General features: G+C 36.9%; 1 protein-coding gene across 1 annotated transcript; it reads left to right on the top strand.

The window, feature by feature from the left end:
- The first annotated feature begins 44,857 nt into the window (after positions 1-44,857).
- LOC113353553 (zinc finger protein 11-like) lies at positions 44,858-45,921 on the top strand. Its single transcript, XM_026597115.1, has 2 exons — positions 44,858-44,946; positions 45,106-45,921. The coding sequence occupies exons 1-2, from the start codon at positions 44,944-44,946 to the stop codon at positions 45,856-45,858; spliced, it is 756 nt and encodes a 251-aa protein (XP_026452900.1). The 5' UTR covers positions 44,858-44,943; the 3' UTR covers positions 45,859-45,921.
- The last annotated feature ends 98,258 nt before the right edge of the window (positions 45,922-144,179 follow it).

The following is a 144,179-nucleotide window of genomic DNA, read 5'->3' as shown; positions in this document are numbered from 1 at the left end:
AACCAGAACTGGGGTGCGAATAGCAGCTTCCTTTGGGGTGACCTGGGGTGCCCCTTAGTAATTGAGGTGCCCCTTATCCAACGGTGAGAGTCCGAATAACACGTGTCCTCCGGGGCTTTTACTAACTTTTCGAGCCGAATTTTCCAAAAAATGTTTATTTTCCAAAGGTGCCTACAAACACAAAAAACAACAAAATTAGTACAAAGTCGAGTGCCAACAATATATAGTATTGAGATCAAATTAAACACAAAAATGTGTCTATCAGTAGCCTCTGCGAGACCATTGGGTATAAGATACTCTATATTGATCTTATTAAACATGCATAATTCATCAAGTCCTTTTGATGTAAATTCTCTAGCATTAACAAGGGTGGTGACCTTTTCCCTTTTCTTTCTGTAATATGTGCTAGGAATTCTACAAAAATTAAACGCATCGATTGTTATGAACAATAACTGATTCAATGCATCGAATCATCCACCAGAGCCATAAATCACTTGAATGGTCCGCATTCTGCATGGATATACGTTCACTAACAACACTTTATTTCTAAGTAAAACAGGATGGTCTCAATCATGTTTCACTAAAGAGAGACTTTGTAAGATGAGTGACGTGCTTTTTTACTCTAAAGCATAATGGGGAGAGGCAGTGCAAATCTAGTAACTTTAGAAATCACTGATTTCGATAGATGTCGTAACTTCGCATTTTATTAGTTCATTTTCTTATACACTCAAATGAAGTGATGCTCGTGTTAGTACTTTCAAAACTGAAAATCGTGTCGCAACCAATGTGCCTTATGGTTATGTGAAAGTCTTTATGAATCAATACCAATCATTTCATTGTTGGGATTTATAAGGATTCAGTAATTCAAGTTCCAGTGATCTACAATTCACTAGATTGACACATTAATTTTCTAAGAATATGCTTCCTTTCACATTCATTAGAAATAATTTATAGATGCAATCAAATTCATTCTCACTGTAAGGGCAGAAATATGATCTAGTTCAATTAAATAGTCAATTGGCCAGGCAAAGTTCTTGTTGCCATTAAAGTTGATGTGAAAATTGTTGCTACTAGATACACACATTACATTGTATATATCAACACCTATGGCCAGGTGCATTTCCAACTCTTTCATTTTTGATGGGAGCTAGAATTACATCTTAGCTTCATCCTATATTCAGCTGATACCTATACTTTGATGTCATTACTGCTTGGGGAAAAAGATGTCTCATGATATATATGTCCCTTTTCACATGTTTTATATGAGTCGGTACGTCTAACTCTCATTACTTTGGGGTTCTTTCCATTTTCATTTTTTCTACATTTAGCTTAATTTGAGAAATTGCTTTATCTCAATAGGCCAAGAGAATCTCTACATATGTCAACCACTTACTTTAGGTTGAATAAATTACTAAAGATAGTTCTCTTGTTGTCATACTTCAACATATACTGGATCGTTAGTATAATGGATGAAATAGAGAAATGAAAATGTTATGACTCATATCACCTTCCACAAAAATTGGAATACATGTGATTTTAATTCCAACGTATCTTTTGAAAATACCGACTCTTTAATAGTCGAGCAAATGAATTACATCCCACGAAACATTCAAATTTAGGGAGAAAATAATGGTGCTCAAGTATTTCTAAATTTCAACCGAGTACATTGGAATCGAGTTGGTATAACCAATTTAACAAAAGACACCATTCAACTAAAGCCAATATCATATTCAAGAGAATAAAATAATATTAACACCAAAACTCTTAACAGTCGAGATAAACAGTCATAATTTAAATTGACTGTTTATATGTTGTTGACTTATCTTAAGACAAAGAAAAAACAGAACTAAACATGTTCTAGAAACAAATAAATAGATAAGCCAACAAATATTCAATGTAAAAACCCACATTTGTTGGTTACATACCTCTATTTTGGGCTCCCGCAGGATGGACTGGGTTGGATCGGTCCGCCTGAACCGTGCTGGATCGGTTTGTATGGACCGGGTTGGGTTGACCGGGTCAGACCGAATTGAGTGGACCGAAATTTTCATCTGATCTTCATAGATTCACTCGGACAGACAGACCGATTTCTTTTTCAACAGATTTTCTCTCGCGCTTTAACGCAGACAGGTTTTTCCTCACAGGATACAATGAAATCCATTAATTGTTATCATAAATTTAATTGAGAAAAATTGATAATGAGCATATACATTAAAGAAGATGGACATACGTTGCAATCAACAATAAAGCATCTGTTATAACCAACAAAACATATGACATGACTAACTAAGGATTATTGTTATTATATTATTTTATAGATGAATCAAATTTAATACATTAAAATAAGTAACAAACAGGGCAAACAGTAATCAGTGGAATCTTGAAATCTTAAAACAAATAAATCGTGCACTCTTTGTCTCACCATCTCATACATTATATAAGCGGAAATGCTATTCACCTCCTTATTCTCCATCTATCTACTCTGTTCTCTCCAATCTACACCACACATTTAGGATTTAAATCACATTCAGGTATAAGTGGGGTTCACCATTTTCCAGATGTGGAGTTTAGATTGGAGGAAGCAGAGTAGGGAGGTGGAGAATATGGAGTTGAATAGCACCACCTATGTAAGCCTAGAGCGACAAAACTATGAGGGACAAAATAAAATGGATTTGATTTACAAAAAAAAGAAAAAAGAATTGACGCATGCAAGGCACTAAAGGAGGCTATACAAACAAACATGGCACACATTTCATGACCCACCCAATCAGATTTCATGTGATTTCAAAGTATCAAATATGGAAGACAAAAATCTGTAGAAGAGTTTAGGCATACCTCCGTATTTGACTAAAAACAAAAAATACATTTTAAAGCTTTAGGGGATCTGATTGCAAGAAGAATGAGACGAGGACAGAACCTTTTTTTTTCTTTGCGGAAGCCGCCGCTGAGCTTGTGCTTTTTTTAAGGATCTGATTGAGAAACCATTCTTTATGCGGGAAAAAAAAATCAACAAATCCATCCGGGTATAGCTTCGTGCTTTTGATGGCAAAGTAAGAAAAGAAAATCATCCATTCCAACTTTTAGATTCAAGGTAGAACTCGTACATGCTAACGTGTTTGAGGAGAAATTAGAGATGAAACACGGAGAGATGAGAGAAAGAAGAAGAAGAATCTTATTAGGAAGATCAGTAGTTCTATCACATAGGTTACATTATATACATATAAATGATAACCGATGGACCGCACATCCCTGGGCCGTAGGCCCTGTAACAAATTAAGGATTTTTAAACCCAGCCAAACATGTACCGAACAAGTTGGATAGAAAATGATATCTGACTGAGCTAAATGCCTCTGAGTCAGATATATGAATCGAATCAGACCTCGAACCCAACATCAAAAAATGAAAAAGACCAACAGATGCGACCCCTAACTCAGGACAGAATCAAATTCAGATCAAAATAAACAAGGTTCCAAAAGTCTCTATTTTTTGTAACTTTTATATCACATAATTCATCGGCATAACAAAGCAGTGTTGATGTAGGAATTATCTTGGCACCGAGCAATTTGATGTAAAAGTCCATACAAGAAAAGAGCCAGATCAATGTATTTTCTTTTCAAGTCAAGCCAGCGACACTAGTATTAGTTTTAGCAGTCAATGAATAAAATGTAATAACGCAGTGCAACTGTGCAAGTCATTATTTTGGGACTTATAAATTTGGAGCAATCCAAAAGAGTTTTAGGTACTTACCACTAACCTGGATGCCACCACCACCACTATCTGGTGACACAAACCTCCCCTAACATTTACATCTACTCATCTTATTTTGTTTGATTGGTTCGCGCCAACGCTAGTGTTTCCCAACTTATTAGAAACTCCTCGCGAATCATATTCTTGTCTTCCAGCAACATTCAATTTATTAATCTCATTGTATAGTGAATTATAATCTGCTGATATAAGTCGACCTTAGAGTTGGATTTTCAAAGTGGTAGATTACCGTGTTATATGTTTCGGATTGTGCGTATTCTTTTTTAAAAACATATTATCAAAATATTGGGTTCAAATTTATTTTCATTGGACTCTAAAAAAAATTTGGTCCAATCTTGTATGGATAATTGGTTTGCTTACAGCTCTTGAATTCAACCTAATTGCTTTGCCTAGTGAGTTATCTGCTCCTCTTTGTTATTTGCTAGCTTTCCCCATTGCCTTTCTGTATACTTGTCGAGTCACTGCAGATCCTCTCTTTCTCACTACTTCGCAGTCCACATACTCCCTTTGTACCACATATATAGGCGGAGGGACCAATTTCTCTTAGATTAAGAAACTTTTTTGGTTTCATAATTTTTTATGTTTTTTCCTATTTTACCCTTAATTATATTCTCAATATTAGAGACATATACTCAATTATGATGATTCCCAAGCAAATAAATAGGGGTAATATAAGTGAAAAAACGTTTTGAAATTTGGAGTCCGTCTATATAGTGGTACAAGGAAAAATGAAAATTCGGTCTATATAATAGGTACGGAGGGAGTATAAGATTGTCCATGGATCTTCCCTCATTTATAAGTTCATCAACAAATACAATCAATCTTTTGTGCATATTATTTTCACAAGTCAACCTAAAATGGCTAAAAGTAAGCATATCATGTGCATGTGCCGGAAGTGGATGTATCTGGCTGATCAGTCTTAGTCTAATGACTCATGGAGTAGCGTACCTCAACAGTGGCTAGTTAGCTTGAGTCTAAATTTGTCTCATAATCGACAACTATAATGAAAATTCGGCAGGTATTCTTCATTTTTATCATGGATCGTATGCAATTAGAAAATGCTAGGAAAAATACATGGCGATTCTAATATGGTCACCTTTAAAACCACTAATTGGCAGGTTGAAGCATTTTATATGCCGTTTTTTACAATCAATGGGTAAACTAAATTTTGTCTGCTGATTATGGAGTGAGGAAGAAATCATACTCATACCATCGAATTGTTATTTAATCTGCTAGCTCGATATACCCATCCTGTCGATTGAAACCATTTTTAATACAGAAAGTATGAATTTTTATATTTCTTAATAAATCGACAGTTATGATGATTTTTAAATGAGATAAAAGATTTAAAAAAAATATATTCAAGCCAGATATTAAATAAAAGGGATTTTATACTAGAGAATACATCGCCTTTGTCCCTTGAATTATCAGCACGTATTACATATTAGATCTACATCATCAAGAATTAAAACAAAACACAAAGAAAACAGCAAGAAAAAGGGACACTGGCATCAGGGAAACCATCTGAATTAATTAAGTTTTGATCGATGAGTTGCCATCAAACTTTCTATAAATTCGGTTCACTGTATATAGTTCAGAAAATGTAATTTATCTCTCAAAACGATCAATTAAAAAAGTTGAATACAAATCAAAGAATAATAATTTATTGAACAGTTCAAATCGCCATAAACAACAAAAAAAAAGTAAGAAAAAAATTTCGATAAATAACTATTTAAACAAAGATTAACAAAATATTCTACTTCTACAACGTTCAGCCAGTAAGATATCAAGAAATACATTAAAAAAATCTCGTCGAAAAGTTCAAATTGTCATTAATGATGAAAATATTAAAATAAAAGTTCGATTAACACCTATAAAAATAAAGATTATGTAACAATCAATTATACAAAAAAGAGAGAAAAAAATTAGAATAAAAATCTCATTGAGAATAAGAACAAAGTTTCGATCAACATCCACTAAAACAAATATCAACATAGCAATTTACTTTTACAGCCATTGATTATACCAAATAAAAAGCAAGAACTACATTAACATAAATATCTTATCAAACATTTCGAATTATCATCAACAACGAAAAGATGAGAATAAAAGTTTGATAAACAACTACTCAAAAAATTTTAACATGACAAAGCGCTCATGGAACCATCCATTATATATATATATATACAACAACAACAACAAAGAAATGTGTTAAAAATATCATGAAATTAAACTTAGAAGGTTTAAATCATCATTAACAACACAAAGGTAAGAACAAAAGTTTTGTCAATAACTACCAGAACAGAGTTTAAAAAAGTATTATAGTTCTACAAACCAAACAACTCTCGTAAGAATAACAGTCAATGAAAATACGTCTGCTAGCTTCTTCAACAAACCTACACAACTCGATTTTAATTTATTTGGTAACCACCAATTGGTTTTTATTCCTTTACTTTTCAAGAAGATATATATTTTGCTAACAATACTCCTCAACGTTAGCATATTGTTACCTCGGACATGGAAATTGATTATCCATTGAGAAGCGTTATTTTTTGGGGGAGAACTCACTACAAAAGTATAAAAACTTTTATCTCAATTCCAGTCATACGAATAAAGCACGTACGAACATTTGAGTTCGGGTTGATAACTTTGATATCTATCTTGTTGTTGTCTTTGTAACCTGATTTTCTTTCTTTGGTGACTTCAGCTTTGATCTCTATGTTATGTTCTTCTTCAGACTTATATTGTTCTGCTGCAATCTTGAAGCTCGTTAACTGAAGGAATTTGATGACAAGTAAACATCCCTTCTCCCCAGTCACGACTTGAATAATAGTTAGATTGATCGTAGTGTAAGAGTCAAAAACCCATGCCCATAAACAAATGCAGATAGTAGCCCATCAGCTACAAAACCAGTTGAATCATTACCCACCACGACTATCTGCAATACAATAGTTTTAGTTGAGCAACTGTAATCGTTTCTTAATTATAACTAATCAAAAGATTTAGATAAGATTGTATACCACATGAAATAAAAACGACATTCTCTCTTGAGTGATCTATGTAGATCAAAACTTTCACCTACATCAATAAAAGGAAAAAAAATCATCAACTACCCTCAAAACTTAGTCAAAGAGATCAATATAAAACGATGTTCGTGGAGGGGAAGTTCTAAATTTAATTGATCTGAGAAGAACTCTATATTGAAACAAAACCTTATTCATCAAAGAATATATTAATCTAAAAGAAATATATAAAAATCCGCAAGAATCGAACGCCTCCGGGAGTCCATCTAGGTATGTCAAGTTTGGATGATTTCCAACCTGATCTTCAATAGAATCAACCACAAAATCTGCAAAAATCAAGTTCAAAATCTAGCACCTAATGAAACGTCTACCATTTACAATATTAAAATTAAATAAATTGATTGAAGAGCGAATCTCATCAAAGATTAATATTGTCATTAAAACAACAAAGAGACTCACCATTAACTTAAGTTAAGAATGGATCATACCACATGACATCAGTAGATGGATAATTACAACTAAGAAACAGATGGAATAACAAATCCTATTTAAGTTCACAATTTCCATTAACATAATCAAAAAATCTCCTTCAAAAAACAAAAAAGAAGAAGAAGGAATTTCTCACATTTTACTTCACAATCGATCATATCTCATAACATCAGTTGATTGATTGGAATCTTACCCTCAAATATCATATTTTTATGATAGTCGCCTTGTTTGGAAGCTTCAATTGGCTCAGAGAGATAAAAAAATCCAATGAAAAAATGTGTTTATGTGTTTATAAATAATCAATGTTTCTATAACAGTACATGTTTATGGGGGGAAGAAGTGAATGACCGGTTTTACCTACATGGTCGGTCACTTACATGTCTCTTAACAATGTAATCGGTAACAAAAAATCGTGCTTCGACTACACTTGCTCGCTAGTCACTTCTAAAAAAATATGTTAGGTCCTGGACCCTGATGTGTGCCATCTGGTATGACACGTGAAAAACATCGAAACACATAAGTTTTTAAATATAATGCCATTCGTTCAGCTATCAGTAAAATAGTTCAGTTGTATACTGATCAAATGGTGGCAACATCTCAAGAGTATTACCAGTTGATTCCATGACCATTTTTACTCACATAGCAGGTCACTAACACATCTCTGGATAATATCGGTAACAGAAAGTGCGTATAAATTTTCTCACATATGTCCTAAAAGTCAGTTAAAATTTCTATTACCGTCAGATGATTATAGATGAAAAAAAAATTGTAGTCAAGGTGAGTGGATTTCGTGCTATTGTATTTTGTGAGAAGGGATTGCTGACTTGGAAACCAATTCACTCAATGATGCTTTGGCCTAAATGACCTACGATCCTAGTTGGATACTTATATCAGACAGGTGGTAGTGGGTCACATACATATGCGGTAAATGTTTAGGGGTCGTGATGGTGTCGCGTGCAATTTTTTAAATGGGGGAGGTCTAGTACTTGACCCTCTTATGCCTATTCCTATGCACATGGATAAAAAAGGTGTTTGACATACCAGGTGGTATGGAAAACGAGTTGCGCCACTACAGGCCGGAAAACCACTGAGCAATAGAGTTTCTATCGAATGAAATAGTTAATATCGACAGCGATGGAGTCTTTATCGCTGGCGCCACCATTAATATCGCTTCGGTATAAAGTCTAGCGCCAACATCTAGTTCTTTATCGCGTATAAAAAGGTAATTTTCAAACTAAAAAACTACGCCAAAATTTTTCTCTATTTCTCAATATAATTTCACCATTTCTCTCTTTCTCAATCTAACTTATTTTTTAAAATTTTCCCAAATGGCACAATTTCAAACCCAACTAGAAACCAACTTGATTTTTCTGGAATAGTGCTTGGAGGTGCCGTTAGGAACATATGTGATAGTTATAAAGAAATAGGTAAAAAGCAAAGAAATCTTCAAGTTTTGGATATTAACCAAGTCAAAACTGCAACTAAGAAAAGACAAAGAAAAGTTCAAGGCAAGTAAAATCAAGGCAAAACAAATTTGAAGACAAAGAAGAAGATAAATAAAGAAAACTCCGTTCATGAGCGCATTGATCGGAAGTTTTGGGAAATGAAGAAGATAAACAAGATGTAGCACATTGTTCCAAATTTTTATTTTTAAAGTCTATATTTCAATTTATTATTGTCTAGTTTTGTGTCTTGTATAATGACTATTAATGATGAATTCGAAGTTTAATGAATTTGAAAATTTGACTCGTATTGTTAAAAATTAAGCTTAATTCTATTCTTAATTCAATCTTCCATTTTAGTTTAAACCAAAGTAATAAAAATATTAAAAATTACTACTTAGACTTAAGTGGATAATGAAGAAATTAAGACATTAATCTTGGATTATATTTGGGAAACTCTCTTAAAATCTCGAAAAAAGTGCAAATTGGAAGTCTTTTTCGTAGATGCGATGATATTCTTCATGACACCTTTGTTGAAATCCATTATGGTTTCACCATCCCTCATGTTTGGACATTCTTTATGAAGCAAAACAAAATAGCTAATAACTTCCTTATTGATTACAGTGAAGCGATGACTCAACCCTGAAACATTGCGATTGCTGGGATTCATTGTTTTTTCTTGAAATTTCCTAAAAATCATTTCCCAAAATGCTTGGGGACTGATTCATCTGTGAATAATGTCTCAGTAAAATAACCTAAATTTCTTCAAATACATTCATCTTCCTCAGTAGTAAATTTTGTTATCACCTCCTAATTCGACTTCGCACATTGGCACGATTAGCAACTCTTTGATTTTCGGCAGTATGTTGGTTTGCTACGAACTCAGCGATGTTCATATTATCAGCCATGCTCTTTGAAGAATTGGAAGAGTGATGAATAGAATTGAGAGTTTGAGAAATTTAGTAGAGATTTACAAATTCTGGTGTGAGTTGAAATGGTTTTGAAATTGGGTATTTACGGGGGGGGGGGTTGTAACCGTTGGATAAATAATGAGCAATGATCAACCCAGAGAGCAGCATGATTATCGTTGCCTAACTTCTATTCCTGGCACATAGACAGATATGTTTGGCTGTTTGGCATACCCTGTAATGACCCATCCCTCCACCGATACTGTCCCCAGTTAGCCACTGTGGATATCCGGCAGTGTGGAGTTTTCAACGGGCATCGCTGTGGTTATCCCGCAATAACTTCCCAAGAGGTCACCCATCTCTGGATTACTCCCGCCCGAGCACGCTTAACTGCAAAGTTTTCTTCCAACTCTGGAGCCAATTGTGCTGACAAGGCCTCGTTATAATGTGGACGTTTCTTGTCTCTTGTGAGACCAGTATCTAGCTCAAAGTCCTATCATAATCTCTCATCCGAGCCGCTACATACTCTAGACTACTACCAATTAACTTCGGAATGGACTGTAGTTTAACCCTAATCAATCTCACACTGATTCAAGGTACAGTTGCGTTCCTTACGTCTCTGATCCCAGCAGGATACTAGCACTTGATTCCCTTATTTGATCTCACCCACAACCAAGTTCTACGACCCAAAGTCGAAGACTTGATAAATAAATCTGTCTCACACAAAAAAGTCTATAGATTGAATAAATATGTCTCCCACAGAAATACCCAAGAGTTTTTGTTCCGTCTTTTGATAAATCAAGCTGAACAAGAACCAATTGATAAACCGGACTTATATTCCCGAAGAACATCCTAGTATATCAATCACCTCACAATAAACTTAATCGACTAGCGAAACAAGTTATTGTGGAATCAAAAACGATGAGACGAAGGTGTTTGTGACTACTTTTATATCTTGCCTATCGGAGATATAAATCTCAAGCCAATTTTACAATTGCACTCAATCACGATAGAATCATCAAGATCAGATCACGCAACTACAAAGAGAATAGTTGATATGGATTCACAATCCCAATGAAGTCTTTAAGTCGTTAACCTAATGGGTCTCGAGAAGAAACCTAAGTTTAAAGGAGAATCGACTCTAGTTATGCAACTAGTAACACACAGGAGGTGTGGGGATTAGGTTTCCCAGTTGCTCGAGTTCTCTTTTATATAGTTTTTCAAATCAGGGTTTGCAATCCAAGTTACCTTGGTAACAAAGCATTCAATATTCACCGTTAGATGAAAAACCTGATTCAACCAAGCTAATATCTTTCAACCGTTAGATCGAACTTAGCTTGTTACACACAAATGCAATGTACCCTCATTTAGGTTTATGTAACCGTACCCAAACATGTACACCATGTTGGTTCAAAAGTAGTTAACCGAGGTTAGCAATATGATAAATCTCATATCAACCTTATTCATCTTAACCATAACTAGTTCAAATGACCCAAATGAAACTAGTTAAAGAGTTGTTCAATTGCTATATTCTCATAGAATTATACAAGAACACAGTTGAAGCAAAATAGGTTTGATTCACTCGATTCAATTGCTATATTCTCTAGAGTCGGTTCTCCTTTAACCTTAGGTTTCTTCTCGAGACCCATTAGGTTAACGACTTGAAGACTTCATTGGGATTGTGAATCCAGATGAAATAGATAAGGTCCAACCAATGATGTTTTCCCTTTGCTTCTCTAGACTAAGATGCAGTGGTTATCCCCTATCATTGGCTTAACCCGGCTGCGCTCTAAATACCAGCCACATATGAAATGATGCTTTTGCCTTTTTCGCTCCAAATGAGTTATTTATCCTCTTTTTCTCTTAATGACTCCAAAATACCTAATAAACTCAAAAGGAAACATAAGATACATAATTTACAAGAAAAGTAGCAAAGAAAGCATAAATAATACATAAATATCAAGGTGTTTACAACACCTATCAAACAACTCTTTAACTAGTTTCATTTGAGTCATTTGAACTAGTTATGGTTAAGATGAATAAGGTTGATATGAGAGTAATCATATGGCTAACCTCGGTTAACTATTTGTGAACCAACATGGTGTACATGTTTAGGTACGGTTACATAAACCTAAATGAGGGTACATTGCATTTGTGTGTAACAAGCTAAGTTCGATCTAACGGTTGAAAGATATTAGCTTGGTTGAATCAGGTTTTTCATCTAATGGTGAATATTGAATGCTTTGTTACCAAGGTAACTTGGATTGCAAACCCTGATTTGAAAACTATATAAAAGAGAACTCTAGCAATTGGGAAACCTAATCCCCACACCTCATGTGTGTTACTAGTTGCATAACTAGAGTCGATTCTCTTTTAACCTTAGGTTTCTTCGAGACCCTGTAGGTTAACGACTTCAAAGACTTCATTGGGATTGTGAAGCCAGACCCAACTATTTTCTTTGTAGTTGCGTGTTCTGATCTTGCCTGATTTTATCGTATTGAGTACAATTGAAATAATTGACTCGAGATTAATTTCTCCGATAGGAAAGATAAAAGTAATCACAAACATCTTCGTCTCAGCGTTTGTGATTCCACAATATCTTGTTTCTCTAGTCGATTAAGATTATTGTGAGGTGATTGATAATACTAGGTTGTTCTTCGAGAATATAAGTCCAGTTTATCAATTGGTTCATGTTCAGCCTGATTTATCAAAAGACGGAACAAAAACTCTTGGGTATTTCTGTTTGGGAGACAGATTTATTCAATCTATAGACTTTTTTGTGTGAGACAGATTTATTTATCAAGTCTTCGACTTTGGGTCGTAGAACTTGGTTGTGGGTGAGATCAAATAAGGGAATCAAGTGCTAGTATCCTGCTGGGATCAGAGACGTAAGGAACGCAACTGTACCTTGAATCAGTGTGAGATTGATTAGGGTTAAACTACAGTCCAGTCCGAAGTTAATTGGTAGTAGTCTAGAGTATGTAGCGGCTTAATACAGTATGGTGTTCAATCTGGACTAGGTCCCGGGATTTTTCTTCATTTTCGGTTTCCTCGTTAACAAAATTCTGGTGTCTCTGTTATTTCTTTTATGCATTACAATTTTTTATATAATTGAAATATCACAGGTTGTGCATTAAGATCAATCAATTAGAATATCCAACCTTTGGTTGTTGATTCACATTGATTGACACTTGAACATTGGTATTTGGTACCGTTCAATTAACTCCTCTTATTCAATCGTGCTCGCAGATTTCTATTTACTGATTGCGGATTGAATTAAGAGTTAGAGATATTAAACTCTTTGATATACTTTACTCTAGATTGAGTCTGACTGTCTAGTTGATTCTCTAGAAAGTGTATTGGTGTAAGTCTTCTTATATTTCCAAACGAATTGTTGGGTGTGGTTGTTAGACCCCCGCATTTTCAATTGGTATCAGAGCAGGCAAACACATTAAACACCTCATAAGTCTGTGTTTGTAGCGATCTGATATGGACAGAGGTGATATCTCTATAAACGTACCACTAGTCTTCGATGGCTCAAATTACTTTTGGTGGAAAATTACTATGCGTGCATTTCTTCAAGCGCGTGATTTTCAATCATGGGTTTATGTTGTTAATGGATATGATGCTCCCGTTGTGGCAAATAGGATATGCAACCATTCCAAAGGATATTGGTGCATATGACGCTGCTGAGATACTTATTGCAAAGCAAAACTCTGACGGTTTGAATGCCATTACCCCAGATCTTCAGCACCATGTGACTACGTGCACTCGGTCTAAATATGCTTGGGATATCTTAGAAACCGTATTTGAAGGAAATACCAGTGAAAAGGAAGCCAGGCTTCAAAACCTAAATTTCGATTGGGAAAACCTTCGTATGGAAGATGCAGATTCATTTGATGAGTTTAATCACAAAGTGTCTGAAATTGTTAATGCATCCTTTTCATTGGGTAAGACTATTCTTGAAAAGGACATTGTGATGAAAATTCTCAGATCGATGCCAACTAGATACGATTCTAAGAAGCATGCCATCGCTGAAGGAAATAACCTTGATGCTCTCTCCAAAAACATGTTGTTTGGAAAGATAAAGATCTTTGATCATGAGCGTACATCCAAAATCGAAAAGGATGTTTCCTTCAAAGCACAAAAGAACACTAAACTACTTGACAAAAGTAAAAGTGTTCATGTATCTGAGGATGATCTTTCTGAGACTGATTCATCATATGAATATCTTGACAAGTTATTCTCCTTGATCACAAGACATTTTAGAGATCTCTTATTGAAGAGAAGTAAAAGGTTTACCAGAGACAAACCTAGGTCACCAGTTAAACCTCACAATCACATTCTTCCTAAAAACAGGGATGCTAACGAGGCTGATGACGAGGATATGCCACAGTGCTTTAAGGGTAAAGGTTTTGGTCATTTTGAAAATGAGTGTCCAAACTATAGGAAATACACTGGGAACAAAGGTCTTGCTGCAACTCTTGATGAAATGTCTGATCACTATGATTCCAATGAAGACAAAAGATCAAGTGTTGCACTTCTTTGTGAAGGTATTGATTTTGATAATTGTAGCAATACATATATCAATCTGGATATTCTTCTAGAAGAAGACTCAACCAATCTGGAAAAAAAAATTAACCTTTTTGTTGGAAACTCTCTGTCTGATTTTTCAGGTTCAACTCTGTGTCTAGCAGCTTGCACATCTCGGGCGTCTGAATCATCTTATCCATTGACATGCTCTTATTGTTCATTCAAAGGTCATGAACTCTCAAAGTGTTTTAAGTACAAACACAAGATGAAATATGTCAATAAACTTCAACGAAGAGCAAATCGCCTAGCAAACATGCTTAAACTTGTTCAAAAAACCGCTGATACATGTAAGATTTTATCCTCTTCAAAGAACTTGGTTTCCAAAGATAGGTCAAGACCACTAGAAAAAATAGTATGGTCTAAACAAATTTGATAGACAGGGGTCTATGAATTCCTTTCAAAAAGGTTATGGTGGACAGATTGTTGTTCACCACACAACTTGATTGTGTTATTTTTGGTGCATCTTGTCTCATGTGCCTGATTAAAAGAGACAAGATTGTGCACACCTCAGGCTTTAAAAAAAATATATATTTTTGTTTTCTTAGATTTGACGTGTGAAATTGGAAGGGACTTCCCTGGTTTATCAATAAAAGAGGGTTATTCTCGAAAATTGTACTCTTTTTAGGGTTGTGATTATGTGTGTGTGAACCTGTGTGGTTAAAGGTTCCGTAACCCTACATTCCTTTTTCCTTCTCTAAAACTCTTTTCATCTTAAGACTGCCTGTTGAGTTTAAATTGTGCTTTCCTCTCACAAACCTATAGATGTATGGATACTCCAAGCATCATGTGTTCTGATGGAAAAGATGTTAATGTGATTGTTAAGCCATCAATCATGAAGAAAAAGAGAAATCTCCGTTACCTCCAACTTTGAAAAGAAAAAGAAGGAATGTGAGGAAGCCAAGAGATGTTCCTTCAAATTCTCAGAAGTTTTCTGGTGTTCGTGAAGAGTTGAAGGAAACAAGGAAGGAGATTCATAAAATAAAGGCTTTTGTTTTGAGAACTCTCGAAAATCAGAAGGCCCTGGTTCGATATCATCAGCCTAGAAGGTTTGTTGAAATTGACTCCTTTCTCCACGAACCTTATGTTCCTATGGTTGTTGACGACAAGGAGTTCGGGGACGATAAAGAATTCTTCAGAGGTCTCAATATCTAGTAAATATTCTTATAAGAATTTATTTCTTGTGTTTTTAGAAGAATAACCAGGGTTTGGAATAACCATTATTGTGAGTGCACATATCTATGTCCAAAGTTTTCATCTTCATGTTTTTAGATTTATTCATCTAAATTCTAAGTTTTTGGAAGATGATTTTTGCAATTTTAATCTTTATGATTTTATATATTGCAAATTGTTATGGGATTTGTTGTTTACGTCCGTGAACCTGTGACTGTCCCATACTTGTTCTAAAGTTATCTCTATTATGTCGCTATGAAAGTGTTGATAAAAGATAGAATGAACTTTTGACAAACAAAAGTTAAATCCTTTTATGTCATTATTTGATGGAAGAAAGGATAAAACTTTTGTTTACAAGGATTATGTCTATTATATGTCATTTTGCAAATAGTGATGGAAAATAGAATGAATCCTTGTGTATTCCATAGTATTGGTCGATCTCCGATCCACATTTTTGTGCACATACTGTGTTGCTCCGTAAGTTCTCTTATGTCGAGCATGACCAATTGAGTTGATCATTTTTTTTAGGTTGATTCAATTGAGATTTTTGGATACAAATTCATGTGTTCATGTGATTTGGCTTTATCCAAAGAAATTTGTTTTTTGTTTTTTTTTGTAAAAGCAAGGTCGCCTTTGTTGTTCTTTAGGGAATGACATTTTAGGGGGGAGAGTTCTTAATTGAACTTGTGCTTAATTGCCAAATCTTTGTTTGGAGTGCGGATGTGGAATATTATAGGGGTAATATTGTATCTTTATAAACTCCTAGATGAATGCATTTAGCTTCGGATTTATGATTGCATCAAAATAAGTTGGTATGCTATTCTCTTTTGGTCATGAAGTATCTCTATGAAAATTTCATGAGGATCTCACTAGTTTTCGTATCTTTGCCAATTTATATTGACAAAAACGGGGAGAACGGATGTGTAGTTTCATACTACAAATACATATGTTTTACGGATCATTAAGGGGGAGTGGTTTTCATGTTGAGATGAATTTGTTAGAGCATTGCTCGGCCGAACTCGCATGCGTTGCTATCTCAAGCATGTTTATCAATGTTAGTGATCAAAGCTATAAGTCTTGATTTCTAGTCTACTATAGCTAGGTCTCGGACTAGGATAGAAACTGTAGTTGATCTCAATGACTTCATGGCGATTCATCATACAAGAAGAAGAACTACCCAAGGAACCGGTGGAACCTCTCGACAAAAAGGTATGTGAAGACTTGAACTTATCTGTCACTCAAAAGTCTATCTACTCTATCTCCTACTTCTTGAGACAAAAATTCGTATGCTATATATATAGACTTAGATTATACACATTTGGTAATTCGATCCGAGTATACCTCGCCTATCTATATCTCGAAATATGTGTTGGTAAGCATTTCGCTTCGACCATGTTTATCTTTACCTAGTGACGAAAGTCATGATATGTTTCAATCACTATATAACGTCCTCTAAGAATGTTTCAATGATTGGAATGAGAGTTTAGATTACATAACCAATGATGGACATAAGTATTGTTGTGGAAACATATATGTGCATAAGTCCTATCCCTTGAACCAAAGTTTGCGAACTTTGTTGATCAAGAGAAACCGGAAGAATGGCTTGTTCCCAAGTCCGCGAACTTCCGAACTTCTCATCCCGAGAAATTCTGCTGGAGTTGACAAACTTGTTGCGTGAGTACCAGTCCGCGAACCCAGTCTGCGAACTGGCGTAAAGTCTTTGCCGATATTTTCTGCTAGAGTTTGTAAACTCTTCCCGGTTGCTTAAGTCCGCGAACCTAGTGTGCGAACTTAAGAAGGTTATATATCTGAAGATGATTTCTGAACTTAAACTTATAAAGACTAAGGAATGCAAATTGCAAACCGTGGCTATAAAGTTCATGAACCGATTCAAGTGAATCAAATCATCTTTGCTTCAATTATGTCTTGTGTAGTACATAAGATTTCCTTGCAATTGAACAACTCTTTAACTAGTTTATTTGAGTCACTTGAACTAGTTATGGTGAAGAAGAATATGGCTTGTATGAAATGCTCATATAGCTAACCTTTTGGTTAACTATTTTTGAACCAACAATGTACACGTTTGGGTACGATTAACAAACCTAGAAGCGTGCATTTCATTTGTGTATAACAAGATAAGTTTTCGATCTAACGGTTGAGAAATATTAGCTTGAATCTAAATCAGGTTTTCATATAACGGTGGATATTGTTTTCTTTGTGACCAAAGCGAAACCCTGATTTGAAAGACTATATAAGGGGACATCTAGCAACTCTACAAAACTAATCCCCACACCTCATGTGTGATACTAGTTTGCGTGCTAGTATCGTTTCTCCTTTAACCTTTGGTTTTCTTCTTCTAAAACCAGGTTAACGACTTAAAGACTTCATTGGGATTGTGAAGCCAGACCGATACTACTTTTATCGTAGTTGTGTGATCTGATCTTGCATCTTCTATCGTACGAGTATAATCAGATTGATTGACTTGAGATTAATATCTCCGATAGGCAAAATATAAAAAGTAGTCACAAACATCTCCGCCTTATTTTTTTTGATTCTGCAAGATCTTGTTTCGTTACCATACGATTAAGATTGTTGTGAGGTGATTGATTTATCTAGGCTTTTCTTCGGAAATATAAGACCGGATTATCAATTAGTTCATGTTCACCTTGATTATTATCAAAAGAAGGAACAAAAACTTTAGGGTTTTTCTGTGGGAGATAGATTGATCCTTTGATAGACTTGTTTGTGTGAGACAGATTTGTTTATTGTCCAAGCCTGTGATTTTGGGTCGTAGCAAATCTCAGTAGTGGGTGGGATCAACTAAGGGAATAAAGTGTGTAGTATCCTGCTGGGATCAGAGGCGTAGGGATTACAATTGTACCTTGGATCAGTGGGAGACTGATTGGGGTTTAACTACAGTCCAGTCCAAAGTTAACTTGGAGTAGGCTAGTGTCTGTAGCGGCTTAATACAGTGTGTGTTCAATCTGGACTAGTTCCCGGGGTTTTTCTGCATTTTCGGTTTCCTCGTTAACAAAATTGTTGGTGTCTGCGTTATTTCAGTTTCCGCATTATATTGTTTTATCTTTATAATTGAAATAATACAGGTTGTGCGGTAGATCATCAATTAGAGTCACCCAACCTTTGGTTGTTGATTGATCATTGGATATTGGTCTTTGGTACCATCCAAGTTATTCCTTGTGTTTGATTAAAGACTCGTTGATTTCTATTAGCTTGAGTAAATCAAAACAAGAGAGATATTAACTTCTTGAGATACTTTTACCTAGATTGAGTCTGACTGTCTAGTTGATTCTATAGAAAGTATTTCGTAGTAATTCCATACAGATTGCTAAGCGAAATATTGGGTGGTGTTGTTAGACCCCCGCTTTTTCAATTGGTATCAGAGCAGGCAAACACGTTCAAAGATCGCAAAAGTATGTGTTTGCAGCGATCTGACTATATGGACCATAAAGTCTCAATTGGCGCTTCACCAGGTTTAAAAACCAACCGTAGAAAAAAAAGTCTAATAAACTGGTTACTCTTCAAAAAGGGTTGGATGAACAAATCCGGATCAACTCTGGTCTTGTTGCAGAAATTGCAATTCTTAAGGATTTGATATCTGGTAATAGTCCCTTGGTGAATCTGAGAAACTCCAGTTGTTCCTCTTTAAAGAATAGTCGTAAATCAGGTGGTGATCAATGACCGGTTGTTGAGAAAACTGAGATGACTAGGAACCACTGAGACAAACTTCAAGGTTTTCGCCCGTATTGTTGTTGTGATTCTTCCAATCACCTTCAACAGGTTTGTATGTCATTTCAAAAGAGTCTGAATGTTGCAAGTAATATTTGTAAGAAAATTAAACAACTTTTTGATACTCTTAAAGGACATACAAAACCATCAGGAAACTCTAAACAGAGAAGTACTAATAGCATGAATGCCTTTTCTTTAAGATCTACGTCTCCTTTTCAATGGTTTCTTGATAGTGGTTGTAGTAGACATATGACAGGTGATCTCACATGGTTTGTTTCGTCTATTGACTATGAAGGAGGTCCTGTAACGTTTGGATATGGGATTTGTTGCTACATCAGCAAGAAGGGAACGATCAAATTGCCGGGTGTTCCATAAATCCATGATGTAGTTTACGTAAAAGGTATGACTGCTAATCTTCTTTCTATTAGTCAAATTTGTGACAAAGGCCATCGATTTGTCTTCAATGCAAATGGATGTGACATTGTAGACAAAATTGGGAAAGTAATTTTTCAAGGAACTCGTGGTAAAAACAACTGTTATCTTCTTGATACTCAGTTTAGCAATCGTTGCAATTTGACTAAGGTGGAATCTACACATCTTTGGCATGATCGTTTTGGTCACATCAATTATCGTCTTCTAACTAAGATCATTAACAAAGAACTTATTACAGGCATTCCCAAAATCAATGCAAAGATTGAAGGTGTGTGTGGTGCCTGTCAAAAGGGTAAGCAAATGAAAGTTCACCACAAATCATCTCGAGATATTCTCACTAAAGCTCCACTTGATTTAATTCATATGGATCTCTTCGGACCAATTCAACAACCCACTGTTGCTGGTAAGAAGTATGCTTTAGTTATGGTAGATGATTACACCATATCCATTTGGGTTGCATTTCTATCTCATAAGAATAAAACTCTTGGTGAATTCAAGATTATTGTTAAAAGGATCCAGAACGAAAAATGTCGCAAACTAAAGAAAATTAGAAGCGATCATGGAACTGAATTCAAAGAAACCAAAGTATTTGAATTCTGTGACGAACTGGGGATCATTCAACAATACTCACCACCTATCACTCCTCAAGCTAATGGAGTTGCTGAAAGAAATAATAGGAATATTCAGGAAATGTCCAGGGTAATGCTCCATAACAAAAACTTACCATTAAGATTTTGGAGAGAAGCTGTTTTTACATCATGTTACTTGATCAACCGTATGTATTTACGGTTTAAAACCCTTAACACTCCTTATGAGTTGTGGTACGGAAGGAAACCCAACCTACACTATCTCAGGGTGTTTGGAAGTAAGTGTTATATTCTGAAAGATCGAGAACATAAAGGGAAATTCGACACCAAAAGTGATGAAGGTATCTTTCTTGGCTATGCTTCTGATAGTCGTGGTTTTCGAGTGTTTAACCTCAGAACACAAGTCATGATGGAATCTGCTAATGTTATCATCGAAGACATTAGTAACTTTCGTCATGATAATCCTCCTGCTGAATTTCCTCCAACAGAGACAATTGACAAAGTCAAAGAAATTCCAGAATCAGTTGAAGTTATCCCAACGGTTACTGATCCTGACATTTCTAGTGACGAGGAGAAGAACACTGATCAAGCCATTCCTGATGAACAAGAAGGTGTCCCTCCACGACATCTCTGGGTTCAAAGGAATCATGATCCAAACAGTAATATTGGAGGAAGATATTCTACAACCAAAATAATAGGACAACTTCAAAATATGTGCAATTTTGGTTTTTATCTTTCACAAGTAGAACCAAGGAATATTGATGAAGCTCTGAATGATCCCTTTTGGGTGAATGCAATGCATGAAGAGTTAAATCAATTTCAAATACAAGATGTGTGGGAACTTGTACCTTGTCCCTCCAATATCAATATTGTTAGTACCAAATGGATATTCAAGAATAAGTCTGATGAATTTGGCACGATTGTCAGAAACAAATCTAGATTTGTCGCTCAAGGATATTCAAAGATTGAAGGGATTGACTTTGACGAGACCTTTGCTCCTTTGGCACGCCTTGAGTCCATTTGTCTTTTGTTAGCTCATTCTTGTTTTCTTAAGGTTAAGCTGTTTCAAATGGATATAAAAGTCGCGTTCCTAAACGGAATTTTAAAGGAGGAAGTCTATGTCGCTCAACCTAAGGGGTTTGAAAATCCTGATTTCCCAGATCATGTGTTAAATCTCAAAAAGGCATTGTATGGGTTGAAACAAGCACCTAGAGCCTGGTTTGAAAAACTTACCACTTCTCTCATTAGAAAAAGGTTTTTCAAGAGGTAGAGCTGATAAAACTTTGTTTACCAAATGGAGTGGGAAAGATGTGGTTATTGCTCAAATCTATGTAGATGATATTATCTATGGATCAACTTCTGAAAAATTTGCAAAGAACTTCCAGGTCTCTCTTGCTAAAGAATTTGAAATGAGCAATTTTGGTGAATTAAAATTCTTCCTAGGATTACAAATTCAACAACATAAGGATGGAATTTACTTATCCCAAGAGAAGTATGCTCGAGACCTTGTGACAAGGTTCGGTCTGGATGAATCTTCCCCAAATTAACACTCATGCCCACTACTGGTAAACTACATAGAGATGATAAAGGAGCAAAAGTGGATCAAAAGTTGTATCGATCTGTTATTAGTATCCTTTTGTATCTTAAAGCTACTAGACTTGATATTTCTTTCAGTGTTGGCTGTTGTGCCAGGTTTCAGGCAAATCCAAAGGAATCTCATCTTGCATCTGCAAAAAGGATCATTCTATATATTAATCACACTGCTAGGTATCGTTTATCATACACTTTTGATACTAACACTGATCTATCTTCTTATTCAGATGTTGATTGGTCAGGATGTGTAGAAGACAGAAAAAGTACATAAGGGGGTTTCTACTATGTAGGACTGAATCTTGTATCTTGGCATAGCAAGAAGCAAAATTCTCAATCCCTGTCTACATGTGAGGCAGAATATATTGCTGGGATCATGGTGTACTCAACTCTTATGGATGAAACAAATGCTAGATGATTATGGAGTTGATACTGGAATAATGAAGATCTTTTGTGATAGCTCTAGTGTGACTCGAATCACTGAGAATCCCGTTGAGCACTCAAGAACAAAGCACATTGACATAAGGTACCATTTTATTCGTGATCTCTATGAAAATGGTATCATAAGTATGGAATTTGTGCCTTCCGAACAAAAATTGGCTGATATTCTTACCAAACCATTAGACACTGCTACGTCTCAACACTTGCGGCAATCTATTGGTATTGTTTTGGTTCATTAAAACGTCTCAATAACTCTTGCCCCTATGCTAATCTCTATCTTCTGGGCAATTGAGTTTGAAACTCCAGCAGGTTTACTCCAGTTCAATTTCTGTAAGGTTGTTTTTATCTTGTTGATGTCATTTTTTTTTCAACATCCTTCGTTTCTTTGAAATTAAGGTCGCTCTTGTTGTTCCCTTGGGAATGACATCAAATGGGGAAGAGTTCTTTAGAACTTGCGCTTAATGGTCATATCTTGAGGGGTGTGCGGCTGTGGAATTTTAAAGGGGTTATCTTGTATCTTTTAAACTCCTTGATGAATGCTATTAGCTTCGGATATATGATTGCATCTAAATTAGATGGTATGTATTTTTTCTTTTAGTCATGAAATGTCTCTAAAGGAAATTTCATTATGATCTCGTTCTTGTACCTTTTCCAATTTTATTGACAAAAAGGGGGACAATTAATATGTAGTTCACACTATAAATACATATGGTTTTCGGATAATCGTGTAAGGGGGAGTGGTTTCCATGTGAGAAGGAGTATTGACTAAGGGGGGGTGATACATATCACCATAGTATTATTATTGAAGTTGTGATACAATTGGACTTTGACACTGTGTAATAATACTATGACACTGTATAACAATGATCGAGACTGATGCTTTCTCATTGTTATACCTACAGATCTTCAACAACGGTGATGCTAAACTTACAACCTTTGGGATCATTGGAGTACTTGGAAGTAACGAAGATTTCGAGGAATGTTAAAGATTAGACATGTGGAATAAGAGATACTAAAGTTTCATTATCTTTTTTGTATTCCATATGTATTGATAGTTTTGTCACTAAAATTTACAAAGAGGGAGATTGTTAGAGCATTGCTCGGTCGAACTCGCATACGTTGCTATCTCAAGCATGTTTGTCAATGTTAGTGATCAAAACTATAAGTCTTGATTTCTAGTCTATTATAGCTAAGTCTCGGACTAGGATAAAAAGTGCAGTTGAGCTCAAGGACTTCATGGAGATTCATCATACAAGTAGAAGAACTACTCAAGGAACCGATGGAACTTCTCGACAAAAAGGTATGTGAAGACTTGAATTTATCTGTCACTCAAAAGTCTATCTACTCTATCTCCTACTCTTTGAGACAAGAAGTCGTATGCTATATTTATAGACTTGGATTATACACATTTGGTATTTCGAACCGAGTATACCTCGCCTATCTATATTTTGAAATATGTGTTGGTAAGCTTTTCGCTTTAATCGAGTTTATCTTTACCATGTGACGAAAGTCATAATATGTTTCAATCATCTTGAAAATTGCTTTGACGAGAAATGGTGTAACAACTGTATAACGTCCTCTAAGAATGTTTTAATGATTGGAATGAGAGTTTAAATTACATAACCAATGATGGACATAAGTATTGTTGTGGAAACACATATGTGCATAAGTCTTATCCCTTGAACCAAATTTTGCGAACTTTGTTGATCAAGAGAAACCAGAAGAATGGCTTGTTTCCAAGTCCGCGAACTCAGTCCGCGAACTGCGGAACTTCTCATCCCGAGAAATTCTGCTGGAGTTGACAAACTTGTTGCGTGAGTACCAGTCCGTGAACCCAGTCCCCGAACCGGCGGAAAGACTTTGCCGAGATTTTCTGCTGGAGTTTGTAAACTCTGCCCGGTTTCTTAAGTTCGCGAACCTAGTGTGCGAACTTAAGAAGGTTATATATCTGAAGATGATTTCTGAACTTAAACTTATAAATACTAAGGAATTCAAATTACAAACCGTGGCTATAAATTTCATGAACCGATTCAAGTGAATCAAATTATCTTTGCTTCAATTGTGTCTTGTGTATTACATAAGATTTCCTTGCAATTGAACAACTCTCTAAATAGTTCATTTGAGTCAGTTGAACTAGTTATGGTGAAGAAGAATATGGCTGGTATGAAATGCTCATATGGCTAACCTTTTGGTGAACTATTGTTGAACCAACAATGCACACATTTGGGTACGGTTAACAAACCTAGAAGCGTGAATTTCATTTTTGTATAATAAGATAAGTTTTCGATCTAACGGTTGAGAAATATTATCTTGAATCTAAATCATGTTTTCATCTAACGGTGGATATTGTTTGCTTTGTGACCAAGGCGAAACCCTGATTTTAAAGACTATATAAGGGGATATCTAACAACTCTGCAAAACTAATCCCCACACCTCATTGTAATACTAGTTTGCGTGCTAGAGTCGTTTCTCCTTTAACCTTTGGTTTTCTTCTTCTAAAACCAGGTTAACGATTTAAAGACGTCATTGGGATTGTGAAGCCAGACCGATACTACTTTTATCGTAGTTGTGTGATCTGATCTTGCATCTTCTATCGTACGAGTACAATCGTATTGATTGTCTTGAGATTAATATCTCCGATAGGCAAGATATAAAAAGTAGTCACAAACATCTTCGTCTCATTGTTTGTGATTCTGCAACATCTTGTTTCGCTACCATACGATTAAGATTGTTGTGAGGCGATTGATTTATCTAGGCTGTTCTTCGGGAATATAAGACCGGATTATCAATTGGTTCCTGTTCACCTTGATTATTATCAAAAGACGGAACAAAAACTTTAGGGTTTTTCTGTGGGAGACAGATTGATCTTTGGATAGACTTGTCTGTGTGAGATAGATTTTCTTATTATCAAAGCCTGCGATTTTGGGTCGTAGCAACTCTTAGTTGTGGGTGAGATCAGCTAAGGGAATAAAGTGCGCAGTATCCTGCTGGGATTAGAGGCGTAGGGAGTACAACTGTACCTTGGATCAGTGGGAGACTGATTGGGGTTCAACTACAGTCCAGTACGAAGTTAGCTTGGAGTAGGATAGTGTCTGTAGCGGCTTAATACAGTGTATTTTCAATCTGGACTAGGTCCCGGGGTTTTTCTGCATTTGCGGTTTCCTCGTTAATAAAATTTCTTGTGTCTGTGTTATTTCAGTTTCCGCATTATATTGTTTTATCTTTATAATTGAAATAATACAGGCTGTGCGTTAGATTATCAATTAGAGTAATCCAACCTTTGGTTGTTGATTGTCATTGATTGATCCTTGGATATTGGCCTTTGGTATCATCCAAGTTATTCCTTGTGTTTGATTAAAGACTCGCTGATTTCTATTAGTTTGAGTAAATCAAAACAAGAGAGATATATTAACTCCTTGAGATACTTTTACCTAGATTGAGCCTGACTGTCTAGTTGATTCTCTAAAAAGTATTTCGGAGTTAGTCCATACAGATTTCTAGGCGAAATATTGGGTGGTGTTGTTATACTTCCACTTTTTCAGAAGTACTGACTAAGGGTGAGTGATATATATCACTATAGTATTGTTGTCAAAGTTGTGATACAATTGAACTTTGATGCTGTGAAATAATACTATGACATTGTATAACAATGATCGGGAGCATTTGTTTTCTCATTTTTATCGCTACGGATCTTCAACAACTATGATGCTGAGTTGAACACGTTTAGAATCATGGAGTACTTGGAAGTGACAAAGTTTTCGAGTCGTGTTAAAGATGCCAAGGAGATCAAACATTTGGATGAGAAGCTAAATGTTTAGTTATTTTGTATGTATTGATAGTTTTGTCAGTAAAATTGACAAAGGGGGAGATTGTTAGATCACTGCTCGGTCGAACTCGCATGCGTTGCTATCTCAAGCATGTTTGTCAATGTTAGTGATCAAAACTATAAGTATTGATTTCTAGCCTATTTATAGATGTCTCGGACTAGGGCATAGATTGTGTAGTGTTGTCACGGCGTTCGTCATTTAAAGACGAAGAACTACTAATGGGAGCTTGTGGAACTTCATGGACAAAAGGTATGAGGAGACTTAAACTCATATATCACTTGGAAAGTCTATTTCTACTCTATCTCCTATATTGAGACATAAGTCGTATTACGATATAGTTTTCAACATACACATTTGAGATTTCGAGCTGAGTTTATCTCGCTTACATATTTCTGGAAATACGTGTTGGCAATCTTTCGCTTCGACCAAGTTCATATTATATCATGTGAAAATTACCGAGTAACATATTACATGATTTGTGTGATACAATCATTTGGTGTTGCCTTGGAATGTTTCGTAATGATTATTTCAATAACTTGAAAATTGCTTTGATGCTAATAGTGTGTGAAAACAGCTATTGTCATCCTCTGAGAAAGTTTCAATGATTGAAATAATAGTTTAAAACACTTAACCATTATTGGATATGTCATATTGTGCACTCTTGCACATATGTAATCCATGTCCGGGAACCATAGTATGCGCACCCGTTTGCGTACCTGTTGGTTTGAGAAATCCGGGAACCAAAGTATGCGTACCCGTTTGCGTACTGGCGTACAGGTTCATGTCCGAGAATTTCTGCTAGGATTTGAAGTTCGCGTACCCGTTTTCGTACTGGCGTAACCCAATCTTAGTCCCGGTATTTCATGTATGCGTACCCGTTTGCATACTTGAAGGTTAAAGTTCTAAAATCGGTTTTAAACATGAACATAAACATTTATACAATAAGGAATGCAATCTTTGCAAACCGTGGATATAATGTTCATGATTGATTCGAGTGAATCAAACCGATTTTGCTTCAATTGTGTTCTTGTATAATTCTATGAGAATATAGCAATTGAACAATGATCGTTGTCGTATGCATCAAAAATAAATTACTTTCTCACTACTCAAAATATAAATATAGCAAGGGCAAGAAAGGATTGTTCCCACAGAGAGGACTAGGTTGTCAATATGTTTCAGTTTCTTATGTAAAGCAAGGGGGGGGGGGTTTCTGATTTTTATGTAAAATAAATTATACTAAAAACAAATAAAGCAAAGAAAACACGCAAATCAAGGGTGTGAAAATATTGGGTAAAGGTTTCATCTTCAATTGCAAACAAGTTTTTGAATATATGAATAGAATTCGTATTTAATCTCGCTATCATCAAAAGCTCTAGAATACCTAATTGCAAGAATACTCCGTAAATTTCCTAAGTCATCAACACACACATTAGAGCTGCGTATGTAAATTCTACCTAAATAATAACCTAACGCCTTGCGCTAATTAAGTTCAATTCCTAGGAGCATTAAGTTTCAGAAATAGGCTAATCAATGCAATTGTCACACATTGCGCATGACAATTCGGACAAAGGTCAAACTCTACATATGATAGTATATCACTACAAACCGTAATCATATCATGCTACTCGTTTTCAAGGTCATCGCTCGATGATAAACCCTAAATTATCTATAGATATGGATGTGAGTTCAATCAATTCTAGAGTTAACTAAACAAACATTCAATCATATTGCAATACGTCAATCATGCAATTATTATAAACCGTAGAAAGTGAACGATGATTGTTAGAGAAAACTAATTCATAAATCAAATAACATGCTTGCAAAATCCGTCTACATCTTTAACCAATAAAAATAAATCAAGTACTTGTGTTTATGGAGTTCATAACAAAAAGCATATAAGAAAGCATCATGTTCTAAACCCTAGAAAACAGGTAAAGGAAGAGATCTGATAGAATATGAGTCCCTTATAAACTTTCATTCCTTCCCTGATTTCATAACTTAGGTCGCACCCATCTTCTGCCAAAAGCAGACTCCTAAAACACCCATCAACCAAGCCCAGGTCCAAGTCCATCTAACTGGGTCTGAGTCAGGTCACCTGTCTCACTGTATTGAGTCAACTCGGTTTCACTGTCAGTCCCATGGAACTGACAGTGTACTCCTCTGTTGAAGCATTCTAATCTTCACTGACACCTCCATGCCACAACAACAATGATATCTTCCCTGCACATTACACCCATCCATTCAAACAAGCTCAATCCACACACATAAGCCCGGTTCATCTCATCTTTGATCGTACCCAAGCCATTGCACCACCATCTGTATCTCACACCAAATAGGAACTGAACCGGTACCCATTCTTCTTAACATCCCAGCATCACTGCATCCGTTCTCTTGGCGACTCGCTGTCAAACTCCAATACTGGAATCCCAGCTGCATCACATATTTCAGTGCAAAACTCATTGTTGCATCGCCTGCACACTTCCTGCAATGCACAGATTCAATGCACCCACAATCTCCATAACTCAGCATTATCTCTATCAAATTCAAAACACTGCTGCCTTTGAAACATTCAGCTCACTCAAACTCAGCCAGCAACATCTATTTATTTTCATTTCTCCACTTGCACCAGACCCTAACCTTCATCGCAACAAACCCACTTAGTTTCAGCAACACACAACCCATTCTTCTCTTTACTCTATCACCTCAACAACATCCACTAAATCCCTGGAAGAAAACACAAACACCACCATTGCATCACAGACCATCACTTTAAACAGCTTCAAGTTCTTGTAGCTTCAATATAACACAGCACTGACCCTTCTTTGCAATACAGCTCACTAGATAAACTCAGTTGTAATCTCAAACCATTCATAGTCCAATGCCAACAGAGTCATCTCAGTTAACATCCAGTTTCCATCAATTCTTTGTTCTTCTATAATTTCACACAATCAAAGGCCATAGCTATCTGTAGCTTCCTATTCTTCTTTTACTGCTCACAACAAGCACCAATATCACCATCTTGCAACTGTTCCCAGCAGAATCATGGCTGCACCCATGTTCTGTAGCTTCACACTATAGTTCAGTTGCACACACAAATCCTCCAGTTCTTGACCACATGATTAATAACCACCAATTCTTTTATTTCAGCTCACTGAATCTCATCAATTTCAGTACCATATGCTTCAGCTTCTTCTTGCAAAACCTGCTCAAACCCATCAGCCTCCAACTAACAACAGCACTGTCAACCTGTAATCAACAACAACTCAATCTAAAAACCCACAAATTGACAAACCCTAATTCATGTAATTCACCAACAAACCGAAACCCCATTTCCGCTTTCATCATCGCCATCAACATAATCATTTCCTTCTCCTTGAACTCAGATTAAACCCAATTTGATATTTGTTAGAGCATTGCTCGGTTGAACTCGCATGCGTTGCTATCTCAAGCATGTTTGTCAATGTTAGTGATAAAAACTATAAGTCTTGATTTCTAGTATATTATAGTTAAGTCTCGGACTAGGATAGAAAGTGTAGTTGAGTTAAAGGACTTCATGGCGATTCATCATACAAGTAGAAGAACTACTCAAGGAATCGGTGGAACTTCTCGACAAAAAGGTATGTGAAAACTTGAACTTATCTGTCACTCAAAAGTCTATATACTCTATCTCCTACTCTTTGAGGCTATATATATAGACTTGGATTATACACATTTGGTATTTCGAGCTGAGTATACCTCGCCTATCTATATATCAAAATATGTGTTGGTAAGCTTTTCGCTTTAACCGAGTTTATCTTTACCATGTGACGAAAGTCATATTATGTTTTAATCGTCTTGAAAATTGCTTTGACGAGAAATGGTGTAACAATTGTATAACGTCCTCTAAGAATGTTTCAATGATTGGAATGAGAGTTTATATTACATAACCAATGGTGGACATAAGCATTATTGTGGAAACACATTTATGTATAAGTCCTATTCCTTGAAACAAAGTTTGCGAACTTTGTTGATCAAGAGCACCGGAAGAATGGCGTGAGCCAAGTCCACGAACTCAGTCCGCGAACTGCCGAAGTTCTCAAACCCGAGAATTTCTGTTGGAGTTGACAAACTACTTGCGTGAAACTAAGTCCGCGAACTCAGTTCGCGAAACCATTCCGCGGACCGGCGAAGTTCTCAAACCCGAGAATTTCTGCTGGAGTTTGTAAACTCTGCCCAGTAACTTAAGTCCGCAAACCTAGTCTGCGAACTTGAGAAGGTTATATATCTGAATATGATTTCTGAAGTTAAACATAAAAAGACTAAGGAATGCAGTTTGCAAACCGTGGCTATAAAAGTTCATGAACCGATTCAAGTGAATCAAATCATCTTTGCTTCAATGTCTTGTGTAGTAGATGAGATTTCCTTGCAATTAAACAACTCTCTAACTAGTTCATTTGAAGTCATTCGAACTAGTTATGGTGAAGAAGAACATAGTTGATATGAAATTCTCATATGGCTAACCAATTGGTTAACTATTGTTGAACCAACAAGTGCACACGTTTGGGTACGGTTAACAAACCTAGAAGCGCGCATTGTCAAGTGTGTATAACAAGCTAAGTTTTCGATCTAACGGTTGAGAAATATTAGCTTGAATCTAAATCAGGTTTTCATCTATCGGTGGATATTGTTTGCTTTGTTAGCAAGGTAACATAATTGCAAACCCTGATTTGAAAGACTATATAAAGGAGACATCTAGTATTGTGCAAAACTAATCCCCACACCTCACGTGTGATACTAGTTTGCATACTAGAGTCGGTTCTCCTTTAACCTTTGGTTTTCTTCTTCTAAAACCAGGTTAACGACTTAAAGACTTCATTGGGATTGTGAAGCCAGACCGATACTACTTTTATCGTAGTTGTGTGATTTGATCTTGCATCTTCTATCGTACGAGTACAATCAGATTGATTGGCTTGAGATTGATATCTCCGATAGGCAAGATATAAAAACTAATCACAAACATCTTCGTCTCATTGTTTGTGATTCCGCAACATCTTGTTTCGCTACTATACGATTAAGATTGTTGTGAGGTGATTGATAACTTTAGGCTGTTCTTTGGGAATATAAGACCGGATTATCAATTGTTTCCTGTTCACCTTGATTATTATCAAAAGACGGAACAAAACCTTTAGGGTTTATCTGTGGGAGACAGATTGATCCTTTGATAGACTTGTATGTGGGAGACATATTTGTTTATTATCAAAGCCTGCGATTTTGGGTCGTAGAAACTCTTAGTTGTGGGTGATATCAGCTAAGGGAATCAAGTGCGCAGTATCCTTATAGGATCAGAGGCGTAGGGAGTACAACTGTACCTTGGATCAGTGGGAGACGGATTGGGGTTCAACTACAGTCCATTCCGAAGTTAGCTTGGAGTAGGCTAGTGTCTGTCGCGGCTTAATACAGTGTGTGTTCAATCTGGACTAGGTCTCGGGGTTTTTCTGCCTTTGCGATTTCCTCGTTAACAAAATTTCTGGTGTTTGTGTTATTTTTGTTTCCGCATTATATTGTTTTATCTTTATAATTGAAATAATACAGGTTGTGTGTTAGATCATCAATTACAGTATCCAACTTTGGTTGTTGATTGTCATTGATTGATCCTTGGATATTGGTATTTGGTACCCATCCAAGTTATTCCTTGTGTTTGATTAAAGACTCGCTGATTTCTATTAGATTGAGTAAATCAAAACAAGAAGAGATATTAACTCCTTGAGATACTTTTATCTAGATTGAGTCTGACTGTCTAGTTGATTCTCTAGAAAGTATTTCGGAGTTAGTCCATACAAATTTCTAAGATAAATATTGGGTGGTGTTGTTAGACCCCCGCTTTTTCAATTGGTATCAGAGCAGGCAAACACGTTTAAGACCTTACAAGTCTGTGTTTGTAGCAATCTGAGTCTGAGGACAAAATCTCTTACGCATACAAATATGCCTCCTAAAGCTTTCAACCATGTCAGTTTTCTCGGGAATACCTCAAAGGATTGCTCCTTAGTTGATTCTTCTGAATCCCGAGGTAGGAAGGTTGTCTAATCTTGTGTTGATCACTATTCCTCCAATGAGACATTGGATACAATGGAAAAAGCTGAAATGGAGCTCACCAGAATCGCAAAAAATTCTACTGAGTTTGTTGATCATCAGAATCATGATCATCTCATCGATGAATTTGGGAAGTCTATTGATCGAGAACGTGTACTCTATAACATCATTGAGTCCTTTTCTAAACATATCAAGAAACTTATTCAAGACAGTAATTTACAGCGTGAAAAGATTTGTGATCTTGAAAAGATTGTCAAAGAATGCTCAATTAGAGAAAAACGTTTGATCAAGACGCATTCATCTGATCTTGACAGTTTCCGTGTAGAAAAAGAAAAGCTAGAAGCATCACTTTTACTAGCCCATGAACAGTGTATAACCTTGGAAAAGGAAAACTCTGTCTTAAGGAAAAATTCTTCTGTCCCAACTGTTCCTCTTATCATGCAGTACATGAAGAAATATCCTCTAGAAGAAGATTGTGTCGAGAAAAGTTTATATAATTTACAATCTTCTCACAGGGCTGTAAAGTTAAAACAGATGACGTATATTGCGTCTTCTCCAAGAACTTGTACTTTCTGTGGTAAAGGAAATCACTATGCTATCCGTTGTTTTTCAAGGAAGAAACAAATTTCTAAACTTCGTAATTTGCTTCTTTCCACTGTCAGAGGAGTAAATAGTCAGTCGACTACTGCAGTGAACCTCATGCTCACAGAAAACCAGGCATATTATAAAAATGATCTCCTTCCTAGAAATCATTACAGGACTTTGGTGCATTCTAGTGGTATAAATTCTTGTGCTGCTAATGAAAGCATGTTTTGTGCTTATAAGAACGACTCTGGTAAATCTAAGTCTAGAGTATGGAGACACATTTCGGAAAACCCTCTAGAACCGGTCTCTAGAGGTCCTAGACTCAGTAATCAGAAAGCCTCTTTTGTTTAACCTTCGGGAAGTGCTGTGAGAAATTTTCCTATATTTGGAAACTGCCAAGGTAAAACAATAAATACTGAGGTCAGACATCCTGGTGGAAATCACAACTACTCTCTCAAAACCTATGGTGAGACTATGTCTCCCACTGCTACTTAGTAGCAGAAAGTTCCGTTCTTGTATCTAACTTGAGAAACACAAGGATGATGTTTGAGAGATGCTCAAGTGATTAGCTGATTTTCATCAGTTTTTATATATCTTATGATCTGAGTTTTTAGTATTTCTTTCTTTCATCACTGTGACCTTTCTTTTTAGAGCTGGAGAAACTTTGAAAGCAACACAGTATGCAGTTTTCCTGGTTGGGTCCAGTTTTTGGCGTATGGCTTAGTCCACGAACGTCCATATCTCCTCAAGGAACTCTAGGGTTTCTACCTAGGTTGTACACTTGAACATATATATATATATCTCATATATGCGTTCATTAATCTTCAGAAAGGAACTCGATGGAAACTGTTCCCAAAGAAGAAGTTAACCTTACTGTAGAGGATGATCTCAAAGGAAGTGATCATGCTCAAGAGTTTATCCTGAAGAATATACTTGAAAGGAAATAGTATAACTCTTGGATTGGAGAATCTGTCAAGGATTAAATTCTCGTTCAGAATGAAGCAAAGAACGAACTTGCTACCCTGCAACTGCAGATAAACCATCTTATTGATGGACATGCAAAAATCCTTAGTACTCAGAACATCTTGATCAGGAATCAGAAGAAAGTTATTCTTGACTGCGCTAAGGCTCGACACTTTGTTCGCATTGCTGATCGAAAAATTAACGTTCTGACTCATGAACATGGTGTCTCTACGGTCAACAATCAAGGATATCAGTGACTCCTATTTAGATGGACCAAATCATCAAGGAAAACTGAGTTTTATTAGTTGCCTAGTATGTCTTATTTTTGGTTTAGTTGGAAGAATAACTAGTGCTTTGAATAACAATGATTGTGACTACACATAGCTATTATTTTCATCTTCTTGTTCTTTTTTAGGTTTATTGGTATTAGATTCTAAAAATATTTGGAGGATGATGTTTTTGCAGTATTAATCTTTATGGTTTGTTATATCGCAATCTGTTATGGGATTGGTGTTTACGTCCGTGAACTATATTTGTCCCATACTTTGTCAAAAGTAAAGTCGTTCGTGGTCGGTATTCACGTACTGGTAAAATAATGAATGGACTTTTGAAAAATACAAAAGTTAAGCCTATATTGTCAATTATTTAATGGAAGATAGGTTAAAATCTTTTTTTTCAAGGATTATGTCTATTATTATCGTTATGCAAATAGTGATTGAAGATAGAATGAATCCTTGTGTATTCCGCAGTATTGATCATCCTATCCATATTTTATGTATTACTGTGAGGCTCCTTATTGTATCTTATCTTGAGCATTATACAACCAAGTTGATTTTCTTAGCTTAGTTGTTGTTCCGTGAGATATGTTATGTCGAGCATATTGAACTAAATTAATCATCTTGTTTGGTTATTTAGTTATTGCTCCATAAGTATTCTTATGTCGAGCAAAACAAATGACAATTATATTGATTACTTTTGTAATTAGTTTGGTTGTGTATTCCAATTAGATTAATTATGGATTTTCTTGTAATTAATCTAGTTGAGTATTTTCGTGACTCCATAAGGATTTCTTGTGTTGATTATATGAATGGTTAAGTTAATCATTATCTTATGGTTAACTTAGTCGTAGCTCCGTAAGTTTTCTTATGTTGAGAATCTTCAATTAAATTGATCACTTTTTGTGTTTAATTTGGTTGTGTATTCCGGTTAAATTAATCATGTGTTTACTTGTGATTAATTTGATTGAGTTTTTGGATATTGAAAATCATTCTCATGGTTTTTGGTGTCCAATAAAAATCCTTCTTTTCTTTTGAAATTAAGGTCGCTCTTGTTGTTCTTTCGGGAATGACATCAAATGGGGGAGAGTTCTTTTGAACTTGTGCTTAATGGTCATATCTTGAGGGGTGTGCGGCTGTGGAATTTTAGAGGGGTTATCTTGTATCTTTAAACTCCTTGATGAATGCATTTGGCTTCGGATTTATGATTGCATCTAAATTAGTTGGTATGTATTTTTTCTTTTATTCATGAAATGTCTCTTTCGAAAATTTCATTATGATCCCGTTCTTGGCAAAAAGGGGGAGAATTAATATGTAGTTCACACTACAAATACATATGGTTTTCGGATCATTGTGTAAGGGGAGTGGTTTCCATGTCAGATGGAGTGTTGACTAAGGGGGAGTGATACATATCACCATAGTATTATTGTTGAAGTTGTGATACAATTGGACATTGACACTGTGTAATAATACCATGACACTGTATAACAATGATCGAGACTGATGCTTTCTCATTGTTATAGCTACGGATCTTCAACAGCGGTGATGCTAAACTTACAACCTTTGGGATCATTGGAGTACCTGGAAGTGATGAAGATTTCGAGGAATGTTGAAGATTAGACATGTGGAATAGGAGCTAGTAAAGTTTCTTTATCTTTTTTGTATTCCATATGTATTGATAGTTTTGTCATTAAAATTGACAAATGGGGAGATTGTTAGAGCATTGCTCGGTCGAACTCGCATGCGTTGCTATCTCAATCATGTTTGTCAATGTTAGTGATCAAAACTATAAGTCTTGATTTTAAGTCTATTATAGCTAAGTCTCGGACTAGGATAGAAAGTGTAGTTGAGCTCAAGGACTTCATGGAGATTCAGAATACGAGTAGAAGAACTACTCAAGAAACCGGTGGAACTTCTCGACAAAAAGGTATGTGAATAATTGAACTTATCTATCACTCCAAAGTCTATCTACTCTATATCCTACTCTTTGAGACAAGAAGTCGTATGCTATGTATGTAGACTTGGATTATACACATTTGGTATTTCGAGCCGAGTATACCTCGCCTATCTATATCTCGAAATATGTGTTAGTAAGCTTTTCGCTTTAACCGATTTTATCTTTACCATGTGACGAAAATCTTAATATGTTTCAATCATCTTGAAAATTTCTTTGACGAGAAATGGTGTAACAACTGTATAACGTCCTCTAAGAATTTTTCAATGATTGGAATGAGAGTTTAGATTACATAACCAATGGTGGACATAAGCGTTGTGGAAACACATTTATGTATAAGTCTTATTCCTTGAACCAAAGTTTGCGAACTTTATTGATCAAGAGAACCGGAAGAATGGCGTAATCCAAGTCCGTGAACTGCTGAAGTTCTCAAATCCGAGAATTTCTGTTGGAGTTGACAAACTACTTGCGTGAAGCTAAGTCCGCGAACTCACTCCGCGAACCAACGAAGTTCTCAAACCCGAGAATTTATGCTAGAGTTTGTAAACTCTGCCCGCTAACTTAATTCCGCGAACCTAGTCTGTGAACTTGAGGAGGTTATATATCTGAAGATGATTTCTGAACTTAAACTTAAAAAGACTAAAGAATGCAGTTTGCAAACCGTGGCTATAAAAGTTCATGAACCGATTCAAGTGAATCAAATCATCTTTACTTCAATTGTGTCTTGTGTAGTACATGAGATTTCCTTGCAATTGAACAACTCTCTAACTAGTTCATTTGAAGTCATTCGAACTAGTTATGGTGAAGAAGAACATGATTGATATGAAATGCTCATATGGCTAACCATTTGGTTAACTATTGTTGAACCAATAAGTGCATACGTTTGGGTACGGTTAACAAACCTAGAAGCGTGCATTGTCAAGTGTGTATAACAAGCTAAGTTTTTGATCTGACGGTTGAGAAATATTATCTTGAATCTAAATCAGGTTTTCATCTAATAGTGGATATTGATTGCTTTGTTACCAAGGTAACCTAATCGCAAACCCTGATTTGAAAGACTATATAAAGGATACATATAGTATTGTGCAAAACTAATCCCCACACCTTACGTGTGATACTACTTTGCATACTAGAGTCGGTTCTCCTTTAACATTTGGGTTTCTTCTTCTAAAACCAGGTTAACGACTTAAAGACTTCATTGGGATTGTGAAGCCAGACCGATACTACTTTTATTGTAGTTGTGTGATCTGATCTTGCATCTTCTATCGTACGAGTACAATCAGATTGATTGGCTTGAGATTAATATCTCTGATAGGCAAGATATAAAAAGTAGTCACAAACATCTTCGTCTCATTGTTTTTGATTCCGCAACATCTTGTTTCGCTACCATACGATTAATATTGTTGTGAGGTGATTGATAACTCTAGGCTGTTCTTCGAGAATATAATAAGACCGGATTATCAATTAGTTCATGTTCATCTTGATTATTATCAAAATACGGAACAAAACCTTTAGGGAGTATCTGTGGGAGACAGATTGATCCTTTGATAGACTTGTCTGTGGGAGACAGATTTGTCTATTGTCAAAGCCTGCGATTTTGGGTCGTAGCAACTCTTAGTTGTGGGTGAGATCAGCTAAGGGAATCAAGTGCGTAGTATCCTTTTGGGATCAGAGGCGTAGGGAGTACAACTGTACCTTGGATCAGTGAGAGACTGATTGGGGTTCAACTACAGTCCAGTACGAAGTTAGCTTGGAGTGGGCTAGTGTATGTAGCGGATTAATACAGTGTGTGTTCAATCTGGACTAGATCCTGGGGTTTTTCTGCATTTGCGGTTTTCTCGTTAACAAAATTTCTGGTGTCTGTGTTATTTCTATTTCCGCATTATATTGGTTTATCTTTATAATTGAAATAATACAGGTTGTGCGTTAGATTATCAATTATAGTAATCCAACCTTTGGTTTTTGATTGTCATTTATTGATCCTTGGATATTGGTCTTTGGTACCATCCAAGTTATTCCTTGTGTTTGATTAAAGACTCGTTGATTTCTATTAGCTTGAGTAAATCAAAACAAGAGAGAGATATTAACTTATTGAGATACTTTTATCTAGATTGAGTCTAAATGTCTAGTTGATTCTCTAGAAAGTATGTCGGAGTTAGTCCATACATATTTCTAAGCGAAATATTGGATGGTGTTGTTAGACCCCCGCCTTTTCAATATCAGCTTCAGCTTCTTCATTAACTGAGAACATTAGTAATTTATCCTTTGGATTCTTCTAAATCTCTCAAACAGAATTGAATCCTCATTCTCTCGATCTCTGCTTCAGTACCCTAGCCAATTCCTCCCATTAATACACACTTTCAGATGTTCGAGTTTGAATATCACCAACAACAACTTTGATCTGAGTTTCCTCCATGGCTGATGCGCCTCTTTCTTCTCTATGTTTCAGAAACAAATAAATGAGAATTGATTTTCTCTAATTTTTAGGTCTTGTGTAGGAAAATTCAAGTTGATACAGCTACCCAGATGAAATAGATAAGGTCCAACCAATGATGTCTTCCCTTTGCTTCTCTAGACTAAGATGCAGTGGTTATCCCCTATCATTGGCTTAACCCAGCTGCGATCCAAATACCAGCCACATATGAAATGATGCTTTTTCCTTTTTCGCTCCAAATGAGTGATTTATCCTCTTTTTCTCTTAATGACTCCAAAATACCTAATAAACTCAAAAGCAAACATAAGATACATAATTTACAAGAAAAGTAGCAAAGAAAGCATAAATAATACATAAATATCAAGGTGTTTACAACACCTATCAAACAACTCTTTAACTAGTTTCATTTGAGTCATTTGAACTAGTTATGGTTAAGATGAATAAGGTTGATATGAGAGTAATCATATGGCTAACCTCGGTTAACTATTTGTGAACCAACATGGTGTACATGTTTAGGTACGGTTACATAAACCTAAATGAGGGTACATTTGATTTGTGTGTAACAAGATAAGTTCGATCTAACGCTTGAAAGATATTAGCTTGGTTGAATCAGGTTTTTCATCTAATGGTGAATATTGAATGCTTTGTTACCAAGGTAACTTGGATTGCAAACCCTGATTTGAAAACTATATCAAGGATAACTCTAGCAACTGGGAAACCTAATCCCCCCACCTCCTATGTGTTACTAGTCGTATAACTAGAGTCGATTCTCCTTTAACCTTAGGTTTCTTCGAAACCGTGTAGGTTAACGACTTCAAAGACTTCATTGGGATTGTGAAGCCAGACCCAACTATTTTCTTTGTAGTTGCGTGTTCTGATCTTGCCCGTTTCTATCGTATTGAGTACAATTGAAATAATTGACTCGAGATTAATTTCTCCGATAGGAAAGATAAAAGTAATCACAAACATCTTCGTCTCATCGTTTGTGATTCCACAATATCTTGTTTCGCTAGTCGATTAAGATTATTGTGAGGTGATTGATAATACTAGGCTGTTCTTCCGGAATATAAGTCCGGTTTATCAATTGGTTTATGTTTAGCTTGATTTATCAAAAGACGGAACAAAAACTCTTGGGTATTTCTGTTTGGGAGACAGATTTATTCAATCTATAGACTTTTTTGTGTGAGACAGATTTATTTATCAAGTTCGACTTTGGGTCGTAGAACTTGGTTATGGGTGAGATCAAATAAGGGAATCAAGTGCTAGTATCCTGCTGGGATCAGAGACGTAAGGAACACAACTGTACCTTGAATCAGTGTGAGATTGATTAGGGTTCAACTACAGTCCAGTCCGAATTTAATTGGTAGTAGGCTAGAGTCTGTAGTGGCTTAATACAATATGGTATTCAATCTGGACTAGGTCCCGGGATTTTCTGGTGTCTGTGTTATTTATTTTATGCATTATATTTTGTTATATAATTGAAATATCATAGGTTGTGCGTTAATATCAATCAATTAGAATATCCAACCTTTGGTTGTTGATTTACATTGATTGACACTTAAACATTGGTCTTTGGTACCGTTCAAGTAACTCCTCTTATTCAATCGGGCTCGCAGATTTCTATTTGCGGATTGTGGATTGAATTAAGAGTTATAGATATTAAACTCTTTGATATACTTTACTCTAGATTGAGTCTGACTGTCTAGTTGATTCTCTAGAAAGTGTATTGGAGTAAGTCCTCTCATATTTCCAAACGAATTGTTGGGTGTGGTTGTTAGACCCCCGTATTTTCAAGCCATCCTCGGCTCCTGAATATATTCTCAAGCCCATATCTCCGACGTTCTCTGCCCCCCATGAGAAGCACCTGGACCAACCCTGTCCAGCGTACTTTCCCACCTTCGGTAGGTAACCCTTCGTCGGCTCTAATACCATTTCTAATGACCCGTCCCTCTACCGATACTGTCCCCACTTAGCCACTATGGTTATCCGGCAGTGTGGGGTTTTCAACAGGCATCGCTGCGGTAATCCGGCAGAAACTTCTCGGATAGTCACCCATCCCTGGATTACTCCCGCCCGAGCACGCTTAACTGCAAAGTTTTTTTCCAACTATGGAGGCAATTATGTTGAAAAGGCCTCGGTATTATGTAGACGTTCCTTGCCTCTTACGAGACTAGTATCTGGCATAACTCCCGGCATACTCTCCCATCCGAGCACAAGCAACCCGCCCCTAGTTGTATCCCAAATAACACCGATATTGTTCCCACTTACCCACTGCGGTTATCCAGCAGTGTGGGATTTTAAACGGCACTATTTCGGTCATCCAACAGCATCTTCCCAAGAGGTCACCTATCCTGTGACTACTCTCGGTCGAACACGCTTAACTGAGAAGTTTTTTCCGTAACTCAATCAAGTGTACTCATCGGGCCTTGGTATTCGGAAAGGACAAATCATTACTTATATTCCATTCGGCCAACCACTGCCGAAATCGGGGTATTACATACCCATAGTGGGTGCTAAAGTGGTAAAATCAGTTGTTTGACATGTGCATAGGAATAGGCCTTATGAAGGAGGGAATCTCTCACTTAAACGATACCTCTGCCACGTCAATTTAAGGGAATGCCCAGGTGATATGATCTATGAATGAGGGAACCTCTCACTTAAATCAAAACCATTAACCTTTACATCCTTATCAAAACTCTTAAACCATGATCTATCAGTACAAAACCCTGAATTTCGTAGCCCTGCAAATTCAATTTTTTCCCAAATTCTCAAACATATTGGTTGCAATATTTATTACTGACGAGCAGTTTAATTATGTTGGATTAATTTTTTTTATTAAAATTAGCCTTTAGGTTTAGTAGTTATTATCGTAATTTATTGTATCGGATTAACTGAAATTCACTGTGAAGTTGTAAATCAGGACTGGTATGATGTAGGAAACTATACATCTTTTGTGGTCCTTCTATGTTTTGGCAACAAGGATGTTTTTTGTTAGTCATATTGATATTCATGATGTTTCTAATTATCTGGTCTTGTGTCATTATGCTTGAACCTAAGTGCTTCTTGATGGGATGCACAAAATGTCTTTGAAAAACAATAATTTACACTGACCATATTGAGCTTTATTTTTAATTGCTTTATGGTTTTGGAGTTGGATTTTGGGAGTGTATTAGTTTATTAATGCAGGATTAATTAACTGTTCGGTTTAAAATGGGAGTTAGAATTAATTAATTTTGTATATGAGTTAAACAAAATGACATATTTATTAATAATTTATTGATTTTATTATTGTTGTTTCCATCGATTGATGAATTACTGATTATTTCGTAGAAACTCTAACTATACAGATCTATCACGAGTTATTTTATATCCACTGTTTGTCTTCCCAGTCTTGAACCATAGTCATATTCTGAAGTCTTTCCTTTAGTAGTTAACAGTGTATTAATAAATGATCCATAACCAACGTATATGTACTATGGATTTGACAATTAGAAAGTCTTATACACTAACATACATGGATATATCGGGAAAAGGTGACATTTGGTATATATGTTTGTTCATAACTATGCCATTATCATACTTGAATAAATAAAAAAAAATTGGATTAACTAGCTACCATTGTTATATAGAAAGTTCTGCATTTATCAGTTACGATTTTATTTTATTTTGTTTTGTCTATGACCGATGGTGGAACTATTTATACCTATTATTCACAGGAAAATAGAAAAAAGTATTATTCTCTTTGTTTCTGTAAAAGTATCACTAACACTTTTGCAAAAACAAGAGGTAGATTTATTCGGCTACCAGAAGAATGAATAAGTAACTCATTTGTTTGCTTTGTTGTTAGACAAAGGGATATAAACATCTCAATTATATACCAACTTAGAAATATATTGAATTATCCAAACTGAAACCCAATTTAGTGAATGATAAACGACTTGGGATGACTTTAAGCCAAGTCGTTTACTTTGTTGATTAAACAAAGGGATATAACCATCTCAATTACTCATATTTACCAACTTAGAAATATATTGGATTATCCGGACTGAAACTCAATTTAGTGAATGATAAAGGACTTGGATGACTTTAAGCCAAGTCATGTAGTAAAAAGAGTCATCGTACATAATTGCTCAGATTATCTTTCTTTTTTTTTTGCTATTGGGCCGTGATTAGATTTTAGTCCAACAAAAGACCCAGATGAATAGTGCAGAATTTTTTGCTATTGGGCCGTGATTAGATTTTAGTCCAACAAAAGACCCAGATAAATAGTGCAGAACCAGAAATAGTTGTAGACGAATTTGGATACCTGAGATTTTCGCGCTAGATTTTGAATAAATTAGCATTTGAACCAGAAAGTGAATGACTTGCCAGCTACAGAATCAGCATTCGATTTACTTCCAGCAGCAACAAGATCTTGTAGAGATTAGATGAAATACTTTTTGCAAGAGATATACCATCAGGATGAACAGACAAAGGGGTTTTAATCGTGAAAGGGAAGGTAAAGTCTTAAAGATGAAATCAATAGACAAGAGACTGATGGAAATTTTCTGTGTTGGTTTGTCTCTGTCTAAGGTAGTAGAGATAAGAACCACAATTACACCCGTCAAAATACTAATATTGATGTGAAATGTAACAGACATGCAGGGATCGATTTAAGAAAAGGTCTAAAAACCAAGCAAATCAAGTCAAGTAGAGTAAAAGAAAAGGTAACATGTGTTATACTGCGGGTAATGACTGTTATTCCGGGTATACAAGCATGTCTTACCTCAACTATATTTGGCAACGTAATAGTTTCATCCAATTGGCCATCAGTCTCATCCCTTCAAATCACCCTAAATCTCTTCTCTTCTTAGATAATCTTTTGTCACTTCTGGTCTTGTCAATGCTCTTTCTCTCTATCTCTCTCAAGCATGTGCAGTTAACTTCTGTTAATTGATAGTAGTAGTAATTAGTCAGTTTCGTTTTCTAAATCTCATATCAAACTTTTCTTCTTTTAGCTAAAAACTTACTCATGACCCATACATGAATAGCTGGCCATGCACTTTTAGAGAATTAGAGTTCAGTATTCCTCCTGCATGGTACTTAATGACTTTTTAACCACTGGACATTAACTTAATCTTTTAGAAATTGCATGGTATCCATACATGGGTAATTGGGTATGGAAAATGTCTCTATCTCAATGGACTACAGCTTTATCAGACTACATCTATCCAACTTGAGATGGGTTTTGTCCAATTTAAGATAAGAGCATGGTATGTGGCACTTTGCATTATCATTAGGATTTGATTAACTCAGCATGCACAATGGATTGTTTAACTTGTATACCTAAGAAAAATCAGTATCTTCAATTTCTAAAGTTCAAAAAAGCATATATAAGTTCATCTCCTTGTTCTTCCAAGAATAGCAAGGGGTGCACATACCCTACCCATACCCGCCAACTCTACCCTACCCGCCAGTTTTTTAACCGTATCCTACCCTATCCACTATTTGGCGGGTAGGGTGGCGGGTAAAGATTTTCTTAACCGCCAGTAAACGGGTAGGGTGGCGGGTGTAGACCATATCCTACCCACCCTATCTAGGGGTGCACATACCCTACTCATACCCGCCAATCCTACCCTACCCGCCAGTTTTTTAACCGTATCCTACCCTATCCATTATTTGGAGGATAGGATGGTGGGTAAAGATTTTCTTAACCGCCAGTAAACGGGTAGGGTGACAGATATAGGCCATATCCTATCCACCCTACCAGTTGTGCAGCCCTAGCTGCAAAACCATCTGTACTAGTTTAACTTATATGAAAAGGGGTTCATTTCTCACTCAAAATACTCGAATGTAGTCGATATTAATTCGAGGGTAGTACTTTTCAAAAGAATTAAAAAAATAATTGAGGGTAGTTTTCTCAAGTGAAGTGCATGGCATCTATTTATCAATACACTCAAAATGTTCTTATTTGAACTCACCATTACTATTCAGTGCGTCATAAACTGTGTCAATTAGTTCAAACCAATCCATATATATGTTAGATGGTAGAAATTTTTGGCATGGTATGAGATAGGCTGGCAGATAGCATATATACAAATTCAAGGGTGTACAACGTACATATAACTTGACATTAAATTTTATAGGTGAAAATGAATCGGCCAAAGAAGGAAAGTGGGTATAACCTGGCAAAGCTAAAGGTTCAACATTCACCAAGTAAGATCCAAATATAGAAATAAATACACTTTCACTAAATTGGTACCTCCATTCGGATTTTTCAGTTTTAAGTGTTAAAATTTTCATGGGTTTTGTTTTATTTCTTTTTAAACAAACTCTCATTATTATTACTATCTAGCTAGTACATGTAGTCTCTCCTTGACCACCAAACCATAACTCTATCTCGTCAGCATCATCATCATCATATGTTTTACAGAGTCATACGTACTCACTCACTTCCCTTCTTTTTTTTTTCTTTCTTTCACTTTCATTGTTTTGAGAGATGGGTCTCATCTCTTAACTTTTTGTCTCAGTTACTTCATCATATACTCATTTCATATTGTTCTTTCAACCACACTTGAAAACATATTGGTTTCTCTCATCTCTCTTTCTCTCATCTACTGATCTCCTTGTAGTTCATCATTACATCAATTCTTGTTTCAAGCTATAAGTTATGGTAAGTTATAATTTTTCTCTTCTTCATCCTTAATCTCTTTAAATTCTAACCTTTTAGTTAGGCTTTCGTTACTGTTTGTGATCATCATGTTTATGTGTACTTTGATTTTCTTTTGTGTATGCAAATCCTAATGATATTATGTTTTGATATTGATGTAAGGTTGAATCGTCAAAACAAAAAATGGAGAGAACCCTCATCAACAAGAACAACAACAGCAACAAAGTTAAGGAAACATGGGAACACAACAGAAGTTATAGTTATGGGAAAGAAACTTTAGGCAGTAAGTTCTCATGGCCACCAAGACCTTACACATGTAGTTTCTGTAAAAGGGAATTTCGATCTGCTCAAGCTCTTGGAGGTCATATGAATATTCATAGGAGAGATAGAGCTAGGTTGAACCAATCAATTCCTTGGGACATTAACCAATATCAGCATGCTAACTTCATCAGCCCTAACCCTAATTTTCACCCATCATCCTCTACTGCTGCTGCTTTCACTAATCACCATTTCCCACCTGCAGCTTACCCTTCTACAATTGCTTACCCGTTGCCTAGTAGTACTACTCCTCCATCTATCACTGCTTGTTCGTCTTCAACACCACCTTCAACTGAGGACAATATTAGGATAAAATCATTTATAAGTTCATCTTCTTTCAGCCAGTTGTCGAGCACGAAAGGCCAGGAAAATGCAAAGAACAGCGCCGCAACTGCTTTACCTATGATGGAAATGTTGTCGGAAGTTGGAGACGGACATCAGCTTGAGGATTTCATGAATGAGAATTACAATCACTATCAGTACTGTGGCAGCAACAACATGAAGATTTATGGTGAAAATGTTAGGCTAGATTTGGAGATTGGCTTGTGCTGTGAAGATGACTTAGATTTGGAGCTGAGGCTTGGGTTTTCTTCATAAGTACCTCTCATCATCAATAGTGTTTTAGATCAGATTTCTATTGTTTATCTAGTTTCAACTTAATTAGACTTGTCCCTTGATGAAACTTTTGCATGCATGGATCATCAATCTCTTATGTTTTTACCACTTAATTACATGTTTAAAAAGTGATTAAGTAATTATGAATTTGCTCAATTATGACTAATGAGTAACCATTGTGACATGTGATTTTTGTTTCTTTCTCCTGTAATTTCATGTTGGTGTGGCTAGCTAGATCTTGTTAGGTTAACAATAATAATAGTATCTCAGTTAACAATAATATATTGACTAGATTATTGATTATTGATTAAATTGGCCTTTTTAAACAACTTTACCTTTAAATACAGATCATTTATGAAAGTGTACTGTACATTTGTAAGTTTTGTTAGAAAATAAGATATACCATAAATACACTGTATGAGGAAGACAAAAGTATAGGATACGCCAACCAAGCTGATAAATGTCAGTCACACTTGAGATAGATTGAATGATGGCTGCCTAAATGAAGTTATAAGTAGTAGTAGAAATAGTAGCCAATGAGTTTGTTAATGAGTTTGTCTTGGATAAAAAGCAAAGTGCCAAGTGATTGATTTATCTACCAATCGAGTGATATTTGTATCTTATTAGGAGACAGTATATTTTTTCCTCTCCACACTCTAGTTATCCGAAATGAAGATGCATAGGCTGAAACAAGATATGCCTATATAAATATGCAAATTATATATAAACATTAAAAAAGCAACAACAACAAAAAAAAAAAAAAAAAGTACAAAAAAAGAGAAGGTTTTGGCCCTTGCCTGTCGCAGGATGATCTAGTAGTGTTTTGGTCGGGTGGCAGGCCGGGGCGCTCAAACAGACTACATTGAGTTTTGTCTTGACGAACTCTCAACGTTTTTTGCTTAGACGCTAAACTACGGATATAATGTTTTTTTCTTTTAGCAGTGCTTGTGAGTTCCAACAAGGTACACTCTCTTTTTGGTCGTATTTTTGCTAAATATTGTTTGGTGATGATGCTGTGTGGGTTTTTGCTCGTGTCACCGGTGATCAGGTAATTTTTCCGAGGCTCGCACATTGGGGATGTTGTCCTAGAGTGACAGATTAGTTTTGGGTACGTACAGTGTTATTGGGTATTTGAGTAAATCGTAAAAAGAGCTGGAAACTTCCGTTTGCACTTGTAGCCGTTTGCACCTGTAGAATGGGAGAAACTCACAACCTCTCATTATTACCTAAGACGTAACTTGCAATCAAACTAAGAAATTAACTGTCCTCAAAATATCAACACCTACAAAGTACCGCGTTGTTTATTTGTCTCGGGCATAATTTAAGCAAATACACTAATTCTAATGCTAATTAACAAAACCGGCTATTAGTTCGTTATAGATTAACACTAATAACGAGCTAAAATGAATGGTGATATTAAGACTTGTACTTGTGCATGTTCCCGACAACGTAATGAGTGTTAGCCAGGGTATGATTGCATTTCCTTAAAAGGAAACCTGAACACAAACACACATAATAAACACTGCATATATCATTTCAGCTTCAAAAATGCATGATGATCACTTTCTCTCTCTCTCTCTCAGAGTTATTAGATAGATTCTCGATCTCAGTAAAAATCATGAGTACCACTGAACACATGACGAACTATTAGCACTGTGTTGTTATGATGAGTTTACACAGAACATTTAAAGCACGTCACTACAATTGTTATACGTACTCTGTACTCATATATCATAACGTTTCGACTACTCCTAGTCTTACTCTTACGTACCTGCATATTGACTACAAATTTACAAGCATCTTTCCTAGGTAATTAAATCCAACGTAAACTAATTAAACAATATACCAAATGAAAAAGACTTTGACCGGAATAACAAGAATAACCTGACTTACAATTGATTATTCTGATCTGATCACGTCATGATCATTTCTAGATAACTTTCTGATGCACTTTGTATCGTTGATCACTCCATCAATTGACCATTGAAACTAATTGTATCAATCACTCATGCATTTTGATATTTTCATTTTAGTAAATAAATGGACACAAGAATGTAAGTTGTGAGTGGGGGAGATAGTGAAACAACAAGTTTGTAGGTAGGGCTGGTATGGGGGAAGGTCCCCCACACGTGGAAGGTGAAAGTAGAGAAGAAGAAGAAGGGACAATTAAGAAACAGTAGAGACTGTCAATACACACGTTTTAGTGAAAGAGTATGGGAATGGGAATGGAGAATTAGATGACAGCAAGCATTATTTTCTAAAAGCTAGCCCAGTCGGCGCACATCACTATCATATTCATCCATCATCTGATCTCATTATTCTCACCCTTTTTCTCCTTTCATTTTTTTTCCCCTCTCATCGTGAAAATTACAATATTATTATATACTGTATTATTCATGACTCTGGTTCATGGGTACTTAATGGAAGAATCACTAGAGTTTATCCATGGTGGGTAATGGATTAGTATATTTGGAATTCCATTTCATTTGCGGCCTAAAAAATTACTTATTTAATTTCCTTGGTAATCTATTTGGAGGATTGTTGGTGGTTTACTCTTCAATCAGCTACTTAAGTTTTTCATTTTTTCATCTATCAAGACTATGGTGCCTTCCTTCACTGATTGATCAGGATTAGCAAAGTTACACCTTCGATCATCACCGATGATCATGATGCAGTGATTAACAGAAATAAGGCAATAGTTTATGTCCTTCAGCAGATTCTATGGCAAGAATTTGTAGCCGATAGAAAAGAAAAAGAGGAAAGAATAGTATTTCCCCCGAATTGGCGCCTTTCAGATAATGCTTCGGCCGCTAATATTAAAAATTCAAATTTGAATAATGCTGGTGCACCCATAGCTTTGAATAGAGGCAGTCCACGTAATCTGGCACTCATACCACTTCTGTTGGTTCCGGTCCTTCCGGTTCCGGATTACATGGTTCTGCTCTTCAGGGTAATGGGCTGCTTGGTTATGGGCCTAATAAGGTACCAGTCAATGAACAAGTTGTTGCGTTCTAGTTTTTACATTTTGAAACCTATTTTGAGCAGGGGTGTAAATTTTGCCCGGCAACCCGAGGCCCAGTACCGTCCGCCCTGTCCCATGACAGCTCATGGGTGACCGTGGTCCTTTACGGGCTGGCCCGACCTAGCCCATTTAAATAAGAGGGCGGGCACAGGCCACGATTCAAATTTTCTTGCCCGGCCCAATACCCTCCCTATTATCCTGTCAATGCTACCCGCCATATTAGCCCGCTAGTGTTATCGATTTACCTAGCCTAAGTGACTGTTCTCATTTGTTTTATCCTAAAATATACTTGGCACATATACTTAATACAGTCAACCCTCGTAGTTTTCATATGTATTTCTTAACTTTTATTCCATTGGAGTCTAATTTTGTTAACCATATAGAGAAAATATTGAGCAAAATCTAAGGCAGTTTCCTTTTCTGATGATTCAATTCAGGAAAAATTATAGCAAGTTTGGTTTATCTTATTCCCATCTCAATTCTCGTATTTGATTATTAATTTTAAGTAAAACTTGTGTATTATTACTACTTTCTTTTTATTTTTAACAATATATATGTATAATATATATATTTGTTTGTAATATTCAAGGCCCTCCCGGCCCTACTCGCCCGAGCCCAAATTACAAAACAGGCTTGGGTAGGCCATGGATACTAACTGTAGATAAATAACCCTTCCCGCCAGGCCCTTTTAATTTCATGGATAAGAGATGTTCCGGCCCGTCCTATACCGTCCCATTTAATAAATAGGTCGGGCTGCCCGGCCCGGCCCAATTTACACCCCTAATTTTGAGACAGATCAAAATGTTTTGAGGCATATTCAAGATTCGGATGATAACTTATGTTATCAGCCTATGTTTGACTGATAACTTTTCAGCCGAACTTAGATAAATGTATGCCTCAAAACATTTTGGTCTGCCTCAAAATAGGTTTCTACATTTTACTCATGGAAGTTGTTTCTATGCGTTAATTTGCAAAATCTTGACGTTTCGTACAATAAAGAAGTTTATGATGAGAGCGACAATTCCAAGCCTAATTGTGACTAAAATAAATCTAAAAATTTTCTTTGTTGGGTACTAACAAGAAGAGGACTGAGATTAAATTTTTCTTTTAGCTCCTCCCGAGATTTTCTCCTCTTCATCGTGTCCTGGATGTCCTATTGTTCTAATGCAATTGCGTAAAAAATCAACATCTATTAGACTAGTGTAAAAGCGGTTGTTGTCAAAGTCGTATATGGTGCATATTACCACATATAATAACACCAAAGAGCTCCTTGCCATAATATCAGTTCATTAAAAGTTTAAAATGTGTCCCTGATTATTGTTAACCTTTTTTTTATAAGAGAACAGATTTTGTTGGATCTTTTCAACAAAAAAATTAACATGAAGTTCGATGTTTCCAAACACATGATTACATCTGACTTTACAGATAAATTAGCGAGCATGGGCATGTATTGTTATCATGTGCCTCCTATAAAGATTCCAAGAGCTAAAAAAATCCATGAAGTTGATATTAGTTTGAAATTCAGTATTGTTGTTACCAAATATCTCTGCAATATATGGATAGAAAAGGGCATCCCATAAAGAGATGTGTCATGTGTTTCTTTTCCACGATTGCAAGACTTGTATAGAGGATCAATGTAGATTAATGATAGCAATCTTAGCATTTGTTGGGATAATTTCAACAGAAAGAGTTTAGTGGCGGGAGAAGTACCCATCTTCCAGATCTTACTCCAATTTGTGGCTTGGATATAATCTTTTTATTTATCGCCCATTTATGCCACATAAAGAGATTTAATAGCGACTTCTCCTTTGTCGCTTTTTCTTTTTTTCCTTTTTAGAAAGAGAAGCCACTAAGGGCGGATTATTAGAATCAAAGAACGGTACAACAAAAAATAATTTTCTTTTTTGAAGGGAATCCACTAGTGGCCTATTATTAGAATTAAATTTTTTATTTTTTTTATTTTTTTTCTAGTTGGCTGATAGCCCCTGTAGGGATATTAGAAAAAAGAATAAATAAAAAAAAAATCCCTTGTTGTTGTAGGGCTTGTAGCTCATGGATGTTCGGCCCAATATAGTATCTAGGGTTTATTTCCTACATGTATATATAGGATATTGTTCCATGTAACCTGATGATGCCGATCAATAGAAACTTGTATCTTCTCTATATTTTCCACTGCAAAACGTTATAAGCACGAAGCTTTGCCGCCGAGCTAATGTTGGCTTTTATTTTATTTTTGGATCGCAAGGCAGCAGCTCTTCCCACCGTCTATGTTTGGTTAATATCAATTGTACGAAATCAGCCGTGATTTCTACCGGATCTATACTTTAATTTTTTATTATTATTGCAATCAGATATTTTAGTGGATCGCAAAGAGTAATTCAACAGACTCAACATACCTCGATCGTTCTGTGGCGTCGCTTGGAATTCTCTGGGAAAAGAGGAGAACGAAAATCCGTTGTTCCGATCCGGGAAGGTCCATTATAGCCTGGATTTGGTACTTCTGTTTGTTTTTTTGTTCTCGCAATCGTATGGTGAGAAGCTGGAATCAAATCGCAGATAAGGAAATTTATTTATTTTCTCCCTGTTTTCCCTGATTTTGGCATCCCTAATCCAATTTCATAGTACTGATTTTGGCATCCCATAATAGTGATCCGTTTAATTTCATAGTAATCCGTTTAACTTCATATAACGATAATGATGTATTGATGAGCACGAAAGTGCGGTGCATTTTCACCCATAAATACATTAGCTGGGACTTATTTTATCACTAATAAACTTGTTTGTAGGTGTTTTGGGGCAATAAATATTTTTAGAAAGATGTGCTCGAAAAGTTGATAAAAGCACCTCCAGATGACACATGTTATTCGGACTCTCAATTTTGGATAAGGGGCACCTCAATTACTAAGGGAAACCTCAATTTATAAGGGGCACCTTCTTTACTATTTGCACCCAGGGCGGCAATTGCTATTCGCACCCCCATATCTGTTAGGGGGAGGTCATCCCCTACCTTTTAAATTCTGGTTTTTGGCGGGAAAAATTGTGGCAGAATTAGGGTTTGGATTTTGGAGCTGTTCGACTGAGACTCAATGGCTGAAATTTAATGGGTATCTTACTTTGGTTTAAACAGGCTTGGTAAGATCTTTCGATTGGAAAGAATCTTGCTAGAATAGTCGATTTGAAGCAAAACATAAAACATTCTTTTGGCGGGAAAGACAGATTCAAATATTTATCACCTGCGTAACTTTCTGTATCGGATTTGGAGGATTTGTAGCGAGATTCAATCGCTAGTTTTGGATGGAATAGTCTTGATTAGATTAAACAGGGTCGGTATACGTGAAGAATTCAAATTAGTTGGGATGGATAATTGTTTCTCGACGCAACAGAGATGGAGGACAAACTCGGATTTCCTGTATTGATCATGGAGAGATTTAGTGAGACTTAATCGGCGGAATTAGTTGGATATGTCCTGTTTTGATTAAACGGGGATGGTACGTCAATTGGACTCGAGAAAATAGAGCTGCAACATGGATTTCCAACAAAACAGGGTTGAATTATTCTCGAGTTTTCTGTTATCTTTTCACGAGTAGATTGAGTATTTCTGGCAGTTACACGAGTTGCTGAGAGTTCTGACTACATCCATATTGTGTTCGTGACGTGTTGAGAGTGTGTTTGGATGCAATAGAAGCGTGTAGGAGTTAAACAGGGAAAGAAATCTCGGTATTATGCAGAGGGAGTAAAGAGAAGATATTGGCATTAACTCGAGATATTTTGAAGGTCATGTGAGTATAAATACAATCCTTGGCTGTCGCAGAGGGGATATAGAGAGTTGGGGAGAAGACCATAGGGTTGCAGAGCAGATTTCTCTGCTGCTGCAGAGAAGAAGAAGAAAAAGAATATTTGACGCCTACTGACTGTCGCAGAGAACTGTCGTTTATAAACAATACTCCTAATAGTCAGTTTGGAACGCTTGTTTTGAATTTGCAACAGCTCTTGTAACGGTGAATTCTGTAACGTCAATACAGTGTTGCAGTTGATAGACACATTTTTGTGTCTAATTTGTCCTCAATGTCCGTATGTTGGAACTCTATTTTTGTACTAATATTGTGTTTTTATGTATTTTTAGGAAATAAACATTTTTGGAAAATTCGGCTCGAAAAGTTGATTTTGGCACCCGGAGGACAAGTGTTATTCGGACTCTCTCTTTTGGATAAGGGGTAACCTAATTACTAAGGGGACACCACTGTTTGCTAAGAGGACACCTTCTTCACGATTTGAAAAAATAAAATTGGCGGGAAAATTGGTTCATCAACTGGCAGAATTTCAATCGACAAAATGAAGGTGTTGTGGTGCGATTCAATGGCTCAAACTTGGTAGGAAGATGTGATATAGCTTAAGGAACACAGTATGGGTGTCAGAATTGATCAATTTAGGTTGGAATTCTCGGTTCGATTCACCAAACTCAAAACATAGCAACACACACTGAACAGGAGCTCAAGTGTGTTTGTGCTGTGCATGGAGTAATGTGGAGGTGCGGGAAAGCTCCTAAGGCATGAAGAAACTAATTTGGAGCGTTTTGGGTGCGAGTTAACGTGTGGAAATTCTATAAATGGTAAATATTCTCATTTTTGGGCAGCAAAGAATAATCGAATTAAAGAGAAAATATACGCAATCAATGGTCGGATTTCTTGCTCCAAAACACTATAAATACAAGTATCGGTCATTGGGAAGGGAGGGGAGAGTTTGGGGAAGGCTAGGAAGCAAAGAGAAGCGAAAGAAAATCACACAGTGCAAGTTTCTGCTGCTGCTGGCGAGAGGAAGAAGATGAAGAATTGACTCTACGGAAGCGTCGTTCTTCAACAGTTCCCGCAGCAGTTCTATTGTGTCGCTGTTTACAGCACTGTGTATGTATTGTTCTTTCCTACACTTAAGTTTATGCAGCGCAACAGTTAACAGCGCAATTGTAACGCTTATAACTGTTGCGAAATCTATGTTTAGCATTTTATCAACTTGTTGGGCTATAAAATTGTATTTTGAGAACATGATTAATATGAGAGGCTAAACCCCAACACTGGGATGATGGAGGAAGCCGTACTTTATGCATATAAAAATTATATTTAATTCTTTTATGACTTCTTGCACTTTTATTAAATGTTTTATGATTTTTCTTAATTGATTGTCATTTCTTTTGATGGTTTATGCTTGGTCTTAGTACTTTTGATATGCCATGCTTTCGATTTACAGTTAATCTTCTAAAAATCTACCTTGGCAAGAATGAGAGTCATTTTATTTGAACTATAACTGTTTGGAAAAAAATATAATAATTATATGAATAATATGGTGGAATCATGAATCCTAGTAACTCTTGATCCTGTGACAATTTTGTATATATTTATGTTTTAAAAATCTATTCAAGTCCGAGCAACGAACTTTTACAACCACTTTCAACACTATAACAAAATGGCGTCGCCGACGCGGACTTGTATATAGATTTATTTTTATTTTTTTAGGTTTATTTTTTTTATTATTTGTTCCTTTTTACTTTGTCTTTTTTTCTTTGATTTACAGGTTCGAAATGGAGCACTAAGGACTTGGAGAGGAAAAAGCTTAAAGCGAAAAGCGAAAAGAGAAGAAAAAAGGACAATTTCAGGATTTTTAATTTTTAATTTTTAATTTTTAATTTTTTTAGAGTGTGTGAGGAAGACTGTAATTTTTCTTTTTTTATTTATTTTTGACTTTGGACTTTAAATAATTGGACTTTATTTTTTTTTATTTTTTTTAACCCTACGGAAGGGTATTAATAAACAAAAAAAAAATTATATAAACTGTGTGCAGGGAAGGACGACGATTACTATATCGTCTCGGCCCCTCGGGTTCGTACATGACATAGGAGTCGTGGCTCGAGTCGACTTCAACGGTTCATCCCCCGTCTGGTACGGGAGGTAAGTCCATCGAAACACTCGCGAATCTCCTTTAAGCGAGTTACTGTATTCCTTAAGGTGATTCATTGATTGAGGACGAATTTGGTCTGTTTTTAAATTCCTAGTAAAGGGAAAGGCCTGGCAAATACAAGATAAGGGTTCGGATTTCATCACCGCTCCCTTCTTGCCCGCCTTAGGAAAACGAAACCTAACGCGAACCCAAGCTTAAAACTTGACTAGAACGAGACCGATAAGGTAACGCGCTTATTAGGAAAAAAATTCGAAGGATATTGGTTACTTTCTTAAGCACGCCTTGAAGTTCATAATGGTTTCTGTGAGTTGAATGCGTGACTGCGCCGCCTTGTGATAGCAGTGAGGCCGTGGGTATCAAAGCTCCACTGAGCTTCCCTCGCCTCAATTCAACTTACTTTGACTCGGATTGATTCCAGAGGGGTTTGCTTAAATCATAACGAATTCCCCTTCGAGAGATAGAAGCAAGTCTAGAAACAATCTAAGTGGAGCCATCATGCTTGTTGTTCGCTAGATTTTATAGGTTTGATTTGGTCGAGTCAGCCTTGTTTGTGATTGTGTAGAATTCCCTTGCAATTAAGAATGTCGAGCTGGTATGATAGAAGCCAATATAATGAATATCGACCTGAATTTGAATATGGACATCATCAGTTTTATTACCATGGTGGGAATAGTGGTTGGGAACGCCAAACTTTTCAAGGTTATGGTTCATACCATGGTGAGCCCAATCACTATCCTCACAACCATCAGTCATACGAGAAAAATTCCGCTAATTCCTCTTTACTTGAGTCGACACGTAAGTTAGCTGAGACAGCACGTAAGTTCGCCGAAATGAATAACTTAGTTATGGACGAAAATAATGCAATGAGTGAACTTTCTTTACCTGATTTCCTAGATTACGTCAGGAATTCATGTGAGTCGGCCCAAAATCTTTTGTTAGAGACCCAGAATAGAACTTCTCTAAAAGATCTAAATTTCCAAAATAGTGTTTCCAATTTTACCCTTGATGTAAATAGTGAATATTTGCCTAATTTAGAGGACGAGGTTAGAATAAAAGACACTACTTATTTAGATAAGGTTCAATCATCTTCGTACTATGATGATGAGGATAACAGTAATGAAGAATCTGAAATATGTAGGCATAGTGATCAGGAGTCTAGTAATACAATTGAGTTGTATAGTGATTATATTATTTCTAGTTCAAATCCAAATAATTTTTATGATTATTCACCTATTCAAAAGGACGAGGATTTGATTAGGGATACCACCGTTTTAGACGATGTAGTTTTTCCTTTTGATTACGAAGCCGATAGTGGTTTAGAGGAACGGGTTCATTTCGAAAATACTGTTTTAGAGTCTAGCGACTTAGAAACAATAGTCTTGGAAGAAGAAGATAGACCCGTAGAGATGAGTAAAGATGCACTACCTGATAATAACTTAGAAGAAATCTCTTGAATATTTTAAGGACTCTGAAGATACGGAAATTCAAGAAATAATTAGAGGTCTATCTAGAGACACTGAAAACTCTAAGTTTGGGGGTGATTATCACTTCCCTAGTGCCTTACCTTTAACTCTCAGAAAGTCCCCACACTTAGGACTTGATATCTGTGCCTCGACCATTTTACAAGATTACCTTCATACTCGTTTTCCCGAGCCTAATGATGTCCATGAAGGAGTTCAGTCGTTAGAAACCCATCCTCTGGTTGATGTGGTTTGCCCAGGCTATGATCCCCAGATTGACTTTGTTTTCCCACCAAATAGTTTTCTTCACGTTTATATTCCAAATGTGTCGAATATTAAGTTGTGAGACTAAACCTAAATGCTTTAGGAAATTAGAATCGACACATTTGCTTAAGAATGACCACTACTCTCATTTTGGTCAATTATGTAAGTCAAATCTTATTGACTTAGAGGATCCTCAGTTATTTAGGTTATTATTGTGCGCTTCTAAGATCATATTTGAGTTTTTCCAGACTCTAGGACCTAATAATTTGGATCCAACCTATGAAGAAACGCAACCAATGAAAATATTCTATTTAGACCCTTTCATAGAACCTGAACCACAATTAGCAATAGTTATCAGGAAACTAGGTAAGGGCATGCTAGTGTTGTTCATTTCGTTGGTTCACTGCAGTTTCCTTTTGTCAGCTCTTTTTGGTTTTAAAGACCCACAGTTATTCCGGCTACTGTTATACGGTTCGAGTTGACTAAACCTTTCCTACGTCTGGCTGAATACTTTAAACTTAGCACTTCTTGGGAGGTAACCCAATCTCATGAAACACGGTAATATCCTTCCTTAACTCTTTTTGCTTCAAATGGTAACAGTTTCTCTTTGTTCATGCTTTTAGTTTCATCTTTGGAACATTGAGGACAATGTTAGATTTAAGTTTGGGGGTATGGGAGAAACATTTTAGTCGCATATTTGAAACTTCTAGCGTCAAATAGTACCTGGTTAGCTAAGTTTACATACTTTTTCTCACCGAAAAGATAGAAATTGGAATGCTAGAGATAACAACCTATTGAGACATTAGAGAAAAAAACATTGAGATCCTTGAAATTCAGGAGAGAACTTGTTCCTTTTAGAGGGTAACAATGATGGACCTAACCATCCATGATGGAAAGGCAAGTAGGTCAGAAGGAAATGCCAGAAAGACAGAGCAACCTCACAATGTAGTCTTAGTTACTGGATTACGACTCTCTCTCAGTAGAAACTTATCATCATAAACAAGCGGAGTGACATCAAAATTTATGAAAAAGTTGAAGACGTTTAAGGTTTAGAAGCAACAATAGAAAAGAATAATTCAAAAATCAAAGTTGAAGACTTAGTTACAAGAAGTACAAGAGCAAATGATATAAGTTGTTGAAGTTCATGATATCAAGACATCACAAGTTGTGAAGATCCAAGTTCTAAAGTCCTTCTCTCATGGCCATGTAAATTTTTGTCTTGTAAAAAAAAAAAATGAAAAATGAAATGAAAAAAAAAAAAAAAAAAAAACATCATTACGTTCTTTTTGTTCAATAAGGCCATAGGGAAGAAGAAATTTATAAGTCAAGCAAGAAATCGAAGAGAAGAGTTAATTGTCAAGGTTCTATGAGGTTCGAGAGTTTATCATCAACAGTTGAAGACCGAAGAAGACGTTATTTCTACTGAGCACTGTGAGAGAGTCGAAGAAAGATGCATTTTGGTTGCTTTGTTAGTCTGCTTTCAATCTGGCACAAGATCTTTCTAGCACTAGTTTAACTCATCACACGTAATTAGTCCAGCTGTGTAGCAGATGTCCCTCTCATCTTTATCTCTCTCTAATCTTATCCAGCTGTAAAGCAGCGGACGCATCTTACAATGTTTATCTAGCTGTGTAGCGGATATCTCTTTATCTAGCAGTCGTGCGGATGTGTCTCCCCTTTTCTTCAGTCAGCTTTAGAGCTGACACCTTTAATTTCTCTGGCATTCTAGTTACTTGGAGATAGGTTGAGAATATGTATGTCCTCATAGCTCTTTGGATACTTGTGACCAATTAGAAGTCATGGTTTTTGTGGGTACACCTCTGTTAAACCCACCCGAGATTAACTCGGTTTTATTTTTTAGTTTTGCTCGAGGACTAGCAAATAATAAGTTTGGGGGTATTTGATAGACACATTTTTGTGTCTAATTTGTCCTCAATGTCCGTATTGTTGGAACTCTATTTTTGTACTAATATTGTGTTTTTATGTATTTTTAGGAAATAAACATTTTTGGAAAATTCGGCTCGAAAAGTTGATTTTGGCACCCGGAGGACAAGTGTTATTCGGACTCTCTCTTTTGGATAAGTGGTAACCTAATTACTAAGGGGACACCACTGTTTTCTAAGGGGACACCTTCTTCACGATTTGAAAAAATAAAATTGGCGGGAAAATTGGTTCATCAACTGGCAGAATTTCAATCGACAAAATGAAGGTGTTGTGGTGCGATTCAATGGCTCAAACTTGGTAGGAAGATGTGATATAGCTTAAGGAACACAGTATAGGTGTCAGAATCGATCAATTTAGGCTGGAATTCTCGGTTCGATTCACCAAACTCAAAACAGAGCAACACACACTGAACACGAGCTCAAGTGTGTTTGTGATGTGCATGGAGTAATGTGGAGGTGCGGGAAAGCTTCTGAGGCATGAAGAAACTAATTTGGAGCGTTTTGGGAGCGAGTTAACGTGTGGAAATTCTATAAATGGTAAATATTCTCATTTTTAGGCAGCAAAGAATAATCGAATTAAAGAGAAAATATACGCAATCAATGGTCGGATTTCTTGCTCCAAAACACTATAAATACAAGTATCGGTCATTAGGAAGGGAGGGGGAGAGTTTGGGGAAGGCTAGGAAGCAAAGAGAAGCGAAAGAAAATCACACAGTGCAAGTTTCTGCTGCTGCTGGCGAGAGGAAGAAGATGAAGAATTGACGCTACGGAAGCGTCGTTCTTCAACAGTTCCCGCAGCAGTTCTATTGTGTCGCTGTTTACAGCACTGTGTATGTATCGTTCTTTCCTACACTTAAGTTTATGCAGCGCAACAGTTAACAGCGCAATTGTAACGCTTATAACTGTTGTGAAATCTCTGTTTAGCATTTTATCAACTTGTTGGGCTATAAAATTGTATTTTGAGAACATGATTAATATGAGAGGCTAAACCCCAACACTGGGATGATGGAGGAAGCCGTACTTTATGCATATAAAAATTATATTTAATTCTTTTATAACTTCTTGCACTTTTATTAAATGTTTTATGATTTTTCTTAATTGATTGTCATTTCTTTTGATGGCTTATGCTTGGTCTTAGTACTTTTGATATGCCATGCTTTCGATTTACAGTTAATCTTCTAAAAATCTACCTTGGCAAGACTGAGAGTCCTTTTATTTCAACTACAACTGTTTGGAAAAAAATATAATAATTATATGAATAATTATGGTGGAATCCTGAATCCTAGTAACTCTTGATCCTGTGACAATTTTGTATATATTTATGTTTTAAAAATCTATTCAAGTACGAGAAACGAACTTTTACTACCACTTTCAACACTATAACAGCAGTTTCATTGTAATATTAGTTTTCTTCAATAAAAACACCATTTGAGCTATAAATTATAATTTTGAGTATGTTTTCATTATGAGAAGCTAAACTCCAACATTGGGTCGACGGAGGAAGCTGAACTTCATACATGGGTGAATTTATTTTATTTTCTATATGACTTTTGCGCTAATTAAAATAGGATTATGATGTGAATTAATTAGTTATCATTTTATTTGATGGGTCATGCTTACTTAGATGTTTGATGTTCCATGCTTACGATTTATAACTAATATTTTGAGAATCTACCTTGGCAAAAATAAGAGTCTTTGTTACTTTATTTATTGAGCGATAATTGTTGAGAATAAATAGTTGAACCTCATGTTATGAATTCGGTGGAATCCTAGTCCCAGTAAATCTCTCTTTTCTTTATTATTTTCATTAAACCTTTAAATTTAATCTTCACAAGTCTTAGAGTTCGAATCTTTATTTACAACAACGACGATTAAAAATCATTTCATGTATTCGTGTGTTTATGATGTGATTGATTGGTGCGGCATTTGGAGGAGAAAGGGAATCAACGTGGAGAAAGGGAATCTAAATGTGCCATGTGAGAAATGAAATTCTGTGCGAGGAGAAAGAAAACTCGTTCATACCCGGTCCATCCCACCTGAACCGATCCAACCCGGTACCAACCCGATCCACCAAAACCGATCCAACCCAGTGTCATGTTCCTATTTTCCTTTTGGGACGTGCACGGCTAAATACTTTTTGGTTCTGTCGATATACAGGGGAACCAACAAGGTATGTCACTGTATCACTAATATGGTCTTGTACATTGCTAGGCTTATTTATTTGTTTTTAGAACATGCCTAGTTTTGTTTATTTGTGTCTTAAGATAAGTCCATATCATATAAATAGTCAATTTAATTATGATTGTTAATCATTAATAATTTTGGTCTTAATGCTATTTGTTCTCTTGAATATGATATTGGCTATAATTGAATGTTGTATTTGTTTAATTGGTTGTACCAACTTGATTCCAATGTGTTCATTTGAAATTTAGTTTTCTCCCTAAATTTGAATATTTTGTGGGATGTAATAATTTGCTCGACTATTAAAGAGTCGGTATTTTTAAAAGATACGTTGGAAATAAAATCACATGTATTCCAATCTTTGTGGAAGAACTCACAATAGGTGATATGAGTCATAAAATTTCTAGTTCTCTACTTCATCCATGATACTGACGAATCAGTATATGTTGAAGTATAACAACAAAAGAACTATCTTTAATAATCTATTCAACCTAAAGTAATTGGTTGACATGTGTAGTGAGATTCTCTTGGCCTACTGAGATAAAGAAATTTCTCAAATTAAGCTAAATGTAGCAAAATTAAAAATGGAAAGAACCCCAAAGTAATAAGGGTTAGACGTAATTACTCATATAAAGCATGTAAAAAGGGACATATATATCATGAGACAAAGATGTATTTTTTTTCCCAATAGTAATGACACCAAAGTACAAGTATCAACTGAATATGGGATGAAGCTAAGATGTAATTCTAGCTCCCATCATAAATGAAAGAGTTGGAAATGCACCTGGTCATAAGTGTTGGTATATACAATGTAATTTGTGTAACATAGTAGCAACCAATTTTCACATCAACTTTAATGGAAACACGAACTTTGCCTGGACAATTGACTATCTTATTGAGTTGAACTAGATCCAATGTCTGCAGTTATGGAATGAAAGCACGAGACATAAATTCTCTAAAGCACTTGAGGTATATTGGGTGACACGTAATATATATTGACTCTAAAGTACTTGAGATGAATCCTACTTTTATTACGTAATAAGGCCACACAACTTATTAAAACTCTCAAGACCCAAGTGTCTAACTCATAGTTGTTTTTTTCCCACTAGCTTAAGGAATTTAAACTAGTTGTTGAAATATTTCCTTATAATGTGACTACGAGGATTGGATCATCGAGCGAAGCACTACTCAAAAATTGTTTTCAAGATAAAACAAAGACGTCACAAAATCTCTCTATGTGCCGAGAGATAATCACACCTTGTTAATTTCCAAAAAAACCATGCAAATGGATATCATGTGGAACCTGACTGTGATGATAATGTAATTGATTGCATCTTTTATAGTCACTAATGTATTTGGAAGGAAACATACTTTAGAGAGACTAATGAGTCAATTTAGTGAAATGTAAATCACTATATTATTAATTAGGATTATGGAATCCATATTGACCCCGACGATGAAATGTTGGAAATTGACTCATACAGACTTTGACATAACCATAAAGGCACTTTGGTTGTGACATGATGTTTCGTATTGAAAGGACTCATACGTACATCGCTTTATTTGAGTGGACGAGACAACGGGAAAAAGATTGACAGAATGCGAATTAATGATATATCTCTCAATAAGTGTTTTCTAAAGTACCAGATGCACAACCCCCTCCTTCCTTCCATTATTCTTTTAGGTAAGAAAGCATATCACTCATTTTACAAAGTCTTCAGTAAAACAGGATCGAGACCATCCTAAGATGCAAATGGTAAAAATTCCATATTACAAAGAAAACAAGGTGAAACTTAGAAAAATATTCATGCAGAATGCGAACCATTAAAGTGACTTATGTCTCTGGTGAATGTTTTGAAATTTTGGACTAGTTATAGTTCCCAAGATATTTTTGTTTAAAAACTCCTAGCACATATTACACAATACAAACTGCAAAGGCTCACCACCCTTATTAATGCTAGAGAATTTACATCAAAAGGACTTGATGAATATCGCATGTTTAATAGGATCAATATAGAGCATCATATACCCACTGGTCTCGCAGAGGCTACCATCAAAGGTTACAAATGCTGCCTAAGGAATAGGTTATGCGTACCAACCTATATTTTAATGCTTTGGGGATATGCAATATTACAGGCATGTTATTTAATTCGTTTTTAGAACCCAATATTAGTCAACCTTTTTTGCGTACCAGTTGGTAACTGGATTTAAGCCTGACATTCGTGTTCTTACACATTTTTGGTTGTACTATATATGTGGCATTACGACTCCACATCGTACTATGATGGGTCTTCAAAACTATTAAGTAGTTATGTTGGAAATGAGTTCCCAACAATTATCCGCATTTTAAAACTTTTGGCAGGAGATCTCTTACCGCTAGATTTGCGGGTTATCACTTTAATGAGGCAGTCTTCCCGTCGTTAGGGGGAGATAAGAAAAAGTATTTTCTAAGGGAACGACATGAATTGTCGTGGTGTATTCCCACTGTGTCTCATATTGATTCTTGTACTCCAAAAATGTAAATATGAAGTGATAAAGAATATTCGATTTTCAGAATGTACACTGATGTTGCTAAAGTGATGAGATCACACATACCAGCTGCAAACCTACCTGCAAATTTAGAAATCCTCAATAAGGGATATACACCATAGACCAGTAACTGCACTCAGTGAAAGTGTGGTTGAGGCCGTGGCTCCATCAAGGAAGTTGGAGAGACCACTTGGTTCGATCATTCCTAACCTAGAAAGGAAGTAGGTGAGTAAGGTACAACTTATTTATATCATCAGAAATCATCTCATAAGATTGTCTCTGAATATGTCCATGAATCAAAATGGAGGACGCTCCGAAGTTTTAAATCATTCTAGAGAATAATGAAATCCTGACGGATTATGAGAATGCATATGAGTCAATGGAAGGATCATGCGTGCACAATGATGATATAATCCATAAATAGTTGCTCCAGAACTAGAGCACAATGAGATTGAACCATGCTTTATTTTGATTCATTTCAAATAAATAGCATATTTGGCTACGTAATCCCGGCAAAACTTAGTTCTTTGACAAATATACAGGTATTTGGTGTGGTAGTGCTAACCAACCTAGTGTAAAGCTTGTGGGACATATGTGGTTATTTGTCATAAAGTGTAGTGAGAAGAATAAAGTATAAAGAATCACCTTGTGGCGCGAGGTTTCTCACAAACCCTTGGATCGCTTACTCTTTTGAACATCATAATGTTCAGTTAATTAGTTTGCTTGGTAGTTTCAAAAGAACTTGAAACATAGTAAATGTGGTTATATCTCTGGAGATTTAGACTCAAAGATATTTGCAAAAGTGCATGATGGCTTTTTGCTTCCCAATTCGAATGACTCTAGACCACAGAGTGTGTTTGCAGTTACACTGGAACACTCACTTATTGATTTAAACAATCAGGCGGATGTGGTATACCCGTCTAAGTGACTATATGATTGGGAAGGGATAAACAAGTAAGGTTTCGTGCCATGCGTATTAAATAAGTTCCTGATTCAGAATTATAGCTATCTATGTCGAAGGTATGAACATGATAAGTACTCTTAATGGAATAAGAGATTTTACAAGATATTTAAATTCTGAATTTAAGATGAAAATCCTGGGAAAACTCGATCTTATCTATGTTCTAAACTAGAAAACCGAGCTTGTGGTACATTATTCCACCAGTTTGCATATGTCCATTGTCAGGCAATTTAACAAGGACGTGCATGCTGCTAGCACTCCCATGATTAGTCGAGTTTCAAATGTAAGTAAATGACCAATTCATCTAAAGGAAGATGACGAAGATGTGTTGGGAGATGAATTTCCCTGTACAATAGACGCATTATTGTAGTGAACATAATATACTCGACCAAATGTTACATCTTCAGTGAACTTGTTAGCTTGATATAGCTCAGCGCCAACGCAACGTCATTGGAATGGTATAGTGAATGTAATCATGTACTTAAAAGTAACCATTGCCATAGATTTGTTTTATCCCTGCAAAGACATAAAAAGGAATGCTAATGAAAGTGCAATCCAAAAGTTGTTGATTATGAAGGAACAATAATCTCTTCTCCAACGAAAGTAATCAGGGGGAGATATGGTAGACTATTTTCTAAGTCATTACCAATATTCAGTTTCGAAAAATACATGACTAAAGGAATTGTCTGGAACAACTCTGAAAGTAATCAGGTGGAGATGCCGACATTAGGGGGAGGATCCAAGGATATGATGTCGACATATTTTACTTCAAAATTGAAGTTGTGTTGTACTTTTTTTTCCCTTCGATCGAGAATAGTTTTTCCCAAAAGGGTTTTGTTACTCGACAAGGTTTTTAGCGAGACAACACTAAAAACATCAAGTATGTTGAACATTAAAGACATAAAGATCGCGTTGATATTACTGAAAATATCTGGATCAAAGAAATGAAACACGATATTATGTTAAGGAATGTAACTTTTAGAATCAACAACATGATCTTATAAACATTCAAGTCACCAAAGTAAATTGTGATAAACTCCTTTTGACTGCTTTAGACTAATGAAAATTGTCTGACATCAGGGGGAGCAACTAACGGTGTGTTGAACTATTTTCCTTCACCGAGGTTGCTTTTTCCCAAAGGGTTTTGTTACTCGACAAGGTTTTTAACGAGACAACAACAAACACCGGTAATGTAATTTCCCATCTAAGGATATTGTCTTTCACGTGAGGATTTTTTTCCTTAAGAGTTGTGAAGCAACTAGTCAACTTCAATGGAGCAAAGTGATCATCTGCAACGGATCACCTTTACTTGCATCTGTCACGTTGTACTCTTTTCCCTTCATCAAGGTTTTATCCCACTAGGTTTTCCTTGTCAAGGTTTTAATGAGGCAACGTATACGTATCCAACTATGTTCTAAGTTTACTTAATATTGTACTCTTTTTCTTTAGTTCAGTTTTTGTCCCTTTGGGTTTTCCCTGACAAAGTTTTAACGAGGCAATTAACTTAGACTCATCGGTCTTTTAAGATCGTATTGCATGTGATGAACTACATGTAAAGTACGAGACAACATGTGAAGTATTACATGTGAAGACTTGTACCAAGGTTTTGTCCCACTGGGTTTTTCCTTATCAAAGTTTTAATGAGGCAATTGATTTCGGCACAACTCGTCAAGGAGAGGACGGCATTTGAAGAACTATATTCGAAGCACTAAATGTGAAGCACTACATATGAAGTTCTATTGGACCGCACAAGGGGGAGTGTTGTAGGGCTTGTAGCCCATGGATGTGCGGCCCAATATAGTATCTAGGGTTTACTTCCTACATGTATATATAGGATATTGTTCCATGTAACCTGATGATGCTGATCAATAGAAACTTCTATCTTCTCTATAGTTTCCACTGCAAAACTTGTCAGTTAATTTCCAAATAATTTGGTTTTCCTCCACGGTATTTAGATACATTTTTTTAGTAGCCAGAATTTCCTCATGGCTAAACCAGATATCCATCTTGTTATTATCTCAATCCCAATTGTCAGAGATGAGGTGTTTCACGAAAGTTAGATCAGTTGACTAGTTTCTAGGTTTGGTGAGAGAGATGTTAAGATCATTAATCTAATTTTATTCCCAGGTATTAATATGGTGACTATTTCCCAATACTCCACATATTGTGCTCCTGAATATTTTTGATCCTTTCTAGAGCTCTTTTCCAAGCCCAAGAATCACCCACTTTTGATCAAGTGTTTAAGATGATCGAGAATGTTTTTATTTTTGATATATTTAAACTGTCATAATGTGCGATCAGAGGTGGAACCAAGGATTGACTAACCCTGTCTCTGGACCCCCTAAAGTACTTATATCCATATTATAATCCATTGTTTTATCATATGTTTTATATTTATTCCACTTATAATTTATCATTTAGTCCGGTAAAATCCTACAAACTTATAGAATTTTTATGTGTTCATGGTTCCGCCAATGTACGAGATCGAAGAGAACTTTTGTCCTGCACAAGCCTGCAACCAACTTTTATGATCATAGCACGAATGAACATTTCCATGTTCATGACACCAAGTCCCCTTAATCCTTTAGGTTTGCAAATATAATCCAAAGCTTTGTGATATACGTACCCTTCGAGTCTTGTTTAAGTCCTGATATGTTTGCTTAGATATTTTGAGGAAGTACATCTGACAAATACTTGAAGAAGAAGTAACAGTATCAATAAAGGTGACTTTACTAGCAAGGAAAAGAGTTTCATTTTTCCATCTAGTCTATGATTCAACTTTTACACACAAAGCTTGAAAGAGTTGATCTTGGTTATGTTGGTGAAAATATAGGAACCAAGTTTATCATTAGTTGCAATCATTTGAACTCTCATGAAGCTGTTAATGATAATTCCCATGCTTGTGTAAGTTGATTAACTGTGCAGAAACACTGATGAATATTTTGAAAATGTCCACTAAATTACGGAACTTGATCATGTTAGCTTTGCATAAATCCAAATAATCATCTGGAACCAAGTTTATCATTAGTTGCAATCACTTGAACTCTCATGAAGCTGCTAAGATAATTCCCATGTTTGTTTAAGTTGATTAACTGTCCAGAAACACAGATGAATATTTTGAAAATGTCCACTAAATTACGGAACTTGATCATGTTAGCCTTGCATAAATCCAAATAATCATCTGCAAAAAGAAGATGGCTAATAGAGGTGCCTCCTTACTAGTTTTGATGCCAAAAATTGGGCCCAAAGATTCAACATGACAAGTCCTTGAGAGAGCCTCCATACTGAAATTGAATAGATAAGGTGATAGGGTATCAGCTTGTCTAAAACATGTAGAAGGGTTGAAGAAATTTCCAGGAACCCCATTAGCAAGCACTGCCAAAAATAAATAAATTAAGATGCATTGGTGGATCATACTACACCATTTATCATTAAATCCCATATATTTTTATAATGACTATAACAAAATCTCAGTCCATTCTATCAAAATCCTTTGCTATATTAATTTTAATTTTCGTAGTGCCATTTTCTTCTTTATTACCTCATTTAGATCTCATGTTGTTGATGATTTCATGAGGAATATCCACATTGTCAGACATTTATCTTCCAGGAATAAAGGCATACTGGTTATGAGATATTAATTATCCAATAAGAGCTTCTCTATTGAGCTAGAAGTTTTGATATGATTTTTAAGTGGTATTGCACGAAGAGGTATGTGAAATGACAAGGGTACCACGTACACCACAATATTTTGGATATCAACCTACTACATACACAATTTGTATAATTTTACTAGACAATATTTGTCAAAATATTATTCCAACAAGATGTTTACTTGGTATATAGCGTAAGTTCGAAACTGAACCAATATATGGGATCATACTAAGTGTTTGATTAATGTACTAGTATATTTACTTTAATTATAAATACTAAGCAATATAATGCCGAAGTAAAAGTAAATCACACGATATAAAATATTTTTTTATCGACGAAAACTGCAAGGTAGAAAAATTCCGGGACCCGGTCCAATTTTGAATACTCTCAGAATTAATCCGCTATACAAATCTACTATCTCAACTTCGTATAATAAACTACTCCTAGTTACTTAGTTCCTTCAGTATGCATGCACCTACAATCAATCTGGTCTATGCACGTGAATCTCAAGATAAAATCCACTATCACAACTTGCTTCACCTGCTGTGACGATTTTGGAAACTCAACTCCTTTGGATTATAACCCGAAACATTCTAGGAATAACCAGTTTCAGTAACCTCTCTGTAAATTTTAGAAATTAAATCATATATAAGTTAAATATAAAGATATTCCTGTTAATCAATATAAAATCCTTTATCGGTCGCAGATCAACTAAGGAACAGACTATCAAAATAATCAACTTAGTTTACAAACAATCAAAGTCGACCCCAAAGAAAAATTACTAGATAGATCGCCGATCTATACAAAAAAAATTGATGTTTATCAAGATAAACATCTTGTAGGATCCTAGTCAATTAAGAGCGAAATAAGTATCACAGAGATCAGAACACCAAAAAGAAAATCTTCTAGTCTTTAATCTTCAATCTCCAATCTTCAAAGTAACTGTACAAACAACTGATTCCCCTGATGATCGATCACACACAATATGGAGTTTGTTAACAATGGATAATCATTAGTCATGTCTTCAAATCTTGAATAAATAAAGAATAACTGAATTATTCGATCCTTGAACTAGGTCCAGTGACCTTATATCTGAAAAGATCACCGAATAAACAAACTAGATCTATCAAGGCAACTTCACCGTTAGTCAGTCAAATCAATAATAGATAAACTAAATTAACGATATGGTTTAGTTTCCCACCAACAGTGCTACTAAAATCTTCTTGATCCCACATAAGATTTTAAACAAATGCCACGTAAGAGATTTCACCCAAGTACGATAGTATCCCCTCTCAATATGGGTATCGAAAGAATATTATTAGTAGGCTTTCCACACAAATGGTTAGGAAATGTGTTGTGGGTTGATTTGTAAGAATACAAGCTCTGGTATTTATAGTGTAAAGATCAAGGCTTGTTTGGGCAACAAGAAATTATCAAATCCGAAAATCCTAAAGATATGCAATAATAATATATTATCGTTTTTGTTATTTTCCAATCATGATCGAACACTTATAGCAAAATATCTCTTGGGTGACAGCTAATATTAGCTAGCATCAACATATACTTTTAATAATATAATATAGCAACAAGAGATATGATATACTCTTGTATATGGAAAACATATACTTCCAAATATCTAAAAGATACTAGAATATTTCAGTTTTTGGATCTCGTCTTGAGAATCAAGGAAAATACCTGAATATTAAGTAATAAGAGTTTACCACATGTTCAAGACACTATGTCAACATTATGAACTTTCCTTTTTAACCAAATTACATTTTTGATAGTTGTGTAAACCCTGGAATAATAACAAACCAAAAATTCAATATTGTTTAACTAAGGATCGGACCTACTAGAGATCCTTAGGATCAGTACTAGTACTAATCCTTGGGACCAGTCCGGGTAGAGATCCTCGTTAAGGGATCGGTCCTAGTAAATATCCTTATTTAAAGGATCGTTCCTAGTATAAATCCTTTGACTCCTTTTCAACTACGAAAAAAGTTTCGCAAGTAGACTTCCTTAAACCATGTGAACATAGTTTTTGGGTATGGAATCAACTTGAAAGTACACTGATATGATTTTAACACTTGTAGAAAAGTGTTATTAAAAGTTCGTTCAACTCGGATGTGTGAAGATTCGTTCTAGACCTAATTCTAATTCAAACTAATAAAAAATAAAGGTTTATAAAAATATTGAGAGAAATTGGGACTCAGGATTCCACCATTAATAAAAATCAATTGGTTCATGTAATGATTCTTTAACAATTATAACTCTTTTATGGACACTATTTCTTTGTCAAGGTAGATTTTCAAAGTGATGACTGTAAATTAAAAGCATGAAACATCAAAAGTCTTAAGCTAAGCATGACCCATCAATTGAAATCACAATCATTTAATAAAAACCATAAATCGATTAATAATTAATGCAAAAAGTCATCAAAGAATTATATATAATTACCATAAGTATGAAATATGCTTCCTCCATCATCCCAATGTTGGGGTTTAGCTTCTCATATTGAAAACAATATCAAAAGATTTATTCATGGCTCAAAAAGTGTTTACAAAGGTGAAAAGAAAGAAAATATTGAAAACAACGAGTTTGTAACAATTTATTGCCGTTACAAACTTATTGCTACAAATAAACAGTTAAAAAAAAGATCATCGGTTGATGAAAGCATTTTCCAAGCACTGCCGAAAGCAACAGTTTCTGTGACTCTTCTCTGCAGTTTGCAACTTAGTTGGTCAGTTTTTCGTCGTCTTCTTCTTCTTCGCTGATATTGATACATGAAAGTAATCACCCTTAGCGGGACTAAGGAGCCCCTAAAGGGAAGGTAAACCCAATATGAAACATAGGGGACTTGGGGTAAAGCCCAAGCCTGCTAGAAAGTATCCATAAGGTAGAAAGGATAAGGAGGGAATTAAGGGAAAAGGAGAAGGTTGTATTAGGAGGAGTGGCATTAGTGGTAATTAAGGAGGTTTAAGGACACGTGGCATGATGTCATAAAAGGAAGGGCTTTTGGGAAAGTCTATAAAAGGAGGTACAAAGTACAATGGAAAGCAAGTTCTCTCTCATACCATTCCTAGAAAGTGTTGTCATTAGGTGTGACTAGGACGGGTAGAACCAATATCATATTCATCCCTCAACACCTGCAATTCTTTTCGCAACTCTGATTTCTTCTCTGCTCCACCCCAAAACTCTCGATATGCTCTCTGGGACTGTAACCACCCTATTTATACACAAAAGAACCCTAAATATCTCGACTTAATCTCACATTTTCCTCCACAGTAAGTTATGGGAATTTCCTAATTTGTTTCGCTTCTTCACGCGTCAATTACAGAGTCTGAGTTGTACAAGACTCTTCCAAAGATAGAATGTAATAACAAGGAAAATATCCTACCTGTTTTTCCATGTAACTTCCTCAAATAAAATCAAGAAAAGCCGAGATATTTTAACTCCCATGTTTTCTCCAAAACAGAAAGTCCACGACATGCTAACTCCCATGTTTTCTCCAAAACCCGATTATCCAGCCTAATTTGATTGATTCAAACAACCATTCCAAGAATGTTTAGTCAATTCAAGTTCAACCCATACAAATTCTCCGATTGAATCTCATTAATATAACCCCAAATCTTGAACGCTAATTCTGTCGGTTGAGTGGAATTTTTCCCGCCAAATTTGAGTCTAAAAGTTTGAAATGGGAGTAAAACATGTCCGGGAGTACCCATATACAATTTTTGGTTGATTTTATCAATTTTTTGGGTGCCTTTAGCTCTTTCTTTCGTCAATTTTTCCACATGTTTATTTCTCGGAAACACCTATAAAACAGCAAAATATGCACAAAATAGAAAACTTAGAACAATTTAGACATAAAAATGTGCCTATTGAGTAGCCCAAAACTTATTATTTGCTAGTCCTCGAGCAAATATAATCTATAAAATAAAATCCTAACTCACTTTCGTAGGGATCGCGATTGCACCTAGCGTGTGCAACAAGCCTCTGAACCCCTAGATAGCCTTACTGGCCGAGTTATAGTCTCGGAAGGGTTTACAAGCGGTGTACCCAAAAAACATTTACTCCAAACCCTAGCAACATGTGAATAATTTAGGAACGACATTAAATAATCTCCTTAGTTGGCATAGTCTCATTGTCTATAGGACAAAGTACCCTGATTTGAATCCAATTGGTGTATACGAGTTCGTACTCAAGCGTACTCAAATTTATATATAAGTCAACAGAGCTCTACTCAGATATTTTCACATTGGACATCAATATCCGTAATTTAACAAATCACATGAATAGATTAAAAAGATGGATATAAAGATAGAAGGTTTGTGAATTGACGTCAATGACAAGATGAATCCTAATAGATCGAGGCACTGGTCTTAATCCTAATTATAGTATCAACTCAGTTGGTGTATACAAGGGTCCCAGCGGTCTATATATTTATTGAACTATTATTTATTTTTTTATGAGAATCGGCAACATAATTATATATTTCGGATCCAAGTGCATGCTTCTTGTCAACAGATTACATGGTAGTTTTCATGGATCATGTGTTCCACGGTTGCTTAAGCGACGGAGACAGGGAGAACACACACATGTTTCTACCCAAGTGTCAAACATTTTTAAATAAAATAATGGTCTTGATCTTAATCACTCTACTTCATCCTAGCGGCGACATCAACATATAAATTTTGCAAAAATAAAAACAGAACGCGATATGATGACGACTCCGAGATATGGTGACAACTGTCATGTTATTTTTAACACATGAGATTTGTTCTTATATGAATAGACTCTTTAGTTTGGGTCCCTCAACTCATACAACCAAGATGTTTCCATCCTCTTAGATTGGTTAGTGTTATCAATTGACACAAGTTTCTAGGATATAAAGTTTAATAATGCAACTAAAAAGTTTCTCTTATACCCTCAAACTTAAATCTAACATTCTCATCAATGTTCTAAAAATGAACTTAAAAGCATAAATAAGAATAAACTGTTACCAGTTGAAGAAAAGAAAATAAGGAAAGATATTACCGTATCGTATGAGTATGGGTTACCTCCAAAAAATGTCTAGTCATATTTTATACCAATAGTCGAAACAACTGTGGGTCATCAAAACAAAATAAAGCCCACACATATATGAGACAACTTCACTGGATATGAAAAATGAACAGGCGGAGCACGACCTTATCTAAAAATTCTTTCAAGACAACTAGATTTATCTAAGGCGCCCAATTGGGCTTCATATGAGTGTGTTGATAAACAGATTCATCCAAACTACCGGTATCTAATACCTGGATTTCCTCCTAGATGGTATCAGGAAAATCGGGTTGTGGAGTCTTAAGAGACTCAAGTGATACCTTAGACGCGCAAATCTTGAGTCCCAAGTTAGGGACTTCAATTAGAGATACTTGACGATCACAAGAACCATTGGGACCCCCAAACTTAGGGTATTCATTAGTTACAGTAAGACCTAGCATTATTGCTTGAATTTCAGGGTCCGTAAAGTCTTAAAAATACCCAAAAGCTTCTTCTAGAGACAGATCACACATCCGATCTAAGGGAATGATATCTTCAAATTCATTTAAGGAATCACCAAATAAAGTGTCATGCCAATGGTGTTGAACTAAATCCTGAACTAAAGTGTCAATCATGCTCACTTCTTCTAAATCATCAATCTTATAAGGTTGTTTAGTAACATTAAAGACATTTAGTTCAGTGGTCATATTACCAAAGGATATGTTCATAAGTCCGGTCCTACAGTGACATGGCTAAAATGGGCGACCTAAAATCACCTGTATTTGAGAAATTGGGTTCCGAACAGGCTAGGTATCTAGAACAACGAAATTCAATGGATAAATAAACCTATCAACCTCAATCACAACATCCTCTATGACATCACGAGGGACTTTAACAGACCTATCAGCTAATTGCAGTATCATTTCAACAGTTGTAGAAAAGTGGTAATAAAAGTTCGTTAAACTTGACTTGGGAAGATTCGTTCTAGACCTAATCCTAATTCAGTCTAACATTTGTACAAAAATAAAGGTTGATAACAATATTAAGAAAAACTGAGACTCGGGATTCCACCATTAATCAAAATCAACTGGTTCAGATAATGATTCTTTAACAATTATAGCTCTTTTATGGACTCTATTTCTTTATCGAATGTAGATTTTCAAAGTGATGACTGTAAATGAAAAGCATGGAACATTAAGAGTCTTAATCTAAGCATGACCCATCAATTGAAATCACAATCATTCAATAAAAATCATAATTCGATTAATAATCAATGCAAAAATTCATAAAATAATTAAATATAATTAACACAAGCATAAAATATGGCTTCCTCCGTCATCCCAATGTTGGGGTTTAGCTCCTCATATCGAAAACACTCTTGAAAGATATCATGGATCAAAAAGTGTTTACAAAGGTGAAAAGAGAGAAAATAATGAAAACGGTGAATTTGAAATGTTGTATTATCGTTACAAACTTGCCTTTTTTTCCACGTAACTTCTTCAAATAAAAATAAAAATCAAGAAAAGCCGAGATATGCTAACTACCCTGTTTTCTCCAAAACCCGATTATCCATCCCAATTCTATTGATTCAAATAACCATACAAGCATGTTTAATCAATTCAAGTCCAACCCAACCAATTTCTCCGATTGAATCTCATTAAAACATCCCCAAATCTCGAACCTAATTTTTCTGGTTGACTGGAATTTTTCCTGCCAAATTTGAATTTAAAACGGGGAAGAAGGTGGTGCCTCCCTATCCGCTACTGGGGTCCCTTTAGCACATGCACCGAGGGTGCCCTTATCCAATTCATATGTGTCTTTATCAATTTCTCCGGGTGCCTTTAACGCTTTTTTCGCCAAAATCACCTACGAGTACACAAAATAGCAAAATAAACAAAAAATAGGCACTAACAAAATAGATAATTGAGATCAAATTAGACACAAAAACGTGTCTATCATACACCACACTAAATAATAACGAATTACCAAATAATGCCATGCCGAATCTACGAATTCCGGTAGATAACTATACTTTGTAAATCCATATACCAAGTTGTATGAAACAACTAGTATATCAATCATTGACACTTTAATAATAGTAAAATGATCAAGTCACCAATAATAAAGACACGCAAACAAACTTTGTATGTTATGTTTTCAATATAAACTGACTTGAAATGAACGTAGATAAAAAATAGAACAAGTCAAGTCTGTGTGACTAACCTCGAACAGAAGGAAGGATGATGTGTTCGTTGATGTCGATACATCTTCAGGTTCTTCATAGTAACAAGATAAATTATCAACCTATGTTCCTAATCTAACCTAACGAAGTTGACTCTAATAACCAAAAGCAAGCAACTTAGAATTTTGGAACTAAAATATGACATCAAACTGATATACCAACGTTTGGTGGGGTTCAACCGAGCAATGTTGTAAAAGTATGTCTATAGTGAACATGAGAAGTTGGGATGTCAATTTTTTGTATTAGGAATAGAAAAGTGGAGTTCATTTCCTTGAGCATGAACCCTGATGTAAAGAAATTATGAACCATCTTGAAAACGTCTTTTCCAACAATGTCCTAGTTAGCTTTAAAAAAGTTTGGCGGGGGGAACCATTGAGACCAAATACTTTAACATCAATTATACTAAAGATGGTATTATTGATTTTCAGAGCATCGATTGTGGTATTGAGGTTGTTATTATCCCGTTGGGTGATGGTTGTGGGTATCAAGTTTATTATTTCATATTTTAGATGGTTGGTTTCAGATTTGGCCATGATATCGAAATGTTTGGTATAACATTTGGAAACTTCGGTCTTGTATGTAAGCAAGACACTTTATTTGATCTGGGTGGTTACAATTTGATTCCTTCTAGCTCTATTATTGGTTGATGATGAGTGCCAAATATTGTATATATTTATCCCTTTTTGTTGGCATTTAACTCATCTTTTGTGCAGTAATTCTACATTTTATCCCATATTCTATATTTTCATTGTTTTCAAGAATAAATATTTTTCTTACTTAATTTTGCATTTTTAGGTAATAAATAAAGTCTGGATGAATTGCGGAGCGGAAAAGAGTTGAAGAGTAGTGAAAAGCCGGAAGAAATTACGCAAGGAAGCCGCAAAGAATGGAGTGCACGTCCAAAAAGCTAGGAATGGGCTCAAGAAGGAAGAATTGTTCTTAAAGAATACATGGGCTTGGCATACCCAAGGCCCAAAACCCTTACCCAAACCCATTTTCTATATCCATACCCGCCTCCATTCTCAGCCGTTAGATTGGATCCATCTCATCATCCAATGGTCGCTTCGTCATCGTGCATCAAAATCTGAAGTACCTGCAAAACACCATAGTGCTTAAATTCCAAGCCTTCAGATTAGATTGCCTTTGAATCCTACGGTCGCTCCTATGCCTGTGCATCAAATCCCGATGATTCCGCTCAACACTACAACACCTAACTCCATCTGGCGCCGTTAGTTTCGTTGTATATCTGCATCCAACGGTCGCTGCCAGCATCTTCACTTTTATCCGTGACATCAATCTTCATCTCCACACCCCACGGCTAAGCATCGCAAGACATCGAAATCCGATGAAACCGCCACACACTGGAGCACCAAACCCTATACCATCTACCCAAACGTACCCTTCTCTCAAAACATCGATTTCACCTTCTCCTTCACAGGCTATGCATCAGAACCACCTCCACCACCTCTCCCTGCCACCTTCTGCCACCACCATACCATCACCATCACCACCCCATTCACTCGACAGCAACAAAGCCCGAAATCCCTATCCCCCTAACCTAGTTGTTTTACCATCTCTCACCTTTCCTCACTAAAACCTAGGTGAGGGCAGATAAAACACCTCGAGTTAGGGCATCAGTAGAGTTGTTGGAGCAGGAGGAAGAACAAGTACAGAGGAGTTATGGGTCGACAACAATTTCAGAGAATTAGGTGAGATTTCTCCAATTTCTAAAAGCCCTAATTTCTCAAATTTGGGGATTTTGATTGTAAACCCTAATTGGGTATTGGGTATAAATATGGGTGTGGGATTAGTGTTAAAGATATGCTGGACTAGCCAGTGTCCAGAACTCAGTTCTGTTAATGTTCAATTTCAGTTCAATTTTAGTTCAATTTTCAATTTCAGTTCAATTTCATTTCTGTTAATGTGTGTGAAGTCAATTTTAGTTTTATGCTGTGATGTTTAGTTTCTTCAATTCTCCTAGTGCATAATCCTGTTAGTGTTAATTCTGTTTAATGTTAATGCACCTGTTATGTGATACATGTTGTGTGGAATGCTAGGTTAGAGCTTTGAAGCATTGATTTGATTGAGCAATGGGAGAAATCAGTGCTCATAGCAAGCTAATTCTCTTTCCATTCCATTTGTATGCTTAGGATGCACTGATTTGATTGAGCAATGGGAGAAATTAGTTCTCATAGCAAGCTAATTCTCTTTCCATTCCATTTGTATGCCTAGAGCCACTGCCTTGGCCTTGCATTGTCATCACTGTTAGCTTCACCATCTCCCCTGCCCTTGGCTTAGGCCTTGGTTCATTTGCATTGTTCTCTGCTTGTTTTCTTCATTGTCTTCATTGTCTTTGCTTCACTGCCTTTGCTTCATTGTCTTTGCTTCACTGCCATCTCTTCTTTTTCCTTGCCTTGCAACCCTGCTGTTGTTTACTTTTCCTCATTCCTTCACTGCCTTGTTCTGTTGCTGCTGCTTTCTTTTCTTTGCTACTGCAGCTGTCTGCTTCCACTGCCCTGCAACCCTGTTGCCTCCCTTCCACTGCTTGTGCAGCTGTTGTGCTGCTGCTGTGCACTTGCCCTTTGCACTGCTGCTGCTCTCCCTTTCCCTGCTTCTGCTGCTGCAGAAGCCACCACTACTGCTGCTGCTTCCTCTCCAAGGCCCAGACCACAGCTCAGATTAAGGCCTAAGGCTCAGTTCACTACACTGAGCCCAAGCCCAAATTCAAAATCAAAGGCCCAGTTCACTGTTACAAGGCCCAGTACTATTCAAAAACCTAAAGCCCAATTCACAGTCACTGTTATCCCAAGGCCCAGTGCAATTCCAAAGGTTAAAATCCCAAGTTCATAGCTAAAAAGCCAAAGGCCTAGTTCATTCCCAAAGAACTCAAAGGCCCAAAGCAATTCATCAAAGCCAACTGAATCCAAGACCATTCCAAAACCCACTAAGCCCAAAGCAAATTTAGAGCTCAATAGCAATTTAGAGCCCAAATAGCTAAACACTACAAAACACACCCAGACTCTGTGGATCGACCCGTACTTGCACGAGCTACAACTGACGACCGTGCACTTGCGGTATTACTGTAGGCCCGCGTTTTATTACGCTTAATTTTTATACACTTCTCCGGGCCCACCAAGTTTTTGGCGCCGCTGCCGGGGAGTGGTGCTGCCCTTTGCTGATTTCCTTTGCTGATTTTCTTTTGTAGTGTTGCTGATAAACAAGCCTGTAAACTGCCTGTTGCTGTTGTTGAGCTGTGCTGCTAGCCTGAACTGCTGCTGTGGAGCTGGTGCTGCACTATTGTTGCTAGAACTTGTGCTCCTGCTGGTGCTCCTGCTGGTGCCAGGCCAAGTCTGCTGATCTGCTGCTCCTGGTCCTGCTGCTGATCTGCTGCTGCTGCCTGCTGGTCTGAGCTTGTTGCTGAGAACCAAAGCCAACTGGGCCTCTCCAACAAAAAAATTTAGGAAGACCCAAAGCCCAACTGGGCTGTAAGCTGCAGAAGGTGAAGAAGTTGAACCAAAGCCCAACTGGGCCATAGAAAAGCCAAAGCTTAGGACGATCCATAGCCCAACTGGGCTTTTGCAACCAAACCGAACAGCTGGGCTGTGCTTCAAAGGTAAGCCTAAACCCATTAAGAGAACCCAACCTGTGGGCTTCCATTTTTAATTTGTGGGCTTGTAATAATTTTTGTTTTTCTTTATTTTTTATTTGGGCTTGTAATAATTTTTCTTTTTCTTCTTTTTCTTTCTTTTATGGGTTTGTAATTATTATTGTTGTTTTTATTTTCTTTTATGGGTTGTGCTAATTTATGCTAGGCTAAGTGTAAAAAAAAAAATTAAAAAAAATTAAAAAAAAAAAAAAAAAAAATTGCTCCTTATTTCAAAAAAAAAACCAAAATTTTTATTTTACTCCCATTTCAAAACCAAATTTTCAAATGTCTCCCACCAAAACCAAATTTTTCCCAAAAATCCAAACCCTTTAAAAAACCAAATTTTGGGCTTTGTAACATAGTTACTTAGCTTTTGAGCCAATCTTGTCTGGATTTTGGTCTGCTCCTGGGGATGGAAATAAAACTCTTAGAGAACTTGCTTATGGGCATGTGCCACGTTATGAACCTTCCACAGACCATGATGTCAATAGTCATAGGAATTATTATGGACATTTTCAAAGTCCCGAGCCGCAATACATGAACCCTAATGACTATTCATACATGCATCATTCATCGCAACGTGAAAATGAACATTTTGCTAGTGCCTCACTCACACAATCATCACTTATGGATCAAATAGAAGCTCGAATCACAGCTTTAGAAATACAATCACATGAGGAATCTGTCACATCTAATTTTCTTAGGCAACCTGAAATCTATGCATGTCCCGCATGTGGTAGTTTAGACCACCCTGTTGAGAATTGTCATATTTTGCATAATTTTAGGCAATGTAGAGAAAATCCAAGGTATGAAATGCCCATAAATTATGAGAATGGTAGTCATTGGGACCATAATCAATCCTTTGAGGGTTGCGATCAATATTTTGTAAACCCTAATGACCATGCACACATGTACCATTCACCACAATTTGAACATGAAGAATTTTGTACTCCCATGAATTTAGACTCCACCACAGAAGCTTTAAGACTCTGCAAGCAAGACTATGATAGATCTACATCACGAATTCATGCACATTTAGATCAGATTTTGCTTCACCTACAAAAGGAGGAAATTCATGAGGAAATGTATGTTGTCCCTAATGAAGTGTCTAGTCCCATTCATGTAAATAATGTTGAATATGAACCTAATTTAGAGGAACATGAATCGACTAATGACACCACCACTGTTAATGAGGACCAATATGCATGTTACCATGATGATAATTATGATGATTATGATGATATGTTAGAAGAACATGAAAATATTGTGGAACCTGTTGGTTCAAAAACATATGGCTTCTCGCCCTCGACCTTCATGAATGTTGTTTTTTCTAATATTCATTGTAATTCATATGATTTTGATATTGACATGGGATTCGTACAATTATTCTGTGAAGATGAGCATGACATAGGAATAGTTGAATCTTCTGTAGACACTAATATGCATGAAAATATATTTGATGTGTCTGATTCTCTACCTAGGTCATATTGTGATATTTCTCCTGATTTGCCGATGCATGAGAATAAATTTGTTGATGATGTTGAAGATTCTGAGTGTGAACTTGTTAAACTGATTGATGATTGTGAGCATGATGTGACATGTGTAGATGATTTAGGAGATTTTGATTTGATTAATAATGACGCACCTATTCTCCTACATGAGTCACAATCTGTTGGCCTTCCACCCAACCTAGATTTGGTTTGTACCAATATTGTAAAACCAATTTTTCTGAGAATGCCCAACCTAGGTTTGGAACTGTGTGCTTCCCAAGTCCTCTTGGACTATTTTGCTTCTAAGTATAATATCTTTGAGGAACCACAGTTGGAAATTGCATGTTTGCCCGTCCCTAGCGAAGTTCATTTCGAGCTAGACCTTGTGCATGATGAACCCCCGAAACTGCGCAATTTTGTTTTCAAAATTATATCTTCTGTAAAATCCAGGTTTGGGGGTAGCTCATTTTGTTTCACAGCTTCACTTGCATGCCTATCATATTATTATTGTGTGAAGCTGTTGAAACCTTTACACTTTGTCTTTTGGGTTGATCCTCAACTCTTTAGATTGTTAGTGTATGGTGAATTTTTTTGTATATAATCCAGTAGATAAAACTTCTTAAAAACCCTTTTGTTCCTTTTGTATATATTTTGCTAATCCAATATGATCTCGGCTGACATATGTTGGATTCTTGCCTTGAATAACGGAGTTCTAATATTGCTTTCGGCGAAATCGGGTATTCTCTTTCCTTTTTCTCTACTCAACATGATCCTCTTCATATGTTGTATTATAATTTTTTTTCCATATCTTGAAACATTGAGGACAATGTTTAGTTTAGGTTTGGGGGTATAGAGTAGATACCATGATAATATGCCATAATTGAAAACAAAACTCCATCTTTTTGAAAAAATTGAAAAATTCCAAAAAAATTGAAAAATCAAATTCAAAAAAAATTAAAAAATGAAAAATCATAAAAATGGAGCTCATTTACCTTGAAATGTTGACTCTTGTGCAAATATGTATTTTTATTAGGAGTCTTAGTCTAGATATTTAGGCACCCTGATTCTAGCACAATTCACATAGTGATAAGAAATTTGCACGCGCACGATCTACCAATACATGTATGGCCTCGATCTTCAAGGTGTTTGATAGGAAGTTACGATTGCCAATCACTTTAGAATACTGAACGAAACTTGACTAGCTTGTTCTTTGGTTGGTTGGGATAGAAGGTGGAGGTTACATTAAGAAAGACAACCATCGAATTTAACTGGGTGCATCAAAAAGGGCTACCTCTTGCAAAGTGTCATGTAATTTTTGTTTCCTTTTGTATATGTATCAAAAGTGTTTCCTTCTTAAAAAAAAAAAAAAAAGATCAGAAAAATACAAAAAAAAAATCAAGTATTTATCAATTCCATCATCTCTTGTTCCAAAAATAAAAAGAGAATAGTCAATGTAAATAAGAGTCATGTAAATAGTCATTTTGTTGTTTCATTGTAATAAGCAAGGGAGGGTGTATGCCATTGATGTACAACGCGAGTAATTGTGAAATACCTCCAACTCATTCACAATTCTCGTAAAGTCCGGACAGCTAGCTAGATTTCGACCTTGGTTCTTAGCCTGAGAAACTATCTCTTGGTGATTAGTAGTCATAACTTCAGATCTTTCTTTACACATGTGTAGATACACTTTACACTCTTATCACATGTCTTTATTTGTTATCAGTGCTAGGATTGTGCCTTTGATAGCTAGATTGACATCTCCATTTTGCTGTGAGCTTAACTGACTTGCACATGTCACATTTGATGGAATCTGAGCTCATATTTTGTCCTTAGGTTTTGTAGGTACACCTCTGGTAAACCTTCACGAGACTTCAACTCGTCCACTAGGGACACTTAGTGGTTTAAAAGGCTTAGTGCATACGCTAAATGCATTCGAGAGACCAGCGACAGTGGTATAGATAGGATTTCCTTAGTTTTGTTTTACTTGAGGACAAGTAAAATTCAGGTTTGGGGGTATTTGATGAGTGCCAAATATTGTATATATTTATCCCTTTTTGTTGGCATTTAACTCATCTTTTGTGCAGTAATTCTACATTTTATCCCATATTCTGTATTTTCATTGTTTTCAAGAATAAATATTTTTCTTACTTAATTTTGCATTTTTAGGTAATAAATAAAGTCTGGATGAATTGCGGAGCGGAAAAGAGTTGAAGAGTAGTGAAAAGCCGGAAGAAATTACGCAAGGAAGCCGCAAAGAATGGAGCGCACGTCCAAAAAGCTAGGAATGAGCTCAAGAAGGAAGAATTGTTCTTAAAGAAGACATGGGCTTGGCATACCCAAGGCCCAAAACCCTTACCCAAACCCATTTTCTATATCCATACCCGCCTCCATTCTCAGCCGTTAGATTGGATCCATCTCATCATCCAATGGTCGCTTCGTCATCGTGCATCAAAATCTGAAGTACCTGAAAAACACCATAGTGCTTAAATTCCAAGCCTTCAGATTAGATTGCCTTTGAATCCTACGGTCGCTCATATGCCTGTGCATCAAATCCCGATGATTCCGCTCAACACTACAACACCTAACTCCATCTGGCGCCGTTAGTTTCGTTGTATATCTGCATCCAACGGTCGCTGCCAGCATCTTCACTTTTATCCGTGAGATCAATCTTCATCTCCACACCCCACGGCTAAGCATCGCAAGACATCGAAATCCGATGAAACCGCCACACACTGGAGCACCAAACCCTATACCAGCTACCCAAACGTACCCTTCTCCCAAAACATCAATTTCACCTTCTCCTTCACAGGCTATGCATCAGAACCACCTCCACCACCTCTCCCTGCCACCTTCTGCCACCACCATACCATCACCATCACCACCCCATTCACTCGACAGCAACAAAGCCCGAAATCCCTATCCCCCTAACCTAGTTGTTTTACCATCTCTCACCTTTCCTCACTAAAACCTAGGTGAGGGCAGATAAAACACCTCGAGTTAGGGCATCAGTAGAGTTGTTGGAGCAGGAGGAAGAACAAGTACAGAGGAGTTATGGGTCGACAACAATTTCAGAGAATTAGGTGAGATTTCTCCAATTTCTAAAAGCCCTAATTTCTCAAATTTGGGGATTTTGATTGTAAACCCTAATTGGGTATTGGGTATAAATATGGGTGTGGGATTAGTGTTAAAGATATGCTGGACTAGCCAGTGTCCAGAACTCAGTTCTGTTAATGTTCAATTTCAGTTCAATTTTAGTTCAATTTTCAATTTCAGTTCAATTTCATTTCTGTTAATGTGTGTGAAGTCAATTTTAGTTTTATGCTGTGATGTTTAGTTTCTTCAATTCTCCTAGTGCATAATCCTGTTAGTGTTAATTCTGTTTAATGTTAATGCACCTGTTATGTGATACATGTTGTGTGGAATGCTAGGTTAGAGCTTTGAAGCATTGATTTGATTGAGCAATGGGAGAAATCAGTGCTCATAGCAAGCTAATTCTCTTTCCATTCCATTTGTATGCTTAGGATGCACTGATTTGATTGAGCAATGGGAGAAATTAGTTCTCATAGCAAGATAATTCTCTTTCCATTCCATTTGTATGCCTAGAGCCACTGCCTTGGCCTTGCATTGTCATCACTGTTAGCTTCACCATCTCCCCTGCCCTTGGCTTAGGCCTTGGTTCATTTGCATTGTTCTCTGCTTGTTTTCTTCATTTTCTTCATTGTCTTTGCTTCACTGCCTTTGCTTCATTGTCTTTGCTTCACTGCCATCTCTTCTTTTTCCTTGCCTTGCAACCCTGCTGTTGTTTACTTTTCCTCATTCCTTCACTGCCTTGTTCTGCTGCTGCTGCTTTCTTTTCTTTGCTACTGCAGTTGTCTGCTTCCACTGCCCTGCAACCCTGTTGCCTCCCTTCCACTGCTTGTGCAGCTGTTGTGCTGCTGCTGTGCATTGTTGTGCTGCTGCTGTGCACTTGCCCTTTGCACTGCTGCTGCTCTCCCTTTCCCTGCTTCTGCTGCTGCAGAAGCCACCACTGCTGCTGCTGCTTCCTCTCCAAGGCCCAGACCACATCTCAGATTAAGGCCTAAGGCTCAGTTCACTACACTGAGCCCAAGCCCAAATTCAAAATCAAAGGCCCAGGTCACTGTTACAAGGCCCAGTACTATTCAAAAACCTAAAGCCCAATTCACAGTCACTGTTAGCCCAAGGCCCAGTGCAATTCCAAAGGTTAAAAGCCCAAGTTCATAGCTAAAAATCCAAAGGCCCAGTTCATTCCCAAAGAACTCAAAGGCCCAAAGCAATTCATCAAAGCCAACTGAATCCAAGACCATTCCAAAACCCACTAAGCCCAAAGCAAATTTAGAGCCCAATAGCAATTTAGAGCCCAAATAGCTAAACACTACAAAACACACCCAGTCTCTGTGGATCGACCCGTACTTGCACGAGCTACAACTGACGACCGTGCACTTGCGGTATTACTGTAGGCCCGCGTTTTATTACGCTTAATTTTTATACACTTCTCCGGGCCCACCAGTTGATCTGTGGAATAACCTAGTGTTTTTATCTCCTATATTGATAGTTGATAAATCCCTTTTCTTTTCCAGAATTTTTCTTCAGTGTCATACAAATTCTTGGGTTATCTTCTTATTCTTTTAATAGATTATCTATATCCATCTTGAAGTAATGCTTGTATAACCAATCCAACTTTTCTTGATTTCTTCCAGGTAAATTTTTGTTAGAGCACTGCTTGGTCGAACTCGCAAGCGGTTCTATCTGAATCTTGGTTTTCAAGTTTAGTTGATCAATATTATATACTTGATTTCTAGTCTACTTATAGCTATGTCTCGGATTAGGATAAAATGTGTAGTTGAGCTTTAGACTTCACGGCGTTCACCAATTTAAGACGAAGATCTACTGAGGAACTTGGAGGAACTTTATCAACAAAAGGTATGTGGAGACTAAAACTTATCTATCACTCAGAAATTTATTCTATTATATCTTCTAATGAGACTAAGTCGTATAGCTATATAAACTTTTACATTACACACATTTGATATTTCGAGATGAGTTTATCTCACTTATCTATTTCTCGAAATATTTGTTGGAAGCTTTTGTCTTTAGCTATATTCATCATATTCTTGACGAGTTTAGTTCGAAACAATTTATTGTTAGAAACTAAATATAATTTCAAAAGATGATCATGTGAAAATTACCTTGAATACTTATATGATTTCTGTGAGATAGTAATTTGATGTTAGCTTGGGAAGTTTTGTATTGATCATTCGATCACTTAAAAACTACTTGAAGCTAATGGTTTGTGTGAAACAACCATTTTCGTCTTCCAAGGTTGTTTCAATGATTGAAATGAGAGTTTGGAATGTCTACCCATGTCTGGATACAACATGGTATGCATACCTAGTATGCGAACTGTTTTGTAGTGATTCAGGTTCGGGAACCATATTTGCGTACCTAGTATGCAAATGGTTTTACCTGAGAAGGTCCGGGAACCTTTTTTATGAACGGTTTTACCTTAGTTGGGTCCAGGAAGGTTGTTTATGAACCGGGTTTGCGAACGGCTTGACTAGGCCAAGGTCTGGAGTTGTTGTTCGCGTATCTAATTGGCGAACACAGTGGTAAAGTTCTAGAATTGGCCATGTATGATTCTCATACTAATGAAGTAAAAACATTTATAATTAAAGGAACGCAATCTTTGCAAATCGTGTCTTAATGTTCATAAATTGATTCTTGTATAAATACTTTGTACGATTACGAATCACACCGATTTTGATTCAATTTTTTCATATATGTTTTTATGATATAGTGAAAAATTGAACAACTCTATTTGAAACACAATTAGATTCATTTGATTATCTTTCATGATTGATTGATCTTCATATTTTATCTAGAAGTGTTTGACGAATACGGCTAAGACAAAAGTGTTCATATGGCTAAGTTCGGTTAACTACTATTGAGCCAACTCAATATACACGTTTAGGTACGATAGCCATATTTAAATGAAGGTATATTTCATTTGTGAGTAGAAACCTAAGACCATCTAATGGTGGAGATTGATTTCTTTATTTTTAAGTAGACTTAGCTTGAATATTAAATCAGGTTTTCATTTAACGGTGTATATTGAATGCTTTGTAACTAAGCTATCTTAGCTTTGATTGAAAGCAACCCTGATTTGAAAGACTATATAAGGGAGAACTCTAGCAATGGGAAAACATAATCCCCACACTTATATGTGTTCCTAGTTGCATACTAGGGTCGATTCTCCTTTAACATAGGTTTTTCCAAAACCATTATTAGGTTAACGACTTGAAGACTTCATTTGGATTCGTGAAGCTAGTCTAACTATTTTCTCTGTAGTTGTGTATTCTGATCTTACTTGTTCTATCATATTGAGTTTTATCTTCTCTAAGTTTAAAAAGTAATCACAAAAGTTCTTCGTCTCAGACTCATGTGATTCCGCAATAACTTTTTATGTTAATCAGTTGGGTTATTGTGAGGTGATTGATATTTCTAGGCTGCTCTTCGGGAGTAAAGACCGGATTATCAATTGGTTCTTGTTCACCTTGATTTATCAAAAGATGAAACAAAAACCGAATAAATAATAGACATATCCGCGGGAGATAGATTTGTTTATAAGTCTTCGACTTTGGGTCGTAGCAACTCTTAGTTGTGGGTGAGATCAGCTAAGGGAATCAACTGCGCAGAATCCGGCGTGGCTCTAGAGGCGTAAGGAACGCGACTGTACCTTAATTGGTGTGATACTTGGTTAAGGCTCAACTACATTCCAGTCCGGAGTTAACTTTTAGTAGGATAGAGTTTGTAGCGGCTTAATACAGTATGGTGTTCAAATCTGGACTAGGTCCCGGGGTTTTTCTGCATTTGTTGTTTCCTCATTAACAAAAATTTTGTGTCTGTATTATTTCTTTTCCGCATTATATTTTTTTATATAATTAAAATATCACAGGTTGTGCGTAATTCAATCAGTTGATAAATCCGACCTTATTTGTTGGATAGAACTTGATTGACACTTGGGCATTGGTCTTTGGTACCATCCAAGTTATTCTCATATCAATCAGGCTCGCAGATTTCTATCTATTTGATTTGCTGATTGTATTAAGAAAGAGATAAAAAAAATCTTTGATATAATTCTTGATTGAGTCTCACTTTTAAGTTGGTGTTCTTGGAATTAAATTAGAGTTTAGTTCATACAGATTGCCGAACGAATTATTGGGTAATAGATTTGGGTTTAAACATATTTAAATTTTCATTTAATTATGTATTCTCCGAGATAATTATAAATTTCGATTAAATAATGTTTATGAATGTAGAATATTCTCTTAGATTTCAAAGTAAGTGAATTGTGTAGCGTTTTAGTTTTGCTAATTAGTTTTTGTTACTTACCACTTTTAATGGTTATAGTTGCAACTAATAGATCCATTCAACTGACTCTATTTGAAGGGATGTAATGAAACACTTGGAGATATGTCTCAACTTCATTTTGTTTTTATTTTATTTAGTTTTTGCGTGAAAAGGTTAAATTGTATTAGATATAATAATGAGAGACACTTCTATAACTTAAGAGATGAAGCAAAAAAAAAAAAAACATACACGAGATTAAATAAAATACTCTTTATTCAACGTCTTTATAAAATAATCTTCTACATTATGTAATGATGAATGGTCATCATCCACACAACACGAAAAAGAACTTGAAATGATGGTAGCATTAAACATACACGGAAATTACTCTTCTACATTATGTAATGATGAATGGTTCCCCATGGGGTCTTATTTACTGTTGTGTTTACTTATTGGCTTTTAATATCATTATTTTCTGTAGCAGTATTTAACATAATTTATTACTCCTAACAAAAATTGCTTAGTAAAAATCTATCAGGTTGTATTCATCCTAACAAAAACTTCTCAAGGTTTCCGTCTAAAGGGTATGTCGTTCTTGCTCAACCAAAAAGGAGATCAATCGATGTAATTTTTTTGATTTAAATTGTTCAGTGGTGATACTTACTTTATTTGTTAGGTTCTTTATGAGTTTATTGTCATGCAATAAATGTAGAAGACAAAGACAAATATATTAGGATAAATATGTTATGTTTGATAAATATACTCGGGTAACTATAAATATATATATTTTTATTTGTCATCTACCCATTCTCTGTAACTAATTTTGTCGTTTAAATTTACAAGATCGTATCCAGATTTGCGATTTTATTAATAAATTTTGGTTGCATCTCTTTACCTTTAATGATTATAATTGCAATTATTCGATCAAACAAAGAAGATCTATGTTTCAAGGGATGTGATAAAACACGTGAAGGCATGTCTAAGCTTCATGAAAAAGCGGGGGTCTAACAACCACACCCAATATTTCGTTCGGCAACCTGAATGGACTAATACCAATATACTATCAAGAGAATCAACTAGACAGTCAGACTCAATCTTTAGAAAAGTATATCAAAGAGTTGTATCTCAATTTCTAAATTCAATCTTCAATCAAATAAATAGGAATTTGCGAGCCCGATTGAATAAAAGAAATAACTTGGACGGTATCACAAACCAATATCCAAATGGCAATCAATTCAATCAACAACCCAAAAGTCGGATTCAAGAAATGATTGAACTTAACGCACAACCTGTGATATTTCAATTATATAGAAAATATAATGCAGAAAAGAAATAACATAGACACCATAAATTTTGTTAATGAGGAAACCGCAAATGCAGAAAAACCCGGGACCTAGTCCATCTTTGAACACCACATTGTATTAAGCCTCTACAGACACTAGCCTACTACCAATGAACTTCGGAATGGAATGTAGTTGAGCCCTAACCAATCTCATACTGATCAAGTGGCGTTCCTTATGTCTCTGAACCCCAGCAGGATTCGACGCACTTGATTCCCTTAGCTGATCTCACACACAATTAAGAGTTGCTATGACCTAAAGTCGAAGACTTGATAAACAAATCTGTCTCACACAGAAAAGTCTATTAAGATAGATAAATTTGTCTCCCACAGAAATACGTATGAGTTTTGTTCCGTCTTATGATAAATCAAGGTGCACAGGAACCAATTGATAGACTGAACTTAGATTCCCGAAGAACAGCCTAGTATTATCAATCCCCTCACAATAATCTTAACCGTATGGAAGCGAAACAAGATATTGTGGAATCACAAACGATGAGACGAAGATTTTTGTGACTTCTTTTAATCTTACCTATCAGAGATAATCTCAAGAAAATCTTAGAAAAGATAGTACTCAATCACGATAGTATTAGTAAGATCAGTACACGCAACTACAGAGAAAATAGTTGGGTCTGGATTCACAATCCCGATGAAGTCTTCAATTCGTTAACCTACAAGGTTTTGGAATAAACCTAAGGTTAAAGGAGAATCGACTCTAGTCGCAACTAGTATCACACAAGAGGTGTGGGGATTAGGTTTCCTAGTTGCTAGAGTTCTCCCTTATATAGTCTTCAAATCAGGGTTTGATAGTGAAAATGCGGGGGGTCTAACAACCACACCCAACAATTCGTTAGGAAATCTGGGAGGACTTACTCAAATATACTTTCTAGAGAATCAACTAGACAGTCAGACTCAATCTAGAGAAAAGTATATCAAAGAGTTTATATCTCTAACTCTCTATTCAATCTGCAATCAGCAAATAGAAATAAGCGAGCCCGATTATATATTAGAGAATTAACTTGAATGGTACCAAAGACCAATGTTCAAGGATCAATCAATTTCAATCAACAACCAAAGGTTGGATTTCCCAATTGATCGATTTAACGCATAACCTGTGATATTTCAATTATATAAAAAAGTATAATGCGGAAAGAAATAACACAGACACCAGAATTTTTTTAATGAGGAAAACTGCAAATGTAGAAAAACCCCGACACCTAGTCCATTTTGAATACCACACTGTATTAAGCCTCTACAGACACTAGCCTGCTACCAATGAACTTTGGACTGGACTGTAGTTGAACCCTAATCAATCTCACATTAATTCAAGATACAGTTGCGCTCCTAACGTCTCTGATCCCAATAGGATACTACGCACTTGATTCCCTTAGATGATCTCACCCACAACTAAGATTTGTTACTACCCAAAGTCGAAGACTTGATAAACAAATATGTCTCACACAGAAAAATCTATTGGAATAGATAAATTTGTCTCCCACATAAATATATCTATGAGTTTTTTGTTCCGTATTTTGATAAATCAAGGTGAACAAGAATCAATTGATAAACTGGACATATATTCCCGAAGAACATCCTAGTATTATCAATCACCTCATAATAATATAAATCACCTCATATGGAAGCAAAAATAGATATTGTGGAATCACAAACGATGAGATGAAGGTGTTTGTGATTACTTTTTATCTTGCCTATCGGAGATTAAGTCTCGAGAAAATCTTAGAGAAGACAGTACTCAAACCATATAATCGGGAAAGATAAGAACACGCAACTACAAAGAAAATAGTTGGGCCTGGCTTCACAATCCCAATGAAGTCTTTGAAGTCGTTAACCTACAGGGTATCGATAGAAATCTAAGGTTAAAGGAGAATTGACTCTAGTTATGCAACTAGTAACACACAGGAGGTGTGGGGATTAGGTTTCCCAGTTGCGAGAGTTCTTCTTATTATAGTTTTCAAACCAGGGTTTGCAATCCAAGTTACCTTGGTAACAAAGCATTCAATATTCACCGTTAGATGAAAAACCTGATTCAACCAAGATAACATATTTCAACAGTTAGATCGAACTTAGCTTGTTATACACAAATGAAATGTACCTTCATTTAGGTTTATGTAACCGTACCCAAATGTTTACACCATGTTGACTCAATAATAGTTTATCGAAGTTAGTCATATGATTAGTCTCATATCAACCTTATTCATCTTAACCATAACTAGTTCAAATGAACCAAATGAAACTAGTTAAAGAACCGTTCAATTGCTATATTCTCATAGAAGTATACAAGAACACAATTGAAGCAAAATTGGTTTGATTCAATCGAATCAATTCATGAACATTATAGCCACGGTTTGCAAAGATTGCATTCCTTATTATATAAATGTTTAAGTTCATGTACACATCCGATTTTAGAAAGTAACCCACTCAAGTACGCAAATGGGTATGCATACTTAAGTAGTCGTACCGAGTTTGGTTACGCCAGTACGCGTACGGGTGCGCATACCAATTCACACTTCCAAACTCCAGCAGAAATTCACGGACATGAGACTTCCGCCAATATGCGTACGGGTACGCATACTTTCTCAAACATCCAACAACCGCCAGTACGCGTACGGGTAAGCATACTTCAGGTTCCTGGTTTTGGACTTATACACAAATGTGAGAACACACTATGTTTATATCCAAACATGGTTAATTGATTATAAACTCTTTATTTCAATCATTAAAACTTTTTTAGAGGATGACAATAGATGTTTTCACACACTATTAGCATCAAAGCAATTTTCAAGATATTGAAATAATCATAATGAAACATTCCAGGCCTACACCAAATGATTGTATCACACAGACCATGTAAGATATTACTCGGCAATTTTCACATGATCATATTCTGACTTTCGTCAAGAATATAAGATGAACTTGGTCGAAGCGAAAGCTTGCCAACACATATTTCGAGAAATATGTAAGCGAGTTAAACTCATCTCGAAATCTCAAATGTTTATAATAGAAAATTATATCGTAATACGACTTATGTCTCAATATAGGAGATAGAGTAGGAATAGACTTTCCAAGTGATAGATGAGTTTCAGTCTCCACATACCTTTTGTTGATGAAGTTCCACAAGCTCCCCTTAGTAGTTCTTCGTCTTCAAATGATGAACGCCATGAAGTCTAATGCTCAACTAGATAATCTATGTCCTAGTCCGAGACATCTATAGATAGGATAGAAATCAAGACTTATAGTTTTGATCATTAACATTTACAAACATGCTTGAGATAGAAACGTATGCGAGTTCGACCGAGCAGTGCTCTAATAATCTTACCCTTTGTCAATTTTAGTGACAAAACTATCAATACATATGGATTACAAAATAAATAAAAACTTTGTAGCTTCTCATCCAAATGCTTGATCTCCTTGGAATCTTCAACAAGACTCGAAATCTTCGTCACTTCCAAGTACTCCATGATTCTAAACGTGTTGAACTCAGCATCATAGTTGTTAAAGATCCATAGCAATAACAATGAGAAAACAGGTGCTCTCGATCATTGTTATACAGTGTCATAGTATTATTACACAGCATCAAAGTTCAATTGCATCACAACTTTGACATCAATACTATGGTGAATGTATCACTCCCCCTTATTCAATATTTCATCTCGACATGAAACCACTCCCCCTTACGTAATGATCCGTAAACCATATGTATTTGTAGTATGAAACTACACATTATTTCTCCCCCTTTTTGTCAATATAAATTGACAAAGGTATTACCAAAATAGAATAAGATACCAACTTTTTTAGATGCAATCATAAAGCAGAAGCTAAATGCATTCATCAAGGAGTTTATAAAGATACAAGATAACCCCTATAATATTCCACAGTCTCACTCCTCACAAAGATTTGCCAACAACTGTCTAGTACAGTGGTTAAGGCATCCCCTTTCGTCCATAGTGCGGGCGGGAGGTAGGGGGTTCGATTCCCACTAGGGAAGGTTGGAACCTCCATTTTCTCCAATTTCCTCTATGGATAGAGCTGAGATTGGATCTTGTTGATGGGGTGGCGGTTGGATTAGCAGTGGGGCTAGTCCAGCTTGCTAGGTCTTCTCAGGGGGTGGGCCTAGCTGTGTCGTATCAAAAAAAAAAAAAAAAAAAACCTCTCCCCCATAAAATATCATTCCCGAAAGAACAACAAAGGCGACCTTGCTTTTACAAGAAAATAAGGATTTCTTTGGATATAACCAAATCACATGAAAGCATGAATTTGTATCCAAAAATATCAATTAAATCAACCAACAAATGATCAATTCAATTGGCCATTCTCGACACAAGAGAACTTATGGAGAAACACAGTATATACACAAAGATGTGGATCGGAGAAAGACCAATATTACGGAATAAACAAGGATTCATTCTATTTTTCATCACTATTGTCACAATGACATATAATAGATTTAATCCTTGTAAACAAAAGTGCATCCTTTCTTCCATCAATATTTGCATAATGACATAAAAGGCTTAACTTTTGTTTGTCAATATTTCATTTTATATTTTATCAATACTTTCAAACCGACTTATAATAGAGATAACTTTTGAACAAACATGGGACAGTCAAGGTTCACGGACGTAAACAACATATCCCATAACAAATTGCAATATATAAAAATCATAAAAATTAAAATTGCAAAAATCATCTTCCAAAAGCTTAGAATTTAAATAAATAAATCTAAAAACATAGAAGATGAAAACGTTGTAAATAGTTATGTGTACTCACAATAATAGCAATTCCAAACCCTAGTAATCCTTCTAAAAACACAAGAAATAAATTCTCATAAGAAGTTTTCTAGAAAATAAACAAAAAAACAAACTCTAAAAACCAATCATGATCACAAGCACTCATCAAAGTTCAAGTACGGAAGCTTCACTGGTTCCAAGACCTTCAAGCTTGTGACGGACAGTATCAATTGCATCTTCAGAGAAGATAGCCTCATTGAGATGATCCTTAACATGTGTATTCATGAGAACAAGGTCATAGTTAACCTTTTCCAACTCAGTTCGTAGCATGTTAAGATGCTTTATAGAGTTCTCAAGCTTCAGTTGATTCTTCCCAAGATCAGTGAGAAAACCATGAACCACTTCAGCAGAGACCATCTCAGCATTTTCTCGATCTTGATGAGAAAACGTATAATATCATGAGGCACGGGATTCGAATTCGTCCGCTTTAACAAGGTTTCTTTTATTCTTTAAAACAAACACCAAATAAACAGAATTATCAATTGAATCAGCTGGTAAAACCCAAGAGTTTGAAGGAGACCCCATTCTTAAAACCAAGAAGAGAGAGTATGCATACTCTTATAAAAGGTTTGGTATTTATAAGGTTCCACAGGAAACAAAATTTAGCGTTTCCAAATTTGGTATGTGCCATGTAGAGAAGGTACACGCACGTACGCGGACTTACCCCCATTGGTGAAAATACCAAAACCAACAAAATCGTAAAACACAAGTTTAGCAAATATTTGGTAGGTGAGTAAATTCACAACACTTGGCTCACAAATAAATTTGTTCTCACAGGAGAAAAATTTAGAGCATAGCAATTTTGACACAATTTGAGAAAATAAAACAGAACAAACAAATACTCGTGCAAAAAAAAAATGTTTGTAAACGATAATCCGTCTAGGAACGATAAGAAAATAGATGGAGAATCAGAAAACATTTTTGCCATCAAGTATACCTGATCAATTCTCACTCCAACAGGTTTTTTGAGAGTGAGTATTCAACCTTGTGATTAATTAGCACAAGTATGAGCCTTGAGCTCATCAAATGAACGTTGTTTCTGGTTAAACCTCTTTCTCCTTATCTTTGGAGGAAAACCATTATGATGTGAAAAGTTATCATAAAACTTACTATCATTAAAATATGACACACAGTATGGATTCTTACCTGAAGGATTTTTCCCAGAGGGAATTGACAACCTGCTGATGATTTCTTTATATCCTTCAATTATCATTTTTAGGTTGTCTTCCATACCTCCATTTTTGCTTCCTTCTTCTGGTACCTTTCTCAAATCATGAACAACATTATCTCCCCTTTTGCAAGAAGAAAAACCATGAGTTCTTCTTGACCGAAAAGTGTCGGGGAGTCTGTTAAGTTCTTGAAAATTTGAAGAACACCTTGAACTGACTTTCCTGGTAGGAAACACAGGGTGAGTACTAAAACCAATTGGTTTAGACATACAAATGTCGGTTACACCTTTGAGAATTAGATCTAAGGTGTGTTGAAGACGATTAATAGAATTGTCATTCAACCTGGATTTCTTCTTTTGTTCAACATGACCTTTTGAATTACAAAAGAGACATACTTTCTGATCACCTTAGTGATTAGACAGAACAAACTCAACACCATCATTGGGAGACTTCCTTCCGTGTGATCTGGATATTCTTTGATTAGAGGAGGACAATAGCATATCATTTTCAACAGGAAGGGATTTTGGTTTTACTTGTGGAACTGAATCTATCATAGATAAATCAGAAGAAATTGGTATAGTGGACTATTTGGAACATTCTTGAATAGAGAGTTTACTCAAAAGACGTTCAATTTCCAAAGTATCCTTTTTGAGTTTTTCCTCAAGTAGAGATCGTGAAGAACAAACTGAGACATTTTCCTCTTGGATGATATTTAGACGAGAGTCACACTCATTTACCATACCAACAAGGACATTGACTTTGTGTTTCAATCGGTTGACATTATCAGCCTGGATTCTAACAAGTTTTAGAATCACTGGACTCTCTTTGGCTGCATTCCTTTCAACTTCAGAGTCAAACTCGTCAGTAAGGTAGTCAGGGTAACACTTGTCAATGTACGTTTATTTCCTTGGAACACAAGGTTCTTCTATATTCGAGATTGACAAATATTTCTCTTTAATAGACTTCATTGAAACAAAACTTTTATTTTTGGCGATGCGTATATCAGAGACAATATCGTCCATCCTCATATCGCTACAAACACATACTTATAAAGTCGTTAATGTGTTTTCCTGCTCTGATACCAATTGAAAATGCGGGGGTCTAACAACCACACCCAACAATTCGTTTTGCAATCTGAGAGGACTTAATCAAATATACTTTCTAGAGAATCAACTAGACAATCAGACTCAATCTAGAGAAAAGTATATCAAAGAGTTCATATCTCTAACTCTCTATTCAATCTGCAATCAGCAAATAAAAATCTCCGAGCCCGATTGAATATTAGAGATGTAACTTGAACGGTACCAAAGACCAATGTTCAAGGATCAATCAACAACCAAAGGTTGGATTTCCTAATTGATCGATTCAACGCACAACCTGTGATATTTCAATTATATAACAAAATATAATGCGGAAAATAAATAACACAGACACCACAATTTTGTTAACGAGGAAAACCGCAAATGCAGAAAACCCCCGGGACCTAGTCCAGTTTGAACACCACACTGTATTAATCCGCTACAGACACTAGCCTACTACCAATGAACTTCGGACTGGACTGTAGTTGAACCCTAATCAATCTCACACTGATTCAAGGTACAGTTGTGTTCCTTACGTCTCTGATCCCAGCATGATACTACGCACTTGATTCCCTTAGCTGATCTCACCCACGACTAAGAGTTGCTACGACCCGAAATCGGAGACTTGATAAATAAAACTGTCTCACACAGAAAATTCTATTGGAATAGATAATTCTGTCTCCCACAGAAAGATATCTATAAGTTTTTTGTTCCGTCTTTTGATAAATCAAGGTGAACAGGAACTAATTGATAAATCGGACTTATATTCCCGAAGAACAGCCTAGTATTATCAATCACCTCATAATAATCTAAATCGTATGGAAGCGAAACTAGATATTGTGGAATCACAAACAATGAGACGAAGGTGTTTGTGATTACCTTTTATCTTTCCAATCGGAGATTAAATATCGAGCAAATCTTAAAGAATATAGTACTCAAACGATTGAATCGGGCAAGATCAGAACACGCGACTACAAAGAAAAGAGTTGGGTCTGGCTTCACAATCCTAATGAAGTCGTTAACCTACAGGGTCTCGATAGATACCTAAGGTTGAAGGAGAATCGACTCTAGTTGATACGACTAGTAACACACAGGAGGTGTGGGGATTAGGTTTCCCAATTGCGAGAGTTCTCCGTTATATAGTTTTCAAATCAGGGTTTGCAATCCAAGTTACCTTGGTAACAAAGCATTCAATATTCACCATTAGATGAAAAACCTGATTCAACCAAGCTAATATCTTTCAGCCTTTAGATCGAACATAGCTTGTTACACACAAATGAAATGTACCCCCATTTAGGTTTATGTAACCGTATCTAAACGTTTATACCATGTTGACTCAATAATAGTTAACCGAAGTTATCCATATGATTACTCTCATATCAATCTTATTCATCTTAACCATAACTATTTCAAATGAAACTAGTTAAAGAGTCGTTCAACTGCTATATTCTCATAAAAGTATACAAGAACACAATTGAAGCAAAATAGGTTTGATTCACTCGAATCAATTCATGAACATTATAGCCACGGTTTGCAAAGATTGCATTCCTTATTATATAAATGTTTAAGTTCATGTACACAACTGATTTTAGAAAGTAACCCACTCAAGTACGCAAATGGGTATGCATACTTAAGTAGTCGGATCGAGTTTGGTTACGCTAGTAAGCGTACGGGTGCGCATACCAATTCGCACTTCAAAACTCCATCAGAAATTCACGGACGTGAGATTTCCGCCAGTGTGCGTATGGTAAGCATACTTGCCAAGACATCCAACAACCGCCAGTACACGTACGGGTACGCATACTTCAGGTTCCCGGTTTCGGACTTATACACAAATGTGAGAACACACTATGTTTATATCCAAACATGGTTACTAGATTCTAAACTCTTTATTTCTTTCATTGAAGCTTTTTTAGAGGATGACAATAGCTAACATATGACATATAAACTGTATGTCAATCATTGAAACATTCTTAGACGATGACAATAGTTGTTTTTACTAATTATTAGCATCAAAGCAATTTTCAAGATATTGAAATAATCATAACGAAACATTTCAAGTCTATACCAAATGATTGTATCACACAAACCATGTAATATGTTACTTGGCAATTTTCACATGATCATATTCTGACTTTCGTCAAGAATATAAGATGAACTTGGTCGAAGCGAAATCTTGCCAACACATATTTCGAGAAATATGTAAGTGAGTTAAATTCATCTCCAAATCTAAATGTGTATAATAGAAAACTATATCGTAATACGACTTATGTCTCAATATAGGAGATAGAGTAGAAATAGAGTTTCCAAGTGATAGATGAGTTTCAGTCTCCACATAACTTTTGTTGATGAAGTTCCACAAGCTTCCCTTAGTAGTTCTTCGTTTCAAATGATGAACGCCATGAAGTCTAATGCTCAACTAGACAATCTATGTCCTAGTCCGAGACATCTATAAATAGGATAGAAATCAAGACTTATAGTTTTGATCACTAACATTGACAAACATGCTTGAGATATCAATGCATGCGAGTTTGACCGAGCAGTGCTCTAACAGATAGCTTTGGAACAAAGCAATGAATATTCACCATTAGATGAAACCTGATCTAAGAGCCAAGCTAAGTTTGCTTGAAACCAAAGAAATAACTCTCCACCATTAAATGGAATTAGCTTGTTACACATAAATGAAATGTACCTTGATTTAGATATGGGTAACCATACCTAAACGTGTACACTAGGTTGGCTCAACAATAGTTCACCGAAGTTAGCCATATGAACACTTACATATCAACCTTATTCATCTTAACCACAACTAGTTCAAATGACTCAAATGAAACTAGTTATAAAGTTGTTCAATTGATATATTCTCATAGAAGTATACAAGAACACAATTGAAACAAAATCGGTTTGATGCACTCGAATCAATTCATGAACATTATAGCCACGGTTTGAAAAAGATTGTATTCCTTACTATACAAATGTGTTTGTTCATGGCACAACCGATTCTAGAACATAACCCACTCAAGTATGCAAATGGGTACGCATACTTAAGTATCCGAAGTTGGACTTTGTCCGACAGTATGCGAACGGGTACACATACTATCACACATCCAAAACAACAGTTGAATTAGTACGCGTACGGGTATGCATGCAATAGTTCCCGGAATTCAACTGAGTTCGCCAGTATGCGTATAGGTATGCATATCAAGGCTCCCGGGCTTTACCTGATCTCGTCAGTACGCATAATGGTATGCATACTAAACCGGTTTTGGATCAACATATATGCAAGTACGCATAATATGTCTATAATCCAATTATGGTTAAGTGTTTTAAACTCTATTTCAATCATTGAAACATTCTTAGAGTATCACAATAGTTGTTTTCACAAACCATTAACATCAAAGCAATTTTAATACGAAACATTCCAGGTCTACATCAAATTATTGTCTCACACGAATCATGTAAGATGTTACCAAGCGATTTTCACATGATCATCTTTTGACTTTCGTCAAGAATATAAGATGAACTTGGTTAAAGCGAAAGCTTACCAACACATATTTCGATAAATATTTAAGCGAGTTAAACTCAGCTCGAAATATCAAATGTGTATAATCGAATACTATATAGATATACGAATTTTGTCAAAATATAGGAGATAGAGTAGAAATAGACTTTCCGAGTGATAGATGAGTTTCAGTCTCAACATACCTTTTGTTGATGAAGTTCCACAAGCTCTCCTTAGTAGTTCTTCGTCTTCAATTGATGAACATCGTGAAGTCTAAAGCTCAACTACACAATCTATCCTAGTCCGAGACATAGCTATAAGTAGACTAGAAATCAATACTTATAGTTTTGATCACTAAACTTGACAAACAATCTTGAGATAGCAACGCTTGCGAGTTCGACCGAGCAGTGCTCTAACAATCTCCCCCTTTGTCAATTTTAGTGACAAAACTATCAATACCTGGATTACAAAATAAATAAACTTTGTAGCTTCACATCCAAATGCTTGATCTCCTTGGTTCTTCAACATTACTCGAAATCTTCGTCACTTCCAAGTACTCCAGTGATTCTGAACGTGTTCAACTCAGCATCATAGTTGTTGAAGATCCGTAGCCATAACAATGAGAAAACTGTTTCTCTCAATCATTGTTATACAGTGTCATAATATTATTACACAACATCAAAGTTCAATTGTATCACAACTTTGACCACAATATTATGGTGATATGTACCACTCCTCCTTAAGTCAATACTTCATCTCACAATGAAAACCACTCCCCCTTACATAATGATCCGTAAAACCATATGTATTTGTAGTATGGACTACTCATTAATTCTCCCCCTTTTTGGCAATAAAAATTGGCAATGGTACGAAAACTAGTGGGATCCAAATGAAATTTTCGTAGAGATACTTCATGACCAAAAGAGAACATATCAACTTTGTTTAGATGCAATCATATATTCGAAACTAAATGTATTCATCAAGGAGTTCATAAAGATATAAGAAAACTCCTACAATATTCCACAGCCGCACTCCCCAAAAAGATTTGGCAATTAAGCACAAGTTCAATTAAGAACTCTCCCCCATAAAATGTCATTCCCGAAAGAACAACAAGAGCGACCTTACTTTTACAAGAAAAAGAAGGATTCCTTTGGACATAATCAAATCACATGAAATATGAATTTGTATCCAAAAATCTCAATTGAATTAACCACAAAGGAAATGATCAATTCAATTGGCCATTTCTCAACATAAGAAAACTTACGGAGCAACACAATACATTTACAAGATGTGGATCAGGGAAAGACCGGTACTGCGGAATAATCAAAGATTCATTCTATTTTTCATCAATATTTGCATAGAGACATGTAATAGACTTAATCTTTGTAAATAAAATTTCATCTTATCTTCCATCAATATTTGCATAATGACATAATAGGCTTTACTTTTGTTGTCAAAAGTTCATTTTATCTTTTATCAATATTTGCATAATGACATATAATTAAGGTTGCACATGGTCCGGTAAGACCCGGTTCTCCTATGGAACTGGTCCCTGTACTTGGTGTTGACCGGTACCTCATTTTGAGGACCGGTACCTGTATTTGTACCTGGAGTTGTACATGTACCTCCAGTACAAGACCGGTACCGAGTTTTTACCCATTCCAGTTATCAATGAGAAAAAAAAATCAAATGCAAGTTCTAAAAAGAAATCCTAACTAAATTAGGCTAATTTAGGAAAAATTACAGATTTAAAAAGCTTGGTGATTTGTATAATTATGTTCTTCACCTCCCTGACATACAACTACATAAACAAAAATTAATGATTACTCAAATTGCCCAATTACAAAAAAACAAATTAATTATCCCTTTGAAGGAAAAATCAGACTTCTATTTCTCTTCGTAATTTCTCTGATCCTGTATCTCTTTTTCACCTTCTTTTTCAACAAGAAGAATTTGGAACATCCCCCAGAAAGTTAGATAGACACAAAACAAAGATCAAACAAATCCAACCCATTTCACAATTACCCGTTGTTGTTTTTTCAACAAAATCAATCGATTCAATCCATGATATTCCAAATTGATCTCAAACAAAACCCTAAATCAAACATGCAATTAAGAACCCTATGTCAATTTGTAGATATAAGATTTAACCAGATAGATCAATCAGATAAAATCAAAACATCAATTTCTTCACCGTTTCTTTCCCATCTTCGATTTCTTGTTGTAGAACATCAACACTCCCTCAATATCTTGGAGTTGAAATATCAATAATCAATACCACTATTTTACATCATTAACAGTAGACTATCATATTCAACATTCTCTAAATTGAAAAAACCCTAAATCTAACATGCAATTAACTTTCGAAATAACTGGAGAAGACAAAGAAGAAGAAGGTGGTGGTGTTGTGACCGAGTGGAGGGACATTTTATGATTAATTGGTGGTGGTGATTTGGTTTTGATGTTGTCTCTAAAAAACAGAAGAAACGAAGAAGGAAAAGAAGGAAATAACGAGATCCAGAGAAGAAGAGAGTATAAAAATCTAGCATCAATGGTTAGGATGCATATAAATCAAGGGATGGAGGCTGTATTGATGAGTGGTGGCGGTGGCTCTCTGTGGAGACTGAAGAAGTAAATAAGAAAAAAGAAATTGATAACAGAATAGTAGTTAGGTCATTACTCATTAGAATTATATATGATAAAAGTTGATGACCAAAATCGATGTTAATCTTATAATCAATGGCTCACACTAACACTGGATATAATGTACATGCCCGGAATTTGCTGAGAACCGGTCCCTATACCCATCCTACATCGGTTTTCATTTCCATTCCCGTTCCCTGTACCGGCTACACCGGTTCCGGGGTTTTGTTTTGCCGAGTCTAGTCCGGTACACCGGGTTATTTGTGCAGCCTTACATACAATAGACTTAACTTTTGAGCATATATGGGATAATCATAGTTCACATATGTAAAAAAACATATCCCATAACAATTTGCAATATATAAAATCAATAAAGATTAATACTGCAAAATCATCTTCCAAATAACTTAGAATTTAAACAAATAAATCTAAAAACATTGCAAGATGAAAATCGTTGGCAATAGCTATGTATACTCACAATAATTGTTATTCCAGACCCTAGTTATCCTTCTTAAAACGCAAGAATAAATTCTCATAAGAAGTTTCCTAGACATCAAGACAATCTCGTAATGCACATATAAGATGATTTGTCCTTAAAGGGTAGAATTAATCTTTTTCGTGCGGACTTACACCAAGAATAGCTACCAAAGGCGTATAAAAATATTTTCTTAACAAAGAAGAACATACAAAGTCATTAATGGCCATGCACCATAGTTCACATAAGATGATTGTGAACATTCAAGAATCTCATAGCAATGCGTACTACTGCTCATTCTTGAACTTCCTTCTTTATGATTTACCAACAACATTCTTTTAAAAGCTACAAATGAGCTTAGAATGTTAGTACTCCAAGAATCCAAGTTCCCAAGTCCAAGAAGTGGAACAAGTGCGAGGAAACAGAGAAAAACACTCAAAAACAAGAGACGGGACAAAGAATAATCTTAACTCATCCAAATTCAAGAATTCTCATCTCCATTTTGAAGAGAATTAAAAGATGAAGATAATGCGAAAAGAATAAGGTCATTCCGAGTTCGGACGAAGATGTTACGTCCAAAACATGTTTACCGAATATCGACGTCTACAGGCCAGTATGCATACCGGTTTGCAGACTAATTTTCGTGACCTGAAGCAGTATGCAAACGGGTTTGTGTACTAAAGTCCCTGTATTTTGATTTTAAATGATGTTATGCATACCTGGTATGTGTACCATGAGGTCCAAACATCTCGAACTACTATTTTCATACCTAAACATTTAAGAACCTTAAACACATATCAAGTTAGGTAGAAATGAACGATAAATAACGCACATGGATCATTATAAGTACTATAAGCAAATAAATAAAAACACAAATCTTGCTCAAGTTTATAGACATACCTTTTTAGAAGAATCCAATCGAATTCTACAGCCTTACCGAGCATAATATGTACGCCCCAATTCTCGTGCTTCCCTCACCGTATACATAGCAGGGCATTCCTTGGTGAGGATGCACTTCCAACACAATCAAGTTGCGTTGAGGTGAACAATGTCTTGGTCATTATGGCACCAAGAAAGAGTTTCTTTCCAATTACTTTTGCATTCAACAAAATTGGGAAACATCCAAGAATCTGTTTTTACAAGTTTTACAAAAGACTTTAGAGAGATACACAAAAATTTGAGTCCCTGATGTCTCATTTTAAAACTTAATAAAAACAGTGTCTGCAGATAATGTTTAGTACCGCGCAGAGAAACTATTTTAGTGTAAGGAGACATCCTGACATATTTACAAAAGTAAACAAAACAATTATCAAGACATAATGTATCAGGGTTTGACTGATGAATAGAGTCATGTTCTGAGATGAGACAATCTGGTATATGAGATTTAGACTCATCTTGTACTATATCCAGTTTGTTACAACTTTTTGGGATACAGACGAGAGGAGTATTAGTATCACTAATAAGTAGATCAATATCAATCTCAACATGAAGATTATTCACCATAACTTGGTTTAGTTTATCACGAGAGTCTTGTTCTTTCTGGAGATATGACTCAACATCGAAAGATAAACTTTCAAGTTTCTCTTCAAGCTCTGAAAACACTTCAAGGAATTTTAAACTTGCCGGAGGTTTGGATAGAATTTCTTCTACAGATTTAATTAAATCAGTCATGGAAGAGAATTATGGAATCCCTAGATCTAGTGGTGCATTTATTGAGGTAGCCTTACTGTCCATAGTGTCAGATCGCTACAAACACAAACTTATGAGGTCTTAAACATGTTTGCGTTCTCTGATACCAACTGAAAAAGCGGGATTCTAACAACCACACCCAATATTTTGTTCGGCAATACGAATAGACTAACTCCAATATACTTTCAAGAGAATCAACTACATAGTCATACTCAATCGTTAGAAAAGTATATCAAAGAGTTATATCTCACTTTCTCAATTCAATCTGCAATCAAACAAATAGGAATTTGCGAGCCCGATTGAATAAGATAAATAACTTGGACGGTATCACAAACCAATATCCAAGTGTCAATCAATTCAATCAACAACCCAAAGGTCGGATTCAAGAACTGATTGAACTTAACGCACAACCTGTGATATTTCAATTGTATAGAAAATATAATGCGGAAAAGAAATAACACAGACACCAGAAATTTTGTTAACGAGGAAACCGCAAATGCAGAAAAACCCCGGGACCTAGTCCAGCTTTGAACACCACACTTTATTAAGCCGCTACAGATACTAGCCTACTACTAATGAATTTTGGACTGGAATGTAGTTGAGCCCTACACCAATCTCACACTGATCAAGGTACATTTGATCTCCTTACGTCTCTGAACCCCAGCAGGATTCTACGCACTTGATTCCCTTAGATGATCTCACCCACAACTAAGAGTTGCTACGACCCAAAGTCGAAGACTTGATAAACAAATCTGTCTCACACTGAAAAGTCTATTAAGATAGATAAATCTGTCTCCCACAGAATTACCTATGAGTATTGTTCTGTCTTATGATAAACAAGGTGCACAGAAACCAATTGATAAACCGAACTTATATTCTCGAAGAAAAACCTAGTATTATCAATCACCTCACAATAATCTTAATCATATGGAAGCGAATCAAGATATTATGGAATCAAAAACGATGAGACGAAGATGTTTGTGACTTCTTTTAATATTACCTATCAGAGATAAATCTCAAGCAAATATTAGAAAAGATAGTACTCAATCACGATAGTATTAGTAAGATCAGAACACAAAACTACAGAGAAAATAGTTGGGACTGGCTTCACAATCCCAATGAAGTCTTCAAGTCGTTAACCTACAGGGTTTTGGAATAAACCTAAGGTTAAAGGAGAATCGACTCTAGTCGCAACTAACATCAAACAGGAGGTGTGGAGATTAGTTTTCCCAGTTGCTAGAGTTTTCCCTTATATAATCTTCAAATCAGGGATTGATAGCTCTGGAACAAAGCAATCAATATTCACCGTTAGATGAAACCTGATTTAAGAGCCAAGCTAAGTTTGCTTGAAACCAGAGCAGTAAATCTCCACTGATAGATGGACTTAGCTTGTTACACACAAATGAAATGTACCTTCATTTAGATATGGGTAACCGTACCTAAATGTGTACACTAGGTTGGCTCAACAATAGTTAACCTAAGTTATCCATATGAACACTTTCATATCAACCTTATTCATCTTAACAACAACTAGTTCAAATGACTCAAATGAAACTAGTTATAAAGTTGTTAAATTGCTATGTTCTCATAGAAGTATACAAGAACACAATTGAAACAAAATCGGTTTAATTCGCTCGAATCAATTGATGAACATTATAGCCATTGTTTGCAAAATATTGCATTCCTTATTATATAAATGTGTTTGTTCATGGCACAACCGATTCTAGAACACAACCCACTCAGGTATGAAAATGGGTATGCATACTTAATTAGCCGGACTTGGACTATTTCCGACAGTATGCGAACGGGTACGCATACTATCACACATCCAAAACAACAATTGAATTAGTACGCGTACGAGTATGCATACAATAGTTCCCGGACTTCAACTGATTTCGCCAGTATGCGTACCCGTACGAATACCAAGGCTGTGGACTTTACCTGATCTTGCCATTACGTATAAGGGTATGCATACTAAACCGGTTTCGGATCAACATATATGCAAGTACGCATACTATGTCTATAATCCAATTATGGTTAAGTGTTCTAAACTCTATTTCAATCATTGAAATATTCATAGAGGATGACAATAGTTGTTTTCACAAACCATTAGTTTCAAGTTATTGAAATAATCAACACGAAAAACATTCCAGGTCTACATCAAATGACTGTCTCACACAAATCATGTATGATGTTACCAGGCGATTTTCACATGATCATCTTTTAACTTTCGTGAAGAATCTAAGATGGACTTGGTTAAAGCGAAAGCTTACCAATACATATTTCGAGAAATATGTAAGCGAGTTAAACTCAACTCGAAATATCAAATGTGTATAATCGAATACTATATAGATATACGACTTTTGTCTAAATATAGGAGATAGAGTAGAAATAGACTTTCCGAGTGATAGATAAGTTTCAGTCTCAACATACCTTTTGTTGATGAAGTTCCACAAGCTCTCCTTAGTAGTTCTTCGTCTTCAATTGATGAACATCGTGAAGTCTAAATCTCAACTACACAATCTATCCTAGTCCGAGACATAGCTATAAGTAGACTAGAAATCAATACTTATAGTTTTGATCACTAAACTTGACAAACAAGCTTGAGATAGCAACGCTTGCGAGTTCGACCGAGCAGTGCTCTAACAATCTCCCCCTTTGTCAATTTTAGTGACAAAACTATCAATACCTGGATTACAAAATAAATAAACTTTGTAGCTTCTCATCCAAATGCTTGATCTCCTTGGTTCTTCAACATTACTCGAAATCTTCGTCACTTCCAAGTACTCCAGTGATTCTGAATGTGTTCAACTCAGCATCATAGGTGTTAAAGATCCATAACAATGAGAAAACGGTTGCTCTCAATCATTGTTATACAGTGTCATAGTATTATTACGCAACATCAAAGTTCAATTGTATCACAACTTTGACAACAATACTATGGTGATATGTATCACTCCCCCTTAGTCAATACTTCATCTCACAATGAAAACCACTCCCCCTTGTATAATTCTCCGTAAAACCATATGTATTTGTAGTGTGAACTACACATTAATTCTCCCCCTTTTTGTCAATACAAATTGGCGATGGTACGAAAACTAGTGGGATTCTAATGAAATTTTCGTAGAGATACTTCATGACCAAAAGAAAACATATCAACTTTGTTTAGATGCCACTAGTAGAAAAGTGAAATTTAGTAACAGTTCAAACTTTTATAAAGTAACAGTTCGTAAAATGCCTGTTATTAAATGTTAGATAGTTAAATAACAGTAATACTTTTCGTAAGAACTGTTACATAATATCATCCAGGTTGTATATTGTAACTGTTATTATAATAAGTGTTATTATATACCCATGTTACTGTAACATATTTCGTATGTCGACATTACCATTACAGATCTTTAAACCAACTGTTACTATATACCTATGTTACGGTAACATATGTAATATGTCACCGTAGTTGGCATTATCGTAACGTTTTTTAAACTAAATGTTACTATATATCTATGTTACTGCAACATGTTTAATATGTTACCATAGTTGACATTATCGTGACATTTCTGTAAATTATTTATTTGTATAACTAGTTTTGGGTATCCGGTTCAAAAAAATAACTAGTTATGGACTGACATTAATTTAACATCTTTTGATTTAGTTCTAAGCACGAGAGCTAGCCATGGCTCGTACTGATGGTTACCTAAGGTTTGAAAAAAAATCGAATATAATACAAAATAATATACAAGTTGTAAAAATATGTAGGAATATTAAAAATATAAATTGTGTTGTAGTTGCGCGGTGTGACGACGAAGGTGGTGGAGGTATAGTTTACTGTCTAATGAGAGTAAATATTTTATTTGGATAACATTAAATAAAAGGAAAACATGGAAGAGTGGTTCAAGATTTATAATTAATGCAATAGGTCTCAAGGTCGAATCTTGTGAAATGTACTTTTATAGAATTTATATTTCATGTCCAAGAAGACCAACTCATGGTAGTGGACGCGGCGGACATGGTGGTGACGATTGTGGAGATGCTAGTGTTGATGGTTGTGGCAGTGCTGGTGGTGGAGGTAGTGGTGGCGCTAGTGGCGGAGGTGATGGTAATCAGTAAAAACTGTCAGTTTTTATGACAGTTTCAATAAAAACTATTACGGTTACTCAAACAATAGCAACAGTTTGTTCCCAAACATGTTACAATAAACTGTTAACAGTAACGGTTCTATGTAAAATAGTTACAGTAGAAATTATTCAGTAACATATATTTTATAAAGTGTTACCGAAAACTACCAACAGTAATAGTTTTAGAATTTATGAGTAATTTTTCAATAGCCTTTCCGTAACAGGTTTTATAAACTTTCCGTAACAGGGGCTTTAGTAACACCGCAGAAAAAACTAAAATTGTTACGGAAATAATACAGTAACAGTTTTGAACTGTTACGGATCATCATTTTTCTACTAGTGTGCAATCATATAGTCGAAACTAAATGCATTCAGGCGCCAACAGAAGGTAGCCATAATCAACGGCTACCCTTCCTCATGAAATGTGATCTCATCCATCCAAGTTTTCTACCAAACCGACAGACTTGTGGCAACTTTTAGGTTCCTAAATCTAGTGGCCATGGCTACGCTAGGATCCACTTTCACCACCATACCACTGACATGCACGAGCCATGCTAGGCATGCACCAAAGGTGCCATTGCGCCATTACCAGATGCCAACAGAAGGTAGCCATAATCAACGACTACCCTTCATCATGAGATGCAATCTCAGCCATCAAAGTTCGCCACCGAGACGGCAGGCTTGTGGCAAGTTTCATGCGACCAGCCAAGACAAGCCTAATAGCATCACATGCTATTTTTCTATGGCAAGCTTTTCCATGAAAACACTCGAGACATCAAACATGTCACAAACTGGGGGATACTCATCAGGGTATTGGTCTGGCGGTTTACAGCGTGCGGCGTGCAATACGCCCATTACAAGAAAGTGTCATGAAGAAGGGTGGTTAGTAATGGCAAGAAGTAATGGTGTAAACATTTCCTCCATCATGGAAGCATAAATTCTGACGTTACACGTTACTCCACTCATCTACTACTCAATCGTTTCCACTTCCTACGAGACCAGGGTACGTTTTACAACGACTTGTATAAATAGGTTTCACCTATTTCCACAAAACAACAAGTTTTGGTCGGAGAACAACACAGTATCCAAAAATCACCTGGTAGCTTTCTATTCTGCTAGCCGGTTCTACTTTATGATACAAGTCATAAACAACCACACCTTAAGAATCAACTATTCTGGTCTCAACACTTTCTTCGATTCCCTCCCTAAGACCAACCCTTCTCCTTCACTTTGTGACCGAAGCAAGCCTGGAACGACCATTTCTTGGTTTAGGCCAGGATTGTACAGATTGATCTCTCGAATCAAAAGTACTCCCCTGCAGTGCATCGTTTAGGGCCTAGACCCGTTTCTCATCCCCACACACAAAATTACCAAAACCGGCAGAAGCAGTTTTCACCCCAAAAACAATTTGCGACCACAGTGGCAGATTAATCTCTCGGTTACAATATCAATTTCCAATTTCCAATTTCATTTTTTCAACCCCGGTCTCAAGATGGTAGAACTCAGGTCCGGATCGGCAACAAACCCTGAGAGAACTAGCGCTGAAATCATCCTCGGTATTAGCGCTCTTTCCAGTGGCATTAATATGCCACCTGCCAACACCAGCGGCGCGAAAAGTGTTACTTCAGGCGTTACGCCTACGGTCACCAGATCCATATCCGCTGCTGTTACCCCCAGCATCTCTTCAAGCACGACACCTCCAACCGTCACCAGAGCCGCTGCTACTCCACCATCAGGACGAGAGACTGGAGGAGCCAGAGGAAACCAACCTTCCTTTTACCATTATCGATTTAATGGAGAGACATGAAGCTATTTCCAAAACTCAGACGGGTATGGCCACAGCTCAAAAGAAGCCTCTTCAACGTTTCTCTCCAAAAGCTGCTCCGCTTCAAAGTTTCGATCCAGGTGTTTCTTCAAGGTTTCGCTCCAGGAGCTGCTCCGCTTCAACGTTCTCTCCAGAAGTCGCCACTCCTCCCTGCCAAAAATTGTCCCGTAGCCGCCACACTCCTCCCTGTCAAGGATCGTGATCACAGCCAGCCCAGGTTCGCAGTTGTGGCCATTTTTTGGTTCATCTCGCCAAACCTCGTGGTCGTGGACACTTTACTCGCTTAAGCATCCATCCAGTCCCCTTGCTTCCATGAACTCCCATGCAATTCCAGCCAACCTATTTTGGTTCCCACGACGATGTAGTCTCTTCTGATCGCATCTGCTACCAAGAACTATTGCTACTCGTTTGTCGATACCAGCCAGAGTTTTACCATAGAAACAACCACTAAGAAATTTCACGTGGAAGAAGTAATAGAGTCATCGATGCAAGATGATGTCTTTATCGTGGTCAACTCACCGACCATACAAGATAGAAATATGTAAACTACACTTGGGACTGAGGATCTACACGGGATCCCTTCACTGTCAAAGCTCAGAAGACATGGTCAACCAAAAGTCATAGCCGCGACAAGGTCATCCATCCTTCAAAGGTGTAGTGTAAGTATATCATCACCTCTATGTCTAGAAGGCGCCTGCAACACTTTACGAAGCCGTGGCGGACCCCAAGCCTACTCAGAGAAAACAACTTCAGTAACCAAAGAGAAGTGCGACTGGGGAATGCTCATCATGTCCCATCCCCGACAACAATCAAACATTCAGATATACGGCTGAAACATTTTTCTTGAAGAGACAGAGGGATCCACGATTAACGACATAACTCTCTCACTTCTACCACTTCGTTATCCAGAATGTTTCGTCCATGCGATATTCCAAGCATCCCAGCATCACATCCAGGAGAGCATGATAAGATTGTATCAAATCCCATAGGCGTGGGTTCAAGGCGATGCAATTAAAGTAGGCTACACCTGGGGACTGAAGCCTCCTTCATGTTTAGAAGCTTAAACGCAGTCACCACCTTACCAGTGAATGCAGTAGAAGTACATCTTCCACGAGAAAATAGGCTCAGGATAATTACACATGGGGACTTCCATAATGGGATGCCTTCACTGCCCCCAACCAGGTTATTTCCGATTTCAACATCATCACTGTCGAAGTTTTACGAGCCGCAAGAATTTCTCAACATGAAGCCGTACACGTGCATAAAAGACCCCAAAAGCACGCCACAGAGATACATTCACATATCCGGCCATGCCATCGGATCTAACAAAAGTATAAGTGGGGACTGTTCACCGCACTCCATGCAATAGTCCAAGATCCAGAATATGGTTCAAAGGATGTCATTTGGAACGAAGTCTTTGAAGACTTGATAGCAGCACATCGGCAAAGGAACGTCTCTGAACTCATCTATTTCACCTAATGGCTCCGGAAGATTTCGAATCATACAAGCATCCATAGCATATCATCATCGCAATCAGAAAGTCTAGGTACCAAATAACCTAAAGTCAAGGATGAACCAACATAAGCAACCACAATCTCCAAGATTAGCCCTCACATTATTTCATCTATCCATCCCAAGAGTGCAATGGAGTTTGGTAAATTTGGAAATCCACTGGAGAGGTCAGATACTCATTCTTCTGGAGTCAGAACCTTATTACACATTCTGGAGAAGATCGGTGGTATTGTTGGGTGGATACATGTGAAAGCACCTACCTTGAGTTCTCCTGGATCGCGTTGATGCTGATTATTGGAGATTGCTTTGTTACTATTGATGCTCTCTCTACCACTGCTAACAAATGACGAAGAGGAGCTAGATACTGTAGATGAAAGCACGGAGCCGGACGAACAACAAAAAACAGAAGAGGGTCGATACCCCTTTTCATACGAACGCAGTTTCTAGAGTTTGAACAGAATAAGGATTCCTTATTGCTCCATGAACGATAATAGATGACTGGGCGTACCACACTCATGCTCCATAGCCAAAAAAGTAGTGTGCCAATATATCCGATCCATGACCGAACCAGCAGCGCGCCAGCACGAGGAACACCAGTCGCTCAACTTGCAACTCTCCATGGCTTTAGCACTCCGTGGCTGAGCCAACTCTCCATGGATCCAGCACTCCCTGGTCAAGCCAACTCTCCATGACTCCAAAAATCCGCGGTCAAGTCAACTCTCTATGGATCAAGCACTCCGTGATCAAGCCAACTCTCCATGGATCCAGCACTCCGTGGTCAAGCCAACTCTCCATGGCTCTATCACTCTATGGTTAAGTTAGCGCCAACGCTCCAGCATTCCGTGATCCATCCAGCAAGCCTTCCAAGTGACATTTTCACCATTCCATGGACTGAAGCCAGTTTCCACTATTCCGCGGACTGAGTCCAGTTTCCACCATTCCGCGGACGAAGGCCAGTTTCCACCATTCCGCGGACTGAAGCCATTTTCCACCATTCCGTGGACTGAAGCCAGTTTCCACCATTTCGCAGACTGAAGCCAGTTTCTACCATTCCACGGACTAAATCCAGGCGCCATATCCACATGCTCCGTGACCTAACTAGCCAGTGCCCGTTCCGTGGGCCAAGTTGCAGCGCCATCTTCTCCGCTCAACAGCCAGCCAAAGTAGCACCACCATCACCGTTTGGTATCCAAAGCAGCACCACCATCACGTTTGGTAGCCAAAGCATCGCCATCATCACCGCTCCGCGGTCGAAGTAGCAGCGTCATCCACCATTCCACGGACTGAAGACAAGTGCCGTTTTCACCATTCCATACTGAAGCCCCATTTCCATCGTTCCACGAACTAGGAGCCATCAACACCATCTCCATCCTCCAGCTCCACGTTTGAGCCAAAGTTTCAATGTCGTTTCCACCATCCCATGGACTGAAGCCGTTTCCATCATTCCATGGACTGAAGCCGCTTCCACCATTTCGCGGACTGAAGCCAGTTTCCACCATTCCGTGGATTGAAGCCAGTTTCCACCTTTACAAGTCAAGCACCATCTCCGCACGTTCCGTGACCTAGCCAGCCAGCGCCCGTTCTGCGGACCAAGTTGCAATGCCATCCCTGTCGATCAGTATCCAAAGTTGCATCACTGACGCCAACACTCTATGGCCAATCCGGAATTACTTAGAGCTGCCGATGCAAGGATCACATATTCCTCATGCCTCCTGCCAAAGGTTAGCCAAGTTTTCCTAGCAATCTCTTCATGACTTTCCATTTTGATTTTATCCTTGTCTGTCACCATCTCATACTTAACCCGCAACAATGCCATTGTTACAGGTTAAGCAAGGGACTTAATGTTGATGGTGGTTTTTAGCTCAGGTCTAAATTTGTAAAACATTGCATCTGATGTGCCGTCACTCTACGAGAAAACAGATCCATGAGTGTCAACCTCTCCTCTGGCACGTTTATCGAGCCGTTCAATATACTTACATGAAATTTATCCATATTGGCGCATATAGCAACAATCCCAGGCATTCTGTAAATTTTGGCACCTTGCCTACACTCAATTAATATAAGTTTCTTTGGATGTTTTTTGTGCTATGTTCCCCGGCTGAACCCTTAATGTTGATATGGCATGACGATTTGTGTTCACTCTCAATAGAGTAGCACGAATTTCCAAGTATCAAGGATAAGGTCTTTGCATAAAGTTTTCAATCAGAAAGTATGCTGCTCTCTGGCAACGAACTTAAAAGAACTATGTGTCAACACATAGAATTCAATCAATTATCCTGACTAATTTGAAAAAGTTAGGGTTTTGCGCCTTGCTCAGGATATCATACCTTGCTTGTCGAAATTAAGCCTAGGAAAACTAGGTAATTAATCCTCCATGGATTAGCAGATGCAAAATCTTGTCCAGAATCAGAAAAAAAAAAGGAGCCGCGGGATAGGGGCAGCAACAAAGAGAGGTATGGACATGCCTTAGGCCAACCGACGCCATTTGCCATTGGCCACACCCCATCATAAACCGGCCATATTTCCCTCGACCAATTAGGTCGCCTTAAACTCGCCACATGCACATAAGTTGTGGCTGGGCCCATACTTGCCGGCTCTATTTCCCATCGACCAATCAGGTCGCACTAAACCTGCCACGTGCACCAAAAGGGTGGCCACGTCCATGCTTGGCCGGATCCCTGCTTTCATTGACCAATCAGGTTGCTCTAAATCCGCCACGCTCACACCGGAAGTATAGCCACGTGATAAGCACGTAAGTGCTACATTTTATGCCCATATTTATATTAGCTAGGACTAGATATTTTGGATAATGACACTATTTTAGTGCTTTTGAAGAAAGTACAGGTGAATTCGATCATTCGAATAATAAACACTTAAATTAGAGCTTAAATGGTCTTTGCAACGAAAACAACAAAAATGTAGCTGGTCTGGTATTTCTATATATCAGCAGCACTTATGTATCACGGCACCAAAGGAGTCAGAGATTAATCAATTAATTATGAGCCGCCTTGTAATTCCTTTGTGTTTGGACAGAAGTTAAATGGAGCATCAGTCAACAAATAAATGTCTTTGCTGCCATTAGACAGTGGGATGTGGTGTTATTGGGTTAAACCAGAATGGTGCATGTATAGCTCTGCAGGCGTGAAGAAGACGGAATCGAGGTCCAGGACCTGGTGGCAGTTAGAGTTGCAGCAAGGAGATAACTTTTGGTGTTGCCAACATTGGCCGGAGTCGGGCTGGACTTGAGTGTGGTACTGTGGATGAATGGAACTCATGCAAGATACTGATGAAGGAAGAAATGAATGTAAGGAACTGATGCCATTGCCATTGATTCATGGTTTCCGTATGGGTTGATGTTTCAGATGAAAAGAAGACGACATCAAAGCTTATATCGAATCGAAGCTGATTGTTAGTGGCATGAAGAACAACAAGGGATGTGAATTTTTATTATGGAGTTCTGACATTTCCTTGAGTTGCCAAGTGTTGACTGAATGGATTTTGCGTCGTGAGGATATGGGTCTGTTTGCTGTGCAATAACAATATATCGATTGCAGCTGATGATTGAGAAGAATATGGAGTCTGGGGTTTGCTGTGTATGAATGTACACACGCTGGTGGGTCGTTGTTTGAGCTCGCTTATGAGATGGACTTTGTTGTGATAACTGAGTTGTGCAGTGGTGACGAGGAAGCTCAGTATGGATGGTTGCTGGCATTTGCATTCGAAGTTAAAGGCGCTGGTGGTGTTTACGTGTTTGAATGGGCAGTGGCCGGAGATGGATTATTCACTGGAGTTCGTTCGTTGTGTGTCTATGGAGCAAACAAAAGAGCTATTGTTGCGGAGATGAATGGAGATGGCAAGGATAGAACGAAGGTGGTATATTTCTGAAATGGGTAATTGCAGGTGACAATTGAGCTGCTGGAGATGAATATTTCCTAAGTTTATCAGAGCCGCGAAGAGATGTTGAAACGCAATATACACCGGTGTTCGAGAAGAAGAGTTGAGCGTGATGGTGATGATGGCTGGTTTGTACTTCGAACTCTTGGTCTCGCTTGAAAAGTAATTTGGCAGCACCAAGGCGCGGTTCGAAAAGGGGTTGAATCTGCTGATAGATGGAGGACATGAGTGTTGGTTTGTTTTGGTCTTGAGCTATGAAGTCGATGGCGAGAAGTTCAGGGTACAGATGGGATGGATGTAGTTGGAGATGGTGATGGAGATGGACTCCATTAAAGCTAGTGGTGATTATTCTAGCAACAACAGATTTTTGGAGTTCATGCGTATTCTAAAATTGGAGTTGAAAGTTATCAGCATAAGAATGTAAGGGTGATACGTCGGACGTACAGGGAGATGTTGGAGTAGATGTTGCAGCTGGCTTGTGTGCACTGAAGCTCTGATATGTAGAAAGTGATACTATAGATGGATGGTGGACAGAGTGTGGCTATTGGACCGGGCCTTGGCATTTCTGCTAGGGCTTTGGGTGAATTTCTTCGCAGAGACTTATAAAGAGGAACAGAGGCGAAGAGAAAGAGGAGGCCGGCTGGAGGAGGCTGCAGAGCCGAAACAGTGAAGGGAAGGATTGCGATTCGGGGGTTTTGTGGTTTGCAATTCTTTTGTTTTCCTCCATTTTAATTAGCAATTGATTTCTCTTTTAACATGTTTATGGCTTTTGAGAAAGCCATGTCTTGCTAATAGTTTTATGATTAGGGTTCTTATGGTTGAAGCTACTTGGGGTTTAGGCTACTTTTTAAATAAATTGAATAATGAAGCAATAGACCATTATGATTTGAGTTGATTGATTTTTTATTATTGCTTATTGATTAATTGGAAAATGAGTTGTTGCATTGCCAGTTCTAGAAACCTATGCTCGTAATCGATAGTTTACAAATATTTTTGGTCTCATTGTTTGATAGTCCATACTTGGGTTAAATTCTTTGATGGGTTATGCTTAGAATAGTCAAATAATATTTGTGAATTAATATTTAGTTTCGTATAATTTTCTCGCTGATGCAATTTGATGGTGTATGCTTGGATTTATTCTTTTGATGCACCATGCTTAGGGTATACCAGTGACATTTGGGACTCTATGCTTATAATAGGTGATGTCACTAGAACTAAAGATAAACATATATTCATAATCATGTTTCATTTCAGTAATTGAATAGAAATAGTGGTGTGATGAGTGCTAAAAAGTGCATATTTCTATATCTTTTTGTTGGCAATTAACTCATCTTTTGTGCTCTAATTCTCCATTTTATCCCATATTTTGTATTTTCATTGTTTTCAAGAATAAATACTTTTCTTAATTTATTTTGTATTTTTAGGTTCTAAATAAAGTTTGGATGGAATTACGGAGCGAAAAGAGCAGAAAAGTGGTGGAAGCCAAGAGGAATCACACAAGGAAGCCGCGAAGAATGTTGTGCGTAAGACCAAAAGGCTAGAACTGGGCTTGAAGAGGAAGAATTGTTCTTAAATAAGATATGGGCTTGGCATACCCAAGGCCCAAAACCCTCACTCAAACCCATTTCCAATATCCATACCCGCCTTCATCTTCAGCCGTCAGATTGGATCATCTCAGCATCCTACGGTCGCTTCAGCATGGTGTATCAAAATCTGAAGCTCCTGTCAAACACTATAACACCTAACTCCATCTTGAGCCGTCAGTTTCGTTGTATCAGGCATCCGATGGTCAATACCAGCCTCTTCACTTGTACCCGTTAGATCAATCTATCATTTCCGCATCCCACGGCTCAGCTTCGCGAATCATCGAGACTTGATGCAACCTCTCAACACCCAAACACCTAACACCTATACCCGCAGAACCAAACACACCCCTATCCCTAATTCCATCGACTCCACCTCCATCTTCTCCACTCCGTCTGCAACAGTCTCACCTTCACCACCAACTCCGCCAACTCCACTGCCTCAACCACCACAATCAACCACCAAAAGCCATCATGGCTATCCCTCACCGAAATCCATCATTCCCCTAAACTTCTAGCCATCTATTCTCTCGATTTCTTCCCTGATTTCTCTCTGAAACCCTAGGTAAGAAATCAATAGAATAGATCGAGTTAGAAACGCAATTGGAAGGCAAGGAGAGGAGCAGGAGAGTCAGAGAAGAAATGGGTCGACCTTCTTGAGTGATTTGTCACGTCAAATTAGGTAAAGTCGAACCCTAATTTCAACTGTGTAATTTGGGGATTTGGGGATTTTCTCTGTAAACCCTAATTGATTAATTTGGGTATAAATATGGGTTGTGGGTATTGTGTTCAAGATATGCCTGGGCTAGCCAGTGCTTCACCCAAGAGGACTGGAATAGCCAGTGCCTCAAGGGTTAGTTCTTAGTTTAAATTATTTTGTAAATTTCAATTGTATTTGTCCCATCCATGCTCTGATCTTGTTGTGCTTGAACTGTCTAGGATTGAATATCCTTTTAGGTTGTTAAAACACTAAGCAAGCTTCTCTGCGGGTAGTTGCAGTGTGAGAGCCCCAACTACTACTAGGATTAGATTCATCTTAGTGTTCTTAGTAATCTTTCTAGACCAACCCTTAGATGAACATCCGGCTTTGAACCGCAACTGTCATCTAGTTAATCAGTGAGCCTAGAAGCTCACTGATAAATAACAAGGGATAAGAACATAGTTGGAGGACTTAGCTTAGGTGAAGAGGGGAATTCAATCCCTATTTTCCAAAACTCACTTTCATCCAAAAATCCATCACTGTTTAGTTTATTCAATATTTGATGTTTCATGTCCTGTTAGTGTCTTGTTTAATTCTGTTAGTTTTCATATCCTTGTTTAGTTAGTTCACTGCTTAGAGAATTAGCTTAGGAAACTTCAACTCACACCCTAGTCCCTGTGGATTCGACCCGTATTTGCACAAGCTACAATCGACACCGTGCACTTGCGGTTAACAAGTAGGCTTCCTCTTTGCTCTTATTTTCTTACATCCTTTAAAGCCTACCAAGTTTTTGGCGCCGTTGCCGGGGACTGGTGCTGTGTAGTTGAAAGGAAAAAAAAATTGTGCTCTTGCTTTTCTGTTTTCAAATTTAGCTGTAATTTAGTTTAGTTTAATATAACTGTTTGTAGCTTAGTGTAACTGTTTTAGCTGTAACTTAACTTAGTTATATTAGTGTAACTGTCTTTACCTGTAACTTAGCTGTAACTTTAGCATGTAACTGTAGTTCTGCATCTCCTGCATCTGCATACCTGCATCATTTGCATTTTAGTTGTAACTTAGTTCTGCATTCATCTTGCATTTGCATTTGTGTCTGCCATCATAACTTACATTCCTGCATCCTTGCTCTGCAGCCTTGCTGCATCTGTAGCATTGCCCTGTGGCTTTGCTCATTGCACCTGTAGCCTAGCACCTGTAGCCTCATAAACCTTGCCAACTACAGCTGCAAACTGCACTGCTTTATGCAGTTTTCCTTTTTTTTTCCCTGCCTTTTCTGTGTACTGATCACACACAATGAGTGTCAGGTAGTTGGTGTTGCTGTTGTTTGTCTTCTGTTGTTGTGGAGTTGCTGCTGCTGGTGCTGAGCCTCTGGTGCTCTTGTTGTTGTTGCTGCAGCTGTGCTGCTACTCTTTCTTCTTCTTCCTACTTGCTGCTGGTGCTACTTGCTATTGTGCTGTGGATGAACTGATGCTGCTGCTGCTGTCAACTCCTGCTTTTGCTACAGCCAGCCTCTGGTGCTGCTGTTGTTTTCTGTGTTGCTGCTGCTGCTGTCTTGCTGCCTCCTACTGCTGCTTCTTCTTGTTGTTGTTGCTGATGAGCCTCTGGTGCTCTTGCTGAAGTTGTTGTTGCTGTGAACCAAGCCCAACTGGGATGAGCAACTGCAATTACTGAGCAGCTGGGCTGTGCTAACTAGTAAGCCTAAACCCATCAGTAAACCCAATTTTTGGGCTTGTAATTTTAAGACTGAATGCTGGGCTTGTAGTTTAACTAAACTGTGGGCCTGTATTTAAGCTGAACTGTGGGCTTATTTTGTTTCTGAACTGTGGGTTTCAACCCTGAAATTTGAATTTCTGAACTCTGGGCTTGACCCAAATTAAAATTGGAAAAACAATTTTTAAGCCCAACTGGGGCTCGAATTTTTGCTATTCTGTTAGCTCAAAACCAAACTGAAACTGAACTTCTGGGCTCCTGAACCCAAACAGTTGGACCTCTTCTTTTTCAAAACCTTTTGCTGGGCTCAATTCAAACTAATTCGTTGGGCTTCACTTCACACAAGTCGTGGGTTGTGCATTCTTCCACCAATGTGGGCTTGCTCCCGATTTTAAAACCAAATTTTTCTTTTCAGAACCCATTAAAAACCAAATGTTTTTCTCCCATAAAAACCAAAGTTTTCCAAATGTTTCCCTAAAAACCAAAAATTTTCTTTTTCCCATCAAAACCAAATGTCTCCAGACAAAATCAAATTTTTCCCCAAAAGTCCAATCCCATTAAAAACCAAATTTTCTTGTATAGAATCTAGTAGATAGTTTCTTAGTTAAATATTTTGTTTCTTTTGTACATATTTTGCTAATCCAATGTGACTCTTAACTGAAATATGTTGGGTTTTGCCTTGAATAATGGAGTTCAAAACTTGCTTTCGCCAATATCCGGTAATCTCTTTCCTTTTTCTACACTTAGCATCGTTCTCATGGTATGTGTTATAATCATGTTTATCTTTTGAAACATTGAGGACAATGTTTAGTTTAGGTTTGGGGGTGAAAAGTAGATACTTTGATAACATGCTATAATCGAAAAACATAACTCTTTCTTTTTGAAAAAAAAATCAAAAAATCAAAAAATCAAAATAAAAAATTGAAAAATTGAAAAAAAACATAAAAATGGAGCTCATTTACCTTGAAATGTTGACTCTTGTGCATGTATGTAAACATAAGGATTCTTAGTCTAGATATTTAGGCACCCTGATTCTAGCACAATTCACAGAGTGATAAGAAACTTGCACGTGCACGATCTACCAATACATGTATAGCCTCATCCTTGAGGTGTTCTATCGGAAGTCACGATTGCCAACACTTTAGAATACTGAACGAAACTTGACTAGCTTGTTTCTTTGGTTGGTTGGGATAGAAGGTGGAGGTTACATTAAGAAAGAAAACCATCGAATTTAACTGGGTGCATCAAAAAGGGCTACCTCTTGCTAAGAGTCATGTAATTTTTTGTTTCCTTTTGTATATGTATCAAAAGTGTTACCATGTTAAAAAAAAATGATGTATATATTCAGGAAAAAAAAAATCAAAAAAAAAAATCAAGTATTTATCAATTCCATCCTCTCTTGTTCCAAAAATAAAAGAGAGTAGTCAATATAAATAAGAGTCATGTAAAGAGTCATCTTTTGTGTTTTTGTGTTATAAGCAAGGAAGGGTGTATGCCATTGATGTATACCGCGAGTAATTGTGAAATACCTCCAACTCATTCACAATTCTCGTAAAGTCCGGACAGCTAGCTAGATTTCGACCTCGGTTCTTAGCCTGAGAAACTATCTCTTGGTGATTAGTAGTCATAACATCCGATCTTTCGTTACACATGTGTAGATACACTTTACACTCTTATCACATGTCTTTAGTTGTTATCAGTGCTAGGATTGTGCCTTTGATAGCTAGATTGACATCTCCATTTTGCTGTGAGCTTCTACTGACTTGCACATGTCACATTTGATGGAATCTGAGCTTATATTTTGTCCTAGAACTTTGTAGGTACGTTCTAAGCAAACCTTCACGAGACTTCACTCGTACACTAGGGACACTTAGTGGTTTAAAAGGCTTATTGCATTCGCTAAATGCAATCGAGAGACCAGCGAAAGTGGTATAGGTAGGATTTCCTTAGTTTTGTTTTACTTGAGGACAAGTAAAATTAAGGTTTGGGGGTATTTGATGATTGCTAAAAAGTGCATATTTCTATATCTTTTTGTTGGCAATTAACTCATCTTTTGTGCTCTAATTCTCCATTTTATCCCATATTCTGTATTTTCATTGTTTTCAAGAATAAATACTTTTCTTAATTAATTTTGTATTTTTAGGTTCTAAATAAAGTTTGGATGGAATTACGGAGCGAAAAGAGCAGAAAAGTGGTGGAAGCCAAGAGGAATCACACAAGGAAGCCGCGAAGAATGTTGTGCGTAAGACCAAAAGGCTAGAACTGGGCTTGAAGAGGAAGAATTGTTCTTAAAGAAGATATGGGCTTGGCATACCCAAGGCCCAAAACCCTCACCCAAACCCATTTCCAATATCCATACCCGCCTTCATCTTCAGCCGTCAGATTGGATCATCTCAGCATCCTACGGTCGCTTCATCATAGTGTATCAAAATCTGAAGCTCCTGTCAAACACTATAGCACCTAACTCCATCTTGAGCCGTCAGTTTCGTTGTATCAGGCATCCGACGGTCGATACCAGCCTCTTCACTTGTACCCGTTAGATCAATCTATCATTTCCGCATCCCACGGCTCAGCTTCGCGAATCATCGAGACTTGATGCAACCGCTCAACACCCAAACACCTAACACATATACCCGCATAACCAAACACACCCTTATCCCTAATTCCATCGACTCCACCTCCATCTTCTCCACTCCGTCTGCAACAGCCTCACCTTCACCACCAACTCCGCCAACTCCACTGCCTCAACTACCACAATCAACCACCAAAAGCCATCATGGCTATCCCTCACCGAAATCCATCATTCCCCTAACTGATGAGTGCTAAAAAGTGCATATTTTTATATATTTTTCTTGGCATTTAACTCATCTTTTGTGCATTAATTCTACATTTTATCCCATATTCTGTATTTTCATTGTTTTCAATAATAAATATTTTTATTAATTAATTTTGTATTTTTAGGTACTAAATAAAGCTTGGATGAATTGTTGAGCGAAAAGAGCAAAGAAACGGTCAAGACTCCCGCAGGAAGGCAGCGAAGAATGATGTTTTCAAGAGCCGGATAAACTAGAAGTGGGCTTGAAGAGGAAGAATTATTCTTAAAGAAGATATGGGCTTGGCATACCCAAGGCCCAAAACCCTCACCCAAATCCAATTCCTATATCCATACCCGTTTCCCTTTCTAGCCGTCAGATTGGATCATCTCAGCATCCTACGGTCGCTTCATCGTCGTGCATCGAAGTCTGAAGCTCCTGTCAAACACTACAGCACCTAACTCCATCTTGAGCCGTCAGTTTCGTTGTATCGGGAATCCAACGGTCGCTTCCCGCTTCCTTCCATCTCGCCGTTAGATCGATCCATCATCTTCGCATCCAACGTCTCATCCTCGCTGTTCATCAACAATTGCTAAACCCACTCAACACCCTAGCATCTAGGTTTATAACCCAAAACCAAACAAACCCAATCCATTTTCCATCGAGCCATCTCCTTCTTTCCCTTTCTCTTCCTCTACAGACGCCATACCACCACCATTTCCACCACCTGCTCCGCCACCAACTCTCTGTCACCACCTCAACCATCATCATAACCACCACGTCCATCAAAGGAACCTAATCCCATCATTTTCCCTTCTCCTTAGCCACTTATTTTCTCAATTTCTGCACGTTTTCTATCAGAAACCCTAGCGTGTAAAATTGGGAAATTAGGTCGAAATTGAGAAGCAATTGAAGCGTGGGGAGCATCAGGAGAAGAATTGGAAGCATGGGTGAGAGTTACCATTCGTTTTCAGAGAGTTGGTAAGGAGTAATTTTAAAACCCTAATTTACTGTTTATTTGGGGATTTTTGGGATTGAGCTTGCATGCACAAATTGAAGGCATGGGTTGCATCAGGAGAGGAAATAAAGGCATGGGTGAAGAGTTATAATTGCTATCAGTGATTAGGTAAAACCTAATTTTACCAAACCCTAATTTCACTGTTTTGGGGAAGAGGGTGTTAACCCTAATTTTGGATTTGTGTATAAATAGGGATGATGGGTATGTGTTAGAGGTATGCCTGGACTAGCCAGTGCTTCACCCAAGAGGACTGGAATAGCCAGTGCCTCAAGGGTTAGTTTTTATTTTAAATGATATTGTAAACTTCAATTGTTTTTATCCTATCCATGCTTTGATCTTGTTGTGCTTGAATTGTCTAGGATTGAATATCCTTATAGGTTGTTAAAACACTAAGCAAGCTTCTTTGCGGGTAGTTGCAGTGTGAGATCCCCAACTATCACAAGGTTTAGAATTCATCTTAGTGCCTTTAGCCTCCTTTTTAGACCAACCCTTAGATGAACAACCGGCTTTGAACCGCAACTGTCATCTAGTTATTCAGAAAGCCTAGAAGCTGACTGATAACTAACAAGGGACAAGAACATAGCTGGAGGACCTGCCTTTGTTTCTTTATCACTGCCCTTGGCTCACAGCCTTGGTTTGTTTATCTTTGTTTCAATGTTTCTTATTCACTGCCACTGAATTTTCTTGTTCACTGTCACCTTTTTCATCACTTCAATTCACACCCAAGTCTTTGTGGTTCGACCCTGCCTTGCACACTCACTACAACAGACCCTGTGCACCTGCAGGTATCATTTCTGTGACTCTTTTAGAGAGCCACCAAGTTTTTGGCGCCGTTTCCGGGGACTTGGCTGCTGTGTGGTTGAAGTTGTTACTGCCCTGTAACTTAGTTTTTCAGCATCTTAGTGTAACTTAACTGTTTTGTATTGCATCAGCATATTGCATCTTAGTATAACTTGCATCAGCATCTTGCATATTGCATCTTGGTTTGTATATCATTGCTGTTATCCCTCATTGTTTCTTTGCTCCACCCATTTGCTTCAAAGAGACTCATCATCTCTTCTTTGAGCCAGCAGGTGACTTGTGGTGCTGCTGAACTTGTGGTGCTGCTGTTGCTGTGGAGCTGCTGCTCCTGTGCTTGCTGTACTCCTGCTCTCCTGCTGAGCTGCTGTGCTTGTGCTGCTGTGGTGCTCCTGCTTGTGACAGGCCAAGACTGTTGCTGAGCTGTTGTTGCTGCCTGTTGCTGCTAACTGCTGCTGCCTGCTGCTGCTGTTGCCAAAGCTGGTGTGAGCTGAACTGATGTGAAGTTGTTGCTTCCAAGGCTTGTAGCTTTGGACTGCAACTTACCAAGCCAAAGCATATAACCCAGTTACTGGGTTTGGTATTTTCTCTCCCACTATTCTGGGCTTGTGCCCAAGCTTATTTCTGAAATTGTGTAAACCCAAGTTAAGACTTGTTTCTGAACTTTGGGCTTAGACCCACACAAATTTGAACTTCCTGCATCGTGGGCTTAACCCAAAAAAAAAAGTTTGAAAAACAGTTTTAAGCCCAACTGGGCTTCTGAACCCAGTTTGTGGGCTTGATTAATTTGTTTTTGAGTTTGTTTAAAACTGTTTTGAGCTTGTTTGAATTTACTGTGGGCTTGTATTTAAGCTGAACTGTGGGCTTATCTTGTTTCTGAACTCTGGGTTTGACCCAAATTTAAAATTTGAAAACAAACTCCAAGCCCAAGTGGACCTCGTACTTTGAATTTCTGAGAGTCCAACAGTTAAATACCCAACTGGGCTCCTGAACCCAAACTGTGGGCTTATTCCAATTGTTTTTGGGCTTGTTCAAAATTTTATGTGGGTCTGTAATGGTAACTCTGAAAACCAAAATCTGGGCCATATTTTTAACTGTTTGTTTTTGAGTTTTTTTTAACTGTTTGTTTTTAACTGTGGGCTTATTCCAATTGTTTTTGGGCTTGTTTAAAATTTTTTGTGGGCCTGTAATGGTAACTCTGAAAACCAAAATCTGAGCCATATTTTTAACTTAACTTTGGGCCTCAAACAAACTGAAAACCCACCTCTTTCCTAAAAATCCAAAGTTTTCCAAATGTTTCCCTAAAAAAACCAAATGTTTCCCACAAAAACCAAATTTTTTCCAAAAAGTCCAATCCCATCAAAACCAAATGTACGGTAGAATTTCCTTGAATATAATCTTGTAGATAATGTGTTAGTTAAATCTTTTATTTTCTTTTGTATATATTGTGCTAATCCAATGTGACTCTTAAATGTTGGGTTTTTGCCTTGAATAACGGAGTTCTAATCTTGCTTTCGCCGAAATCGGGTATTCTCTTTCCTTTTTCTCTACTCAACATGATCCTTTTCATATGTTGTATTATAATTTTGTTCATATTTTGAAACATTGAGGACAATGTTTAGTTTAGGTTTGGGGGTATAGAGTAGATACCACGATCACATGCAATAATTGAAAACAAGAACTCCTTCTTTTTGAAAAAAATTGAAAAAAAAAAATTAAAAAATTGAAAAAATCATAAAAATCGAGCATTTACCTTGAAATTTTGACTCTTGTGCAAATATGTAATTTTTAGGATTCTTAGTCTAGATATTTAGGCACCCTGATTCTAGCACAATTCACATGTGATAAGAAACTTGCACACGCACAATCTACCAATACATGTATAGCCTCGATCTTCAAGGTGTTTGATAGGAAGTTAGATTGCCAATCACTTTAGAATACTGAATGAGACTTGACTAGCTTGTTCTTTGGTTGGCTGGGATAGAAGTTGGAGGATACGTTAAGAAAAGCAACCATAGAATTTGACCGGATGGATTCGATAAGGGCCACCTCTTGCTAAGAGTCATGTAATTATGTTTTTCTTTTTGTTCATGTATCAAAAGTGTCACTATGTTGTAAAGATCAAAGTTATTTCTTCAAAAAAAAAAACAAAAACAAAAAAAAATCAAAAAAATTCAGAAAAATCAAAAAAATCAAAAAAATCAAAAAATATCAAAAAAAAAATCCAAAAGAAAATCCAAAAAAAAAAAAAAAAAAATCAATCAAGTATTTATTTATTCCATGTTTTGTCATGTTAAAGACAATATTCTCTCTTGTTCCAAAAATAAAAGAGAGTAATCAATGTAAATAAGAGTCATGTAAAGAGTCATCTTTTTGTTGTAAATAGTCTTGTAATAAGCAAGGAGAGTGCAGCCATCGATGTATAACGCGGGTAAACTGAAATATCACCAACTCATTGGGTGAACATTCACAATTCTCGTAAAGCCGGACAGCTAGCTTGGCTTAGAATTCGGTTCTTAGCCTAAAAACTATCTCTTGGTGATTAGTAGTCATAACATCCGATCTTTCTTTACACATGTGTAGATACACTTTACACTCTTATCACATGTCTTTATTTGTTATCAGTGCTAGGATTGTGCCTTTGATAGCTAGATTGACATCTCCATTTTGCTGTGAGCTTCTACTGTCTTGCACATGTCACATTTGATGGAATCTGAGCTTATATTTTGACCTAGAACTTTGTAGGTACGTTCTAAGCAAACCTTCACGAGACTTCACTCGTCCACTAGGGACACTTAGTGGTTTAAAAGGCTTAGTGCATACGCTAAATGCATTCGAGAGACCAGCGACAGTGGTATAGGTAGGATTTCCTTAGTTTTGTTTTACTTGAGGACAAGTAAAATTCAGGTTTGGGGGTATTTGATGAGTGCTAAAAAGTGCATATTTCAATATATTTTTCTTGGCATTTAACTCATCTTTTGTGCATTAATTCTACATTTTATCCCATATTCTGTATTTTCATTGTTTTCAAGAATAAATATTTTTATTAATTAATTTTGTATTTTTAGGTACTAAATAAAGCTTGGATGAATTGTTGAGCGAAAAGAGCAAAGAAACGGTCAAGACTCCCGCAGGAAGGCAGCGAAGAATGATGTTTTCAAGAGCCGGATAAACTAGAAGTGGGCTTGAAGAGGAAGAATTATTCTTAAAGAAGATATGGGCTTGGCATACCCAAGGCCCAAAACCCTCACCCAAATCCAATTCCTATATCCATACCCGTTTCCCTTTCTAGCCGTCAGATTGGATCATCTCAGCATCCTACGGTCGCTTCATCGTCGTGCATCGAAGTCTGAAGCTCCTGTCAAACACTACAGCACCTAACTCCATCTTGAGCCGTCAGTTTCATTGTATCGGGCATCCAACGGTCGCTTCCCGCTTCCTTCCATCTCGTCGTTAGATCGATCCATCATCTTCGCATCCAACGTCTCATCCTCGCTGTTCATCAACAATTGCTAAACCCACTCAACACCCTAGCATCTAGGTTTATAACCCAAAACCAAACAAACCCAATCCATTTTCCATCGAGCCATCTCCTTCTTTCCCTTTCTCTTCCTCTACAGACGCCATACCACCACCATTTCCACCACCTGCTCCGCCACCAACTCTATGTCACCACCTCAACCATCATCATAACCACCACGTCCATCAAAGGAACCTAATCCCATCATTTTCCCTTCTCCTTAGCCACTTATTTTCTCAATTTCTGCACGTTTTCTATCAGAAACCCTAGCGTGTAAAATTGGGAAATTAGGTCGAAATTGAGAAGCAATTGAAGCGTGGGGAGCATCAGGAGAAGAATTGGAAGCATGGGTGAGAGTTACCATTCGTTTTCAGAGAGTTGGTAAGGAGTAATTTTAAAACCCTAATTTACTGTTTATTTGGGGATTTTTGGGATTGAGCTTGCATGCACAAATTGAAGGCATGGGTTGCATCAGGAGAGGAAATAAAGGCATGGGTGAAGAGTTATAATTGCTATCAGTGATTAGGTAAAACCTAATTTTACCAAACCCTAATTTCACTGTTTTGGGGAAGAGGGTGTTAACCCTAATTTTGGATTTGTGTATAAATAGGGATGATGGGTATGTGTTAGAGGTATGCCTGGACTAGCCAGTGCTTCACCCAAGAGGACTGGAATAGCCAGTGCCTCAAGGGTTAGTTTTTATTTTAAATGATATTGTAAACTTCAATTGTTTTTATCCTATCCATGCTTTGATCTTGTTGTGCTTGAATTGTCTAGGATTGAATATCCTTATAGGTTGTTAAAACACTAAGCAAGCTTCTTTGCGGGTAGTTGCAGTGTGAGATCCCCAACTATCACAAGGTTTAGAATTCATCTTAGTGCCTTTAGCCTCCTTTTTAGACCAACCCTTAGATGAACAACCGGCTTTGAACCGCAACTGTCATCTAGTTATTCAGAAAGCCTAGAAGCTGACTGATAACTAACAAGGGACAAGAACATAGCTGGAGGACCTGCCTTTGTTTCTTTATCACTGCCCTTGGCTCACAGCCTTGGTTTGTTTATCTTTGTTTCAATGTTTCTTATTCACTGCCACTGAATTTTCTTGTTCACTGTCACCTTTTTCATCACTTCAATTCACACCCAAGTCTTTGTGGTTCGACCCTGCCTTGCACACTCACTACAACAGACCATGTGCACCTGCAGGTATCATTTCTGTGACTCTTTTAGAGAGCCACCAAGTTTTTGGCGCCGTTGCCGGGGACTTGGCTGCTGTGTGGTTGAAGTTGTTACTGCCCTGTAACTTAGTTTTTCAGCATCTTAGTGTAACTTAACTGTTTTGTATTGCATCAGCATATTGCATCTTAGTATAACTTGCATCAGCATCTTGCATATTTCATCTTGGTTTGTATATCATTGCTGTTATCCCTCATTGTTTCTTTGCTCCACCCATTTGCTTCAAAGAGACTCATCATCTCTTCTTTGAGCCAGCAGGTGACTTGTGCTGCTCCTGTGCTTGTGGTGCTGCTGTTGCTGTGGAGCTGCTGCTCCTGTGCTTGCTGTACTCCTGCTCTCCTGCTGAGCTGCTGTGCTTGTGCTGCTGTGGTGCTCCTGCTTGTGACAGGCCAAGACTGCTGCTGAGCTGCTGTTGCTGCCTGTTGCTGCCTGTTGCTGCTGTTGCCAAAGCTGGTGTGAGCTGAACTGATGTGAAGTTGTTGCTTCCAAGGCTTGTAGCTTTGGACTGCAACTTACCAAGCCAAAGCATATAACCCAGTTACTGGGTTTGGTATTTTCTCTCCCACTATTCTGGGCTTGTGCCCAAGCTTATTTCTGAAATTGTGTAAACCCAAGTTAAGACTTGTTTCTGAACTTTGGGCTTAGACCCACACAAATTTGAACTTCCTGCATCGTGGGCTTAACCCAAAAAAAAAAAAGTTTGAAAAACAGTTTTAAGCCCAACTGGGCTTCTGAACCCAGTTTGTGGGCTTGATTAATTTGTTTTTGAGTTTGTTTAAAACTGTTTTGAGCTTGTTTGAATTTACTGTGGGCTTGTATTTAAGCTGAACTGTGGGCTTATCTTGTTTCTGAACTCTGGGTTTGACCCAAATTTAAAATTTGAAAACAAACTCCAAGCCCAAGTGGACCTCGTACTTTGAATTTCTGAGAGTCCAACAGTTAAATACCCAACTGGGCTCCTGAACCCAAACTGTGGGCTTATTCCAATTGTTTTTGGGCTTGTTCAAAATTTTATGTGGGTCTGTAATGGTAACTCTGAAAACCAAAATCTGGGCCATATTTTTAACTGTTTGTTTTTGAGTTTTTTTTAACTGTTTGTTTTTAACTGTGGGCTTATTCCAATTGTTTTTGGGCTTGTTTAAAATTTTTTGTGGGCCTGTAATGGTAACTCTGAAAACCAAAATCTGAGCCATATTTTTAACTTAACTTTGGGCCTCAAACAAACTGAAAACCCACCTCTTTCCTAAAAATCCAAAGTTTTCCAAATGTTTCCCTAAAAAAACCAAATGTTTCCCACAAAAACCAAATTTTTTCCAAAAAGTCCAATCCCATCAAAACCAAATGTACGGTAGAATTTCCTTGAATATAATCTTGTAGATAATGTGTTAGTTAAATCTTTTATTTTCTTTTGTATATATTGTGCTAATCCAATGTGACTCTTAAATGTTGGGTTTTTGCCTTGAATAACGGAGTTCTAATCTTGCTTTCGCCGAAATCGGGTATTCTCTTTCCTTTTTCTCTACTCAACATGATCCATTTCATATGTTGTATTATAATTTTGTTCATATTTTGAAACATTGAGGACAATGTTTAGTTTAGGTTTGGGGGTATAGAGTAGATACCACGATCACATGCAATAATTGAAAACAAGAACTCCTTCTTTTGAAAAAAATTGAAAAAAAAAAATTAAAAAATTGAAAAAATCATAAAAATCGAGCATTTACCTTGAAATTTTGACTCTTGTGCAAATATGTAATTTTTAGGATTCTTAGTCTAGATATTTAGGCACCCTGATTCTAGCACAATTCACATGTGATAAGAAACTTGCACACGCACAATCTACCAATACATGTATAGCCTCGATCTTCAAGGTGTTTGATAGGAAGTTAGATTGCCAATCACTTTAGAATACTGAATGAGACTTGACTAGCTTGTTCTTTGGTTGGCTGGGATAGAAGTTGGAGGATACGTTAAGAAAAGCAACCATAGAATTTGACCGGATGGATTCGATAAGGGCCACCTCTTGCTAAGAGTCATGTAATTATGTTTTTCTTTTTTGTTCATGTATCAAAAGTGTCACTATGTTGTAAAGATCAAAGTTATTTCTTCAAAAAAAAAAAAACAAAAAAACAAAAAAAAATCAGAAAAATTCAGAAAAATCAAAAAAATCAAAAAATATCAAAAAAAAAATCCAAAAGAAAATCCAAAAAAAAAAAAAAATCAATCAAGTATTTATTTATTCCATGTTTTGTCATGTTAAAGACAATATTCTCTCTTGTTCCAAAAATAAAAGAGAGTAATCAATGTAAATAAGAGTCATGTAAAGAGTCATCTTTTTGTTGTAAATAGTTTTGTAATAAGCAACGAGGGTGCAGCCATCGATGTATAACGCGGGTAAACTGAAATATCACCAACTCATTGGGTGAACATTCACAATTCTCTTAAAGCCGGACAGCTAGCTTGGCTTAAAATTCGGTTCTTAGCCTAAAAACTATCTCTTGGTGATTAGTAGTCATAACTTCAGGTCATTCTAGACACATGTGTAGATACACTTAACACTCTTATCACATGTCTTTATTTGTTATCAGTGCTAGGATTGTGCCTTTGATAGCTAGATTGACATCTCCATTTTGCTGTGAGCTTCTAATGTCTTGCACATGTCACATTTCATGGAATCTGAGCTCATATTTTGTCCTAGAACTTTGTAGGTACGTTCTAAGCAAACCTTCACGAGACTTCACTCGTCCACTAGGGACACTTAGTGGTTTAAAAGGCTTAGTGCATACGCTAAATGCATTCGAGAGACCAGCGACAGTGGTATAGGTAGGATTTCCTTAGTTTTGTTTTACTCGAGGACAAGTAAAATTCAGGTTTGGGGGTATTTGATGAGTGCTGAAAAGTGCATATTTCTATATATTTTTCTTGGCATTTAACTCATCTTTTGTGCATTAATTCTACATTTTATCCCATATTCTGTATTTTCATTGTTTTCAAGAATAAATATTTTTATTAATTAATTTTGTATTTTTAGGTACTAAATAAAGCTTGGATGAATTGTTGAGCGAAAAGAGCAAAGAAACGGTCAAGACTCCCGCAGGAAGGCAGCGAAGAATGATGTTTTCAAGAGCCGGATAAACTAGAAGTGGGCTTGAAGAGGAAGAATTATTCTTAAAGAAGATATGGGCTTGGCATACCCAAGGCCCAAAACCCTCACCCAAATCCAATTCCTATATCCATACCCGTTTCCCTTTCTAGCCGTCAGATTGGATCATCTCAGCATCCTACGGTCGCTTCATCGTCGTGCATCGAAGTCTGAAGCTCCTGTCAAACACTACAGCACCTAACTCCATCTTGAGCCGTCAGTTTCATTGTATCGGGCATCCAACGGTCGCTTCCCGCTTCCTTCCATCTCGTCGTTAGATCGATCCATCATCTTCGCATCCAACGTCTCATCCTCGCTGTTCATCAACAATTGCTAAACCCACTCAACACCCTATCATCTAGGTTTATAACCCAAAACCAAACAAACCCAATCCATTTTCCATCGAGCCATCTCCTTCTTTCCCTTTCTCTTCCTCTACAGACGCCATACCACCACCATTTCCACCACCTGCTCCGCCACCAACTCTATGTCACCACCTCAACCATCATCATAACCACCACGTCCATCAAAGGAACCTAATCCCATCATTTTCCCTTATCCTTAGCCACTTATTTTCTCAATTTCTGCACGTTTTCTATCAGAAACCCTAGCGTGTAAAATTGGGAAATTAGGTCGAAATTGAGAAGCAATTGAAGCGTGGGGAGCATCAGGAGAAGAATTGGAAGCATGGGTGAGAGTTACCATTCGTTTTCAGAGAGTTGGTAAGGAGTAATTTTAAAACCCTAATTTACTGTTTATTTGGGGATTTTTGGGATTGAGCTTGCATGCACAAATTGAAGGCATGGGTTGCATCAGGAGAGGAAATAAAGGCATGGGTGAAGAGTTATAATTGCTATCAGTGATTAGGTAAAACCTAATTTTACCAAACCCTAATTTCACTGTTTTGGGGAAGAGGGTGTTAACCCTAATTTTGGATTTGTGTATAAATAGGGATGATGGGTATGTGTTAGAGGTATGCCTGGACTAGCCAGTGCTTCACCCAAGAGGACTGGAATAGCCAGTGCCTCAAGGGTTAGTTTTTATTTTAAATGATATTGTAAACTTCAATTGTTTTTATCCTATCCATGCTTTGATCTTGTTGTGCTTGAATTGTCTAGGATTGAATATCCTTATAGGTTGTTAAAACACTAAGCAAGCTTCTTTGCGGGTAGTTGCAGTGTGAGATCCCCAACTATCACAAGAATTAGAATTCATCTTAGTGCCTTTAGCCTCCTTTTTAGACCAACCCTTAGATGAACAACCGGCTTTGAACCGCAACTGTCATCTAGTTATTCAGAAAGCCTAGAAGCTGACTGATAACTAACAAGGGACAAGAACATAGCTGGAGGACCTGCCTTTGTTTCTTTATCACTGCCCTTGGCTCACAGCCTTGGTTTGTTTATCTTTGTTTCAATGTTTCTTATTCACTGCCACTGAATTTTCTTGTTCACTGTCACCTGTTTCATCACTTCAATTCACACCCAAGTCTCTGTGGTTCGACCCTGCCTTGCACACTCACTACAACAGACCCTGTGCACTTGCAGGTATCATTTCTGTGACTCTTTTAGAGAGCCACCACTAACAAGGGATAAGAACATAGTTGGAGGACTTAGCTTAGGTGAAGAGGGGAATTCAAGCCCTAGTTTCCAAAACTCACTTTCATCCAAAAATCCATCACTGTTTAGTTTGTTCAATATTTGTTGTTTCATATCCTGTTAGTGTCTTGTTTAATTCTGTTAGTTTTCATATCCTTGTTTAGTTAGTTCACTGCTTAGAGAATTAGCTTAGGAAACTTCAACTCACACCCTAGTCCCTGTGGATTCGACCCGTATTTGCACAAGCTACAATCGACACCGTGCACTTGCGGTTAACAAGTAGGCTTCCTCTTTGCTCTTATTTTCTTACATCCTTAGCCTACCATGGTGGATTCCATAAAACTCTGGTTACCTACTCTCACATCTTTGGTTACGTATTTCATTATTTCGCTTTCTTAGTTTCATAATCTTAGTTACCAATCCATAAATCTCTGAAATTTTGATTTTAAATAGTTAGTTCTTGGTATTAGTTAGTAGTAGTATTTTCACTCTCCTCGTGGGAACGACCTGTACTTGACATTGTCTACTAGTTAGACACTGTGCACTTGCAGTATTATTTAGAGTTTTTTTTTATTATTATTTTTTTAGACTTTCTTTTGCACTATATTTTTGGATTGTGGACTGCGGACTTTGGGACTTTTTTTTAAAAAAAAAAACCCTACGGAAGGGTAGTTTAAATATAAACTGTTTGCAGAGAAGGACGACGGTTACGATATCGCCTCGGCCCCTCGGTTTCGTACATGACATAGGAGGAGTCGTTGCCCGAGTCGAGTTCAGCGGTTCATCCCCCGTCTGGAACGGGAGGTAAGTTTATCTAAACACCCGCGAATCCCCTGTCAGCGGGTTTACTGTATTCCTTCGTTTGCATATATGCTGAGGTATTGAAAACGGCTGCTTTAATTTTCTAGTAAATGGAAAGGACTGGCCATACAAGATAAGGGTTCGGATTTCATCACCGTTCTCTTCTTGCCCGCCTTAGGAAAACAAAACCAAACGCGAACCTAAGCCTAAAATTTTGACTAGAACGACACCTATAGGGTAACGAGCTTAATAGGACAGTCGTTCGAAAAATATTGGTTACTCTTTTTAGCACACTTTGAAGTTCATGATGGTTTATGTGAGTTGAATACGCCGCCTTGTAACGCCGGTGAGGCCTTGAGTATCAAAGCTCCACTGATCTTCCCTCGTCTATATTCAACTTACTTTAACTCAGACTGATTCCAGAGGGGTTTTCTTAAATTGTAACGAATTCCCTTTCGAAGGATTAGAAGATGGTCTAGAAACAATCTAAGTGGAGCCATCATGCTTTTTGTTTGCTAGAAATCAGTAGGTCTGCTGTGGTGGAGTCAGCCTTGTTTGTGTTTGCATAGAAATTCCCTTCCTTTTAGGACTTTCCTTTTTGTTTTTGTTTTTATCTAGTGTATGCCCGAGGTCATTAGAGAGCGGGCTTGGAAAAGAAATAATCTAGGTCGTTTCATTAGCGACAAACCTAGTAGTTCTTCTTGTGAAGGCGGGGAGCTCGAAGACTCTTCTTTTGAGAGCCCTGTCTTTGAAAATTTCATCTTTGAAAACTTGACAATTAGTGAAGAAAGTACTCCTAGTCCTTTGGTAGTGCCAGAAATGGAAACTTTGAAAGCTTTATTAAACCCAACTAGGACCTCTCGTCCGTCTTGTATCAAGTTAGCTGAAACCGAGGAAAATTATGAACTCAAACCTGGGACTTTACAGATGCTCCCAATCTTTTTAGGAAAAGAGAATGAGGACCCCTATTTTCATGTTAGGGAATTTTAGGAAGTTTGTAGTAATCTGAAGATTAAAAACCTTAGTGATGATGCGTTGAAACTTAGGTTATTCCCCTTTTCCTTAAAAGATAAAGCCAAATCTTGGTTGTATAGTTTGGATTCTGAGTCAATTGAAACCTATGACCAACTTACATCTGCCTTTATACAGAAGTTTTTCCCAAGGCACAAAACATCGTCTATTAGGACACAAATCTGTACTTTTACTCAACATTAGAAAGGTTCAATGACTTAATATCTCAATGTCCTCATCATGGTTTAGAGAAGGTTAGGTTAGTTCAGATCCTCTACGAGGGTTTAGATTATTCAACAACAACCATGGTTGAGTCCTTATGCACAGGTGGGTTTGAGAATAAAACTTTTGATGAGGCGATGACATTTTTGAATGAAATCCCCGATAAGACCCAACAATATGAAAATAGTAAGGAACTCCGGAAAACAATTCTTCTAAGTAGAGGAAATGTCAATAGGGTAGAAGGATCTTATGAGTCAGATGCTAAAATAGCATCCATAGACAAAAGTTTAGAAGCTTTAGAATTAGGTCATTCTAGTGGTAATTGTGGTAGAATAGAGCCTTTTTGGGAAGGCCATACTGTTGAGGAGCAAGTCAATCCTCTTTATAACAACACTAGATTAGATAACCGTCAGAAGCTTGACCCATATTCAGAAACATATAACCATGGATGGAGAAACCGTCCCAACCTTTCTTGGTCTAAGGGCCAGAATCAAGGTCAGTCTAGTAACTCTCAGGTTCCCCCAAATTTTGTCTATACTAAGAATCCTTCAGCTCCGGCACAGTTTCAGAACCCTTCGAATAAGAAGATTATGAGGTTAGAAGAGTCTCTTGCTTTATTAACTCGTAACACTGTGCAGTTTCAGCAATCTGTTGCTCAAGGTTTAGAAGAAAATAAGAGAATAGGTCAGGCTAACTCTCAGGCTATTTCCCAGTTGAAAACCCAGGTTAGTCAGATAAATTAGTCTTTAAGAGAAAGAGGTAAGTTTCCTAGTCAAACTCAACCCAACCCTAGAGGAATTAATGAAATAGGTGAAAGACCATCTGATCATGTAAATGCTATTAAAACCCTTAGGAGTCGTAGAGTGATAGACAACAAGGTGTCCATGCCTGATAGTGAACATGTTGTAGTTCACCCTTCTGAACCAGAAACTGAGGAGACTGATAGAGTCTCTAAAAAGACCAATGAGGGTCATATTGAGCCCGGATTTGTTCCTGGAGCCCAATTCCCACAGCTCCTAGTTCCAACTAATAGAGAGTCCACCTTTAATGATATAATGGAGGTTTTTAAGCAGGTTACTATGAACCTCCCATTGTTAGATGTGATAAAGCAGATTCCCGTGTATGCCAAGTTTCTTAAGGATATGTGTACGCGAAAGCGAAAACTTAGTGTCCAGAAGAAAGCCTTTCTAGCTAGTCACTTGAGTTCCATTATTTAGAATACCATTACTCCTAAGTATAAAGACCCAGGGTCCCCTACCATTTCTTGCACAATAGGTAAATACCGTGTTGAGAAAGCTTTGCTTGACTTAGGAGCCAGTGTGAACTTACTTCTATACCATGTGTACCTTAATTTAGGACTTGGTGAGATGAAACCTACCCAGATAACACTTCAGTTAGCTGATAGGTCCGTTAAAATTCCTCGTGGTGTGATCGAGGATGTTCTTATAGAGGTCGACAAGTTTATATATCCAGTGGATTTTGTTATCCTAGATACCCAACCTGTCCCCGACCCAGAGAACCAAATACCAGTGATTTTAGGTCACCTATATTTAGCTACATCTAATGCGATCATTAACTGTTGAAATGGTATTATGAATTTGTCTTTTGGTAATATGACTATTGAGATGGAAATTTTTAACATTAGTAAGCTACCCTCTGAACTAGATGACTCGAACATAGAAGAGGTGAACATGATAGGAACATTAGTCGAGGAGTCATTACCAAACACTTTGTTAGAAGATCCATTAGAGAAATGCCTAGCTCACTTTGGGATTGATTTTGATGATGATAATGTGATTAATGAGGTGAATGCTTTGTTAGACTCAACCCATTTGTTAGACACTAATAATGGATGGAAACCTAAGTTCGAACCACTACCAGTTTCTAAGTCTACCCTAGTTCCTTCGTTAGAAGAGCCTCCTAAGTTGGACCTAAAACCATTGCCAGATACCCTGAAATATGTGTTTTTAGGCCCGTCTGAGACTTTACATGTGATTGTAGCATCCGACTTGGATAGTGATCAGGAAAGTAGGCTAATAACCGTTCTTCAGAACAACAAGGAAGCGTTAGGGTGGACCATAGCAGACATTAAGGGTATAAGTCCTAGTGATTGTATGTATCATATCTATTTAGAGAGTGACACCAAACCTTCTAGGGGGATGCAACGTCGACTGAACCCTAATATGAAAGAAGTAGTTCGAACCGAGGTTCTTAAGCTATTAGATGCAGGCATTATCTATCCCATTTCAGACAGTAAGTGGGTCATCCCTGTTCAGGTTGTTCCCACGAAATCCAGTATTATTGTAGTCCAGAATGATAACAATGAGTTAATCCCAACCCGGGTGACCACGGGTTGGCGTATCTGTATTGACTATAGGAAATTGAACAAGGTCACTAGGAAGGACCACTTTACCATTCCCTTCATCGACCAAATGCTAGAGAGATTAGTTGGACGTAGCCATTATTGCTTTTTAGATGGATACCTGAGCTCTGTGATTTTATGAATAGACTCTTTAGATGTTTCCATCTATTCAGATTGGTTCTTCAACTCCTACAACCAAAATGCTTTCATCCACTTAGATTGGTTAGTGCCATCCTAAATATGCATAAATTTCTAGGCTCTGGAGTTTATTTATTCATACTGCAACTAAAAAGTTTCTCCCATACCCCCAAACTTAAATCTAACATTGTCCTCAATGTTCTAAAGATGAAATTAAAAGCACGAACAAGGAGAAACTGTTACCATTTGAAGCAAAAGAGATAAGGAAAGATATTACCGTATTGCATGAGATTGAGTTACCTCCCAAGAAGTCCTAAGTTTAAAGTCTTCAGCCAGACATCGGAAGGAATTAGTCACCTCATAGAATCAAAAATTAACAGCCGAAATAACTGTGATGTCCCGGAGGAACCCCAGAAAAATTATTGTTTCAGCCCCAAAAATTACTATTTCCGCCCCAATTGCTAAAGGGACCCCATGAATGGATTAGGGGGAGGTCAATTTCTTCCCAATTTAAAAATATTTTTGGCGGGAAAATTATTTCATACACTGGCAGATTTTACGGGCATGATTGCGGTTATAATCAGGTTGTCATAGCCCCAGAAGACCAAGAGAAAACCACTTTTAACTGTCCCTTTGGTACCTTTGCGTATAGACGCATGCCTTTCGGGCTATGTAATGCCCCTGCGACCTTTCAGCGTTGTATGCTGAGCATATTTTCTGACATGGTAGAACGGTTCTTAGAGGTCTTTATGGATGATTTTTCAGTGTTTGGTTCGTCTTTCGATGAGTGCTTGCATCATTTGTCGTTAGTTTTGACTAGGTGTAAGGAAAAGAATTTAGTTCTTAATTGGGAGAAATGTCACTTCATGGTTCGTTCAGGAATTGTTCTAGGGCATATCGTATCTTCGAAGGGTATAGAGGTAGATAGAGCCAAAGTTGACCTTATTAAAACTTTACAGGTCCCAAAAACCGTAAGAGATATTAGGTCATTCTTAGGGCATGCAGGTTTTTATCGTCGATTCAGTAAGGATTTTAGCTTGATTTCTAGACCTCTTTGCAATTTGCTTGCAAAATACGTTAAGTTTTTCTTTGATGATGCTTGTTTAGAGGCTTTTGAGAAGCTTAAGAATTTACTCATTACCTCCCCCATAGTCCAGGAACCCAACTGGAACCTACCCTTTGAGATCATGTGTGATGCTTCAGATTATGCTATTGGTGTTGTGCTAGGTCAGCGAGAAAAAAAATTACTTCATGTGATTAACCATGCTAGAAAAACTCTAAATGATGCCGAACTATACCACTACCGAGAAGGAATTGTTATCCATTGTGTTTGCCTTAGACAAGTTTAGACCCTATCTCTTAGGTTCTAAGATCGTAATATATACTGATCATGCTGCTTTAAAATATCTTCTGTCTAAAAAGGATACGAAACCTAGATTGATTAGGTGGATCATTTTGTTCCAAGATTTTTCTCTAGACATTAGAGACAAAAAGGGTGTCGAAAATGTAGTAGCAGACCACTTGTTTAGGCTAGTTGTTGATTCCCATGATGATTCACTTCCTATAAGGGATGGCTTTCCTAATCAACTATTCTTTGTTACACAATTACCTTGGTATGCAAATATAGTGAACGATCTTGTTACTGGTCGAATGCCCCAACATTGGGGTAAACAAGATCTTTCTAGGTTTTTAGCCGAGGTGAAGCACTTCTTTTGGGATGATCCTTATTTGTTTAAGTATTGTCCAGACCAGATTATTATGAGATGTATACCTGAGAGTGACCAGTCCAGTATTATTTCCTTTTGTCGTGATCATGCTTGTGGGGTCACTTTAGTGCTAAGAAGACTGCTGCTAAAATATTGCAGTGTGGATTCTATTGCCCTTTGTTGTTTAAAGACTCCCATAGTCACTGTGTTACTTGTGAGCGTTGCCAGAAATTAGGAACCATTTCCCATAGGAACATGATGCCCTTGAACCCGATTCTAATTGTTGAGGTCTTTGATGTGTGGGGTACTGACTTTATGGGTCTGTTTCCTAATTCTTTTGGTAACCTATACATCCTTGTCGTTGTAGACTATGTCTCTAAGTGGATTGAGGCGGTTGCGTGTAAAACCAATGACCATAGGGTTGTGATTGATTTCTTGAAAAATAATATACTTACACGTTTTGGTACACCGCGAGCTATAATTAGTGATCGAGGGTCGCACTTTTGTAATGGACCTTTTAGGCTTTTGATGAAGAAATACGGTATTACACATAAGGTAGCTACCCCGTATCATCCACATACTAGTGGTCAAGTAGAGGTTTCCAATAGGGAGATAAGACGTATATTAGAGAAAAAAGTTAATCCTAATCGGAAAGACTGGTCGTCTAGGCTTACTGATGCCTTATAGGCCTACCTTACTGCGTTTAAGACCCCCGTTGGAATGTCACCTTATCGACTTGTGTATGGCAAGGCATGTCACTTACCTGTTGAGTTAGAACATAGAGCATATTGGGATGTTAAGAAGCTAAATTTTTCAATCGACAAGGCAGGAGCCCATAGGAAACTCCAGCTCAATGAGTTGGAAGAAATTCGTAGAGATGCATACGATAATGCTAAGGAGTATAAGAACAAAATGAAACTTGTGCATGATAAGAATATTTTAAGAAAGTCATTTTCTCCAGGTTAAAAAGTTCTTCAGTATGATACCCGCTTGCATCTTTTCCCTAGGAAGTTACGTTCTCGGTGGACGGGTACTTTTATTGTTCACGTTATCTTTCCTCATGGAGCTGTTGAGATCGAGACACCAGATGGTAGTAGTTCTTCGAAGGTTAACGGTCAGAGATTGAAACCCTTTTTAAAGCCCTTTCCTACAGGTGATGTTGAGGAGGTCCCTATGGAGGACCCTGTTTACCCTTGATTGACCATCAAGGCGATTGTATGTTGTATATTAGTTTTTGATTCACCCAGGTACTATCTTTCCGACTTCTCTCTTTACTGATTCCTCATGTTTCTTTACTTTTTGGTATTGCTCTTTCATTAGAAACATTTAGGACAATGTTAGATTTAAGTTTGGGGGTGGGGAAGAAACTTTTTGTTAGCTTTTAGTTGCAATAAATAAACTCCAGAGCCTAGAAATTTATGCTTATTAAGGTTGGCACTAACCAATCTAAGAGGATGGGAACATCTTGGTTGTAGGATTTGAGGAACCAATCTGATTAGATGGAAACATCTAAAGAGTCTATTCATAAAAGCACATAACTCATGTGTTAGAATTAAAAAAAAACATGGTAGTTTCGCCATATCTCGCTGAATCCTAATCCCTTCTGTTTTTATTTCTTAGGTGAATTGGTGGGGCACACGATTCAAGTTGTTACCATTGCTAGGTGAAATAGATTGATTGAGATATAAAAAAAAATCAAATAAAATTGAGACCAGACCATCATACCAACCGGAATAAATTCAATAAAGTCGACCACTGGTGCCCTTGTATATGCCAGTTGTGTTGACCTAGAGTTAGGTTTATCGACCACTGGTCCCCTTGTATATGCCATTTGTGCTGATATTAATCAGACCGATATCTCAGTCCATTAGGATAGGTTCATCTTGGCAGAGGCCTTCAGACAGATATGGGAAACACCGTTCACTCTAAACCATCTATTTTTTTTCTCTTTATCCATCTTATTAATCTTTCCACGTGATTGGTTGACTCCGGTTATGATATCCAGAAACAATCTGAGTAGAGCTCTGTCACTTATATATGAATTTTAGTATGTTGAGTGCAAACTCGTGTACAACAATTGGAATTTCGCATCAGGGTACTTCCTCCTGTAGTCAATGAGAGTATGCCAACCAAGGAGATTCTTTAGTGCCTTCCAATGTTTTGTGTAGATAACTAGAGTCTGGAGTAAAGGTTTTGTGGGTACACCTCTGGTAAACCCTCCCGAGATTAACTCGGTCGCTAGGGCCACCTAGTGAGTTAGGATTTTATTTTATAGATTAGTTTTGCTCGAGGACTAGCAAATAATAAGTTTGGGGGTATTTGATAGACGCATTTTTGTGACTATTTTGTTCTCAATGTTCTGTATTGTTAGTGCTCGATTATGTAGTGTTTATGGTATTTTATGTCTTTGTAGTTATTTTTGGGAAATAATCATTCTTGGAAATTTCGGCTCGAAAAGTTGATATAGGCACCCGGAGAATACATGTTATTCGGACTTTTCAGTTTTGGATAAGGGGCACCTCAATTGATAAGGGGCACCTTCTTTACTATTTGCACACCAGAGCACCATATGCTAAACCCACCCCATCACTGGTTAAGGGGAATTCATCCTCTTCGTTTGAATTTAGAAATATGACGGGAAAACTGGATATTCACGGAACAAAATTAGGGTTGGGAATTTGAAGAAGTTATAGGGAGATTCAATGGCTGAAATCACTCGGGTTTGTTCTAATTGTCAATACAGGAACGGTATGGGTGTTGGATTCAATCCAATTTGGTTAGATAATCACCAATCGAAGAACTCAGGACTGATATATTTCCCGTAAGAATATTCTCGAGACTTTTCTATTTTTGGAAGATTTGCACGATTTGCACGAGTCAGAGCATGGAGATATTCTTCTGAGACGTCTTTTGAGCATGATTGGAGTGTGTTGTCTTCAGAATACCGCGTGGAGAAACCAAAAATGGAAATTATTCCCTAATATGGCCGTGAAGAATAATCGCATTCAATGGGGAATATTTGGAGTTATTAGAGATTATTTTCGGTACCATAAGGCTATATAAGCTGTTTCTAAGGAGTAGAGTCAGACTGAGAGTTTGGGGAGAAGTTAGAACGAACAGAGAATCGAGAAATCAAAGTTGCAGGAAACGCCATTTCTGCTGATGCATAGCTGAAGAACACGAAGAACAGACCAACCAAGACAGTCGTTTATCAACAATGGTAACGACACACATCTGTGTGTCTTAGAAGCTACAGTCTCAGCGACTGTTGCGCGACAGTCTTATTTGCTATAGTAACAGCGACAGTCAACATATATCGTTCTCTGTAATTTTAATCATTCTCACACTTTCATCATTTGTAAACCATCTTTGAGCATAAATGAAATCAACTTTTGAGCGTGTTTCCAACATGATGAGAGGCTAAATTCTCGCGTAACCAAGGCAATGGATGAATCTATTTACACATGAATAACGGGTAACTATTTCATTTTCTCTAATATTTAATTATAATTCACTCAATCACTGCTTTTGCAGAGTTTTTAAATGTTTACATAATTTTCTTAATTACTTGTGATTCAATTTGATATATTATACTTTGTTTAATCAATTGATAGTCTATGCTTAGGGAATACAATTAATATTTGATAATATATTTGATTATTTGTGGATTAAGATATAAAGGATTTAAAGGCTAATTAGAGTTATGAAATATTTGATGTCATTCATTCATGTGTAATAGTAGATTCTAGGGTCTTGGTTATCTTTAATATCTTGAAATCAAATTTTGAGTTAAGTTTTCTTTATTTTTAGTAAATCTAGAATCTTTTGCTTTCACAAATCTAAACGAATCTTTTACTACAACTCAATTGAAAATACCATCAATTTTTGGCGTCGCTGCCGGGGAGTGATTGCAAAATACTCTTTAGTTGATATCATTGTATATAGTTTCTTTTTATTTAGTTTTTAGTTTTTGTACATTTTTTTTTCTTTTAGATTTTTTTTTAGTTTCTTTTTACGCAGTTTGTTTGATTTTTTTTTAGGTATCTTAGTGATTGAAGTGTTGCAATTGAAGCCAGTAGCGGGCGAAAAGAAAGTATGCACTCGCAAAGCTTTTACAAGGGAGACTTGGAAGATCCATTAGAGGTTTTCTTAGCTCATTTTGGGTATGATTTT

Source organism: Papaver somniferum, chromosome 2, assembly GCF_003573695.1.
Source record: "Papaver somniferum cultivar HN1 chromosome 2, ASM357369v1, whole genome shotgun sequence".
In the NCBI taxonomy this organism is placed as follows: domain Eukaryota; kingdom Viridiplantae; phylum Streptophyta; class Magnoliopsida; order Ranunculales; family Papaveraceae; genus Papaver; species Papaver somniferum.
The sequence above is the reverse complement of the archived record's forward strand: the minus strand, read 5'-3'. Positions and strand labels throughout refer to the sequence as shown.